Genomic DNA, 141,665 nt, shown 5'->3' with positions numbered 1-141,665 from the left:
CGGGAAACCCGCAATAGCAGGTCAAAAAGAGAGTGGTGCAACTATGGACCAGAAAAAACTGATCCATGTTAAACGCACCCATTCTTTTTGGGAAAGAAAGTACAGTGTAAAAGCATCAAAGCACGGATCTTGATTGAACCTCACTTTGTTTTTATTTGAAATCAATTGGATGGAAACAAATAAAGACAAATGTCTCCATATCTTAAAGTCAACAATGTACATACTTCTTCTTATCTTTAGAAAAGCTAATAGCACAAATATTTTATATTTCGTTTCTGTTTTAGATGAGTTCTAGATCAATCTGGTATGTTATCAAGGAACATATATTGTGTAATTAATTAAAGTGCATTTGTATCAAAGAGTTGGCATGTAGATTGAAATGAAAGGATAAGCGCGCCTTTTATTTATTCTAAATCTGAAAAATAAAACGGATAATAGACTAATCCAATATTCATGATTCGTATTCCAATCCTCACGTTCTATATCACTTTCTAGCTAGATATGCTGTCTTAAATTAAAATATTTTTATGACTTATTATGTTTTGATCAGTTCTTTTCTTTTTCAGATTTAATTTTAAAATTAAGAAACTACTTACTCATAAAAGCTGATTGATTTTGACCACAAAATCATAAATGATAAAAAGATTTCAAAACATGAGTTTATCTTTTAATACAGTTTTAAGTGGCTGCATCTTAGTTCCGCAACAACCTAGCCAGTAGTATTAGTGTTTCTTATCCATCATATGCATCACATCTTATTTGGGGTCCAACCACTTCACTTCTTAAGCAGTTGAACCATTATTTAAAAGACATGGGAATATTAGTTTTCTTAATCCATTTCTTCATTGTTTCAAACTCAACAATCATCCTTTTACTAGTGCTTATAAAAAAAAAACATCCTTTTACTTTTAGTGATGGAAAATAGGTCAGGGTCAGCTCAGATCACTCGCAAGCATTCTATGGCATAATCTACATTCATGCCTAATATGCCACACAAATATTCCTTATATATATTACATGAGAATTTTCTTGAATTTTGTTTTACACTATTGGTGAACATAAAAGAAACCATATTAAATAAGTGATAATATGACAAATGACAAAATTATATTAAAGTTAACATGCCAAAATACATTTCAAAAAAAAAACATGCCAAAATCATTTTTTTTCATTTAATTTTAAACTTAATGTGATAAATTCTAACTTCTTTATTTCTACAATGTATAATATAAAATAATGTTAGCTTTGGCTCTAACACTGAACCAAACAATTGAAGATATGCTTAATTACATGGAAGCCTAATTTTCATGTCACCTGAGCTGCTCCCCATGCCCCCAGATATTTTTAAGAGAGAGCTTGTCAAACCATTACACCTAGCCACAAATGCTGTCTACAATGAATTGTTAAACTGCCACATACCCTCTTTTGCATGTTCATCTCAAATGCTACATCGCCACGCACACCCTCCTCCCCTATCCCTTTCTCTCTCATCCCCATTCTATCTCACCTCAACAACCCTATATAACTAAACTCACCCCTTGTTTCCCTCTACATCAACACACTCACATTCCCATTATCGTCGTATACCATATCATATCACTCTTCTTTTTCTTTTTCATCTCATCAAACACATAATGAGCGACCAACAACACAAGTTTCACCCCTCCCACCAACTCCTCTCCCCAAAGAAGCCATCATCCCTCGGAGTACAAATCGACGTACCACCAAGAAAGCAGCTCCTCACCTGCCGCGCCACCGTTGACACCTCCGACATGTACTCCGACGACACCATTCTCCAAAAATACCTCCCCTACAAAAACTCCTCCGACTCTGACGACTCGGAGGACCCCTACTCATCCGACCGCTTTCGGATGTATGAGTTCAAGGTCCGCCGCTGTACTCGCAGCCGCAGCCACGATTGGACTGACTGCCCTTTCGCTCACCCGGGCGAAAAGGCACGTCGTCGCGACCCTCAGCGGTTTCACTACTCCGGGATTGTGTGCCCGGAGTATCGCCGCGGAGGGTGCAGCCGCGGCGACAGCTGCGAGTACGCTCACGGCGTGTTCGAGTGCTGGCTGCACCCTTCGCGGTACAGGACAGAAGCCTGTAAGGACGGGAAAAATTGCAAAAGGAAGGTGTGTTTCTTCGCTCACACCCCTCGCCAGCTTAGAATCTTGCCGGTGACTTCGAATGAAATCTCTTGCGGCAAGAAGAGCAAGCTGTTAAGCCCTGTTTCCAGATCAAACAGCTGTTGCGCGTTTTGCCATTGCGGCGGTGGTGGTGGTGGTTCCACTGCTTCACCGACTTCCACGCTTTTTGGGTTGTCCCATTTTTCATCGCCGCCGCTGTCTCCGTCGTCATCTGCGGCCTCTCCGCCGCTGTCTCCGTTGAAACCCCGAAATGGGGTGTGTCCTGTTTCTCGCTATGGTAGGCATGCTAGCCTTGCGAGCTACAAGGATGTGCTAGCCGAGTTGATGAATTCCTTTGAGGGGTTGAGTTTTGGTGAGGGTTCTTCCCCTGTTTCTGCTGCAAATGCTGCAAACTTTTCATCATGGCTTGATGTTCTTGCTCTGAACTCTGTTTCTTCTTCTTCTTCTTGTTTTGAAGATCAACAAAAGATGTTTACTCAGAACCCGACAAGCTTCAAGGGGGTGTATTCGAATGAGAACAGTTTCTATAGTAACGACAACAAGGTTGTTGCTGGTGACATGAATGGGTGTTGTCCTGCCCCGGATCTCGGGTGGGTGAATGACCTGTTGATGTGAAGAATTGATGCAGATGATGACAAATTTGATGATGGATATGAGAAGTGTAAATACAATGGAGCAACGTGACATTGGTGATGACATTGATTACCTTACCCTGATGATACGATGATGATGGAGTCTATTGTTATTGTTAATTACTACTATTGGTTTAAAGTTGATTGCTTTCTCTGAATTTGATGCTTTTTAAGTTTGTGATCACTAGCTATTTTGTAACTTGTGCATTTGTGAATTTGATCTTTGATTTGATGTGTAAAGGAATATTTTGATTTCAGTTAATTTTTGTGCCTTTTACAGTTTACTTTTGGTCTTGGAAGTTCTCACTGGTGACTTATATATTGCGTGGTAAACCAACCTATGTATCATCCTGGTGAATCATTGGGATGAGAAATCTTGATGTTTTGGATTTTGTGTTAGCCCTTGCAAGTAGAGAAAGCATAGGAGCACACATGGCAAGCATGCAATCTTTCTTGTGGCAACACAACTCATTAAGATTTTCTTTCTACCCATAGAGACAGACACTACAAGACAAAAGTTTTGTAAATTTTTGTGACCTGTAACTTGAAACAGGTTGCCAAGAAATTAAGTTAGAAAGCTAATTAGAACTATATTAAAACAATTAAAAGGTGAATTCTGTGGTACCTTCAATTTTTTTTTAGGTGTGATACCCACATTAGGTGATTTAGTAAGCTAATGACATATTGTAATTAAATTTATAATTTCCAATGTTATAATTCTAGTCTCAATAGTACTCTCATTCATTGGACAACTCAATTGTCCTCCAACGACATTTGTTAATGTCCACCACAACCTTGCAGAGGTTACAGTGAATCTCAACCTTAACATTAAGTATGAGCGACATGATTTCGATCAAAAGAGAGGCTTAACACCTATTTAATCGACGTCATTAATCTTAAGGTACATTATTGATAAAATACAATTGCTAACTCATGTGATGCATGAGTTTTTATTACTATGCTAACTCATTTAGGGTACCATACCTTGACCTGAAGTAAGGTACCACAGCAAACACCTTATTAAAATGGGAGAAATTACCTGTTATTTTAATGGTAAGCGATTTAGATTTCCGGGTAAATAATTCAGATTTCGTAAAAATAAAGTTTTAAGTTTAAATTCTGGAAAGATATTTATCGCAAGAGATGTAATCAGAATAATGTCATCTCCCATGTATGAATAAGAGAGAATGGGAAAATACTACTCCCAATTAACACAAGCACACAATAGTACAACACTAGCAAAAGCTGAAGTCTCAGAAAAAAAAAATTAAACTAAATCAATAAAATGATTAATTGAATGAAATTAACGGATTCATTTACTATACACAAAAAAATACTTGTGTAAAGTTACACAAACCTAAGTTGACTTGTTATCCCAAGTTTATTAGCAGGTCACCTTTTTTTTTAATTTAAAAAGAGTTAAAAAAAAGTCATATCATTAATCTTCTTCTTTCATCTTAACCCAAAATTCATCTTCATTCTTCATCTTTTAAATCACATTTTTCAGATTTTGGAACCCAAAAACTGAGACCACACCACCACCGTTGAACAAACACCGCACCACCACAACCAACCCCAACCCACACTGCACTACCACCTCAATCATCACCAATTCTATTCTTTTTTTTCGGATCTGACCCTTGTTTAACATTGAAGCTTAAAGATGAGGAATAAAAGGTGAAAGCTTCAAGCTTTTCAACCCAGATCAGAAGAGAAAGAGAAAGCTTCAGATCTATTGAGTAAAAGCTTTTGGAACCCCTTCATTAACCAGTAAAGACGCACCTTCCTCCCACAAGCATGGCGAGACCCGCACCACTTGCGCCTCTACTAGCAGCGAAACAGTGCAGCAACAGAACCAAATAGACACGCATGAAAGCAAAGTTCCACCAGAACCAACATAAACACTTGCCCAGTAGGTGATTTAGGTGATGACTGATGATAATAATAATAAAGGTTAGAGATTAAAGAGGACATGATTTTTTTACTATAACAATGCTTTTTTAAAAATGATTTAACCTGTAACCTAGGTTAAGATAGGTTTGTGCAACTTTACACAAGTATTTCTTTGTGTATCGTAAATGAATCCGAAATTAACAATATAATATAAAAGAAATTTTAAACAATATATAAGTATAGGGAAGGAATTAAATGAATGAAATTCACATTTTAAAAGGAATTTTAAAAATTATAAGTATAGGGAAGGATGAAGAAAATACAAAATATTGAGATAAATAAAATACATGTATTACTATAACTAACAAAATTATAAAAAATCACACGTTTCAGGTTCAACTCGAATTTTCCTTCTTCCAGTAAAATCTTAGTTGATATGTAATCTCTTTGGGAGATCCATAAATAAGTTTATGTCCGATAGTCTGGAGGTGTTTTCTTTATTCAATTATTTTTTAACTAAAAAATTATAAAAAAACAATAAGCTAATAAAAAGATATATAATATGAAAAGAACTAGAAGAAACTAAGTTGAAACCAAAGGAGACTAGATTAGCAAAACTAAAGCTTCCTACAATTTTAATAAAATAATTTTCAATTTGGAATATTTTTTTTTAGAGCAAAGAGACTTATATTGATCATTGAAATGAATCATGAGAACAATCCTCTCATGTAGATATAGAAAAGTCAGTACAAGAAGAGTATCTCTAACCAAGCCACATAAGCTAATGGCCCTAGAAGTCCCGAGTGTTATTTTGGGCTTAAAAACGACTCATGAGAGAGTCTCATTAAAACCTCCCTAGGAAATATAACGATATTATGTTGAAAATATTTACTAATTAGCGGTTGGTTCAAGTGGGTTGATTTAAGTGGATAGAACAAACTTTATTGAAAAAGTTAACCTTACCATAATCTGATTTTTTTAGCGAAAATGTTAGAATCATTTCAGAAAGTTATTAAGTTCACTAGTTTCATATGGTTGTTTAAATATTTTTAAAAACATTAACAATTATATCACTTTTAAGTTTTGTTTGGTTTACGAGAGAAACTGAAAAACTGTGAATAGAGTAGAGAAAAGGAGAAGTTTAGTAGAGATCGAAAAAGTAATGAGATTATTTATATATTGTTTGGTATTATATAAAGAAATATAAAAGAAATAAAAGTTAATTTTAAGAGTTTTTTTTTTTGAAAATAATTTAAGAGTAATTAAATTGACACACTTAATATGGCTTGATAGTTGATACACTATAAAGTAGCTTACCAACTACAATGGTTTTGATGCAATAAAAACTTGATCAGATAAATTTTACACATAATGAACACGGTATAATAAGAGATAAGACTCACTCAGGATAAGTTTTACACGTAATAAACACAGTAGAATAAGAGATAAGGCTCGCTCAGGATAAATTTTATACGTAATGAACACGATAGAATAAATGATAAGACTCTGTTATCCTATCCGATTAACTCACGATATAATGCACTTTAAATCTTTTTCTGAATGCACTTTAAATCTATTTTCACTGGTTTGGCTTAAAATCATTTGAAACCTGTCTTTTATTTTTTAACCTTCCACTTTCCACCACTTCAACTAACACACCTAATCGTTTCTCCATTCAGTGAATCCTGCAAAAATAAAAAGACCACATTAATATATGTTCTTTAATAGATTTATATATTAGACAAAGAGAAAGTGAAGTGGAAGAAGATTTAGTCGGAGCAATTCATGGTATTTGAAATAGGAAAAGTGATTGGGGTATGACACTTCTCTGGAAGAGCTTTTATGCGATGAGAGACACTAAATTGGATATCTTCACTCTTTAATTTGCCAGGTTTTCAATACATTACATATTAAATTGAAGACATTTCTGTTGGAGACATGCATGTTGCTTTGCCTCCATGTTGAGTTCAGTTGAGATTCACAATAATGTGTTGTGGGGTCAGGTTCATAACCTCCAAGGTAACTAATGCATGTCACAAAATCCCAGTACACATTATCACAAGATGTGGATGAAATTGGAGACATTTATGATTTGTATATTAGGAGAAAAAGAGAAAGAAAAGCTAGAAGGCAAACCATGTATACATTGCTAATAATGCCTTTGAAGATGTATATACACACGGTCAAACCATAAGAGGTGAGTCTCTTAACTATGAGGTCGGAAGTTCGATAATTGCTCATGGGAATGGAGCACATTTCGTACCACTTAGTGCAAGCACCCACAAAGAGGAATTAGTTACTAATGTTAGCGGTGGATTGATTTGCTTAAAAAAAATAAAAAATCTATAGGCACTTTCACAATCAACTCAAGCACGTAATGTAGAGATGGTTAGTTGGTTACTAATTTCTATATGAACCTAAGAATAGTCCAACTAGAACTGTCAATTTGATTTTCTTAGAATTTGCATATACGTACAACTAAAATTTTAAGTTAGATCTAACTCTACCTCAAAAGCTAGTTTAGATGTGATGATTGTTCTATCTTATATAAGGAATATTTTGGTCATATCTCTAGTTAATAAAAGACCTTAACAAGTTTAAGTAGGAAAATGATCTAACAAACAATGAGAAAACCAGGCTTCATAAGTTCCCATTAACATAACCACAAATCTTGAATTTCACCTGAGGTCGAATGTGTTTATTTAACAAACCCTAAAAGACCCGAGATCCAATCTACTCCCCATAAATATATGAAACGCATCTCACCAAGTACAATCATCAAGCCATACCACTACTTTCTCCAACCCTATTTAATTGACTGTAAAAAAATGAGAAAGTAAAAAAATCAATTCTAAAATTTAGACTGAGTTAATTAAAGTTGAAATTGTAACTAATATCTTATAAGGTAAATAATTCTAAAATTTAACCTCAAAAAAATCTAAACTTTTGGAAGGTATTAAAATGCAGCATAACATTTTTGGGAGGTTCTCATAATTTAGTATACTGAAGTTTTTTTCCCATTTTGGGGTTGAGGGTGCAACTAGAAAACTACTCTAGGCAACCGTTCTTTTTTATGTACACTCAGAACAAGATTATGGCATTGTCAATATCTGAAGTCTGCCTATCAAAGCAAGACTATAATGCCTCCTTTTGCCTGTATGCCAGAATCTGAAACAGCAGAAAAAGGCAAAAGATTAGTTGTTGTTTTTTGGTTCTCACCACGGGTGTCTAGGCCAGCTTTCGCACACCTCGACTAGTCCCGCTCACGGTGATTGTTTTACTTGAAATAATGTAGGGGGAGACCAGTTTAATACTCACCAAATGATCCCTTTTAGATATGCACTTGGATCTAATCTCAGCCAGGGATTCATGTTCTTGCAAAATTTCCAGTTCATCTTTGTGAGGATCTATAGCCAGCGTTGTTAGCTCATCACAAACCAGGGCTGAAGCATCATCAGCTGACTCGTTGCGATTTGTACTGCAGCATCCTTTAACTGCCATTATCTCTACTGCTTCAACTGGCAAAGGTGTCTGACGGGCAACATACTATGCATGAAAAATATATAAAAAATTAGACAATCGTCATAGAGCAAGAAGATAATAAGTTAATAACCAAGCTTTTAGATGTATCATACAATGCCATAATGCCATGCCATGTTTTAAGTTACAAAAATAGATCATTTAACTCTAATCTCTTTTAATTGTTTAGTTTATAGTTTTCCAGCCTTGAGAGAAATGTTGTTTGTTACGAGGAGCACCCGCGACAAAATGTAAGAACAAGTGTTTTCAATCAAGATCATTATCTATAATTTTACTTTTAAATTCATAGGTTTATTCTTAAAAAATTAGGACTGTGCCACGTAAGGGACTCTTGCCTTTCGCAAAAGTATCCTTCGTACAGTATAGCATAGTTCTTTCCTTGATCTCCATCTACCTAACGATTAATAGATAGAGGTGGAGGTGGGTGACGGTTAATAGCTACCACAAGTCTTCACCACGCATGCCCAAACAACTAAAGACGAAATTATATCATCTCTTCTACAATAGAAGCTACCATAACTTTCTAATGATTCTATTTTAATCCTATCTTATCTTGCACAACCACAGATCCATCTTAACATTCTTACTCTCTCCAGCACTAAACCTACTTTCTTGTTGATTCTTAACCTCCCAATATTTAGACCAACATGTTTGGTCAGATAGTGATATGGTTAAATTTTCCTTTAAGCTGAGTGATATTTTCTATCACAAATGACAAATCATGCCGAAAACAATTCTCCATATCATTTATCCTACTTTAATTCTATGCTTCTCCATATCATCTATCCTACTTTAATTCTATAGATACTTCGTTCCCATGCTTTCAGGGTATAAGGACCAGTATCAGCTGTCAAATGCTTTTCATCTGAGTTCGCTTACCACCTTTTTAGTTTCTTGATATTCCAATTTTCCTTGTTTTTGCACAAGGATCATGTTTTATAACACTCCCTTTTAAACGTAATCTTTTGTTGTACACTTTCCTCTCACCACCAAGAACCTTTAACCTTTGGTCTAGAGCCCTCGATTCTCCTGTCTTTTTTTCTACTTTTCTAATCCCTTGCCGTTCAACGTATCATTCGCAATTCCTTAGGTCTCCCAAAACTAACTCTTCAAAAGTTACTCTCAGCCATTTTTTCACCTTTTAGTGACTACCACTTTGACCTAGGAATATTAACTATACAATTTTTATTGATTTTTCTTGTTATGCACACATCTATAACCAAAATCCTGCGTAGGGTGGTCAGACTCTCTCCCAGTATGACTGCAAAATTTTCTATTTAATTTGCTTATCAGAATGAAATCAAAGTGGGATCATGCCACCTCACTCTTCCACATTACAAGGTTCTCTTATTTCCTAAAACAAGTGGTCATTATAGTGAGATCATAAACCAAGGTGAAGTCTAAGACAATGCATTTTCTTCCCCTATACCATATCCCCGTGCAGATGTTCATACCCCACAAATTTCTTACCCACATTACCATTTGAATCAACTCCTAGAAAAATCCTTTCACTAAGATATTTTCTTGGACCAAACCTCTTAAATCTCTGAGAACTGCACTTTTTGCTGCTCTTCAACCTGTACTTGTGGTGCATATGCATTAGTGACATTAAAGGTTTCTCGGTCTACTATAAATATAAGAGCTATGATTCTATCACTTAAGCTTTTGACACCCCCAGATTTTGTTCAAAACTTATCTATAATTGTACCTACCCAATTCTAGATTTTGTCTTTCATGTGTACCTAAACTTTATTTCCTATGTGTCTAGGCCTTTTCTCCTACCCACTTAGTTTCTTGTAGGCACATAAAATTGTCCTTTTCCTAATCATGTCATTTTATCAACTAGTTCCATTAATTTTCTGGCATGTGTGCCTACATTCCAAGTTCCAGAACAAATATTATGAGAGGACAGGAAATAAAAGAGCTTATATATTCATATCACATCATTTGTTAACTTAATCAGCTGATAAATGTGCAAACAAGGAAGTCAGATACTAATCTCACTATATGGTGTAAAACAATACTAGGCCATTTGGAGGAGGCATAAACAAATTCAAACCAAGTTGATAAAAAAAACTACCACTGCCAGAAACAAGTGATCAAAGACAGAGAATCTCACTTCGTAAAGGTGCTTGACAGTCAAAGTTGGTCGACAGCAAAGGTGTGGCTGCTCCAAACTTGGAGTACTTTTGTCCAGGGAAACAAGCAAGAGATGGACATCAAACTGTGAATAAAAACGTAGCATTTTTTTTATTAAATTGACCTGAAATAAGATGGCGTAACATTGCACCTATCTATTAGTGGGAAGAAAGAGGAAAATAACTTATACCTCATCAATATTTTCATCCAAGCTTCTAAGATGACCAACCAGCTTAGCCAATCGACCACTGCGGGAACTTTTGCTATTGCTACCACCACTACTGCCATGTCGGGTGTTACTCCTAAAACCACCCCTTCCCCAAGTAAGCTTTCTAGGTTTTGACACCTGCCTTGAAGTTCCTCGATTTTCTCTACTTACATCTATATCACTGTCTACACATCCACCATCAGGACCTGCCATAGATGATGATGGCTGAGAGGGACGAACTCTGGTCCATCTCTTTCGCCTTCTCTGCGGGGGTTCTGTGCACCGCTCATCATCAGCAGATGAGTCTTTTTCATTGTTGTCATTTTCCTCCTCATTATCTTCAGATCCTTGAATATCAATCACTTGGTTCTGTCTCCTAGAATGAATGTTCCGTTGATTACGCTGTGATCTTGGTGCAAATGCACCTGGTGTATCTCTACGCCTCTTAACCAGTGCTTCAGATTGCCGTTGAACTATTTTTGCTATAGAAGCTTGAATCTGCCAGAAAAGTTAGAATGCTAAGATTTTATAATTGAAGTTTTGACCGATAAGATCCAAGATTATTAAGGAATAAGCATAAAGCTGAGAAATAAATAGATATTAATTTTATTAGATATGTATATACTATATAGGAGTTGGTATGCCATGGCAGACATGTAGATAGTCAACAAATCTACATCAGTCAGTGAAAAAAAATGGTATCACTACTGTCATTGTTGTGCACACATCTGAAAGCTGAAAGCATGCACAAATGTATTTACTCAATAAACATTCACCTGCTTATTGCGGTTCTTCTCCTCTTCACGAAATTCAAGCTCCTGCAATGGGACAGTGAGTGGTATCACTACTCACTAGATAAATTTTGCAATAGATTGATGTAAACACGACCAAATATTATTATAAAGCAGTAAACAAGTCAACCTATACCTCTTCCTCATACTTCTCAATGTCTGGATATAAAGAAGCAATAAGGGCATCGTAGTTTGGATCATCTCTCAAAGAGCGACGACTGGCACAGTGTGTGCGGCAAGCAGGGCATTCATTATTCCTGAGATAATACATAAATGATAAATCTGGCTGCATACAGAGATTATATTGTGTTTTCTGATGAGCACGGTAGAGACAAGAGGGACTTGGATTGCAATCAACAGTAGCGTATTAAATAAATAAAACCTTGAATGGCTTAGTTGGACCTACCCTAGTCGCATCGATTTGTCAATGCACTCCCTGCAAAACCGGTGCAAGCATTCCATAACAGTTCTCGTTTTCTTAATAATACCTGTTCAAGCACGAAAAATGCTTCATTAGTTATCACATAACAGGAAATGTTTGAAAATTAAGCTGAAAGTTTCAAATTCTTTCGTCATAATGAAATTTGAAACTGTTTGACAAAGCCACAACTAAGACTTGTTCAAGCACCAAAAATGTTTCATTAGTTATTCAAAAAACAGGAAATACTTGAAAATTAAGCTGCAAGTTTCAAATTCCTTCTTCATAACGAAATTTGAAACTGCTTGGTAAAGCCACAACTAACAAACAGTGTGCGATCACATTACGATTTACATTTAGAATGCCCCATTTATAGAAGCGAATTTACAATTTTAACCTTTAAGTCAATGTCAATGTTGACATCCTGCATCGACTACAAATATGACCAAAGAAAAGTTTATAATGTTTGGGCAATCCTCACTTCGTGACCGAACTTTTGGGGTAGAGTTAGGTCAAGCCCAAATTCTAGAGTTGAGATTTTGGGACATCTCTAATGGGTGGTGGGTGACAGGGACAAGAGGAGGAAGTGGTAAGGAGGTGGAGACAGACTCAGAGGTGGATGAGGTGAACCCAAAGAATGGAACAGACTAAAAAAAGGCCACATCAGTCGAGATCAAGTAACGGCGAAGAGTGAGTGAGAGGCATATATAACCTTTTTGAGTTCGAGGATAACCCAGGAATACATACTTATGAGACTGAGGAGAAAGTTTGGTAAGACTAGGACTAAGATTATGGATAAAACAAGTAGACCCAAAGACGCAAGGTGTCAAAGAATGCAAGATATCCAACTTATTTACAAGATATCTAACAATTTGGATTCCTACTTCTTATGCCACCACTTATAGATTTAACTCCAGAAATTGGAATCAGTTGCTTACTACTAAAAGAAATTTTGGATTGATGGGTCTGAGAAGGTATCTTTAACTTCTTCAAGGGTAATTCAGGGTTGCATGCCAACATCATTCGTCTCCTTACATATTCCGAATGACAAAAACAAGATTATGCAGAAAGTAAGAAAAGTTTTTATACAGAGCCGTGCTAAACCCTAAGGATATTATAAAATGGAACTGCATACAATGTGATTAAAATCAAACTCCCTTTATCCACAAAACTCATAAGCCATGGGTGTGGAGTCACTTATTGTTTACAACGGTCTATATTAGTATGTCCTGATAAGATATCTCAAAGTGTTTTCTTAACATGTCAGTTGCACTTTGAATTCAACTTTGTTGTCCTTTACATAATAAATATCAGGTCATAAAAAATGACTATTAAAATCTCTCTTCATTGACAATACAGAAACATTCTATCATTGCTTCATTAGACTATAATTATAATGCATGAATTATGAAGGCATTCCTCTGTTATATAATATAGACCATAAAGTGATTTTAAAAGCAGGACATTGTCCTTTTTAAAGTGTTCTCAATATTGACAACGCAGACAATTCAGCTTCCTTCCTTCACATAATTATAATTGACAGTTTGATGCTCATAACATAAGAAGCAGATAGTGATATATATTTCTCCAATATGGTCCAATTTTCAAATATAAAGTAGGTCAACAATAAAGAATAAGGAACCACTAAGGACCAGTAATAGTTTCATAATCACATAGTCCCCTACTAATAATCAGTAACAGTTCTGTCGGTATCTATAAAAATATCATAGATACTGCTGGATCCCATCTTCCTTACAAAACATAAAAAGGAGCATAAGCGGAGAATTGTGTGACGATGGCGGGAAGTATATTCATTCCCTGACCCTTTCGTTTTGATTGTAGTGAAAATTAAATCAATATCATATACATATCATTGCCCAATTATATCATCCAAAAAGGTCAAACAAAAACATACCAAGGCAAATTGGACATTGGACATCTTTACGGATATCCTGAACTGGTACATACACAAATCTGCAAACAAAATAAAAAAAAAAAAACATATTTGCATTAACTCAATAGAAAGCTCAATTTAATATGGGATGTATGACATATCAATTGAGTAGTAAGAGAATTGAGTCCTAAGATCACCAATGGATAAATAACTCGTAAGATACTAAAAAGTAAAAAATCAAGTTATAAATTGAAATATAGGCAGTTATATATCATATAATAAACCTTAATATAATACAAGATCCAAGCCATAAACCAAAATAAGAAGAAGTGGGTGCTTGCACAAAGTTTAACTATTCAACCCCCCCATAAAACATCAATAAGATGACAAAATGCAAATTAATTTCCTACTTCCTATACTTAGATTCAAGTAAATAATCATAATCTAAATAATTGAATCAATCATCATCCCCAAGGGTCAACACTAGCCCGGACTATAGCAAAAATTGAACAACAGCAGTAAGCAAATATCACAGAAGGAATCACATTAGTAGATGGAGAGAAGTGTCAAGAAAACAACAAAGGAGACACAGGAGGACCAAAGCCAATAAAAAAAACAACAAAGGAGACATGTTTCTTCGGTGAGACAAAAATGTCACATGAATCCATATTACTGAGGACCAAAGTCGGGTTTGATTTTTCTGAGAATGTGAGATAGGTCTTTTTAAGGAGTAAGTTGGCTGTTTTCTGGCATTTCTTTAAAAAAAAATTCAGCCCAAAAAGCACCAGAAACCTATAACGGTCATGCAACCTGACTCAAATAAAGTGAAACCAATACGCAACTTTGAATCGTAAGATTCAGCTGCGAATCGGTGATGCGGAATGGGATTCGAGTTCATTTTAGATTCACACAGCGATACATATCGCTCCCTCAAGAATTTGTATCCTTTCAAGATACATACCGTAGTATCGTAAGATACTGATAACTAAGACAAAGCTCCAAAAAAGTATTGGTTTTGAACATTTGCCACACAAATCAACACAAGCTGCTTAGAACATTGTGATTTGTGATGCCCATATCCTGAACTCTACTTACCCCTGAAAAACTAATGCAGTTCAAAAGATGTAACTGTAGCATTACACAAAATAACGAAAATAACTCATCCACCTCTCGAGGAAAGAGATCCTAAGAGTTGGTTGATGTTTAATCCAACACAAGTACCACTAAGGATTCATATACTTTGGACTAAGTAACGAAAACCTACGCCAAAACAATCAAACTCTTTGATCATGTACAGAACGAACAAGTTTCAAGCACAAACAAGACAAAAATCCAAACATGCAAACCAACTACGACCAGTCAAATGGTGGAAATTCAGATCATAGAGGCACTCCAAATCAAATGAAAGCAGCAGGTAAAATCAATTCAAATAAATAAACACAGAAGAGGCGAAATTCACACCCAACCACTGTCCAAAGGCAAAGACATAGAATCAAAACATCAATCGATAAAGAAAAGCAGCAACAAAGCACAAAGCAGAAGCTTAGAAGCAATGCGTATATAGAGAGAGTGAGAGAGAGTACTCAGGTTTTTCTTCAGAGTCAGAAGATGGAGATTCGTCGGAATCTGACAAGAAAAAAAAAACAAACTTGAGAACATGAAGAATCGAAAACGCAAAACAAAGCACAACCCAGTTGAGTAAACCCCATTGGGTCACTGAAAGTAACACGAGAAAACAATAAAAGCTTATACGTAACCCTGTGATTGATCCTCGTCGTGATTATGGCGTTGCCCAGCTTCATCTTCATCTTCTTCAGCATCCTCCTCATCCTCCTCCTCTTCCTCTTCCTCTCCATCCTCCTCTTCGTCGTCTTCCTCCTCATCCTCCTCCTGCTGGTCTTCATCATCGTCCTCCTCGTCTTGCTCCTGCTGCTGACCGCCGTGGGCTTTCAAGTGTGGGTTGCGGTGCGGTGGTTGCTTGGCATGGCGGTTGTGATAGAGGAGCGGCGGCGAAGTGTCCCCATCGTCGCCGGAGTCAGGCAGGGAGCGCTTCTGTGCCGGCATTGGTGCTTGCACAGAGAGGAAGAGAGAGAGAGAGATTGGTGACGCTGTTGCTGCTCAGAACAACAACAACAAGAAGAAGGAGAATGAGATTTGGGTATGCGATTATAATAATATATATATTTTTCACAATAATAATGAATTATTGTACGGTAGTATAGTATTTATGTGTATTTTTTTTAAGGTATGTGTACTTAATTAAATTTTATAATTACAAAGTAATCAAGGTACTTTTTTTGAAATAAAGTAATCAAGGTACTATTATTAGTTTATTACATCATTCAATAATTTTTTTGGATAATTGGGTTTTTTTCTGAAATGGATAATTGGATTGAATCCACCATTTGATTAAAAGCAACTATCACATATATTGATACTCCGTATAAAATTTTACATTAATCTAAAATCTATATATTTAAGATATCATTTAAATTGTCTAATATGTGAGTAAAATTAATATAGTCTAAGTAATCAAGTGATATTTTGACATATGTCTTAGAAAATTCAAACTAAAAACACAAATTAGAATATTACTGAACCACCTAATTTTAAATTGATTTTATCAATATTTATTTGGAAAAATTTACCAGAATTTTTAAATTATATGAAAATCTTATCCTGCCTATACTATATTCTATTTTTTGTTTTTTGGTTTCCCAAGGTATTCCCACAGTCGACAGTCATGAGACTAATCATTTTAGGCTCTGAGATCACGTTAAGTGGGTAGGCCTCTCACAACAAATGCTTTTTCAAAACTAAAAAATGACAACTCTGACAAGTGTCACCCTCTGATTTTATCCATTTCTTCATAAATTTTTTCTCTCATACTATAATTAGTAGGTAAATTATGTTATATTTATATTTTATAATTTTTTAGTAATTTAAATATTAAATAATCTCATATTTTCAATAATAACTAATGTTTTAATATTGTATTTAATACTTATTAATAACATTGTAATAATTAACAAAAGTCCTCATAAAAAAACAAAAGTCAATTGTGACTTTTTTCAAAAATAACTATTGTATTAATTTTACATTTAATGGCTTTTAATATCACTAGAATAATTTCCTTCAAAAAAAAAGTAACACTAGAATAATTAATAAAAGTCAATTGTGACTTTTCTACCATTAAGATGTGTTAAGTTCAAACGTTGAATACATCGTTTATCATATTTTGAATGATAACAATTTTCAAGAGTATAAGTGCAATGCTTAAAATTTCACATGAACTATATTTCAGGAAAACAACACTTATGACTTGCATCCCTCGTCGTTTGATGTCCAGAGTACAAGACAATGCAATGAGACGTTCCATTTTAGAGAAGAAAAGTCAAAGCTACAAGACGGATCGTACAAGCAAATAAAAGTCAAATATGCTATATCGTCTAACAGAAGAGAAGACTACACTTAGTGAAGATTTTCATCGTCTATATCAAAGCTGACCAATGAAGATAAAGTTTAGAGAAAGTGCGCCATGTTCAAATTGAAGAGATCTCTCTGACATTCTAGACAAGTGCAAAGAATCATGTGATAGTGTGATACTTTACAAAGCACATTAATCAAGAAAACAAGTACAGCGTTATCACTATCATAGTTTTCTCTTTCTCTCATACAAAGAATGAATTAAAGCTTGTCATCCAAGCCTATTGTTATCTACCTTAGTCAAGCTTTGCTTCATCTTGACAAATCATCTTCATACGAAGAAAGCTACAAGAGATTGGTCAAAGGTTATCATCTAGATCTAAATGACAAATAAGAAGATTGAAAGAAAAATGAGTGAAGCTGAATGAAGGAAGGAAAGATGATTGAAGCAGAAGAACAATGAAGGTAGATCGTCGGAAGGAAATAACACCTATCTTGGAAGGAAAGTTCAGTGTCTAAAGGATGATCGTTACAATCAAATTGGAAAAGAGTTCAGATTAGTTTCTTGAAAAAGTATAGCAAGACAAGATCACATGTTCTGACAAAGTACAATGCAAAGTAAAAAGTACAATGATGTCACTATCAAATTTTCATATCTCCACACCAACAGATAGAAGCTCAGACCTATGTCACCTACTAGCTGACAGACTACATCTTCTTAGCAAAATGTCTTCATCAAACAGTGGCATGCATTTAACGCAACTGACATCAAGTACACAAAAGCACTATTTGATCAAACAACTAGAAGCTCTGTATAAAGGGAAGATATGAAGACTTGCAGCAACAACTTTTTGCGCTAAAAAGGTAAGTAGCTTGAATGCTCATAAGAAAGAAGCCTTCGGTTCCACAATTCATAAAAGAATTGGTTTTGGTTGTTAAGTTTGGATTGGTCAGGGGCAAGAGAAGGATTTCAAGGCATTTGGGTTGTTAGTTTGATTTTCTTGAGATGATGAAAATGAAGATGAAGAAATGAAGAAGATGGAGTGTCAAATTGGTTCCTGGGATTGATTTTGATTTAGGGGGTTCATTTTTTATTAATAGAAAGTGTTGGTTTTTTTTAATCTCTGATATGTTTGTTATTTAAAAAATATTTATTCACATAGTATCTCATTAATCTAGTCAGCGTTCCACATTAGCTGTGGCGTGCCCCTCAGCTACTTCGTCGGAGCTCCGCCCTCCGGCGAGGATTAAATGCAAACATGCTGCAATCGTGAGGATGATAATCATAATATTTTCTAACAAATGACCAAACGCATACAACCTTACAAAGATAGGGACCAATTTGATGATTAACCCTATAATTTATTTCTAAGTAAAGTAATGTGTCAAAAGGAATCCATTGATAAGGGAGTAAAAGGACGTTATTCTTTTGTTAAGGCCACCTTGTTCCTTTTGTCTTTTGGGTAAGCAAAAGCAAATTGGTTCATTGTGGGTTCGACACATATCTTATCCCATGGCAAATTGGTCCTCCCCAACGTTATACTTGTTCACAACATAGAAGATGCTAGAAGTAAGAAAGGAAAATGCAAACCCACAATCAACATCGCAAGACAAAGCCAAATTTAGATGAGAGAATTGTACCGTAATACAAACCATATGGCAAAGACAAATAAGTAATAATTGACATAATGGACAGAAGAAGTGCATAAATGTGACATAGAAATAGGGTGTCTTTAGGTGAACAACTTTAAGCACTTTTAGCGATGAGCGCTTATTGCATAATGTTTATTCATAAGCTAAAGAAATTTATTCGTGAGATCCTATTTTGATAATACTTTCCTGGATGACAGAAGAGAGAGAGCAACCATCAGAGATCAAATTAAGCAGAACTCATGTTTATCTGGAAATGTTTGTAAGCTGCTGCATTTTCTTGGATTGGATTGTCCTTCATCCCTTTGCGGCTTGATCCTTCTGCAGCAGCCTGAGACTCAGAGTTCTTTCTTCGCCGTTCATTGTGTCCTGCCAAACGCCTGCGGCAACTTCTTTTTGTGTCATCAAATTCACCTAACTCATGGAACCTGCACCTCAATTCTAATAGTTTAGCTACAAAAACAAAATAGAGTAAGTCTAACCAAACATTAAGGTAATGAGTATATGGATGTGTTTATATGTGAAATTGCAACATGACAATACTAGCCAATTTCAGCCAATCCAAGAGGATGAAAGAATGAACGAGATTACAACTTATTGTATGCTTGGATCAACTTATTTTTTCTTAGAATCAATTGTCACTCATATACTTCTCCCTAAAATTGATTGATTTGATTCTAGCTTCATAAAATCAACGGTTGAAGAATTTCTAACCATGATCACACTAAACACATTAGTACAGCTTTACATATGCCAAACGCCAACTTCAATCTACAGTGAATTATATGAAATAACACCCAACAAAATATACAATTGTACATAGACATTGGACTCGTGCAGCATCATTCTTAGGTAGACATATCAAACAATCACTCCTCAAAGCCACATGGTTCTTTTTATTAGAATTCCAACGTCAATACGTCATCAGTATCTTGATTAACCAAGTTAGATTGAATCCATCAGAACAGAATTATGTGATATTTTGTTTCTTGCACAGCAGAGATTCACAACCAACACACACAAAATGACTTAAGATTACAACACAAGGTGAAAGAGTTAATTACAGAAAACACAAAAGTCGAACCTCCCCAAACCTGCTACATTGCTGACAGAACCGTTGTCGTGTGCCGCCCACAAGCACCACCTGAGCCTTAGCATGATACTCACACACCTTGTGCCTCCTGTGATACTGCTTCGCGTCGTGAAGATCCGCGTTGCACTTCTCCGCTTGACAACACCGTGTGATACTACCACCACCACCACTACTACCAGAGCCTTTCCCTTTCTTCTTCTTATCTACCTCCTGGTACCCGTTCTGGTCGTTCATCGTCACCTGCTGCACCTTGTCGCTCCTCATAGCCTTTGCTTCCGACCCGTCCATGTGCAGAGGCAAAAGAGAGGTATCAATGGTTGGTTGCAACTGGTTTGAGAGTGGAATTATATGAGGAGAAAAAAGAAGAAGACAGAAAGATGCAGAGGAGAAGGGGAATGAGGAAGTGAGGACCACAAAGTGCTCCATTTTCTGTTTGCCTCTTTTAAAAAGGCCTTGTTTTTTTCTGTTGTGGGGGGTACATGGGACTGTGGTAGACAGTGAGAGATGTGAGAGTGAAGCTTGAGACTCTCACTACCTCTACCTGTGAAATCAATGAGAATTATTCAATGAATTTGGAGTTGGGAGAGTTTTGGTAAGTGGTGGGTGACAGTTGTGACTTGTGACAGAGAAAAATACTAAACCATCATTTTTTTTTAACGAACCAAAATTTTCATCCTAATTAAGGTTTACATTCGTACTAGTTGTTAACTTGTGTTTTTTGGAAAATGTTATCATCACACTAATTCCACTAGAGATAGAAATAGAAAATACAAAACTAAGAGATATGATGAGTAACATGAGAACTAAGAGATATGATGAGTAACATGATAAAAAAAAAGAGTAATAAGAAAAAAATTGGGTGGAAATAGAATTGATGAGAAAAAATATGGGAATATATCAAAGTTGCACAATTAATGATGATTTGGGGGGATAGGTGTCTACCTTATGGGTGATAACATGGTTCATTTGGGACATGGTGCAACTTTAGCTACGGGCTATGTTTCGTATCTGCTTATGTCTGACATACCGCGACGCTGGAATGAAATAGTGATGTGATTTTTTTTAGTTGTCCTTTATCGCTTAGTGCGTTGACCGTGATGTGATTTTTTTTTGAAATAGTGATGTGAAAAGTTAGTCCCATAACTATCCGTCGTTAGAATATCTTGAATTATCAATTTTTTTTCAATCATCCAATGTGATACTCATGCCAATGAAACTAATTTTTCTTTTTTAAAGTAAAAAAAGACTAAATTAAACAATTGAAATTGACAATAAAAAAAAAAACAATTGAAACTAGATGACTAAAATCACCTAAAAGTAAAAGTAAAGACTAAAGAGAGTAAATAGTGTATTTTTAAGCGTTAAATTTATAGAGAAAGGGTAAAAGAGTAATCTAACAAAACCCTAATGCTTCGGTGGCGCTCCCCATATATTCGCTGGTCTCATTTTTCTATCTACGATCCCCAGTCTTCTCTCGACGCGACGCCCCTTTCGGGTACCTCTCTCTCCTCTTGTAGATCTGCAGTTTTTTTAGGATCTTATGCATCTTTTGCTGCTTCACTTTCTAGATCACTGTTTTTTCCGTTGCTGCTTCTTATATAATTTCCCCTCTTTAGTTACTTACTTCATGTTTGATTGTTAGTGGTATTCAATTTGTAACTTCAATCTCGCACTGAACCTAATCTGGAAAATGTAATCGATTTTCTGCGAGATTCATCCATGTCTGGTTGATTTTAAAGTCAAAATCAATTATTGCGAGTAGCTTTCACTGTGCTAGAATTGATTTTGAGAAATGAGATATTGATCCAAACTTGCTATAACTGTTTCAAATTGCTTACCACTTTTCTATATTAGGGTACTGGTGCTGAGTATTTTTGTCCCAAAATTGAGGGAGTTGATTTTATGCAAGAGTGAAATGGATAAATCAGAACCATTATGTAATTAATTAAAATTCGAACTAAATTGTTTATTATTAATTTTAAATGGTCCTGTAACTGAAATTTACTCACTTGATTATTCACATGTATTATAGCTAGATCCACCTACGCACTCACACACTCTCAACACCAAGTGAGAGCGTAACTCTTCATTGCTAATTGTTTCTACTTTAGCTTCAATCAAAATCAATTTTTCTAAATGTTACATGATGTTAAATTTAGCTTCAATTGAAATCAATTTTGACAATTTAGACCCTGATTGTCCAATCATATACACGGATAATCACGGTTAATTTTACTTAAAAGTTAAAACTAATATAGATCATGTATGTTATGCTTTCAAAATATAAATAAAGTCACTACTCGAGATTATCAAGTTATCTGTCAATGGCATTTGGGCACTTTTTCCTGCATTACATAGCTTTCGTTATGAATATGTTGCTGAATCTTTTTAAAAAATTCAATGTTTTTGTTTGACTTGACAAATTGATGTTCATGCATGATATAAGAAACTTGATCTCAGTTATGCTTTATCATAAATACATAGGATATGTGTGTACTAGCACGGCAAGGCTATTAGGAAAGAAAAACTTTGTTATGTTATTTTTTGCTGTCACCTTTGGTATGGCTAATGGTTAAATGTTGATAGGTAACCTTAAGGTGCAATGATGACTGATGGATTCCATTCACAGCATCCATCGGTAGCCCAGAAGTTAGCTGGACATTCTTATCTTGTGTCCAGGCTCTCCCCTAATCAATCCAGAAACTATTCCACAACTAGTACTCACTTCAATGGAGTTGTGCCGTCTGCAAGTTTGGCTCCAGTGTTTGTGCCTGCTCCAGCTGAGAAAGGGGCATCTGCATTTTTGGTGGATTTTCTCATGGGTGGAGTTTCAGCTGCTGTGTCTAAGACGGCTGCAGCTCCAATTGAACGAATTAAGTTACTCATTCAAAACCAGGATGAAATGATCAAGAGCGGACGATTGTCTGAACCTTACAAGGGAATTGGTGATTGTTTTGCTCGAACTACTAAGGATGAAGGAGCGATTGCTCTTTGGAGAGGAAATACTGCTAATGTTATCAGATACTTCCCTACTCAGGTGATTTTTCTTTCGTCTGATGTTGAAATATAACATGTCTTGTCTAATGTGACCATGTAATTTAAGTTTGTAATATCTTGAGTGTGTACTTCTGCATTGTCTTCTTATTTTCTTTGTACTTCACATGTGTAAAAAACGCATGTACTTCTGTTCTATTATATTTACCCTATTTCCATACTGTCTTGTTGTTATTATTACTATTAAGCAGCATTGTGCTTGTTATTGTTAACATTATTGCTACAATTTCTGTTATTATTTATTATTTTCATAAATCAATATTCAACATAGTTGTCATTTTTTCCATTATGAAGCGTTGTTCATTAAGCATTCTTCTATTTACAGAGTCACAAATGTTTTTGTCAGGAAAAGGGTTTTATTTACTGTACATTGATGGCTTTCTTGTATTTGCAAACCTTAATGAAAGATATTGTTACCTTTTATTTGATCATGATGACTGAATGTAAATTTACATTTGATGTTTGATTTTCTCTGCAGTTTCGGTATGTTATTTCTGTGAATTTGATTGATTTCTTTTTCTTTCAGGCTCTAAACTTTGCTTTTAAGGATTACTTCAAGAGGCTTTTCAATTTTAAAAAAGACAAAGATGGCTACTGGAAGTGGTTTGCTGGGAATTTGGCATCTGGTGGGGCTGCTGGTGCTTCCTCCCTCTTATTTGTCTATTCTTTGGACTATGCCCGTACACGTTTAGCCAATGATTCAAAGTCTGCAAAGAAGGGTGGTGAGAGGCAGTTCAATGGCTTGGTTGATGTGTACAAGAAAACCATTCAGAGTGATGGTATTGCTGGCCTTTATCGTGGATTCAGCATCTCATGTATTGGAATTATAGTTTATCGTGGTCTATACTTTGGAATGTATGATTCTCTGAAACCAGTGGTTTTGGTTGGTGACATGCAGGTATGTGCAACGTTTTAATTTAAAATCTGGTCTGTTGTATCTTGTGGATGATACTAACTATCTACATTTCAGTTTCCTCTGGATTTGTGCTTTTTAGGTCTTATTTTCTGTGATAAAAATAATTTAGCTTAACGTACTTGCTGCATGAATGATTATGATTTGTGCTTTTTAGGTCTTATTTTCTGTGACAAAAATAATTTAGCTTAATGTACTTGCTGCAGGAATTATTATGATTTGTGCTTTTTAGGTCTTATTTTCTGATTTTGTGATTCCTTGATATTTATAGATAGGTCTAACAGAATCTATGGTTCGTTTGGGAAAATTACTTAATTAGGCGTTTATGAGAATAAGCGTTTATTGCATAAGTGAAGCCAATTTGATAAGCTTATTGAAATAGGCTAAAAGTATTTTTATATGTAGATCTTAGTGCTTATTCATAACCTCATGAACAATTTATGAAAATTAGCTCAAAACAGTTTATACTTTATAGGTAGGTCAAAAGCTATTTACATAAGTTCTCACACACTTGAATAAACGGTTATACTCTAAAATAACTCTTCCAAACGAGGCCTTAGTTTAACTCAGTTTAGAAATTGTTCTATTTAATATGACTGCCAAACTTGATTGACTTAAACTTGCGGTTCCTTAATTTGATAAATTTTCTGTTTTTATGTTTACTTAACTTCACTACTCTTCGTGTTAACAGGATAGTTTCTTTGCTAGTTTCCTTTTGGGATGGGGGATCACAATAGGTGCTGGCTTGGCCTCTTACCCCATTGATACAGTGCGTAGAAGGATGATGATGACATCTGGAGAAGCTGTAAAATACAAGAGCTCTCTGGATGCGTTCAAAGTTATCATTGCAAAAGAGGGTACTAAGTCGCTCTTCAAAGGTGCTGGTGCGAACATACTGCGTGCTGTTGCAGGTGCTGGGGTGCTTGCTGGTTATGATAAGCTACAGCTCATCGTGTTCGGAAAGAAATATGGTTCTGGTGGTGGAGGCTAAGATATACAGATAATGACGATAAGTTTGGATGAAGAAATATGTGGCACCGTTATGTTGGTTATTTGCATTGAATAAGTTTGGATGAAGAATTGTGGTTGAGGTTTTTCACAGCATGTGGGGATTTATATTTAAGAAATCATAGTTTTACAGACTTGATTTTAGTTGGTTCTTTCATGTCTTGAGCTTATTTTAATCCGTATAGTTTGTTAGACCCTTTTGGTTAAAGTATTTAAAGACTACTGTTCTATACTTCTATCGTTCATATTTTGTTTGAGTGCACTACTGTCTAATGAATTTACATGTTTTCCTTCTCCAGATTTATTGGTGTTTTAATCCGTCTAGTAACTTGGGTTTCTCAATAGATTAAGGATTGTAAGATTTAGTGCATGCTTGGAAATTCTTTCAAAATTGATTCTAAAGTCAAAATCAATTATGAGAAGCTTATGTAATGTAAGCTTCTGCCATGTTATTGGCCATATTGTGTCTCCTTAGATTACTTAGAGGATTGCCCCATTTGAAGCAGCTAAATTTGGGTCATGAGTTTCTGTCCCTAAATTAGATGTACTGATGAGAGTTACAACGCCTTCGTTGATTGAATTGCATTGACATAATGCTAATTTCAGATTTTGGACAATCACTAAGGAAAAAGAATAACAATATATGTATTTAAAAAAGACACATTTATCTTCATTGCCTTTCCAACTTAACAAAAACCATATGTGGAAAGGAAAGGAATGATCAATGTTCTTGTGCATAAAGATTCAAATGTTGACGATGTCCTGGGGTCATTTTTCCATGCTCTTGTCCTCGCAAATAATGTTCACAAAAGCAAATCTTTGCATTAAAAAAGCCAAATGTGGATGGAAAGCCAAGAGAAGGAATTTTAGTGCTTCCCTCTGTGATTGGATCTCCAACCCGCGTAGCTGCCTGAAATATTTATGATTCTGTTTTAGCTTCCTCCCTTCTCGTTTCCATGGCAAATTAAGCTGCTAGCTGACTGTACTTGGAAATTGAAGGTTTTGGTCTCAAAAATTTTGGTGCCAACTTCCTGTGGTGAGCTGTTGGCTGGCGTTGGAAGCATTTCTGTCATGCTTTTGAGGACCTTTGATGCAGCTACAACAAGGAGAAAACCTGCACAAAGGCCCTACAATATCTAAAACTAACAGCACCCACATATTAACAGAAATGCTTCCAACGCCAGCCAGCACCAAAATTTCTGAGACCAAAACCTTCAATTACCAAGTACTGTCAGCCAACAAGTTAATTTGCCATAGAAACGAGAAGGGAGGAAGCTAAAACAGAATCATAAATATTGACCTCAAGACATAGGCAGCATTTGAATCTTTATGCACAACTTATGTGCAAAAACCATATGTGGAAAAATGAAATTACAATTTCTATGAGAAGACAACCTTAGACTTAGTGCTCAACATCACAACAAAAAGGTTGACAATCAAAAGTGAAAAGTGAAGCATATTGCTAAATCTACCACGTTGAGCAGGGTCAGTTAGGTCCTATTGGCATAAAAAGTGGAAAAAAAACTCTCTAAGCAGGTGGTAAAGTGCGACGACAAGTTGGACACTCCAACTTTATATCCATCCATCTTTGCAAACAACCAGAATGGAAGAAATGATCACAAGGTGTCACCTGTGTAATTAAGAGTCTAGACATAAGACTTGCCTTAAATTGTAAAGTTTGACTCCAATAAACAAAGGTTATATATTTATATTCACATACCATGCAATCATTAGTTCCCTGGGAAAGATCAATGGCTATCATGCAAATAACACAGTCCATAGCATGTCTTGTATCCTGATCAAACCTCCTACAATAGCAGTATTTCTCGGGTAGAATCTGCAAATCAAGAAGATAACTTAGACCGATAGAGAAAAAATCAGTTAGAAAACCTAAGGCATTGATCCAAAGCTCACAATCCTAAATAACTAGGATAACAATCTTGTTATGCATCCCTAGCGAAAAATACACAATCATGTATGTGATCAAATGAAGAAAAAGGAGGTAATGAAAACATTGGAGCGAAGTTACAGAAAATGAGAGTAGAGCGGTATAGCCCATGCAAGTAGGATGTGTGTGAAATGCTTGAAATGATTGGGGACCTAAATTACTACTAAAATACATACTAACAAAATAGCCTCTTCCCACTAGATGGAGTTGGCTACATGAATCAAGTGAAGGTCAAACCTGATGAGGAATGAACAAACGCGACCCGAGATAGTGCTGAAGTAGAAGAATTACAGCCTGAAACCCAATAAATACAGTCAAACAAACACACCATCTCTTGTCAGGTTCTATGCGCATGAAGTTGTTAGGGCAACCAAAAATGTATAATGGTATTGCTAGCCGAGTAACAGTTATCCCTAATATATAATGAGGATGCAATGGTTTGCGTGAATCACGAATAACATTGGTGATTATCTGAGGTACCCAAAAGGAGGACATAAGAAGAAAAATAGTCTTCAAATAGTGATGGAACTCATATATGAGTAGAAGGCCTCCCAACAGGATCCCATCTGCAAAAGAAGTTAAACTGATAAATTTGAGCCCCTCTTCTTACAAGGAATTGTTTTCATTAGTGAAACAACAGAAAACATATAGCTACAGTTCTACAGCATGCTTCAACGTGGTGTTTTAGAAAATATATGGATGTGGAAACACTAAGAATCTAAGGAACAATTTTTTTGGTCTCATATGAGATATGTACCACTCGGTAACTTTTATTTTTAAACATGATGACCCTCAGCAAATGCACGGTTTAAGTACACATGTTTTGTGATGAGTAGTTGAAATGAGGAAATATAGTAAAAAAATGTGAATTTTATAGCTAATACAACTGCATTTTACAGAGCAATTCAAATGACAATTAACATGAAGTTATTACATTTTCAATTATCCACACTATTTTCAAGCAAGCGTCATAGTTCTTTTTAAGATACCAAAAATAAACTTAAAAGCTGGAATTGATCTTAATCAGCAATACAGAAATAAAAGTAGTTTAGCTCAATGCTCAGCAGGTCAGAAAAAACTTGATCATGGGTCCCATGGAGCCAATGACGCCAAGGCAAACCTATGTTGGTATGAAGTAAGATCACACAATCATTTGACAAAAATTCAATTCTAAATGACAACTTACAGTATCGACTGTAAAAAACTGAAAGTTCATGACTCAAAGGCCTATTTGCCTCCCAGATAGCAAGGAGATATCTCTTCTCAAATATTGAGACGACGACGAACTTGGAAAATGCAGCAGTTGCAAAAGCATTAAACAAGGATTCTGCACAGAAACATCAACAACTATTCAGCTAACAATCTTCCTATTACTAAATGAGATATTTAATCCCTGAAGTCTCATCCATTGAAACAATGATAAACACCACATTGCAATTTTGACACACATATTAATAACCTTTCCATAATATGAGACTCCTGCAGAAAAAATGATCTTTGACATGGAACAGATTTGAAAACCTGAATACTAAAAGTTCTGGTGTGCTCTACAGATTAAATGCTGTACATTGTAAGGTCTGGACTAGAATAGAATAAGAGTCATTTTAGGGATACAAGTACAGGTAATAAGATTTCGTTAAAAGGTTCAAATGTAGTTTCAAAAGTGCGGGCAGAGTGTCCAGGCTGACCATCCAGGTATAAATTTCAATTGGCCATACAATTCATCTGCTTTTGTGTTCAAGTGTGTTAGCACTTAGCATGCTCATTCCAATGTGTACTCACAATGCAAAGATAAGTAATTGTTAAAGTCTGCTGTTAAGTGAACAAAATTAAGGTCAGGAAAAAAACTTGAGGCTCTTTTCCAATTAGAGAGGATACTTGGATATATTTATCTTAACCCAAAATTGGTACCTCAAGTGTCTACAACATTTAAGAGATATATATATAAGAAAGGCAACCTCAAGTTTTGAAATTTTCTAATTTACCACGTAATGTTACTCCAGTCAGATGTAAAAAGCAAAGATAGGCATCCATTATCGCTTGCTGGCCGATCATTAAAATTGAAACCTTAGCAGCCCCCTGTAAAGGTATTTCTGAATCATATTCATTTCCATAATCATAAATTATTGTGATATTACGAAATCAATTATGTGAACTTTCAAATAATCTTTGGCAGTTGGCACCCTGAACAAATATAATTTTTTCTTATATTAATTCCATTCATTAAATATATGAAAAGTGAAATATCAAATAAACTTCCAGTCTTACGTATTGAGTGCTGCTATGCTCCATTTGACGAATCAGTAGAAGAACTTGCAGGAAAGAGATCTGGTATCTGTACATTAAGGAGCTCACACAGTAGTAGAAAATAACAGAGCCATAAAGCTGTAAGAATTTTCATGATTGAAGGATACAAAAGTGACCATCAAGGTATAGTTCACTACTTTGTTGTTGTAGACTAACGGTGAGAAGCTGACTCCACTGTCATCCGCTGAGGGACTCTCCATTAATCCTTCTAGATGAAAAGAATCATGCTCGCCTTCTGCAAAAATATATAACAATTTTATAAATCAAGGGACAAATATGATATTTTTCATCATCAACAGGAATGCTCTCCATGAATATAAAAATGGTGAAAATTCAAGTTAATGCATATATAGAGTTCTTCTACCATTCATAATATTTTAATATCAGCAATTGGTGATATTAAATGTTTTCAACAGTTCCGCAATCACATTGCACCATAGACGCAATTTTTTTATATAAAACTAATCATTTTATTATATGGAAGATGGAAAATAGTATGTTAAGAGAGGAGGAGAAGCATCCTTTGCAGCAAAATACAAATGAATACAAAAAGGAGAAAATTATTAGTGTAGGAGAGTTTGTTGGTTTTAATGGCAGAAAAAATGTAAAACACAGAGAAGAAGAGAGACAATACGTGTTGAGGAAAAGAAATAGTTTCTATTAAGTAAAATAGAATCTCCTGAGCACGTAACAAGATTTCAACAAACAGAAAATTAAAAACAACTTGCTCCTAAAGTATAGGAACTACTTATTGACTAGGCTACTCCATAAATAAACAGTAAAAGAAACAAATAAACGTGCAATTACAAAAGCAATTTCAACACTCCTCCTTGCTTTAGGGACTGCCAACTTCTAACTTTTCAGAGTTCAAGAAATCAACCATACTGGTATATGCACTCCGGCAGGTTCGCTTCCATTTCATGGACGCATCATATATGCATAAGAATATGGTTGAAGAGGTGCATAATACGCCACACTATAGTTCTGGTTAATGAAAGCAGGAAAATGATGAACATAGTAATGTGTTGGGTACATGTGATGACATTGAGGACTCGTAGTTTTGAATTTTGAAACGATCCTTGAGGTCCTAGCACGTGGACATGGCCTTGATGCTCTTTACCTTTTGACTGGTTACCCAAAACAACAGTGGCTGCAACAACACTATCATCTTCAACCGTAACACCCTTATTGTTGTTGTTGCAATTGACTTTTACTTTCTTTTTCTCTTCGTCGTCACTTTCACTAAGAAAGGTGACATGCTCGTTGGTCAAATCACCACGAAATGCAGTTTTCTCCTCCTATATTGAATCAAATGAAAAAGTCTTGCTCCTCATTTTTACCTTGAACATTTCAAGGCCTTCTATGCAGCTTTTATCTTCAAAGATAACTTTGAAGTCTTTCTCAAGCAACTGTCCAATACTAAGCTAGTTTTTAGTCATTTTAGGTACATACAAAACATCAGAGAGAATCTTTGTACATGTGTTGCTTGCTATAACTACTATCCCCTTGCCTTTCACTATAATTTTTTCACCATTTCCAATTCTGACCCATTTGACTTCGGTGTTGTCCAAACTCTTGAACAATTCTTTGTCATAGGTCATGTGATTAGTGCAACCACTATCAATCAACCAAGATTCACTTGAATTGTTGCTAGAGAAGCAAGTAGCAACAAAGAGCACGTCTTCTTCCTCCTCTTGCGCATTTTTGGATTCATCTTCAATTTCCTGGATTTTATCTCTACAAATTACAGCTTCATGACCCATCTCATTGCACTTGCTTCATTTTGCATCTTGCCTTCTCCAAAATCTGAACGGTGGGTGACCAATCTTTCCGCAATAATGACAAGGTGGATAATTTTTTCTACCTTTGTCATTGTTTTGGTTGTTTGGAAAATTCTCACAGCTGGTTGGTTGTTTCTTCTTAAAAAAATTATTTCTTTTGGATCCATTGTCGTGATGCTTGGCTTGAAAAGCACCTTCAACAACACGATCTTCTCTCATCCGCCTTCGTTGTTCTTGGGCTTGTAATGCATGCATCCCTTTTGCCAAAGTGATTTTCGAAAGATCCTTCGTATAAGTGAGGCTATAGACGCTTCATACCTCTTAGGAACAGTTACCAGAAATTTTTCAACAATTCTTGAATCAGCAAACGCACTTCCAAGCAGTCTTATTTTGTTAGCAATACCCAACAAATTTTCTGAGTATTCCTTCATTGTCTCAGACTCTTTCATCCTATGAAATGTAAGCTTATGTAATGTAAGCTTCTGCCATGTTATTGGCCATATTGTGTCTCCTTAGATTACTTACAGGATTCCCCCATTTGAAGCAGCTAAATTTGGGTCATGAGTTTCTGTCCCTAAATTAGATGTACTGATGAGTGATGAGAGTTACACTTACACCGCCTTCGTTGATTGAATTGCATTGACATAGTGCTAATTTCAGATTTTGGACAATCACAAAGGAAAAATAACAATATACTTTGTATTAAAAAAAGAAACAATTATCTTCATTGCCTTTCCAACTTATGTACAAAAACAATATTCTCAGCGTCTGAAATAATGTGGAGTGGAAAAATGAAATTACAATTTCTATGAGAAGACAACCTTAGACTTGGTGCTCAACATCACAACAAAAAGGATGACAATAAAAAGTGAAGCATATTACTAAAACTACCAAGTTGAGCAGGGTTAGTTAGGTCCTATTGGCATAAAAAGTGAAAAAAATCTCTCTAAGCAGGTGGTAAAGTGCGACGGCAAGTTGGGCACTCCATCTTTATATCCATCCATCTTTGCAAACAACCAGAATGGAAGAAATGATCACAAGGTGTTACCTGTGTAATTAAGAGTCTAGACATTAGACTTACATCAGATTGTAAAGTTTGACTCCAATAAACAAAGGTTATATATTTATATTCACATACCATGCAATCATTAGTTCCTTGGGAAAGATCAATGGCTGTCATGCAAATAACACAGTCCATAGCATGTCTTGTATCCTGATCAAACCTCCTATAATAGCAGTATTTCTCGGGTAGAATCTGCAAATCAAGAAGATAACTTAGACTGATTGAGAAACATTCGCGCAAGTTCAGTCAAAAAATGCTGGATCCTGATTTAAATTCAGTTAGAAAACCTAAGGCATTGATCCACAGACCACAGTTCAGAATCCTAAATAACTAGGATAGCAATCTTATTATGCATCCCTAGCCAAAAATACACAATCATGTTTGTGATCAAATGAAGAAAAAGGAGGTAATGAAAACTTTGGAGCAAAGTTACCAAAAATGAGAGTAGAGCTGTAGAGCCCATACAAGTAGGATGTGTGTGAAATGCTTGAAATGATTGGGACCTGAATTACAACTAAAATACATAATAACAAAATAGCCTCTTCCCACTAGATGGAGTTGGCTACATGAATCAAGTGAAGAAGTTATTGTGCTTTGTTAAAGGCCATTAGATTTTAGGATTCTGAATGTGGTTGTGGTCATAAAGTATTAAGAAGACAGGAAGGTCAAACCTGACGAGGAATGAACCAACGCGACCCCAGATAGTGCTGAAGTAGAAGAATTGCAGCTTGAAACCCAATAAATACAGTCAAACAAACACACCAGCTCTTGTCAGGTTCTATGCGCATGAAGTTGTTAGGGCAACCAAAAATGTATAATGGTATTGCTAGCCGAGTAACAGTTATCCCTAATATATAATGAGGATGCAATGGTTTGCGTGAATCACGAATAACATTGGTGATTATCTGAGGTACCCAAAAGGAGTACATAAGAAGAAGAATAGTCTTCAAATAGTGATGGAACTCATACATGAGTAGAATACCTCCCAACAGGATCCCATCTGCAAAAGAAGTTAAACTGATAAATTTGAGCCCCTCTTCTTACAAGGAATTGTTTTCATAAGTAAAACAACAGAAAACATATAGCTACAGTTCTACAGTATGCTTCAACATGGTGTTTTAGAAAATATATGGATGTGGAAACACTAAGAACCTAAGGAACAATTTTTTTGGTCTCATATGAGATATGTACCACTAGGTAACTTTTATTTTTAAACATGATGACCCTCAGCAAATGCACGGTTTAAGTATACATGTTTTATGAAGAGTAGTTGAAACAAGGAAATATAGTAAAAAAATGTGAATTTTATAGCTAATAAGTCTAATACAAATGCATTTTAGAGAGAAATTCAAATAACAATTAACATGAAGTTATTACATTTTCAATTATCCACACTATTTTCAAGTAAGCGTCATAGTTTTTCTTTTTAAGATAACAAAAATAAACTTAAAAGCTGGAATTGATCTTAATCAGCAATACAGAAATAAAAGTAGTTTAGCTCAAAGCTCAGCAGGTCAGAAAAAACTTGATCATGGGTCCTATGGAGCCAATGACACCAAGGCAAACCTATGTTGGTATAAGTAAGATCACACAATTATTTGAAAAGAAAATTCAATTCTAAATGACAACTTACAGAATCGACTGTATAAAACTGAAAGTTCACGCCTCATTGTCTCCCAACCTTCCCCATGACTTAAAGGCCTATTTGCCTTCCAAATAGCAAGGAGATATCTCATTTCAAATATTGAGAAGACGACAAACTTGAAAAATGCAGCAGTTGCAAAAGCATTAAACAAGGATTCTGCACAGAAACATCAACAAGTATTCAGCTCACAATCTTCCTATTACTAAATGAGATATTTAATCCCTGAAGTCTCATCCATTGAAACACTGATAAACACCACATTGCGATTTTGACACACATATTAATAACCTTTCCATGATATGAGACCCCTGCTGAAAAAAATGATCTTTTGACATGGAACAGATTTGAATACCTGAATACTAAAAATTTCTTGTGTGCTCTACAGATTAAATGTTCTACATTGTAAGGTCTGGACTAGAATAGAATAAGAGTCATTTTAGGGATTGAAGTACAGGTGATAAGATTTTGTGAAAAGGTCCAAATGTAGTTTCAAAAGTGCAGGCAGAGTGTCCAGGTTGACCATCCAGGTATAAATTTCCATTGGTCATCCTCTTTTTATGGACAATTCATCTGCTTTTGAGTTTAAGTGTGTTGGCAGTTAGCACTTAGCATGCTCATTCCAACGCGTACTCACAATGCAAAGATAAGAAATTGTTAAAGCCTGCTGGTTAAGTGAACAAAATTAAGGACAGGGAAAAAAACTTGAGGCCCTTTTCCAATTAAAAAGGATCCTTAGATATATTTATCTTACCCTAAAATTGGTACCTCAGCGTCTACAACATAACAGAGATATATAAGAAAGGGTAGAAAGAGAACAGATTGTAGGGCAACCTCAAGTAAATTTTCTAACTTACCAACTAATATTCCTGCAGTCAGGTGTAAAAGGCAAAGATAGGCATCCATTATCGCTTGCTGGCCGATCATTAAAATTGAAACCTTAGCCGCCCCCTGTAAAGGTATTTCTGAATCATATTCATTTCCATAATCATAAATTATTGTGATATTACAAAATCAATTATGTGAACTTTCAAATAATCTTTAGCAGTTGGCACCCTGAACAAATATCAATTTTTTTTTATATTAATTCCATTCATGAAATATATGAAAAGTGAAATTTCCAATAAAATTCCAGTCTTACAGATTGAGTGCTGCTATGCTCCATTTGACGAATCAGTAGAAGAACTTGCAGGAAAGAGATCTGGTATCTGTACATTAAGGAGCTCACACCGTAGTGGAAAATAAAAGAGCCATAAAGCTGTAAGAATTTTCATGATTGAAGGATACAAAAGTGACCATCAAGGTATAGTTCACTGCTTTGTTGTAGTAGACCTCAATTTTAACAGAAGTTGCATTTAACAGTAACGGTGAGAAGCAGTCCCCACTGTCATCCGCTGAGGGACTCTCCATTAATCCTTCTAGATGAAAAGAATCATGCTCGCCTTCTGCAAAAAAATATATAACAATTTTATAAATCAAGGGAAAAATATAATATTTTTCATCATCAACCGGAATGCTCTCCATGAATATAAAAATGATGAAAACTCAAGTTAATGCATATATAGTTCTTCTACCATTCATAATATTATACTATCAGCAATTGGTGATATAAATGTTTTCAACAGTTCCGTAATCCCTTTACACCATATATACAAAAGAATACAAAAAAGAGAAAATTATTAGTGTAGGAGAGTTCTCCAATCCGTTTTATATCGTTGAGACACACTCCTCTATAGAATGAAAAAAGCAACAAAAAGAAGCCATTGAAACGTTTAATGGTTGGTTGAGGCAGAGAAAAATTAAAGGAACAGAAAGTATTCATATGTTGGGAGAACACAATTACCATCTTTTGATGATGGCAAGTGTGAAACCTTTGCAGCAATTTCAATATTACAATGTTTATCCATGTCACGGATCAGAGCTGCAGTAGGGAAACAAATAGCAAATAGTAAAACAACCACTACAAGAAAAGGGGGCAGGGGATCCCTTCAAACTTCAAATTATACAGGTGTGTTAAACAAATTACAATGTTTTCTTCTCCAATTCTTATCTCGTGAAGAATCTTGCAGTACTTGAGATGAGAAAACTCCAAGCTGTGTACAAAAAGCCATATTTGAAGGCAAATAAGTATTCTGAATACTTACTATTTAAAAAATAAAAGAAGAAATTTGTTAAGACAGAGGAAAGAAACACCAGTAATTTGGAGGACAAAGAATTCTCCATATTGAAAAAGGGTAAATAAAACAACAATCAAAAGAGAAAACAAAATATAAATGGTGCCTTAAAAGATTTAAAGCTGTAAGATTTCACTTCAATTGATAAAAAACAAATTACAGAATATTATGTATTACAACATATTTTCAAATGTTTTACAGAAAGTATGATCAAACCAATAAAGCAAGTATCAGCAATTCAGCTTTAGTCGGGAAGCTTATGGAGCTAAGTAAAATAAACCCCATGAAAATTATTAGCAAGTTTGGATAGATGGTATTCATTCTAACTGAAAGTCAATAGGGCTCAGGGAAAGAGCAATTACGACCATTAATAAACATGTTTAACAACATGAACAAAAATTGATCACCAAAATTAATGTGTTATTCAGATTATTGTAAACAATATAATCATATCCGAGTATAAGATGTGATTGCTCAAGGATACATCAAGAAAGACTATTACCAGATGATATGGATTAGATAAAATATAATCCTCATCCTGATTGAACTCTCCTTTTCCACTGCAACATGAGGAAACCAAATAAATTCTTGAGCACATGGTAGGCTTTGCTCTAAGGAAGTATCAGTATTCCATTGCAAACAGAATTTGACTATCAAATAAACACAATTAAATCAAAGTACAACCGAGCATTAAAGAACTGATTCAAGATGAAATGCCAAATAAGGTTAAATTTTAAACGATCATGAATTCATGATAACGCATGCCAACAGCTCAATAATCTTGATCTGGGCATCATCTTGATGATATCCATGAAATTTACCTGTTGGCTACCATTCGAAGCTGTCTAAAAGGCCATATATATACACCTTCTACTCTGATTTGAGCACCGCCAACATTGTATCCATTGTCAAACACATCATGGAATATAACTACCCCCTGAACAAAAAAAGTATGAAATAGAGGAATAAATTTTTACAGAATAATAGGAATTATTTTACTGAAACTGCAATAAGGGTTTCATGACTGAAAGCCTAAAAGCGTTCACTAATATTACAATATTATTATTCTATTGTGAGATGAAAACGTAAATTATTTGGTCTATGGTATCTAAAATAAAAGCATTCAACAGAAGACCAACCTAATACAAAATACACATACTGAAATCTCAATGGCAGAAACTACAGTTCAGAGAAGCCTTAAATGAGGCAAGAGTGATAACTACATTGAGAATGAAATAGTATTTGTCGCAAGGAGTAAGATATTTAGCATAATTCTTCAACATGTCAAAGGACAAGTTTATCAGAACTTCAACTTTAAGCAACCACAAAATCCGTTCATATTTCCAACAAATACTCACATGAATATATAAATAAAATTTTAAACTCTAATAGTACTAATAAGAAACTATATGACATCTGAAAGTTTATTACTCTGAAATTAGCTACAAAGTTCAAATCTCACATGGACATAATGTACTCCGGTTATCTTTGTGGGTGTACTAACTAATTCAATAACGGAATTGCCATTTGTTTTTTGGATGTCTGGGAATCTGGAAGAGCCATTTGTGGCATCTAAAAAGTTCCAAGTCCCTGTATTTGAAAAGGCAAAGATACAAACATTACAAACTCATTTCACAATAACTAATGAACAAATTTTGTTGAAAATATATCATACATTTAGAAATGAAGCATATTTCCGTAAAATGCACAAAATTACTTCTAGAATAGTAGAATTACATGATTTGTCCAAACACCTTAAGTTCATTTAGTTTATTCTTGGAAGCATGCATCCTAGTTTACACTGGGATGCTGGCTCCTTAGCCATTATAGTCTCTATCTAATGGTAGCTGATTAAGAACACACAAAACTTAAGCACAGAGGTAAGAAGCTTGAGTAAAAAGGTAAGAAGCACAGCAATTAGTCCTAATAGAATAACCGCCAATTAGAGCATGACCTCATTCGCAAAAATAAAAAAATACAGAAAGAAAGTCAAGTCATAATATTCCAAAGCAATAACATTGTGTTAGCTCTGATTTTCATAAATCCTCTTGAGAGATAAGCATGAGCTCAGCAATACTTCAACTGTTCAACTGCTTACACTAAACATTTGAACAACAGACCTAAGCTACAACTCAAAGATAACAGCAAACACATGCACTACGGTCATAAAACAGTACAAACCTTTGTAAGTTCCCGTTATGTTCCATTGTGAAAATGGACCTATGTCACTCTCTTCCTTTCTTGTAAACTGCCACTGAAAGAAGCAATGTCAACAACATGCATATATATGAGTTGCCTTCAGTTAAAATTTGCACCAATCATAACAATCAATCACCATATATCTATTCAAGTAATTTTTAATCACAAGCCAGGTATCGGCTATCGGGCAAGTGAAATAGCATTAAAGCTCAAGGCTCATGTCTTACAATCAAGTGATAGTCATTAACAAAATCAGTAAAAGCCAAATATGATTACTTGTTGCAAATGACCAATGTACTTAAGCTACTTTCAATAAGGATTCGGAAAATACATTTTTAGCTTGCCAATCTCCATTTACTAATTACTGGTGTGACACTACTATTGAAAAAATGTTCAAATTAACTAAAGTCAATATACTACTATAAAACAAGGAAATTGAAGACAAATAAATTCTGAAGCAAACCTCATCACCCCATGATCGATTTCTCTCTCTTAAGGGTCTGAGACCCGCCACAGGACTCAGTAACAGTAGAACAACCCACCACCGAAATGCAATAAGTTCCAATCTTTCTGAAGCCACCATATCAAATACCAGAAAATTCAACCCAAATTCAACGACCCACTTCTGAGCTGAAGGTGAATGGAGAGAAACAAGGGGAATAACACAATACCCTCCATGACAAATAGCTTAAGAAGAAGATAATAAAAAATGGGGTTGCTTGAGATGGAGTTGAAAAGCAAGAACAAGCGGTTCAGGTGGGAGCTTGAATCAGACAGATACAGAAAGCGAAAGAGCAACGACTTAATTGGTCACCAAATGTAGCTTACGTGGTACTAAACAATAGTAGATAATAATGAAATATTAGCAGAAATTGATGTTTGTGACACAAGTGGTTGCTGGGTTTGGTTTTTGGTGGTAAATGGAGGTCAGTGGCTGTGTTCGGAGAAAATAAGAAAAAAGAAAGGAACAAATGAAATTAATTTCTATGCACACACGGTGTAAAAAGTTTTACACTATCATTCAATCACAACCTTCCATTTTCTATTTTAGATTTTATTAAATTCAAAATTAATTGTGAGCTAACAAAATGGAGGGATGTGATTGAATGATGATGTAAAACTTATTTACACCGTCAGTGTATAGAAATTAATCTCGGAACAAATTGCTCAATGTATCTCTTATTATTTCAAAGCATATTTATGTTCTTTTTTTATTCAACTCTCTCTATCATGACTCCATACAAAATGGCATAAATTAAATTCAATTCAAAAAGATTAGGACAGTGACATATTAATCATTTAATTTCTTTTGAACATTCCTCTAAAGCTAAGTGTGATTGAATGAGTTTATGAACTAATTTCATTCCAATTCATAAAAAAAAATTGTTCACTTTTTATTTTAAAATATGTGTTAAGAGCCTCCACTTCTCATGTTTCATTGCATAGTCATTGCTTAATTTTTATATTTTTCTCATTGGAGCATGCTTATGAATTGTTTTTTATTGTGGTTAACGGTCAAAATACAAATTTGTTCACTTTCTGCATAAGTTGTGTATGGATTACTTAAATATCTTGTGTCATTTTTAAACTCAGTTAATCAACTCAAATAATAAATCATAATTGTGAATGCTATACCGTCATTTTATACTAGTGACCAAAATATCCAAACGTAACTTTGAGGGTCCCAAATCCTCTCACCAAATTACTTTTTTAAGAATTCATTAATGCAAAACAAGTAGTGATATAAAGTGCACTAATTTCGTTCCATGAAAGATAACCAATCAATCAACCATTCAAACATCTAGATAATGTGAAAGAGTTAATAATTAGTCACTCCTCGTGAGGTCTTTTTTAAAGGATCATATACCTTAAAAAGATCAAACCAGCATATAAATCATTACATCAAGCTGAACAAACGAAAAGACCATCGGCAAGACCTCTTCAACCCAAATAGAATTAGGGAAAAAGCTAGTGTTCTTAGCCAGATAATCAACAACACAATTTCTAGAATGACGAATAAAAAAGAGCTTAAAGTAATTACAAGCTGAGACTAAATTTATACAATTATTAAGAACTGAAATAAAGTATGAAATGTGTTCATCCAAGAACCACACTACACCTCAAAAAACTGCAAACAATTCGTCTCTAAATGCACTATAAAAACCTAAATCAAAGGCTTATAAAGCCTATCGCTTCCAAAGGAATTTACAGTTATCTATTAAGGTTAGAAATCTTTTAAGCACCTGAGCAGATGGGCACGAAATGTTAGGTGCTAGCTAGCTACCCCAATAGAAGTAAAAGTCAATTGAATTTTGGTTTATGTTGGCCTGTTAGGTACTAGTTAAAGTATTAAGAGTTTTTGGCAAGATGCATAAAATACTAGCAGTCTCTCTAACTAATATGGATTGCGATGTTTTCCAATTGAAGGCTTACATTGATCATCACAAAGAAACAAACAATACGGTGGGCAATTCAGTTGTTATATGTGGTTGTTTGATAGCGTTCCGAATAATTTTTCAATTACTGTTGAGCTTAATGAGTACCGAAGTGTTTATGGATGGGTGCCTTTGTTACAAATTTAAAATATATTCTGAAGAATGATATAACATGGGAAGAAATTCATATTAAGAAGAATTAAGTAGGAACTAGTAAAGAAAAGCTAAAGAAAATATCAAAATAAACACGAAAGATCATATGAGGTAAAGTCTATTTGTTTATTGTCATCTAGACATCTATTCATCAGCAAGTAAAATATATAGTAAAATCTTAGATTTTAGAACACGAGCTTTTGAAAATATTAACTAGTATAATAAGTTGGAAATTCAAAAGAAGGTAATAGAAATATTTATCCCAATGAATAGAAACTCAAATATAAGTGGAGCTTCTATCAATCAATAAGATTCATTCGGCATCGTGGAGCTAAATGAGTTTACTGGAGTTGACTTATTAGCCTTTTGCCAGAATGTTTGATAGGAATCTCATTACAAGAATAGTTATTCTCGTGTAAAAAGGAATATTTTTGAAAATTATATTTAATTAAAAAAATATAAAATATGTAATGGAAGGAAGTGTTGTTTGGAAATAACTTCAATCTCGTTTAAATGTAAGAATCCTCCTCTTTGATATGAAATGCAATTTGTAAGGATCATGTTTAACTTACATGTCTGGCCGTCTGGGTATCCATCATCCTTTGGAATAAATTTTTTAAAGCATGTATAAAACTTGAGAATGTTACATCCTTAATATGAGAATTTGAGAATATAACATTCTCAATCTAAAATTCCCGAAAATGTTGAGATACCTTTGTAATAAATGCGCGCTAGATTTTTTTTATGTATCCGTCATTAACAGCAATGAAAATCTTCCCGCCACTGTCTCACTGATGTATGCGCTAAGCTATAAAGTAGACAATGAGTTTTATTCAAATTTGCAATTTCATTATTAAGGGATGACGTTAACGACTGAAAGGTAGTTTTTTAAAAAGAAAAAAAGAAAGGTAGTTAAACTCTAGGGGATTTGAATCGATCCCATTTGAGAAAATTTATATCGAAAGAAATCAATTAATATATATTAGAAAAGAACAACTTCTAGCATGACGTGTCGCTCTCACAGGTCAAGTTAGTGACGTGTCGCTCCGAGATTAATTCTAACTTAATTATTTACACGTCAGCTTTTTCACCTATTAATTATCATTTAATAATTTACACGTCAGTTTTTCTACCTTGACCCTATTTGCCCTTACCTTATTTCTCCAGATATTTTAAAAAGTACATTTTTAAATTTTAGATTTGATTAGCATTTAAGTTGTTTATTTCTTGATTTTATCTTAATTTATTTTTGATTTAATTTTAGAGTATTAATTAATTTTTATGGTATTTTTATTGAATTTTCGTATTTTTAATTAATTCAAGATTTTATGAGTTTTTATCGTGATTTGCAAGATTTTTGTAGTTTTTATCTATATTTATTTGGTACCTTTTTAAATTTTAGATTTGATTAGGATTTTTTAAAGGTAATTTTAAATCTGAATTTTTTTTCATAAAATATTAAAAATTTAAAAGATTTGCCCTAATTATCTAAGATTTACCTAGATTAAATAAAAAATTAAAAATTCAATAAAAATACCTTAAAAATTAATTAATAAAAACTACCAAATCATAATAAAAACTCATAAAATCCTTAATTAAATAAAAATTCGAAAATTCAATAAAAATAACATAAAATTTAATTAATACTCTAGAAATAAACTTTTTCTTCACCTAAAATTTATTTATAAGAAAATTAGAAAACTATGAATGTGAGAAAATCAGTTTGTTAGACAATTGATGAGCACATGCAAGTGTTGTCACGAATCAGGTGAAGAATTATAATGGTCCCATTACAAGTAAATTCTCATAAAAAATACATTTTTAAATTTTAGATTTGATAAGGATTTAGGTTGTTTATTTCTTGATTTTATCTAATTTATTTTTTATTTATTTTTAGAGTATCAATTAATATTTATGGTATTTATTTGCTAGATTTTGATAGTTTTTATCTACATTTATTTAGTACCTTTTTAAATTTTAGATTTGATTAGGATTTTTTAAAGGTAATTTTAAATCTGAATTTTTTTCATAAAATATTAAAAATTTAAAAGATTTGTCCTAATTATCTAACATTTACCTAGATTAAATAAAAAACTAAAAATTCAATAAAAAATAGCTTAAAAATTAATTAATAAAAACTACCAAATCACAATGAAAACTCATAAAATTTTTAATTAAATAAAAATTCGAAAATTCAATAAAAATAACATAAAATTTAATTAATACTCTAAAAATAAATTTTTTCTTCACCTAAAATTTATTTCCATAACAAATCTTGAAACCGATTTTTTAAAGTTAATTTTAAATATGAGAAACTTTTTCATAAAATAATAAAATCTTAAAAGATTTGCCTTATTTAACTCAGGTTTACCTAAATTACTTTTTACTAATACTGCATGAGTCATCTCCTCCCCTACATGTCTCTATTGTGAACCGGTTGGCATGGAGGAAAAATGAGGAAGATAACTCGAGTATGCAACTTACTTTATGTGGTGCTGATAATTGTGTAAGTTGATTATTGTGTAAGTATTTGGCATAAATGTTTATGTTTCACTTCCTAAAGGTTATTTTTTGTTGCTGAATTTGATTGACTTAATTAGTGAGCACTATATTTGGTAGTGTTGATTCAATTCCTAAAAGCTATGACCTTTAATTTTCTCTTAATTTGTTCTTTGTTCCCTATTTTGTGATTGTTTTGTTTAATTTCATATATGCTTTATCATTTGTTGGTGGTTTCTGTGATGCTTCCATATCTCTTAAATAAACTAATGCCGTGATGCTTCCTCTTATGCAACCTTTATTCTGAATGTACTTAATCAGCCAATTGATAGCAGACTTACATGCTTTTATCCTTCCCATTGCAAGTTTATTTAATTTCATCATTGTCTTCCAGTTTTGGCTGCCAAAACTTCATCTACAATGTCAGTATCATGAAGGCAGAGAAACTCTTTCAGAAGAAGGGACGTCCAACAAATTTGACCCAGGATCCCAATTAAGGAAATGAGATTTAGGTAAGATACTTATTCATATGTTTGCTTTCCATTCCAGATTTTGCTATTTTTCTTATTAATTAATTTTTTTTGTTGTCAATTGTAAATCGCTTTTAGACATAGCTATAGTCTCTTTTATTTTGCTTTATTCCAGAACTGCATCCTTATACCTGTCACATGCATGGGTATTAGTTGTACCCATAGCTGCATCTTTATAACTCATAAGTTATATTTAGTTTGGCTTCATAACTAATACTTGAACTTTTTCTTAGTGGGAAGCAAGCCTTAACACAATTAATGAGCTTAATGGAAAGGGAATGTGGGTAAGGAGAATGAATCATATAGCTACTAATTTGTGTTGATTTTGGATCTTAGAATTATGAATCTGATGCGAATAACTAAATATGGGCATGTATAAGTAAATCCTTCTCCTATTTTGACACGTGTTACACTGAAAATTTTAAATAGTGTCATGTATCAGACTCTACGAACAATGAGCCAAGGCCAAATAGCATGCAAAGGTAACATCTTCTTTTTCTTTACCTTTTGCCTCAGGAACAATCTATTTCACAATATTTCTGTGATTTTATGAATCTGCCTTTCACTTACTGTTAAGTCTTTGCAGCTTCTTTCCTCATATTAATAAGATGTCATTATTTTACTATGTAACTTCATATTAAACATGTGCTACATAACAAGGGACAGATCCATAAATTTAATGTAGTGAAGGCAATATATGCATATACATATAAATTCGTAAAAAAATTAACATATACTATTAGAAGTGATGACATTTTTATACAAATGGACCATAATAAACCATATGCTTTTACTACTCAAGTGAGAGCGTTTAGCAATGTGGGACACAAGTGATGACATATAGCAATGTAGGACATAAGTGAGAACATTTTTTTATTAAAGGTCTCATAAAAAAGCACATACTTTTACTACTCATTTTTTTTTTAATGTTTTTCCTAAAAATAAGTGAGGGCACTTGACCTCATACTATATAACTTGCATCCGTCCCTGTACATAACAATATTGTTTATTTTTATTTTATTTTGTTCAAATTACAAGGCAAAAAGCTCCTACGGGAAAGAACATTTTAGCATAGAATTGCTTTAATGTCAAATATAATAAGAAAATAACATTTCATATATGATTTAAGTACATTGTTCATAGTTTTTCTAATGATTTTAGGAGTAAATATACATAAAAATTATGTGAGAGTTCACGAGGTCGGTGGTATTTCATTTGTGTATAAACAATCTTTTTATTAGTTTTTCAACTGTACAAATTTCAATCTATTTTTTTTTATACATCGGAAATATAAATTGCACCCGTTAGGAATTGATCCCTAGACCTCCCCCATACCCAACCCATATGCCCCATAGCTCCTACCACTTGAGCTATCTTACGGGGATACAAATTTCAATCTATGCAACAAAAGTTTCAATTTAAGACTTTTTGCCCAATTTGCTCATTATTTCAGACTCTTCTATTTCATTTGTTGTTTATTATATTTTTAATAATCAAAGTATTGATTGATGTATCAAAATACAATAAACGTATTCCCCGTGCAACGCGCGGGTAAAAAACACTAGTTGAAATATTATAATAAGAAAAGAGTTAATATTTGTACACAATTTTTTAACATATCGAAACATGGTAAGAAAACTAAAAAGTACTTGTCCAAAGAAAAGCCCAAAATAATATTTTGAACATTAAAGAATCTGAAGCCCATGATCGCTAGAGCACCTTCTGCATACCTTGCCGCCAAATCCTTACAGCGGCCTGAAATCTTGGGCCTCAAAGGCTTTATCCCCTTGGCCCAGAATGCACACAAAAAATATATGTTGCACAAGACAAGCCTCTTTTTACCCCTTATCCCATGTCACCTTCAGGTTAATTAGTTTTTTATTTTTTTAATTTATTTATTCTAATTTGGTTTTAATGTTTGGTTAACTATATTAGGACTCCAAAATTAATTTGACACAACTTCAAATTTTCCTCAAACCCATTTGATCTCAGTCACAATCTTCTCCCGCGTGGGGGTTGGGTCATGATGATGAACCTATTGTCATACCACCAATTCGTGAGCTACGAGATTACAACAAAAAATCTATGGTGATGTCGAGTTGTGGTTGCGACACAGCGGTTGTGGGGTTTGATGCATAGATTCAGTTCGTGGTCTGGGTTGTAGGTACGGTGGCATCGATGATGAATGGGTTGTCTAGGTTGATTTTCTTATCCAAGATGGATTTTGAAGGTGATGTAATTAGGGGATTTGAAAGCCTCAAACTATAAGGAAAAAAGATAGAGAAGTAAATGATGCAAAATATTATTTTAATTTTTTTTAGGACTTTGGAAAAGTTATGATAACAAGTTAAAATGCGCTTGTGCAACCTTGCACAACTTTTTTTGTGTGCATATTAACTATTAAGTGACCATGGTATATACCTTCTCTAAATTTTAGAAATTAAATTAATTTTAGGAAAATTGATTGACCTCTAAGGTTTACAATTATTGGACTGACACTCCCTATGTTCTGTAAAATGCACTAACCTCCTCTCCCATGCACCATTTAGAATAATTAAAGAATAACTAGTGTTTTAATGATAAATTTTAATTAGGTCAGCATGATAATAACAAACCTCAAGGGAAGATCCATGCAATCTACCTTTAATTTTAAGTGTCTTGTTGTCAAGGATTTGTTTAGTGTCTCGCTAAATAATAGACGAGAACTAAGTGCAATAATAGTAAAGGTAAGTGCAATTTTGCCTTAATTTTAATATCATTGAGAAAAAGTCTTTGAATAAGTTTTTTCTTTCTGTCATTTCATGAAAAAGGTAACTGTCATCCTTAATTTATTGCATTCAAAATTTTAAATTCAAATCCTTCTGAATAAAGTAAGAAAATATTTTTTTCCAAATGTAACTAGAAAAAAAGTAATGATTTTTTTTCAATTAATATTTTTGTAATTTATTTATTTTCATTTTGATGAAAATCCGCTATAGATAGACATTATATCTTAAAACTTATTAATAAAAATCTTAATTTTTTATTTAAACCTTAAGAGAATTTGAAAATAATTAATGATAATAATAAGTCATAAAGCAAGCAAATCAATAGCTGTTTTGGAAATTGTATAAAAAAAATAGCTGTTTTGGAAACGCCTACAACAGTTTCGATTTCATGATCAATCCACAACGGTCACATCCTAATCCTCCCTTATATATACAACAACAAACACTATCATCATCCTCGAACCATAGTCTCTCCCAATATTTGAACATCATTTTATTCTTCTAAATACTCCTACCATTTATTCTTTTGCAGAGTATAGAGCATTTAAGCTCAATGACTATGGGGTCTTATCACCAATTTCTATGCCCAATTCTTTTGATAATTTCCATGGTGATTCTCGCCTCTTCATCATCCTCTCAAGCATACAAATTCATTGTTGGAGGCAAAGATGGCTGGGTGGTGAAGCCCTCAGAAAAATACAGCCATTGGGCAGAAAGAAACCGATTTCAAGTCAATGATACCCTTTGTGAGTCCAATTTTAATTTCCTAGCTCCTATATCAAAACAACTTTTTTTCCTTTTATGAAGCTTTGCATTTCAATTTTTATTTGATTTACTCCATGGATGTCTAAATCATATATGAAGCTTGGACCATGTGATGAAGCTTTTAATAGTTTGTTTTTCGAAATTTGAACATAAAAATAATGAATCAGTTATGTGATGATGAGAGATTTGGGCTCAATGTTGTTTCACATTTTTAAGTAATTTGAGCTGATATGTAACAAATTCACTTGGATTTAAAGTTTTTTTTTTTGAAAAATTGTGGTTTCGTTATGAATCTCATGTTTTTTTTAATGGATAACTATATTTCCACTAACCTAGTCTCCTTTGTCCATCGACTATGCCTTTCGGCCTGAAAATTTAAAATTGAGTTGATTGATGATTCTTCGAATGTGTGAATTTGGATTCTTTACTAGTGTGAATTTAAATTTGACAATTGTGTCAACCTAAATTTAAAATTTGATAAAATGTGATTTGATCGATCTCAATAGAATTGTTTAGATTCTTTGATGGTGTGAATTGTTAGGATTTTTCTGATTATACCTCAAGTCTAAGGGGTGAAATTTTTTTATCTTCAGTTTGTTTGTGTTCTATTTCCCTATTCTACCAATTAAATTTTGTTATTGGTATAAGAAATGGGGTTTGATTCATAATTTTTGTTTAATTTTGGTGGTGGTGTACACCCTGAATATCATGCAGATTTCAAGTACAAGAAAGGATCTGATTCAGTGGCAGTGGTTACAAAAGAAGACTATGATGCATGCAACCCCAAGAACCCCATTCACATAATGGACGGTGGAGATTCAACGTTCCAATTTGATAGATCAGGTCCCTTTTTCTTCATCAGTGGCAACGTTGAGAACTGCCAACATGGTCAAAAGCTGATTGTTGTAGTTCTGGCGGTCATACACAACCAGCACCACCACAGTGATCAATCACCATCTCCATCTGCACCGCCGTCATCCCCCGTGCCTCCTCCAGCGGAAGCTCAACCACATGTTAGGAGCGGCCCATCCCCAATGCCGAGTCCAGGCCCATCCGGCATAGAGGCCCCGGCACCGGCTCCGGCAAGTCATTCGGGTTCTACAAGGCTTGGTGGTGTCGCTTTGGGTGTTAGTGTTGGGGTGGCTTTGTTGTTCTTTGTTTAATTTGCTTCCATTTGGGCATCAGAATTTCAGTATTAGTTGTTTTTGTTTTGTTCCATTTTGGTTTGATTTGGTGTATTGTTGTTTTCAATTTTAGTTTTTGATGATGCCCCCCTCTAAACCCATTGTTTTACCGTTTCATCCAAGTAATGCAATTTACTTTTTTGGTGAACATATAATGCAATTTATTTGATTTATTTTTCTTTTGCTATTAATATTAAAGTTAATCGTATCGTTTCTGAAGAGGATTGAATCAAGCAGAGGGCAGAGACCTTACCGGAAAATAGAACTTCTATTTTCATCTTAGTTTATGGTCAGAGATTCACTCATAAGAAGAAAAAAAAATCAAATTATCTTATAATTGAAGGTTTTTTTAATATCATATAATTTTCCAAAAAAATAATAATATAAAAATAAAACGTTTCTATTGAGAAAAAGTACAATATTTCCTTTCTTTATAAAAATTAAGGTTTTGTTCCATTTAAAAAAAGCTTTGCACTTTTCCATTTAATTTATTTTGCACTTTTATATTTTTAAGAAATATTCTTCAGATTTCTCTAGTAAGGTAGCCTTTGGTTTTTTTATTTTATAGGCAAATGTTTGTTAATTGTCAGGAAACTAGTTCCTTCACCCAGAGTTTGAACCATGACCCTTGCCCATGCAAATTCCTTCATTTCCCTTAGCTCATCAAGTGGGTTATGTTTGGTAACTTTAATATTTGATTGACGATAAAAATTGAACCCAATTGAACATTTGTTATTTCATGAAATAATGACTTATTTCTTTAAAATTATCACTTATATATTATTTCTTTGAGCTTATTTCATGAAATTTTGAAAAAAAGTAGAAATTTGATTATTTCTTTAAGCTATTTCAAGTGTGTTTATTTAATTTCAAAAAAAAAAGTGTGTTTATTTATATTAAAAAATAATGACTTTTAACTATAAAAATTATTTTTTGGAGATTTTTATAAGCTGATTTGTGTTTGGTTACTCTAATTAAAATCACTTGTTTTTTAATCTCTTCTCATCTATGGGGTGACGAGTTAGGTTCAATGTAGAGCAATGGTTTAACTAAAACTAACCGAACCTTGATTTTCCAATTAGTTATTTAGAATTTTCTCTCTAAATTGAAACTAGACTGAGATTTTGAAAGTTACCTTCGATCATTAGGAGCTGTAATATTGAGAAAATATTTGACCTTCACCGAACCGAGATCGGAATATTGAAAGCAAATTAATAAAAAAAACTAATTTTTTTCTTAATCAATGTATTTTTGCGGTCGATATTCAACTAGCTTTTTCATTTCACACAAATTGAGGATCGAACCATCAACTACTAAAATTAGAGACATAGTGTCTGTTTGGAAAATTCACATTTAGTCGGATCTACATTTTCACAAGGAAAAAATAATTCGTTTTGAATTGAAGGATTCACCTTTGGCTTGTCCATACACTCATGTGCTGAATCAGTAGGTCGATTCATCTGGCTAAAAGAAAAAAACTTAAAGTTAAGAAAGGGCAGGATTGGTAATGGGTGAGTGAGGAGGGTGCAGACAAAAAGGGATTAAGGTACTATGTTTATCGGTCGTACAACACTTGGCATCTGCAGCAAGAGCAACTGTGTGTGTTTGTCGTAGAAACAACATTAGCCAGGAAAAGACAAAGAAAGCGTGGGCTATGGCTATGGCTATATGAAATTGCAAAACCACCCACTCACTCACCGCAACGGTATCAACGCTCGTCTCTCTATGCTGTACTAGTACTACCTCTGCGGCTCTGCCTCTGACCACAGTGCAACATTTCAGCATTTCCTTTTCCCTCATCGTCTGCTCTGCTCCACCCACACTCCACACAATACCATATTATCGCTACACTAGGGATTGGTTACTTATTTTATTTGATCACTTTTAAAAAGTAAGGAAACCTTATTTTGGAGAGAGGTGGGTAGATGAACCAGTTGAGGTAAGGAAATAAGTTAAGTCTTTTTTTAAGAGTCGATTCAGGAGGAACAGTGAACCTTATCCCAGGATTAATGGTGTGCCATTGAGAAGTATTTCTGAGGAAGACAACAGATTGTTGACAGAAAGGTTTTCATTTGATGAAGTTTGCGAGGCAGTTTGGGACTGCGACAATGATAAAAGTTCCGTACTTGACAGGTACAATTTCTTATTCATAAAGAAATTCTGGAATTCTCTCAACGGTGATATAATGAAGATGGTATGGGATTTTTATGAGCATGGTTCATGGCCAAAAGGGAGCAATGCGTCATTCATCGCATTGATCCCCAAGGTGAGTAACCCGCAAGGCCTAAACGAATTCCGTCCAATATCTTTGGTAGGTTGTATGTATAAGATAATATCCAAGCTTCTGGCAAGGAGATCAAAAGCAGTCCTACCAAAGGTTATTGATTGAAACAAATCTGCGTTCCTGGGAGGTAGGAGCTTGCTGGACAGCGTATTGGTTGTGAATGAAGCAGTGCACGAGGCTAAAACCAAGAAGAAGCCATCAATGTTCTTCAAGATCGACTTCGAAAAAGCATATGATTGTGTGAGATGGGAATTTTTATACTATATGATGCGGCGCATGGGTTTCGATTCTTAATGCATTGGGTGGGTCAGGGGATGCTTGGAATCAGCCACAATGTCTGTTCTAGTCAACGACAGTCCAAGCGAAGAATTTAAGATGGGAAGGGGATTACGGCAAGGGGACCTAATGGCCCCTTTTCTGTTTTTAATCGTGGCGGAAGGACTGAATGCATTACTGAAACAGGCGATGGCTCTCAATAAATATTCAGGGTTCAGAGTATGGGATGAAGATGAAGTTAATCTCTCAATTATACAATTTACGGATGACACTATATTTCTAAGCGATGCATCCCTACAGAACGCTATTGTCATCAAAGCAATTTTGAGATGTTTTAAACTCTCCTCTGGGCTTAGAGTGATTTTTTCAAAAAGCATAATATGTGGTGTATCGATTGATGAGAGAACTATTCTCAGTTTTTCCTCTCTGCTCCACTGCAGTGTAATGCATCTTCCATTTACTTACCTAGGGCTGCCCATTGGGGGCTAATCCTAGGAGAATCTCAACGTGGAACCCAATTTTGGAGAAGCTGCGCAGGAAGTTATCTAATTGGAAATAAAAAAATTTATCCTATGGTGGGAGGATCTATTTGATCAACAATGTTCTTTCATCTCTCCCCTTGTATTATCTGTCATTCTATAAGATTCCAGAGGGAGTTATAAAGGTATGTAGAAGCCTTATGAGAATTTTTTTATGGGGTGGTAAAGAGGGGGAGAACAGGACTGCCTAGGTCAGCTGGAAACCGATATGCAAATCAAAAGAAGATGGGGGACTTGGGATCTTGGACTGGAGATTGTTCAATAAATCTTTACTGGGTAAATGACGGTGGAGGCTGTTACATGAAAAGGACAGTGTTTGGAGTCAGATATTAAAGGTAAAATACAACTTCGAAGTTCCAAGTTCAGCATCCATTTGGTGGAAGGATATTTATCAGTTGTGCTTTAATTCTGAATCTAGGAGCTGGTTTGGTAATTGCTTGGTTAGAACAATTGGAGATGGAAGAGAGATTTCGTTTTGGGAAGAGATTGGATTGGACCTGGACCTCTGAAATCTCGTTTCAACCGATTATACAACCTTTCTTTACAGAGGGCAAATGTACTCAATCAGATGGGGGAGTGGAGGGAAGGTGTGTGGTCGTGGAAATTTTTATGGCGTCGGGAGTTAAGGGGAAGAGAGATTGGAGCTTTCGATGATCTGAAGCATCTAGTCTCTTCATGTACTCCGGAATCCGGGGCAGATAATGGGTGGTGATGGGTTCCGAGCACAAATGGAAGATTCTCCGTCAACTCTGCGTACAAATTCTTATCTGAACCGGTGGTTCGAGAAACTGATTTTTTTATTTCACAAACATCTGGAGATATTTTTTCCCATCCAGATGTTGTGTGTTTTCTTAGCAAGCCATTCTTGATCACCTTCCAAGCATATCAAATTTATGGCGAAGGGGGGTGATTCATCTCGAGGAGGAAGCGCAATGTGTCTTATGCGCTGAGGCTGTAGAAACTACTTCTCATATCTTATTTTCTTGTCCCAAGGCCTGGGCTGTGTGGGCTACATGCTATAGGTGGCTGGGTATTTTAACCGTGTTACCTCAGGAGGCCATGATGCACTTTGAGCAGCACATTTTGTTGTGTTTCAGCATAATTCATAGGTAGGGTTTTTGGGCAATCCGGATATCAATAGCTTGGTCTATTTGGTCGTGTAGAAACAAATTGGTTTTTGATAATGGAACTTGGGAGGAGGCACAGATTGTGGAGATTGCACATGTGAGAGCTTGGCATTGGTTAAAGGCTCGATATATGGGCTTTTACTACTCATTATTTGAATGGCTATCAAATCCATGCCAATGTTTATCAACTCGAGGGGCTTCATAGAACTTCTGATAAGGGATATTCAGAACAAGGGGCTAACATTCTCTATTATCTTTATGCTTATCTTGCGTATCTTTTAGTTTTGATATGTTTTTCTTTCACTTTAATTATGTAAACGGGTTCAAGCACCCATTGTGCTTGCTTTATATTGAATTTTGCTTTTGCTGATCAAAAGAAAAAAGTAAGTTTGAATTGACTAAAACTTCAACACAAAAAAACTTTCTTCTATGGCATCCCTCCTCCTCAGAAGAATCACCTAGCGAGCACTTCTCTTTATACTCCACCGCCTGTCATCCACCTCCAATTACAAGTCTGTCACCGTCAACCATCCCTTCCTCTCTTGTAGAAGAATCACCACTATTCTAACCCAGTGTCCTCCTGACCAGGCATATAATGGAGACTTCTGAAGAGTTGATCAACTCCAGGTTACGCGCCCTCTACGACATGATTCATCAGTTGTCCGACTTGGGTGATCTGCTGAACGAGGGGCTATGGAACAAACTGAATTAGCGGCTCATGAATTTGGCTTGGAGCTTTACTTTTTTTTTGTTATGTTGAATTTGGGAGCTAGTCGTGATTTTCTTTTGCACAACGTCTTATTATGAATCTCATTATTTCTTTATCTTTTTTGTAAGATCTGTTTGAATATGATTTTTTTTATCTAAATATCGTGATTCATGCCCCTTACCAACCCATTCGATTTAGATAATTTCTCAATTAAATGTCCACTAAGTTATTATAACTCAGATGAGTATATCATCTCATTGTGCTCCCAAGGTTTTTAAGAACCAAACACAAAAAACATTTTCAATTATTATATTGGCAAAACATTTACCATTATAAACGTCCACCATCAATGTAAATATGGTATTGAGCTAGATTTTTTACCCTTTCTTCATTCTTATTTTTGCCTCACTAAGTTTTCGATTTTATATTGTCAATAAACTTACTAAAGCATAAATATTGGCAATAAATTCATACGATTAGAAAAAGCATAAAATTTAAACATTTAGTTTCAAAGAAAGCAGATTTTCGTCACGACATGGTCACTTGAGAGGTCTCATACAGTCAAAACATTTACATTTTTCTATCTCTTCGGTGGGTGGTCATGTCACTAGAAAGTATACATGGTCAGATGGCCCTGACCAAACTTTCCCGTTGGTTTTAACACTGGATAGAAAATTAAAAAGGAAATTTACAAAAATAAATAAAGCACAACACTAGAAATATAAAATAATACCTTCTTTCTATCGCGAGAGAGAGGGGGACACACATAACACATTAATATTCAATAAACCATATATTAAGCCCTCTACGACATGATTCATCAGTTGTCGGACTTGGGAGATTTGCTGGACGAGGGGCTATGGAACTAATTGAATCAGCAGATCATGAAAGTTCATGAGATGGAAGTGAAGAAATTTGAGCTGGTAGCTCAAGATTCCAACTTGCAGATGAATTTCTTCGAAAAATGCACCGATGAGTTCTCCAAGCATGACTTGTACTAATTTAATTTCAATTGCTTAATTAATTTAATTTCTGAGTATTGATTAATTTTGTAGGGTTTTCTATTAAATTTTCGGATTTATGAGTTTTTATTCATATTTGCAAGATTTTATTAGTTTTTATTTAAAATATTTTTATTTTATCTTATTTTTAGGTGGTAGCAACACAAGGAGAAAAGGTGGAATCTTGGTTTGGAGCTTTATTTTTTTTATTTTTTTGTTATGTTGAATTTGGGAGCTAATCGTGATTTACTTTTGCACGTGTTACTATGTATCTTCTTATTTCTTCATCTTTTTTGTGGGATCTGTTTGAATCTAATTTTTTTATCTAAATATCGTGATTCATACACCTTACCAATTCACTCGATTTAGATAATTTCTCAATTAAATGTCCACCGAGTTTTTATAACTCGGATGAGTATGTCATCTCATTATGCTCCCAACATTTTTAAGAACCTAACACAAAAAACATTTTCAATTATCATATTGCCAAAACATTTCTCATTATAAACATCCACCATCAATTTAAATAGGGTATTGAGCCAGATTTTTTACCCTTTCTCATTCTCATTTTTACCTCACTAAATTTTCGATTTTATATTGTCAATAAATTTACTAAAGGCTTATTAGCACTTTTGGTCCCCCAGGTTTTTAAAATGTGTGAATCGAGTCCCTAAACTTTAAAAATAGCATTTCGCTACCTCCACGTTTGTCTCCGTTAACAATTTTGGTTCCCCACCAATTTTCCGTCTAAAAACTAACGTTTTTTGCTGACTTGGAAATTTTAATAAAATTTAAATTGATAAAATTAATAAAAAAAATCTGGGACACTCATCTTCTTCATCTCTGTTCTCTCTCCTCATCCTCATCTTCATCTACAAAATCAACATTTTTCTTCTTCTGTCATCTTAATCCCTTAAAATCCCCCTTCTTAAAAACCTCCAACACTGCCGATTCTCCTCTCTGAACACAGAACCGTTGAATCCTTTCACTGAACCCACACCGTTGAATCCCTCGATCTCGTCCCTCAGCTTCTCCTAACCCAGATCTGGGCATAAGTGTGGGCGAGATGAAGTAGTGGTGATTCGGCGGACTTGGATCTCTATGCGGTGGTGGTTCGGTGCGGCGCGGCGTGATTTGCACGATGGTGGCACTGGTCTGGTCGTGCGATTCGCGGCGGAGGGGCGTTGCTTTCGTTGCTTTCACTGGGTTTAGTTTGCTGTTACTGTGGTTGTGGCTTCTTTTCACTGGGTTTAATTTATTGTGGTTGTGGCTTTATATTGTTGTGGCTTCTTTTCACAGTGGATTCATTTTCTGCAGCATGCTTATATAGGAGGTCAAAATTGCAGGTTCAAATTGCAGAAGAACTTTTGGATTCTATCAAATTCAAGAGTTGGATTTGGTTGAGTGCTAAAGCTCCTGGGTTCCCGTATTCTCAATTGATCTCCAATCCTATGCATTTCCTGAATTGTATCTAATATGGACAGAGTTGAAGCCTTGAGGGTTGAGTTTGTTACTACTGCTACGGGGCTCTTTTTGATTTCATATTCATGTAGCTCTATATCTGGTCTGTCTCGTTTTAATTTATTTTTGCTGGTTATTGTCAAAAAAAAATTTGTTGTGGCTGGGAAAGAAATTGCATTGTTGAAGACCAGCCATGGAAGAATGAATCCAAGTGTTTGATCTGGGTTTTATGGGCAAGGTGATATATTTGTAGGGAAGATGAAGATGTTTTGGAGAGGAATATTTTTTTCTGGGTTTTCTAGGTTGATGAAGATGATGAGGGAGATGAAGAAGGGGATATTTTTCTTGGTTTTTAAGTGTTGTTAATATTTTAATTAATTATTTTTTGCTCAATTACATATTTACCCTCAGAACTGTTAGTTTTTGGACGGAAAATTGGTGGGGGACCAAAATTGTTAACGGAGACAAACGTGGAGGTAGCGAAATGCTATTTTTAAAGTTTGGGGACTCCGTTCACACATTTTAGAAACTGGGGGACCAAAAGTGCTAATAAGCCTTTACTAAAGCATAAATAGAGACCATAAATTCATACGATCAGAAAAAGCATAAAATTTAAACATCTAATTTTAAAGAAAGCAGATTTTCGTCACTTAAGAAGTCTTATACAGTCAAAACATTTACATTTTTCTATCTCTCCAGTGGGTGGTCATGTCACTAGAAAGTATACATGGCCAGATGGTCGTGACTAGATTTTCCCGTTGGTTTTAACACTGGATAGAAAATTAACAAGAGAATTGAGAAAAATAAATAATGCACAACACTAGAAATATAAAATAATACATTCTTTCTACTGAGGGAGAGGGGGACACGCATAACACACTAATATTCAATAAACCATATATTATGCCCTCTACAGCATGAGGGATGTTTGTGCTTCATTTATGTGGCAGTGTGTATCTATTTGGAGTTTTTTTTTGTCCTTTGGCTACTAGTCTTTACAGGAGAAAGAGACCCAACGTGACTAATATGGCTTAGGATGCGGTAGGGATGTCCCTGACCACAAATATATTATTTTTGACACATAAGGGATCGAACCCGAACCAGGAGCATAGGTTGTGCCACCCTTGTAGTTTATATGTTTGGAGTTTGATAATAACAATAAATTAACTGATAGTGTAAAAATTAAATTAAATTAAAATTATATTTCATCATCTTGCAATGCAATGTTATAATTAATTTAATAAAAAATAAACAATAAAGAGATGTAATTAGAAATCTGTGTAATCTTCCGATGTATCCATAAAATCCGTGTAAAATTATTTATACTGCAATGTATACTTAAATTCTTGGATTTGTTTTTCCATGTGTTACCAAAAAATAATCTTGGATTTGTAGCAATTGATTTATAAAATAAAATTGATCAAAATGAAAAGTCTCTTAAATGTTTTTTTTTATCGTGTGTCCCCGATTTAAGTGACTTTCGATGATTACAAGCGAGCAATCCATCCTTCAAGCAGTATTTTTTCAAATTTTCATTAACAAAAAAGCTTTTCTGGCGCACATTCCCCTCAACAGAATCACGATTTCTGCGTTAGTTTTGATCTCATCTCAGCTGAAAGATTTGACTGAGACCAAAACTAACAACCGAAGCACTTTTCAAATTTGATTTCATATGAAATATGAAAATATCTATGGTGGAAAGTGAAATGAAGAGAGTAATTAACGGATACTACATAACAAGTTAATTAGGTCATATCATATGAATAACTCTCCTACTAATTTCATCACCTCTCACTTCCTATCAACCTAAGCTACTTCTTTTTTCTTCTTCTTCTTCAGTTACATGGGTCGTAATCTCCTTTTGATTATTTTCTTGGCCATGACCTTGGCCATGGGCTCTAAAGAATCACACACCGTTTCGCGCAGCGGAGACACGCAATTTTCAACTTCTCCTCATGGTACGGCTTTGTCGCAGGTATGTTATGACAAGTTCGGATTGTGTCTCCATGAAATGGAATTATCAGCTATTATAAACAGAAGAAATCTAGCTCAAAAGCAAAGGTACATAAGTTATGGTGCTCTGAAGAAGGACAGTATCCCGTGTAAACGTCGTGGAAATTCTTACTACGATTGTGAAAGTCGAGAGAAGGCTAATCCTTACCGTCGCGGCTGCAGCGCAGTTACACATTGTGCCAGAGATACCGATTGATCGTATTTCTAGAGTTTTAAATTATGATTCACAACCATTGCGGCAACCTTTGATAAAGGGTTTTGGAGTCCATCTTAGTTACGACCACATCAGTCTCATTTGTCCGTGCAACTTCAACTGCAATTTAAAAGTAACATTATTGTTTTTATGCCTTCCCAGTAGTTTTAGGTTTTACTTGTTTTTTCTTTTTATTTTTAAGATGAGAGCATTGTTCCTACTTGTGGTATGTTTGGCAAGGTGTTAAAAATAGTGGTGAAAAAATTCATGAAAATGTTCAATTTGTAAAGTTGTATTGAAAACTGTTATCGAATTTTTCACATCCATTTTTATATCAAACTCACTTTGATTATGTTATAATGTAACAGGATTTAGGGGATTCAAAGATAAGGCAAACTATTTACCCTAAAGGGGATCAATTTAATATACGACATGGTCTCTTATGAAATTTAAAAATGATGTTAATTTTGTTGCTTGTGAAAATCATGAATGTTATTTCTATAGATATATAACAATTTACGTACTTCCTTATATTTATGTGTCAGTATTTCGTATTCTCTTGCTCTACATGAGCATTGAGCATTTTCTTTCTTCTTTTATTTTTTATTATTATTATTATTGGTATTGATGTCTTAAATTTTCGCTCTTTTCCTAGTTTCTTCATGCAAAACAAATGAATGTCACTAAATACAAGCATATAGAAAACAGAAGAAAATCCTGTTTAGAAAACGTAATTTTTTGTAACTTACTTCTAATGCAAGCATTTGAAAGCCCATTAGCATTATTGAGCTAATTCAAAGTAGGATTGATACATGTCCAGAATCGACGAGGAGAGCATTGGCAAAAAAACAAATATAGGCATTTTTGTGCAATCGCATTCTCAAAAGTCAAAAGACAACGAAGATTAAAACAGTTTTGATGTCTTGGTTGTGATAATCATGAAAGTAACGATCAATTCTGATAACATCACATATAGTGAAAAGCATGCAGCTGTTTATCACTTCCATATTGTTGACTGCAGTTCTCATTTTTAATATGTTAAAAGTAATAACATAGCTGTAAATACAGTTCTCGCACAGGACAGATGTCGAACGCGATGCTGGGACAACCGGTTCGACAACTGACTAACAGTAACAAAACCAGAAAAATAATAAAGTAGAACACAGAAGATTGGTAACCCAGTTCGGTGAAACTTCACCTACGTCTGGAGGGTTTGCACCCAAAGAAAGGAAATCCACTATCTCAAGATTCAGGAATTACAGACACTCATGAACACCACAGTTCATAGTTCACTTCCTAATCTACCCAAGTGTATTTCTACTTAGTATCTCAACCTAAGTATGAGAGTCCCTCTCCCTTTCTCTCAATCACTGCCACAGTGATTGGTAACAAACAATCAACAATCAGAGTTTGAAGAATTAAAGAACACAGAACACAACTTTGCTTTATAGAATCATGGAGCAAAGTTTGTTCACAAGAAACAAGGATAAAGAACAATGAACAACCCTAAAACACTTGATCTCTCTCTATTAGCTTCAGTGGTCTTCAAGCTTTAGGTCTTCATCCTTTTTATAGACTTCAGCAGCAGCAGGTAGGCACTAGGGTTTGCTTGGGCTGAAGTAACAGATTGCAACAATAATCAAATCAAAACAGAATCTCCAAAGATCTTGTTGCGTTTTTCCCAAGTAAAGATAGAAACAAATCTTTTATCAAAGATTGTTTCAACAAATAACAACCCAATAATTAAAACCCTTCTGAAATAGCTACTTGCTCCTCAAGTAACTCAAAAACATATCTTCAGCAAATCTTCAGAGGGCCCACAAAATTAAACTTCAGCAAAGGACTGATGTCCTAGCTTCACGAAATCAGATGCCACGGCATCTGCTTCGACAATCAGTTGTTTTTGACAAAATGCATGACAAAATGTTCCAACAATAGCTTCAGTTCTTCATCATTTGCCATCAATTCCCAACTAAGTTTAGTTTCAGAAACTTTTGAGTGAACAAATAGCATACAATTAGGTGGCAAAAAAGATTACAGAAGGGCAGTAAGATGGAGCAAAACTAATTCTCAATTGAGGGTACCCTGAATCTTGCCTCAAGCTCAAAATTTTCGACAGCGAGCATTCACGCCCAAAATCTGGCATTGCGAACACTTATACTAAAACTTATCGGCGGGTAGGAACTTAAAATTAAATAGAAATGAAAGAAAATAAAAAAGTCAGTCACACTATAAGAATTCATCAATAATAAGAATATTCCAGAGATTCGATTCACTACAATGATTCATTAATAATTCAATTAGGATTTTCCCAAATCAGATCAGCGATGGACAGCCTCCAGACATTCCTTAGCCCGGTGAACTTTAGACTGGAGGTAAAAACTCCCTTTTTCGGAATTTTTCTCAAACAAATTGTCATATTTCTGCCCAAAAAATGGTTTACGCAATTATTAAAACAACATATGGAGAATGGCAAGAACCACAGCACAGATGATATACTAACCTGGAGAATCTCCCCCCAGGGAGTTCCCTCAGTAACACCAAGAATCTGCCGAGCCTCTTGCTCTGTCATCATTTTTCTAGCTCCGCGGACAGTATTTTGTAATGTCTCTTGGGCAACACCATTTTGTAAGGCCTCTGGAACAACATAATGTTCAGAAAGTGAGAAGTTTTAACTTGTAAGAGTCACTACACGCACACAGATTGGATGAGGCATGGCAAAAGAAAGAATAGCGACCTAAAACAAATTCAGTATATCAAGAGTAGAGAAATATGGCATGGACAACATGGAGGAGCTATTTCAGTATATTTTCCAGTGTATCAAATGTCATCTTGATGTTTTGAGACATAGGTTGTTCAAAAAGCAATGCTAAATCATCAGCTACTCAGTAAAGATGAGGAGGATGACACCCTAAAGAAAATTAATATAAGGATTGCTCAGCAAAAGGACCAACTCTTCTAAAACTAAGCTTTCAGGTAAAGGCTTGGAAATATTGTTATATCTAAATTTGAAACATCCAACTTTTGAAACAGGGAAAAAAAGGAATCAATATTGCTCTGTAAGATTATAACGTACCAAGTCAGGAGCCTTTCTATTATGAAATTCCATTAACATGAGTGGCTTTTAAAACAATTTAAAATGAAAATTTTAGAAAACATCTGAACCCTGGAATTAAGAAAAAAAAAAGTTCTGATGCAAAGGTAAAAGTTGATGCAGACAGAAAGAATCAGATAAGGAAGAAACCCCAATCAATGTGGTTCTCCGAAAATTCGAGTTAGCGCGGCCAAAAAGGATATCTTTAAGAGATAAATTACCAAAGATGCATGACTGCATGAGAACCATTAATGGTGCTTTTCACATCCACCTATTCTGGTGAGCAACATAAACACTGGTAATTACCTTGTGCTTAAGGAATGTGTTTAAAAGGAAATCATAATTATGTATCCCACTGAAGCAATATCCTTGACTTGCAACGAACTTCCTAATTAACATAGTGGTCCTTCTCACATAGCAATGAACCCTATGAACAAAGCTCCTTGCAGAATCTAGTAACTTTCTCTTCATTGAAACTAGGGTCTCTATCCAACCCACCACCTTCCAATATAACTCTTGCTCACACTTTTATTACTTTCACAGGTTTACTGCTTGCAATTTTGTGGAACTATTTGGAACTAGAATCTCCTTAGTTTGATTTTTCCTGGACTTCTCCACTTAAACAACTAACCTCCTTTTAAAGAATCCAATAAAATTCATTTTAAAATATTTTCAGCCTGTATGTGCACATAGATACAATGCTCACAAGAAAATCAATCCAACATATCTACTTCCTAGAGAACTTCACATTTATTAAGTCTTAAAGGGACCTTTTGGTCTAAAAATTTATCTAAAGATTGAACACGAACCATGCAACCACTCTCCTGAGCTCTTCTCGCAATATGCTACTTAGCCAGCTCCACAAAACTAGGATTCTATTCAACAGTTTGGAGTTTGGACACAAGGCAGGGTTCCACATATCAAAGAGATGCAAACCAGTCACGACCAAAATTTCATTCGGGGCTCATCCCATGCAATGATTCAAAGTTCTCAACTTAATTGCCCCATTCCCCCAGGTAGCCTATCAAATCCCACACTAACTGTTGGCAGAAATAAAAAACTACAACTCCCCAAAATCTTTATACACCTAACTTAGCTACTAAATTCTTAAAACAGTGTAACAATTGAATAACTAGAAATTATGTGACAATGATTTTGGACTGGGGAAGCAGCATCTGCATAAGTATATAACTAAGTATCCAAGGAAGTAAAGTAGCAAACAATAATTAATCTGAACACCTAGCAGTCTCATATAATTGAATAATAGATTAGTATGTATATTTTGCAGCACAAATCGCAAATACATCCAGTCACAAATTTGGAAAGCTTACTAGCAAGTGCTTCATGATATGCCTTAACAACTGCTTTAGCGAACATTCCCCCACCCATAACAATCAAGTTAGCAAGAATCCTTGTAGCCTGCATAAAAGTTAAGTTAAAATTTATTTAGAAATAGGAAACATTCCAAAAATTAATTAGACAACAATCACTTCCCATAGCAGATTTCTAAAAATCCTCAATCAATACTTTTCTCCTTAATTTTGTATTTTCCTTCTATCACATACCTCAAAAAGTAACTAATATGTTATGTCTTCATTTGTTTCTTAATGGGCTTTTAGCCCTTTCAGTTGCAAAAAAAAAACTACACACCCAACAAACTGAGATATGACCAAATGTTAATCACAGCATAATTACACAAAATGGGTCATGATGCGAAGAAGCACAGGCTATAACCAGGGTTGTTAATGGCGGATAGCGTAGCCTAGCGGCAAGCCCAAAAAAAAGTTATTTTGAGCGCTATAGCGGACAATAGCGGTGAATAGTGGAGTAGCTGTGAACCCCCAAGGTGCTATCGCACTATTGCGGCACACTATTAACAAGCTTGGCTATAACATTCACAACATAAATCCCGGTAACAGGTTTTCCCTCTAGGATAAAATGTAGGTTTGCCAAAACCCTTTGTAAAACCACAAACCTGTAAAGTGCCCACTTCAAGGATGATGAAGAAAACAACAAAAAGGTATAATTTTTAAGTTCCTTTAAGCACAGAAGCTAAAAAACAAATAATACCCATGTATTAATTTATCTATTTCCCCTTAAAAAAGCAGAAAACAAAATTGGAACAAAAAAAAAGAGGGACAATCATGTGAAGGTACCATAGCTTTTGAGAATCAACAAATTGAAGCTGAGTGGAATCAAAGAGCAAGATCAAAATTATGGGTGGAGTGTATTGAAAGGTAGCTTAATTGCAGATGATCAAACACCAACTAGGGTTTCACGGTGGCGAAAGGGCGGTGAATTGGTTGGTCATTCACCTCGAAGGTCAAAACCCTTTTGTTGAACTTGGAGAAGGGGTAATCCAATCCAAAGTGATCAGAGAGACAAGGCGTGTGTCCCAAGGCGTGTGCTGTGTAGAAGTGGAAAATCATTGTGGGTAAAGATTTAACTTCACATTTAAATAAAGGATAAATATATTTTTAATGCGTGTAAAATAATTTCATAACCTTTATTCTCAACTCTCAACATTAATGAAATGAGTGAAATTAAACTCTCAGATTCTTGTGGCGGTAGTATAACTTGTGGCAGCTAAAAATTGATGATTGTATATAAAAATCGTCATAAAAAAGTAAGATGCGAACTAACTTCACACGTTTCAATAATATTCGAGATTTAAAACTATTAATTAATTTTTTGGGGACCACACTTAATTCACCGATTCATTCAGTTTTTGGATGTTAAGTGTTGATAAGTTCCTCTCTAAACTTGAGAAATTTATTTGCATTCATTGATTTTTAAAACATTCATCATTATTAATAGTGATATTTGGCGCCTTCTTTAACACTCCCGCTTGGGCTCGGTGATCTTTGGCGCGAAAATCCTAGCCTTTCTTGCCTCCATGATAAACATATTCGTTTTTTGTATCTTGAAATACGTGATTCCAATCGATGATTCAAGAGCTGAATTGCTGTTTAAGGACATTTTCCTTATCCATCAACACATGCTTCCGCCAATAGTCGTAGATTGTTTAAGTCAAATTAAAAAGTTAAAGTAAAAACAAAAAATTAGATTTGATAGTAAAATGATAAAATAACGACCGTGCGTTAGAAGTGAAACATAGTCGCTGAACGACAGTGATAAAAACTGATTAACATATGAGTTAGAGATGAAGATATTCAAGAATCAGCCCTAATCAAAACATAAATTATCGTAAGAGTCATGTCACAACATCGAACCGTAAAATAGTAAGCGCGGGGAAATCATTTGTTGTGAGCCATCATTTTATCCCTAACTAACACCTTATAAAAGGGAAAGAACACTCTTTTGTATTCTTTCCATGAGCTACTGAAACAGATTCAGGAAGAATGAAACCCATGAAGAAGAAGAAGATCCCAACCCTACCTGACGATTTGGTCACAAAAATCCTGTTGCTGCTACCAGTGAAATCTCTACTCCGTTCCAAATCCGTCTGTAAATCCTGGCGCTCTCTCATCTCTAATCCCCATTTCGCCAAATCACATTTTGACCTAGCTGCCACCGAACCCACCCACCGTGTTCTTCTCTGTACCAAAATCAATTCTCATTCCGCCATTGAATCATTGGATTTAGATGCCCCATTAACCGATAACTCTTCTGTGGCGCGCCTGAACCTCAAAGTTCCAAACTTTTATAGTTTTGACACATTGGGTTCTTGCAGAGGGTTTATACTGTTAGCTGATTTGGAAAACCATGTTTTCATTGTTTGGAATCCATCAACTGGTGTTCGCGTGAAAATTCCGCTGTCTGTTGCTTTCTTGTATGATCCACACTCACCAACTGTTACCCGGAATTTAATTTCAGCTAGTTTTACTACCTTGATTGGTAAGGGTATTGGGTATGATGAATCTAGGGATGATTATTTGATAGTTCTTATGGGATTGGATAAGTATTCGTGTCTTCGAATCGAGGCTTTTTCGTTGAAAATGAATGCATCATACTGCATTTGTGGTATTGGGGTTGGATATGATAAACTCGGGCGTGATGATTATAATTATAGTTTTGGCTTGTTCTTTAACCAGTCTCTTCATTGGTTGGTTATGTCTAAGGCTAGACAGGTTCCGGTAGTTCTTGCTTTTAATCTGATTGATAGGAGGTTATCGGAGATTCTTCTGCCGGCTGAGTCGTTGGCATTGTCTCCTCAATTTTTGAATATAATGGGAGGATGGCTCAGTTTGTGTTTTGAAGGCTATGATGAGACAAAGATATGGGTCATGAAAGAATATAATGTGCACTCTTCCTGGACTTTATATTATCATCTGGCTCTTGAGAATACTCGTTATGAATCCTGTGCCCCGATATGGTTCACTAAAGGTGTTAATGTTTTGGGTTCCGCTAGGGGAGGATTAATCAAATTTAATGTCGAGGGAGAGTTGATTGAGCGTCGTGCATGTAGGGCATGTGATTTGAAACTAATGCATTATGATATTTATAGGGAGAGTCTACTATCACTGCCTAGTTACTTTGCGAAAGATGAGGAGGAAGCACCAACAGATGAAAAGTCAAAGCAGGAGACGGTGAGGGAGCCCGGGAGGAGGAGTAAAAAGAAGATAAGCTGCCACAGAAGATGGACGATCGAAAATTAGTAAGCAATATTCTCCAACACTTTTTACTTACTGTTCTTAAAAAAAGAAAAGCTATATGCATAACTCATTGAGTATCTTTGTCCTTTTTTTCCTCTTTATATTTATTTTTGTATTTGCAATTTGTCTCTCTTATCCCTTCTACATGGTTGGTTTTCAGGTTCAAGCCTACAGGTTTTTACTCTGCATGGGTACCTTTTCTGCAACTTTTTTAGTTCATTCTTGCATGTTTTGACTTGAAGTTTGGGAGGTATTGTTGATCTTAATCATCCGGAAGCTAATAGATAGGAAATCAAGTTGTGATATAAACTCATTTTGCATTTATTGCTTTAACCGCTTCATACCGATCTTGTTTTTTTTTTCTGACGCTATCCTTAAAGACAATGTGTCGTTTGGTATGTTTATGACAAGGATGGTGTGATGGATGACAAAAATTAAGAGCTTGCTTTGTTAAGATTATTTATATCACCGAATTGAAAGAAAACTTTAGTTGTCATTGTGAAGATTATATTTGGCTGCATAATCTATGACCATAGGATATTGATCTATAATCTAAAGGCTGAAGCCATAGTTTTTGTGGCTAGCAATCTTGTTTTTCATGTTTCTACTTCATATAAGCAATTAGAAGTGCACTATTGGGCTTCTTAGTGGTGGTTGCATACTCTGGTCTTTAGGTTTAACATACTTTTTTCAAGTACTAAGTTTAGTTTGAGTTTGATATTAGTAAGGTTTTGAAGTACCTATAGGCTATACGCAAGGTTTTGAAACTCCAGTGGGATTGTACCTATTAGGTTTGGAAGTAAAAAATGAATTTTGAATCTCACACTCACCAAGTTTTATTCTATTTCAATCTCTGAAATTCATACACATGGATTTGAAATTGGTAGCCCATATTGAAATTTATGTAGGGTCTCTTCTATGCTATTAAAAATGTATACATATTTCTTGAGATTAAAAACCAGATGTTGTTGGTAGAGAAGGGTTCTGGAATTTATATATATTGTATAAATATATATTTGAATCCAGAACTTCTTATTAGTTTTGTCTGTGCTATTTGAATTCTGCCAAATCAAGTACTTCTATATTCTGTGTGATTGATACTGATATACACTCATGTTAATTAAAATTTGTTGTAATATCTCAACCAGGCAACCATATGCTTCGCCCCGCATTGAACGCCGGACTATTCGTTGAAGATAAAAGTACATCGAAGGTACCCCTAATGGGTTGAAGACCATATCAACAGGTCTTCCATCTTGCAAATAAGGCATATCCTGTCTAGCCAAAATCTTGGAAACAATGCTATTTTACGATTAAGAAGCAATTGCTTCTTGTACAGATTATACATAAAATTACTATAACTATAGTATATATCTTTTTTCTTATCGTTATCACCAATTCCTGCATTTTGTTTGTGCTATTTGAATGTGTTATGGATTGTTTGATATATAGAGGTGTCTATTCATGTTAAACTTCTAGTTTTTTTATTTTTTTATCTACTAATTATATATTAGGGTAGAGGAAATTAAAGATTTTGTTTGTGGGCATGCAAATTCGTGTGAATAAATTTCATCCATGTAATTTTATTTTCACTAATTTATAGATTAAAAGCCTTCCAAAACCCCTTTTATAGTTATATTTTTTAGTTCCCCAACTTAGGGGGTTTTGGAGAATTTGGAATTCCCAAACAAGGGAATGACTTACCCCATAGGGAACTTTCTTCAACCATTTTTAACTGATATTTGTGGTGTTGTACTTCATCCCTTGGTTACCATTAGAACTTCCAACAGGAATAACTAACTTGGTAGACAATCCAATTTTTGAAGAACAATTTAGCTTATGATGGAGGTTGTACTTAGAAGAATTGAGTACAGTTAAACCCATTTTTAAACTCGAAGGATAGCTGATAGGGTAGTTGGGAAGTTAATAGTTACTAACCAGTTATGGGAAGTTAATAATTAGTAGTCAATTGTGTTTGTTGTCTAATTAGAGCAGTTATATTTTAATAAACTGATTAGGAATAGTTATCAGTGTAATCAAATAGCGGCTATAGCGGCGCTATGCCGCTATAGCGTAGCGGATTTTTGGCTAATCGTGACGCCGCTATTGCCCGCTATAGCGCGCTATTTCCGCTATTCGCCGCCAAATAGCGGCCGAAATAGCGGATTTTTGGCTCACCGCGATGGTCCGCGATCGCGATTTGATAACACTTATAAATATTGAGTCGTACCCTATGGGATCATTCAGAAATTCGGTGGTAGTCTTAGGGAGAGGCTGGGCTCTCGAAATTCCAGAATCTGTAGGAGAGAAGTGGATCTCGAACACCAGGATTTGTATAATAATTCTGTAATAAATTTCGTTCTAATCATTTTGGTATCAGAGCGCTATCCAGGTGCTCTGGTGCAATTGAATTGTGATGAAATGGAGAAGGAGACATCAAGTAACAAGAGGGAAGATAAGGCGATTCATGGGTGGAAATCCCAAAAAAAATCAGTGGGTGGAGCAGCAAGATCAAGAAGAAAAGAGGAATTGTGGTGGAGGAGAAACCCATAATGTGAAGCCGGAAGGCCAATATAGTAGAGGCCAAGAACGTCCAAGACTTAGGAGTTGCATGCGGTACAAGCGACCTCCATGAACCAAGCCACATCTGCTGGATATCTGGGACAAAGGAGCGCACAAGTTTCTGCTGACCGCCCGACCAAAGAACGCATGCGATGGCGAAAGCAGAATTTACATTGAAGACAGAGGCAACAGTGAGCGCCGTCTTGCAGATACAGAAATGGCAGATGACATCAAGCAGGGTGACCCGGCGACCACCGCCAAAGCCACCAGATTCAGGCTTCCTTTGTGTGAGAACAGTTGGGAATTTGTGGCCAAAATGCTAGAAGTTTTCCTGATTATAACCTGAGGACAAGGTGAATCTTTTAATGCGGGGTGTTGATTGGGAGAGACCGATCAGATTCTGGAACAGGGGCAATTGTGGCAGTTATTAAGTCAGTTTATTACTGTTAGGAACAGTTTATTGATGTTAAGAAGTCATAAATAGGGAGTTCGAACCAGATGGGGGATCATTCAGAAATTTGAGAACTTTGTTTTGGTGGAGAGACGGGCTCTCGAACATCCTGTTTGGTGTATCTTTAAAAGAGAGACTTTTTCTCTCTTCTTTATTCAATACATTCAGTATTTCTTATTTTTTATAAGCAAAATGTATTTCAATACGCACAAGGGGTGCTAGAACCAAAATACAAGAAGGAGTATAAGACAATAAACCAAAGAAAGGAATTAATACAAGATCCCCAACAGGTGATCTGCTACATAGTTAGAGAAGAGTAGTAAGAAGAAATACATACAGCAGTTCCCCACAAACCCGAAAAATCCAATAGGCCCAATTGGATCAAACATTCATCCTCAACTTAATGCCATGTCTAGCTGATAGAAACCTTGGTGTATCCCTTCTGTACAAGTTGCAGAGATCGTACCCAGCCAAATCAAAAGTTTTTGTTGCTGTGATTAAAAGGCTACCCCATACCATAGTTTCATGTGTGTAAATCAGCTTCTTGGCTTTGTGACTATGATCATCAACCCGCGCCTAACAGTTAGGACAAAGCTGGAGATGAAGCTATAGTGTCACCTAGTCTTTTCAAGCTTTAAACTAAAGCAAGCCATTCCAAAAAGCAGACCTCTCATGATTCAAATTAACCTACCGGGACTTCAAACATATCGCTGGATTTGAAACCCATTCAAAGAAGGAGGATTCAAACCTCTTGTGCTTTGCCTTCAACCAGATCCATGATCTGAATTGAACCTTCTCTAGTAGTCCTGAGATGCTAGCTTCATTCTCTCTGAAAACAACTGAACTGACATAAACACCATAACAACTGCCACCCAGATAATCTTCCCGCAACGTATATTGCCTCGCGAGGTACCACACATCTGGGCATGTTGCAGAAAGTGGCTATTTCTATCCTTATGAAGTGTCGTGGAGACACCCAGTCATCCGTAAATTGCCATTCAAAGCTTCCTCGAAAACCTGCAAACGAAAAACAGATGGGAGGGATTTTCCTCTGCAGTAGCGCACGGCTGCTGTATAATTCCTCTACGAAGAAGGTTGGCCCTTGTCTGAGTTAAGGAGGATCTTCCATACAAGGGTCAACGCGCTTGATGGAGCTTTCAAAGACCAGAGTTTATGAAAAACATCATCATTTGGGATCTATCAGCCCCAAGAAGCAATGAATAAGCTGACTTAATCGACTAAACACCATTTTGTTCCTTCGTCCAAACCCATGCATCCTCCATGCCTTCAATCGGGATGAGACAACTCACCTCCCTTTGTAATTCCCTCAATTGTTCCTCCTCCCAGCTCCATAGGTCTTTACGCCAATTAAAACACCATCGCCAAGGAACCAATTTCCTTGATGTTGTGACCCTTTTGGGTTGAGCGATTGTATAGCCTAGCATACTTTCCTATCAATTCACCCCCTCCCAACCAGTTTTCTTGCCAAAATAGTACATTACTACACTCGCCTAACTTCCTAAAAAAGCCTTCCTCAAACCACCCTTTGCCATTAGATACAAAACAGAGATTGTGCAAGTCCCTCCACCACACCGAAGAGCTAACAGTAGCAACACCCTTATATTTGACAACTAGAATTCGACTCCATAAGCTTTCTCCTTCCCTAAGAAGTCTCCATCTCCACTTACCCATGAGAGCCTTATTAAATTTCTCCCAATATTTAACTCCTAATCCACCCTCCTCCTTTGTTCTGCAAACCTTGTCCCAGCTAACCCAAGATACTTTGCTCTCTCCCTCTACCCCTCCTCACAGAAAGTTCCTCATCAGCTTCCTACTCTTGTCAAGTATCCCCATTGGCATCCTAAATAAGGATAAGAAATACAAAGGAATCGCTGAAAGCACACTTTTGATAAGGCAAATTCTGCTTCCAAAAGACAATGACTTCTTCCTCCACTTAGTTAACTTCTGCTGTAGTTTTTGTATGACTGCATCCCAGAAAGAGAGGCTTCTTGGGTTAACCCCAACATGAATACCCAAATAAGTGTATTCCTATTACCAAATAAATTCAGTATTTCTACTTCCGTCTTTTCTTCCACACTGAAGGAATTGTCTAAGATATTGTGAATTTCCAGAACACATCAAACAAGCTCAACAGATAATGCCTTAATTGGGAGTCACATGAGCAGCAAAATCAAATATATACCCAAAAACTGAAGAACAAGGCATTGACCTTTTTAGAATGAATTGTAGTTTGACGAGACAATGCTCAATTTTAGAACATAATTAATAATTTATAATTTATAATTACTAGCATTAACCTGAAATTAATTAGAATTTAATTACTAACATTAGAATCCACCTCTAGTTGTTTGTGTCCACTGGGTAGCTCAAGATAAACATGTACTGCTCAAGTTTTGCATTGGTTGTGTAATAATGAGAGCTACATACATAAAACCCCACAGTGAAACTTACCTCTCATTGAGTATAGTGTTTCATGCATCAGGGTTTGATTACAAAGATTGTTTGTATGCCCTTTTCTTGGTATTACTTCCAAAGGTGATGCTGTGAATTGCAAACTGTGAATCAAATAGAAAGGGCATAAATCTTTCTTTCCCTTTTCCCCTCGTGTTCTCCTTTTTCTTCACACAAGTTTCTCATACATAACATTAGAGAGTGGTCAAGATTCTGGAAAGTAGTACTAGTATCTTTATGAAATGAAAAGAGAGGGGTCAACATTATTTATTTTATTATTATTCTAGTAGAGATTATTTCATCTGTTATCATAATTAAAATTACAATATTTAAATACCATATGCAATTAGAGGGATTGTTTACCTTGATTATTAATTAATTGTCAATATGGTTGATGATTGCGTCTATATTTGAAACAAGAACTAGATATTAGATTTCGATTTTGTGAGATATCTTTTAACTTTTAAGTGTGTGTTATCTTTGCCATTTTTCTGTTTGTGGCTTAATGAGCAGTATTGAGATGTGATGTGAACTAAAACATAGTAGCTTCTATCATTGGAGTTCCTCTGTGAAAGGAGGAAAATTCAAGCGTTGATTGCTATTTCTTTGAATTTGAACTTAATGTTAATCATCTCAAATTTGATGTCTTTGTTTAAGCCTACTTGATAATCTGCTGAGCCATTATCGTATCATTGCTTTGCAACATCATTAATGAACGAATAGTCATGTCATTGGAATGAATGCTCATATGTTGTCACTGTCTGTCTCCCCACCCCAACCCCCCCCCCCCCCCAACGCCACTCCTTTGTTTATATGCCAGTAGTATATTGTTTCATCCTATGTTTTCTAGGATGAATTGGAATCTCTATGTCTAATAATCATTTTTTCCTGATAAGGTTTGGATCCTTTTCCTTTTTTTCTTGGAATTTAATAGCAAAAAACTGCTATAGAACTGTGCGATTCGATCAAAGGGGTATAGATCTAGTTTTTTTTTTTATCAGCGGGTATAGATCTAGTGACTTCCCTGAATTTAAGATTCCATCACAGCAAGGAATTCGAATTCAAAAGAGAAACAATGGAGGTTAGGGGCAATTGCATACAAAGTATATCTTTAACGTTGCCGATAATATCTAGGGTAATGTTATGGGTCGTGACATTAGGTCTATGTAACATTACAAAACACGTAGCGTCTATCTTTTGAGTTAGTTTAACCGACGTTAATAATAACTGAGTCATATATATCCTCATTTAATTACCATTAGTGTTGGGGCCGACACTAATCTTCGTAGCTAAAACACTTTATTAAGATCATTGCATTGACCATCCTATATATTTTTGGGGTTCTAAATTAGTATAAAAATTAGTGTTGTCTGCAGCGGCCGATGTAAAATTGTGGTTCATTGAAACATTTTTTTTGAACGTGTTCATTGGAACATTTGTGACCATTTAAACGTGGGAACATATTTGTTTTTTTTTTTTGTTTCTAGAGGAAACGTCGGATATAAAAAACTTGAATTAAATGAATTCTCAGGAAACGTCGGATATAAAAAACTTGAATTCAATGAATTGTCATTTTAATTTAGCCAAGACTTTTTTCATCAAAAGATTTTATCCACAACAAAAATTATTTGAATTCAACGTGTTGAAGGAAAATTATCCAATGCCCGTCAAAATGAGAGGCTTTTAGTATTCTTTTAACATGACCTAATAAAATATTAAATTATTAAATTATTAATCCGTGTATTAGTACAAAGAGATGGCACGAAAACCCAAACCCGCGGGGCCCAACCCGAACCCGACCTGAAATTGTGGGTGAAACCCGATTTCTTTGGGTTTGGGTTCGGGTTTGGGTTTCACCCAAATTTTAAAACATGTTTGGGTTTGGGTGTGGGATTGATTAAACCCGCACCCAAACCCAAACCCGAAGTCTTATACATGTAATTACCAACCCTTATATATACTATTAAAGCTACTAAGTAGAGTTTTTTTTAAAGTTACTAAGTAGGCTTATGTTCATAAACTATATTTTTTCCTTTGTATTGGAATGATAATGAGGTTTAATCAGCTTATGTTCATGTTGTTCTCTTATGTACATGTTGTTTCCGGGTTGATATTTTTGATTTTTTGTCGGTTCGGTGCTCACATTGGGTTTTGGTTTTGGGTTTGGGTTCGGGTAACCCGAAACCCAAGGGTTTGGGTTTGGGTTTAATTTTTACACCCATATTGAATTTGAGTTTGAGTATGAGTTTGGGTGTTAAGTTTGAGTTTGGGCGTGGGAATGACCAAACCCGCACCCACGGGGCTCATTGTCAACCCTAAGTACGAGCGTCATGCCAATTTCTTTTATTTGAATGAGAAAAATATAACATGCATTAAAATTTCCAAAATAGCTTGTTGATTGTTTATATTATGTCATTATATTTAACAAAAAGATACGTTTTTAAAATTGAACACTAATACAAACTTAAATTCTATTGGATCATATAAAAAAGAAAACAAAACCCTCAAATTCCAATGGGTATCGGACTACCGGATTAACCTTTCGATAAATAGATGTGTTTTTGTCTTTTCGTCAATTGATCAAAAGCTTCGCAAAAAATAATTCAAAGACTCAAACATATATGCCTCATTTATATTAAATTCGTTTTAAGTGTGAGGTTGTTCAAGTCGGATAAAATCACAATAAGTGGCAAAACTCCATACCAAGTATTAAACACAGCTCCATAACAACCGAACAACAATTAATATAGGCACTTAATAGTAGTTTTAAGTGTGAGTTTAGAGTTTCAAATTAGTTCTTTAGAGTGAAATACATAAAAAAAAACATAAATTTAAGAGACTCACATACCCAATAATGTTAGGTCTAATCCTTCTTTTTCACGAGCAAGGTGGGTGGCAAGGAATGGTGAAGGCTTTGGTGTATGCACGTCAAGCGGCTATTGCTTGAATAAAGCTGACCTTCGTGGATAGTAAACAGTTGCCCTTCTTGGGAGGTAGTAGCTAGGGTTCCCTTGCTTCCTTCTTATGCTTGCCATAACAAAGATGAATGAGAATATGATTTACCCTTTCCCATAGACAATGTCAATACTCGAGTAAGTGAAACTTGAACCCTAGTATATGACCAAGACAAGGTGGAAGGGCTGCTCCATGGAAGCCCCCCTTCTCATATCTCGCGGGCACCTGTAAAGTACTCTAACGTTCAAGTCAGTAAGACTGAAGAGAAATCAAAATTAAAATTGAACAAATAGTATGTACTTGAGGAGTGACCCTAAACGTGTATATATATGTAACTGAGGTTGCAAACAAATCTGGATAAAATATGATATTAGTGTGTAACACGTATTATCCAATAATTTGGAATACTACTTTAATTAATGATTTTTATTCTCATATGTGTATAACTTAGTCAATATTGGGTCAAAGCATCGGAACTATCATGTTAGGAAAATTTTATTTCCTAACATGTTGCATTTGCCAGCATATTCGACAAAAGGGCTTGAGTTGTAAGAGACAAATACAGGATAATAAGAACAATCTTGAGCTCTTGTGATAAATTCATTTTCAATAATATTATTGAAAAAAGACAAATATACTTCGCAGTATGCATTAATTTATTTAACTTAGAGACAATACTTATGAAATGATTTCATGGAGTTGACAACTAACCACACTGCAACAAGCACATAGATCCAAACATCATACTTATAAAATATCCAATATTCCCCCAGATTTAAAGCATATTTCCATCATCCATGTTGATTTGCCAGCTTGTATTAAGTATCCAATATCCACCCAATGGGCTCACTCACTCACTCACTCACATGGACCTCCAAATAGACCAATTATTTAAACCTTAACATAATTAGTAACTCATCAAATACTCCCCTATAAAACCCCCTCCAACACCATCCACCAAACTCACACCAAACTGAAGTAATTAAGTAGTTGCATTCTAAGAGTTACTTAGCAGCTTCCAATTAACATCTTTCTCAATGGCTTCCAAGGCTGCTATTCTCCTCGCTCTCAACCTTGTCTTCTTCTTCGCAGTGGTTAGCTCCACAAATGTCCCATGCTCCCCACCAACCAAGGGTCACAAAAACACACCCTCCACAAAACCACCCTCCACAAAGCAACCTAGTTGCCCAAGGGACACTATCAAGTTAGGTGTGTGTGCTGATGTGTTGGGTCTGATCAATGTGCAGCTTGGAAAGCCACCAAAGACCCCATGCTGCTCCCTCCTTGAGGGACTTGTTGATCTTGAAGCTGCTGTGTGCCTTTGCACTGCTCTCAAGGCTAATGTGCTTGGAATCAACCTTAACCTCCCCATCAACTTGAGCTTGATTCTCAACTACTGTGGAAAGGGGGTCCCTAAGGGATTCGTATGCTATTAATTAATTAAACCCTTAATTCCTTTCATCATGGTGTCTCCTTTGTACTTTGCTAATATTTGATTATTGTTATTGTTCTTTATTGTAGTGATGGTTGGAACTTGGAAGACTCCTTGTCTTCCTCCTCATCAGCCTCACTAGTCTTTTGCATTCCATCTGAGTGACTTATAAAATTTCTGTTTGAGCAAAGATTCTTACTTTGCTCCATCCATTTCTATTTGTTTTCCTTTCATAGTATATTCAAAAGACAGCATGCTTACACCACCAACCAGCCAAGCATCCCAAGTCACTACACTTGCTCCATCATATTAAGACAAACTATGGCAGTAGTAAAAAATGCAATTAATTAACATTTGTACCATAACTGCATACTTATAATATCTCATAATTACAGGTTCTTGAAAATGAGTTATAATTTACATGTTATCAGTATAAAGATAAGGGCATAATCAAGAAATGGGAAAAGATAATAAGAGCAATAAAATTAGTAATTAATTAAATATACCAGTATTGAATGGACAGAGAAGTGGAGAAGGCAGTTTGGCAAGGTTCTTGTTTATCTGTTTCCTGACATTCACTTGTTATCTTCTAAGACTAATCTTAAGGACTATTTGCAAAAGAAATTAACTTGGAAATATCCTATTCCATCAGACTGGCGAAGAATATAAGTGCAAGGTTGTACTTCTATATGGATTTATAGGAGCACAATACGTACATTGGAATCAATTTCTTGGCTTAGATTTACAATGAAGACACTTCACTATAAAATATAAATCATTTTCTATAAATACAAGTGATTACTTGACAGAGTCATTTTCTTGGCTTAGATTTATAATGAAAAGAAAATCATGCCGGGGTAAGTTTTTCTATGTAAGCTATAACTGACAATATAAAGAATGACACTATTTTCAATATCAAAGGCTCATCATGTCATGGTTTACCACTTTACATCAATGTAAGTTAGAGAGTAAACAGCCATTCTGGTCCTTGAATGTGTTCACTTATGATGAAGTGGTCCTCAGCTTTTGAAAATGGGTTTTTTTAATCCCTGAATGTGTTGCCGTCGGTCAAGTTAGTCCTTGGTTCAGTTTTCCGTTAGTCCCTCAAACGGAAAACACCACATGTCACGTTTTTTTACACATTGGCATCCTAGTTGGCTCTCCAACGGTCAGAATGAAAGCTTCTAACCCGTCAATTTAGTCCTCATCCCTGAATCTACATAATCACCTCCAATTCTTAACCCTGGAGCCCCAAATCAGAAACCCTAGTTCTTCAAACCTACAATTGGCTTCTTCAATTGGTGTATGCATCTTGTCTCTGTGCGTGTGTTATAGGTAGGATCAGTAGTGGAGTTTGTTATAGGCGCCGGCGACTTTGCTTGAATCTATTGTTACATTGGTTCTGAGTTTCAAGTTCTTCTTAGACGTGCATGTCCTGGGAATTTCTCTAGTGTGAAGAAAGCAAAGTACCTTGTTACATACCCTCTGATTCTAGGAGATGATTTAGACAAATTGAATAAGAAATTTGGTATCTCACCTGGAGATTTTTTGGAACAAAATCACTTGAACCCCTTGTCCACTTAAACCCCAATTGATGATGACCCCATCATAATATTTGAAATTCCAGATTCTCCTTCTCCCCACCTAGTTTTCTTCCCACAAATCCAGTGCCTAAGCCACATGAATCACTAGAATCATCACATTTGTATATTGCAGGATCTGTCTTAGGACTTGTGTTTTTCACAACATTGCTTGCAAGTGGACTCTACATGAAGAGAGTGAGAAAAAGTGATTCTGTAAACTCATTCAACATAACAAGTTCTCCTTCTCTCACTTTATGCATGAAAACCTCTCCTTGCTTGGTGTATGTTATGGTGAGGGCAGTGATTCTTGGTCTTATTTAGTTTTTGAGTTGCTTAAAAATGAATGCTTGAGGGAGATTATATCTGATCCATTCAATCCTCTAAACTGGTACAGAAGGACACAAATAGCATTTGATATTGCAACATGTCTTTACTATTTGCATTACTGTTCTTTTCCTTCCATAGCTCACATGAATGTTAATTAGTACTAGAAATATTTTCATTTCTGCAAACTTGAGAGGAAACTTGAGAAGAAAAATCATTGTCGGCAACTAACACTTTCTAGAGGCTAAGCTTTTTTTCCCTTTACTTTTCTCTTCTTGGGTTTCGAATCTGGTGGATGTGGTTAGAAGTTTATGGTTTGATGGGGTGTTGATTTGAGGTCTGGAAGTTTATGGGTATATTTGGGAGGTCTGATGTTGGTTTAGGCTTGATGGAGTTTTTGCTGGTGCTAAACTTTTGGTTGCTGGGTTTAGGTTTTGATTAGAGGTTGAGTAAGGGATGATGTATCAGAGATGCAAGAAAGGCTCAAGCTTTGGAAAGAACACAACCAGATTTATGAGTGGCAGGGACTGATTTTCCAGTGAAGTTTCGGAGGGAATATGAAGAAGGAGCCACGTAGGATGCCAACATGTAAAAAAACATGACATTTGGCATTTTCCGTTTTAGGGACTAACGGAAAACTCAACCAAGGACGAACTTGACCGACGGCAACACATTCAGGGATGAAAAACGATCATTTCCAAAGTATGAGGACCAGTTCGTCATAAGTGAACACAGTCAGGGACCAAAATGACTGTTTACTCGTAAGTTAGAAGGTCATCACTATACTATTTATAAAACCTTTTATTTAGGCAATTCCTTGTTTTTTTACTGATTGAGCAACCAGACACCAATTAAACCAGTCCTAAGCTTACCACTTTGCAGATTACTTGCAAAATAAAATGTTATAGAATATGTCTAAAGTTAACGACATGTAAATATTGTAAATATATAAACTAAAATTAAGAGACATACATGTTAAAGTGTTCCACCTATAGCCAGTTCAGTTTGCATCTGCTCAACTTGGAGCTCTTAAAAATACACCTTCTCTCTTACTAAACTTGTTAGGAAACATTCTGCTTTAACCTCAGTTCTTGTAATATCCGATACAAGTAGCAACAACATTATCCATTAACTTACGATAATTTCAATTGACAAGTGATCATTTTAAAAAAGGTTCAAATTAAATAAACACAATGACATTAATATAAGTAGAACAGAGCATTTACACTCCTCTACCAAATATTTTCCTCTAATGTGAAAATTATATCTGTTTGGATCAATAAAAAACACAATGGAACGCCAAACTTTCTTTATCAAATATTTAACACAGTTGCATAACAACCCAACAACAATTGATTTACACACTTCGGCGGTAGTTCTAAGTGTAAGTTTAGACTTACTTTAGAGTGAAATACATTAAAAAAATATTAGTAAACAGGCCCAAATTTTAGGTTTAATCCTTCTTTTCTCGGGCTAGGTGGCCAGGAATGACGAGTGCTTTGATGTCCGTCGCCTGTCAAGCGGATTGCTTGGATCAATCTGACCTTCGCGGATAGTAAAAGGTTGTCCTTCCTGGAAGGGAGTATGGTTCCCTTGCTTCCTTCCTATATTTGCCATAACAAAGATAAATGAGAATACGGTTTACCATTCCCCGTAGACAGTTGCTCCATGGAATGGCTGCTCCACCTCAAGGTGGAAGGGCTGCTCCATTCGACTATTGCTCCAAGGAATGGCCCCCTTCTTCTTGTATTCGGTGATCATACGTACCTGCAAGGCACTCTGATGCTCAAGTCAGGGAGGCTAAAGAGAAATAAGGATTAGGGTTCAACAGATAGTGTGCACTTGAGGAGTGACCCCCTTAACATGAATATGTATGTAGGGATGTTGACAAACTTGATAGAAACATCGCAGATATGATATTATTTTGTAAAATGTATTGTCCAATAATTTATTATATTACTTTAATTTAGGAAACATTATTCTCATATGTGTAAGACTTATTCAATATTGAGCCAAAGTATTGGGTCTATTATTTTATTTTGTAACACATTGCATTTTGCAGCATATTTGACAAAAGGACTTGAGTTGTAAGAGACAACAAATACAGAGTGATAAGAACAATCTTGAGCTCTTGAGATCAATTCATTTTCAATAATATATGATAAAAAGACAAATACAGTTCGCAATATGCATTAATGTGTTTAACTTAGAGACAATACTTATGAAATGGTTTCATGGAACTGACAACTAACAAACTGCAACAAGCACATAGTTCCAAACATCATACATATAAAATATCCAATATTCCCCCAGATTTGAAGGATATTTCCCTCATTCATGTTGATCTTCCAGCTTGTGCTAACTATCCAACATCCACCCAATGGGTTCACTCACATGGGCCTCCAAATAAACTGAATATTTAAACCTTAACATAAATAGTAACTCATCAAATCCTCCCCTATAAAACCTCCTCCAGCTCCATCCACCAAACTCACACTCCAAACTGAAGTAATTAAGTAGTAGCATTCTAACAGTTACTTAGTAGCTTCCAATTAACATCTTTCTCAATGGCTTCCAAGGCTGCTATTCTCCTCTCTCTCAACCTTGTCTTCTTCTTCGCAGTGGTTAGCTCCACAAATGTCCCATGCTCCCCACCCACCAAGGGTCACAAACACACACCCTCCACAAAGCCACCCTCCACAAAGCAACCTAGTTGCCCAAGGGACACTATCAAGTTAGGTGTGTGTGCTGATGTGTTGGGTTTGATCAATGTGCAGCTTGGAAAGCCACCAAAGACCCCATGCTGCTCCCTCCTTGAGGGACTTGTTGATCTTGAAGCTGCTGTGTGCCTTTGCACTGCTCTCAAGGCTAATGTGCTTGGAATCAACCTTAACCTCCCCATCAACTTGAGCTTGATTCTCAACTACTGTGGAAAGGGGGTCCCTAAGGGATTCGTATGCTATTAATTAATTAAACCCTTAATTCCTTTCATCATGGTGTCTGCTTTGTACTTTGATAATATTCGATTATTGTTATTGTGATTTATTGTAGTGATGGTTGGGACTTGGAAGGCTCCTTGTCTTCCTCGTCATCAGCCTCACTAGTCTTTTGTATTCCATCTAAGGGACTAATAAAAATTCTCTGTTTGAGCAGAGGTTCTTACTTTGCTATATATATTTCTTTTTGTTTTCCTTTCGCCTATTTCCTTTCTAAATTTCCATTTAATATAAAATCATAGTATATGCAAAAGATAGCATGCTTACATCACCAACCAGCCAAGCATCCCAAGTCACTACACTTTCTCCATCATATTAAGGCAAACTATGGCAGTAGTAAAAAATGCAATTAATTAACATTTTTGACCATAACTGCATACTTATACTATCTCATAATTACAGGTTCTTGAAAATGAGTTATAATTTACATGTTATCAGTATAAAGATAAGGGCATAATCAACACATGGAACAAGATAATAAGAGCAATAAAATTAATAAAGAATTAAATATACTGGTGTTGAATGGGCAGAGAAGTGGAGAAAATTGAGAAGGCACTTTGGCAAGGTTCTTGTTTATTTGTTTCCTGACATTCACTGGTGATCTTCTTAGGCTAATCTAAGGAGTATTTCCAAAAGAAATTAACTTGGAAATATCCTATTCCATCAGACTGGCGAAGAATATAAGTGCAAGGTTGTACTTCTAAAAGGATTTATAGGAGCAGAAATAAGTACAGTGAAATCAATTTCTTAGCTTGGAATTATAAGGAAGAAACTTCACTGTAAATCATTTTCTATAAATACAAGAGATTTCTTGACAGTCATTTTCTTTGCTTAGATTCATAATGAAGAGAAATCATGCAGGGGTCAGTTTTCTATAACATGATAATTCGGCTATAACTGTGACATTTGACCTCCTAATCCAGAAATCGTTTTTAGAAATTTTAAAGAATGACCCCATTTTCAAGAACAAGCCTCATCATCTAATGGTTTACCACTTTACATCAATGTAAGTTAGAAGGTGATTGTTAGAGAAACCCGAGAAAGAGAAAAGAAACAGAATCTGAAATATTCATTATCAATTGGTGGTTGTTACTTGTTACAATGTGAGATTGATCCTTATATAGGATCTCAGTGACTTACACTGCAAGTTAACCTCTAACAGTAACTGACTCTAACTGCATAACAGAAACATAACTGTTCTAACAAGCTTCTAACAGCTGTGTCCAGCTGGCATGCCAGCTGGCACACACACACAAGCACATGGGCGATATTTTCATATCCCCAGCTATCCTATATACTCTAATAGTGATCACTATATTATTTATAAAATCTTTAATTTAGGCAATTCTTTTTTTACTGATTGAGCCACCAGACACCAATTAAACCAGTCCTAAGCTTACCACTTTGCAGTAGTTATTAGTGGATCTGCACTATTACTTGCAAAATATTATGTTTTAGAACATGTCTAAAGTAAATGACATGTTAATATATAAACCAAAATTAAAACACATACATGTTAAAGTGTTCCACCTACAGCAAGTTCAGTTTCCATCTGCTCAACTTGGAGCTCTTTGGAATACACCTTCTATCTTACTAAACTTGTTACGAAACGCTCTCCTTTAATCCTATACAAAGTAACAACAGCATTTTCCATTAGCTTAAGATAACTTCAACAGTCAAAGTGATTTTAAACAAGGTTCAAATTAAATAAACACAATGACATTAATACATATATCCTCCAATGAGACAATTATATATGTTCAGATTGATAAAAACCACAATGGGCCTCATAAATCTCTATACCAAATATATAATACAGCTGCATAACAACCCAACAACAATTGATTTACGCACATTGGCGGTAGTTCTAAGTGTAAGTTTAGTGTCTCATATTAGTTACCTTAGAGTGAAATACATAAAAATAATAATATTAGTGAAAAGGCTCACATACCCAATAATTTTAGGTTTAATCCTTCTTTTCTCGGGCTAGGTGGCCAGGAATGTTGAAGTCTTTGGTGTCCGTCGCCAGGCAAGCGGATTGCTTGGATCAATCTGACTTTCGCGGATAGTAAAAGGTTGTCCTTCCTGGGAGGGAGTATGGTTCCCTTGCTTCCTTCCTATATTTGACATAACAGAGATCAATGAGAATACGGTTTACCGTTCCCCACAGACAGTGCCAACACTCGAGTAACTGAAACTTTAACCTGAGTATAGGACCTAGACAAGGTGGAAGGACTGGTCCGTTGGACTGTTGCTCCATGGAATGACCCCTTTCTTCTCGTATTCGGTAATCAGGTGGGCACTAGAGGTGGTACGGTACCTGCTAGGCACTCTGACTCTCAAGTCAGCGAGGCTAAAGAGAAATAAGGATTAGGGTTGAGCAGATAGTGTGTACTTGAGGAGTGACCCCCTTAATGTGTATCTGTATGTAGGATTGTTGACAAACTTGGATAGAAACATCGCAGATATGATATTATACTGTAACATGTATTATCCAACAATTTATGATATTATTTTAATTAGGAATCATTATTCTCATATGTGTATGACTTAGTCAATATTGAGTTGAAGTATTGGGTCTATTATTTTATTTTGTAACACATTGCATTTTCCAGCATATTTGACAAAAGAACTTGAGCTGTAAGAGACAACAAATACAGAGTAATAAGAACAATCTTGAGCTCTTGTGATCAATTCATTTTCAATAATATATGAAACAAGGACATGCACTTCGCAATATGAATTAATTTGTTTTACTTAGAGACAATACATAGAAAATGATTTCATGGAGCTGACAACTAACAAACTGCAGCAAGCACATAGCTCCAAACATCATATATATAAAAAATATCCAATATTTTCCCAGATTTAAACCATATTTCCTTCATTCATGTTCAACTGCCAGCTTGTGCTAACTATCCAATATCCACCCAATGGGCTCACTCACTCACATGGGCGTCCAAACAAACCAATAATTTAAACCTTAAAATAAATAGTAACTCACCAATTAACATCTTTCTCAATGGCTTCCAAGGCTGCTATTCTCCTCTCTCTCAACCTTGTCTTCTTCTTCGCAGTGGTTAGCTCCACAAATGTCCCATGCTCCCCACCCGCCAAGGGTCACAAACACACACCCTCCACAAAGCCACCCTCCACAAAGCAACCTAGTTGCCCAAGGGACACTATAAAGTTAGGTGTGTGTGCTGATGTGTTGGATTTGATCAATGTGAAGCTTGGAAAGCCACCAAAGACCCCATGCTGCTCCCTCCTTGAGGGACTTGTTGATCTTGAAGCTGCTGTGTGCCTTTGCACTGCTCTCAAGGCTAATGTGCTTGGAATCAACCTTAACCTCCCCATCAACTTGAGCTTGATTCTCAACTACTGTGGAAAGGGGGTCCCTAAGGGATTCGTATGCTATTAATTAATTAAACCCTTAACTCCTTTCATCCTGGTGTCTGCTTTGTACTTTGATAATATTCGATTATTGTTATTGTGATTTATTGTAGTGATGGTTGGGACTTGGAAGGCTCCTTGTCTTCCTCCTCATCAGCCTCACTAGTCTTTTGTATTCCATCTAAGTGACTAATAAAAGTTCTCTGTTTAAGCAAAGATTCTTACTTTGCTCTATCTTCCTTTCTTAATTTACGATTAATATAAAATCATAGTATATGCAAAAGATAGCATGCTTACATCAACAACCAGCCTAGTATCCCAAGTAACTACACTTGCTCCTTCATATTTAGACAAATATGGCAGGTTCTTGAAAATGAATTACAATTTAAATGTCCTGAGTATAAATATAGGGGTATAATCAACACATGGTACAAGATAATAAGAGCAATAAAATTTAAAAAGAATTAAATATACCAGTGTTGAATGGACAAAAAAGTGGAGAAAATGGAGAAGCCACTTTGACAAGGTTCTTGTTTAAGCTTAGGACTGTTAATTAAACCAGTCCTAAGCTTACCATTTTACAGTAGTTATTAGTGCATCTACACAATTACTTGCAAAATAAAATGTAACAGAACATGTCTTAAGTAAATGACATGTGAATATGTAAATATATAAACTTTTTTTTTTTGAAAAGATGTAAATATATAAACTAAAATTAAAACACATACATGTAGAAGTGTTTCACCTACATCAAGTTCAGTTTGCATCTGCTCATCTTGGAACTCTTCAGAATACACCTCCCATATTAAACTTGTTTCAAACAAATTGAAAAATCCAATCACAGAATCCCCAAACCCTAATTTTGAAATCGATAAAAAAAAGAGGAAGAATGCGGTGAGCGTGGATCGAACACGCGACCTTCAGATCTTCAGTCTGACGCTCTCCCAACTGAGCTATCCCCGCAAATTAATTAGTGCACCAGCCGGGAATCGAACCCGGGTCTGTACCGTGGCAGGGTACTATTCTACCACTAGACCACTGGTGCTTCTTGATGCTCACACCTTGAATTTTTAATATTCATATATTTACCTCGTTTTAAATTCGTCAAATATAATATATATTTTTTTCAAACAACGTATATGGGCCGAATTATTTCATATGGAAAAACTAAAGGACACTACTGCCTTGGGCTATTACTCCACCAATTTATTGTGCGAGAGCTTCTTTCTTTGAGATTTGTAGTGGTGGGGTATTTGTTTTGGCCGTTTAGAACTCCATGAAGATTGACCAAAAGAAAAAGAACTCCATGAAACAAAAAATAATAATCAAAATCAATGAGGTGCAACATGATAGTTGCTCACATTATTGTCCTTTAATCAAGAGGTTGGAAGTTCAACTTTAGCCTAAGAGAATAAAGTAGATTTCGTGATTAGTCACTTACCATAGTACAACTGTACAAGCACCCACAATGTGAAAATTAGTTTTTTTTGTCAAAGTGAAAATTAGTCATTATGGTCGACGAAGATGTATCTGGACTGGTCCTACCCCATTCTGATGGGTGTGACCCTTGGTGGCTAGTTGACCCGAAATGGTGTGAGTTTGGTTATAGTGTCACGTAACCGGGATCCTCGGGACGGTCGTCAGCAAGGCCCAATAAGTCAAGAACAAGGCTCATATGTAATAGATTTAGGATACAGGTTTAGCCCCACTATAAAAGGTTATACCTTCATTGAATGAAACAGATTCTCTTTACTCTACATTTATTGTGTTGACGACGCAAAACCCTATAACACTAAACCCTAGATTTGAGCGGTTGAGGGTCGGGTCAGAACAATATCTTATGAGAATTATCTTATTTTTGTGTGAGAATAATGAAAATAAGTTGTGATCATTAGTTCCATGATCATATGATTAAAAGACAATAAATCAAAATCAACTAGTTGTGCATTTTTCTTTTGTCAAATGCCAGTGAGACATGAATTCAACTTTCTATATATCGACGTTAACTTTTCTAACTTTTCTTCCAAGGAAAGGAGCTAGGTTCCGGGGCATTGCGTGGGGAATATATACCCAATTCGTATTTTTGGTCAATTCAATAGTTCGTATTTACTCTAGAGTGGCGGTTATTGACGGAGGCCCAAAGTACTTTCTTGGAAGCTACAAACTACTGGGGCGTAGGCCCAAACCACACCTTCTTCGAAGATTAGAGGACACTTCTGCGAAATATCAAATATTTTAATTTTATCTATACATCATATTACATTCCAAGTTGCTTAATATATCAACAGATAGAAAAGATAATGAATAAAATATTTTAACATCACATGGCACTGCGTATCTATTTGTATATCCTTGTCTACTCTTTTTATATTAAAGGCTTAATTCCATTTTGGGCCCCTGATCTTTTAAAAATGAGCGATCGGGGCCCCCCGTGTTTAAACGTAGCGGTCAGGCTCCCTGATGTCTCTAAAACGTGCGATCCAAGCCCTTCCGTCTGTTTCCGTTAGTTGACTAAACAGAGCTTCATTTCTCATTCTTCTACTCAATAACAACAATTAAACACAAATCTAATTACTCTTCTTCTTTTTTTTCATTATCTCATCTTCTCCCACCATACAAAATCAACAAAACCCATGGAAGAAGATGCATGATTGTCTCTATTCCAAAAAATTACCCAAATCCAGAAATTATCGAAATGCTTAAACTTCAAATCAAAATCAATTTTCCTACAAAATCAATTTCTGGGCTTCCTACAACTTACCCACCACCAGCTTTTCGTTCTTCTTCTCCCTCTCTCATCCGCACCTTCCATCAAAATCAATTTCTGGGCTTCCTACAAAATCTTCTTCTTTTTCTTCAGATCCGCACCACCACACCACCTTTTCCACCATACCATCACTTTTCCTTTCACCTCCCACAACCTGAGCTCGTTGCTGCCACCGCGCCATCTCCACCGCTTTCCTTCCCTTCGTTCTATGTTGAACCCCTCTCTTCAGCTTCCTTTAGCTTCTCCTCAACAAACCCACCCCCACCCACCTGCAACCGCCACCCAACCAACCAAAGGAGAGAGCGAGATCGAGAGAGAGAGAGAGGGCGAGATCCAGAGGAGAGCTCGAGATCCAGAGCGAGATCGAGAGAGAGAGAGAGAACGAGTCTGAGAGATTTGGGGTTGTGGGGTGAGGTGAGGTTGAGGGAGCCATGGAAGCCATGGAAGGAGGAAGGAGGAAGATGAAAGAAGAAGAAAGAAGAAGAAGTGTGAAAGAGGGAGAGAGAGAGGGTCGAGTATGAGAGAGAGGACTGAGTCTTTTTCATTTTTATTATTATTAACTTTCAATATTTTATTTTTTTTATTAGAAATTAAATAAATGCCACGTCAGCATTCTGTTTGGTCAACAGACGGAACCTAACGGAAGGACGTTAATCGCACGTTTTAGAAACGTCAGGGACCTTGACCACACGTTTTATACACGGGGGGTGCAGATCGCACATTTATGAAACATCAGGGGCCCAAAGTGGAATTAAGCCTATATTAAATTGTTAACCTTTTTTGCTGGACATCGTGATTATTAAATTGAATCAGTTATTTAATATGGACATTGTGATAACACTCATCGAACCTAAGAAAAAACTAATTCATTTCTGTTTGTTTTCTTTGAAAATACTAGTAACAGAAGATTATAGTAATAAATTATATGCGATAATATTTTAAAATATGAAAAAAATAGTAATAAATTTTTTGAAATATGTATAGTTCAATCATCAATGTGTGTAACTTTACTATTATCCAATTGAAATATGACATACAGACTAAAAAATGATAGTTCAGAAGCTAACTTTTTTTTTGAACGAAAGCTAACTTTTATTGATCAAGAGTACAAACAACACCTAAATACAGTATATAAATTTTAGGCTTAAATGCATTTTGTGCCCCTGATGTTTCAGGGGCGTGCAAATGATACTCCTCTTCTAATTTTGTCAACGTTTGTACCCTCCATGAAACAAAAGAGTGTAGTGTTTACCCTTCCGTCAGTTCAACGTTAGTAAACTAACGGAGGGGCTGACGTGGCTTTTTTTTTCTTTTTTCTGGCATGCCACGTGGATAATAGTAAAACAAATGGAAAAAAGAGATGAGGGGGATTTGAACTCGGGACCTTGAAGTAGCAAAACACCCATTTAACCAGTTGAGCTACATACATAATTAATATATGTTGTACGAAAATTAAATTTATATCATCTCCTTCATCATCATCAATTTTATATCCTCTTCTCCTTCCTCCTCCTTCTCCATCACAACACACACAGACTCTTTACATTCCTCCTTCTACATGATAAATTAGGCTTTTAAAACATGATTAGCTAGTAAAGTTAGGGTTTAGGAAGGGGCAAACCAAAATTGGAAGAAATTAGAGTTCCTTACCAAAAATTGATTATCAATTTGACAAGAGGGGAAGGAGAGCTCCACGGTTCTGAGCTCAGTGAGTCCTCCGGCGAGGGTTGGCCGGAGAAGACGGTGGATGGCGGCGGTTTACGGCGGAGGTTGTTGGAATGGAGAATTTCTTTATGGGTTTTGCAGCTGATGATGAGGGGAGTTCAGTGGTAGTATTCGTTTCTCCAAAAGCTAAGGGGTTCGCCGGAGATCGAAGCTTGAAGGTGCGGTGGTTAGGGTTTCAAAGTTTCTCTGTTGTGGTGGCCATGGGGCGCGTTCAGGGTCGTTTGATGGTGATGAAGGCGCGGTGGTGCTCGCGGCTGGCCAGAGAGAACGAAAGGGGGAGAGGCGGCACCACCGTCAGCGAGATCTTCAGGCCGGGAGCGTCATCGGTGTAGAATCGCAGCATGTTGCTTGTGAGGAATGTAAAGAGAAGAAGAAGACTGGAGTGACATTCCAGGTGAGGAATGTAAAGAGTCTGTGTGTGTTGTGATGGAGAAGGAGGAGGAAGGAGAAGAGGATATAAAATTGATGATGATGAAGGAGATGATATAAATTTAATTTTCGTACAACATATATTAATTATGTATGTAGCTCAACTGGTTAAATGGGTGTTTTGCTACTTCTAGGTCCCGAGTTCAAATCCCCCTCATCTCTTTTTTCCATTTGTTTTACTATTATCCACGTGGCATGCCAGAAAAAAGAAAAAAAAAAGCCACGTCAGCCCCTCCGTTAGTTTACTAACGTTGAATTGACGGAAGGGTAAACACTACACTCTTTTGTTTCATGGAGGGTACAAACGTTGACAAAATTAGAAGAGGGGTATCATTTGCACGCCCCTGAAACATCAGGGGCACAAAATGCATTTTAGCCTAAATTTTATCCATAAAGAATCCCTTTAACTAACCCACTTACTTGGCCTCCATCTGAATCTTCATGGGTCAATTGACGTTGGATACATTGGATCTTTGTGCTGTGGTAGGAAAAGTTAGAAGAAAACATTTCAGCCACATGTTCCTTCTGAGTTGTTGTTTATTTTCATAAAGTAATTGGCTATTTTATTCACTACAATACAAGCCTAGCTAGATTAAAGTGGCCACTACAAATTTGAATTTTCTTTGAATAACACATAATTAATCAAACACATGTTGCTTCAATAGGTTAAAATATTACTTTTCCTCATAAGATTGTATATCTGATTCATGTAGGTGGTATGAGAGTTGTGTTAGTGAGCGATCTGTAAAATTATTTGTAAGTAACTTATATAGCCTTTGAAGCACGTCTTCACGCGTGAGGTGATAGGAGCCGAACTCACTCGATTTTTTCATTTATATTTTGCTGTTAATGTTGCCACTCCTAACTTTCCATCAAGTCCACTTTCAACTCTTTTGTTGTTTTTCTCACCACCACCCACCAACCAATACATGTGTTTGTTCTGGTAAATGAACCTCGTTTAAACAAAACCTTGCTTCACCATCTTCATTCTTCACTTTCTCATTCATTCATTCTTTGTTCTTCCTGCTTAACTTCAATGTCTCCTCGTACCTCATGCTTCCTTTTCATCCTCAACACTGCTTTTCTTCTAGTTCTAACTTCAGTTTCAGCAACTGAATTTGTCTATAACAGAAACTTCAACTCCACCAACACAAAGCTCTATGGAAATGCCACCATCAAAGAATCCATTCTCACTCTCACTAACCAAACCTTTTTCTCCATAGGCCGTGCCTTTTACCCTCAAAGTGTTCCAATGAAGAAGCCTCACAATCACAACTCTTCCACCCTTCTTCCTTTTGCAACCTCTTTCATCTTCTCCATAGCTCCTTGCAAGAACTTCCCTGTAGCTCACGGTTTCGCTTTCGTTATCGCGCCCGTGATGGCTGTGAACGGAGCGCTTTCGGGGAATTATCTCGGGCTTTTTAACCGATCCTCTTCTGGTAACTCCTCCAACCATGTTTTTGCAGTTGAGTTTGATGATTTTCGAAACGAGGAGTTTAATGAGGAGAATGATAACCATGTGGGTGTCAACTTGAATTCAATGATTTCATTGTATTCTGAGCCTGCTGGGTTCTGGGGTGGGGAAAACGGTGACGATCTGGAGAAGTTGAAGCTGGCTAATGGTCAGAACTATCAGGTTTGGATAGAGTATGAGAATTCACAGATTAATGTTACTTTGGCACCTGCAGGGAAAAAGAAGCCTAAAAGACCATTGATTAGTAAGTATTTGAACCTTTCTGGTGTTTTGTTGGATGAAATGTATGTGGGATTTTCTGGAGCAACAGGAAGAATGGTGGATGTTTGTAGAATCCTAGCTTGGAGTTTTAGCCATTCAAATTTCTCAATTGGTGATGCTTTGAACACCAAGCATTTACCTTTGTTTATGGTTCAAAGGAGAATTGTATATAGATCAAATGGTTTCATTCTTGGTGTCATTTTTGGTGCACTGTTTGTCAGTGTTTGCTGCTGCACTTTGGTGTTCTTAGTTCTGTTCAGGACCAGAAGGGGAGAAAAAGAGGAAGAGGAAAAAATTGAAGATTGGGAATTGGAGTATTGGCCACAGAGGATCAGCTATCAGGAGATTTACGACGCGACAAACGGGTTCTCTGAAGAGAAAGTGATCGGCATAGGTGCGACCGGGAAAGTATACAAAGGAGTTTTGAAAGGGGTGGAAGTCGCGGTGAAGAGATTCAACCACGACACGCAGCAACACGGAATGAGAGAGTTTCTGGCAGAGATTTCAAGCCTAGGAAGAATGAAGCACAGGAACTTGGTTGGTTTCAGAGGATGGAGTAAAAGAAAAGGAGGGAAATTGATACTGGTGTATGATTACATGGAGAATGAGAGCTTGGATAAACGGATCTTCGAGTGCGAAGAGACCATGCTTCTGAGCTGGGAAGAAAGAAAAGGAGTTTTAGAAAATGTAGCTTGTGGAATTTTATACCTACATGAGGGCTGGGAGGTTGAGGTTTTACAAAGAGACATCAAAGCAAGTAATGTTCTGCTTGAAAAGGACATGCATGCAAGATTAGGAGACTTTGGGCTTGCAAGGTTGCATCAAAAGGATCAAGTGGCTGAAACAACAAGAGTAATAGGGACTTTAGGGTACATGGCACCAGAGCTAGTCAAATTTGGGAAACCATCAACTGCAACTGATGTGTACAGTTTTGGAATATTAGTTTTAGAAGTGGTATGTGGGAGAAGACCTATTGTGGCGGATAAGCTGCCGTTGGTTGAATGGGTGTTTTCCCTTATGGAGAAAGGGGAATTGAGTTGTGCCATTGATGAGCGTTTGAAGGCTCAAAGTGGCTATAGAAATGAGGAAGCTGAGAGATTGCTTCACTTGGGTTTGTTATGTGCAAGTGTAGACCCTTGTGTTAGGCCAAGGATGAGGCAAGTGGTGAAAATGTTGGAGGGGATAAAATGCAGTGATGAGTGTAATGAAGAGTGTGTCCATGTCAATGTGAGTCTGATTGGGAAAATAAACTCTGCAGCATCATGGTCTAGGAGTTCTACAAGCTCTCCCCAAATGAAATTTCCAACCTTTGCTGAAATTTTCCCCTCCAAATATTATTCTACAGCATCTTTTTTAAGCATCTCTTGTAACAGCCCTCAGCCAGATTCAGATTTTGTATCAGAAGGAAGGTGAAAACTAAAATTCATTCTATCACTATGGTAGTGTGTTTGGACACCTAAAAGCACTTCCATTTCAATCTATTGAGACATAGATTTCACGAAAAAAGCATTGCTGTTGTCAGGTGGGAAACATTTCCATTTGTATAGTACAAGTACTTTTGCACCATATGTCTTGAGTTTCACTAAATTTGGGATCTCAAGTTTCAACTTTCAACTGCTAAGGAAGGGGTGTTTTTTTTGTCCTTTTCTATGCCATACAATTCTTTCTTTTTCTTTTAGTTCTTGTATCTTTAGTTATATGAAGAGGGGTTGAGGGAGGCTAAAAAGAACATTGAAAGATAGTTTTAAAAAATGACTCACTATCAATAATATCCCTCAAAATCTGATTTTTTATCGAGATCTATGATATAAAGTGATTCATATAGCTGACCTCACTTGAGATATGGTTCTTGAAATTTTATAACTATCTCTCTTTTCATAAATATTAAAAAGGACTCACATATTTAATAGGCGTAAAGAATGATATAGACACATAACTTTATGTATCCACATGAGAGGAACATGTATGTTTTTACAAAGCAGCCTTAATATCACACAAACAAGTATCTAAATGCAGATATAACACAAACAAATATCTCTGTGAGTTGTGGCTGACAATGTGTACGACCACCTTAAGAAATAAATGCAAATTGGAAGACCGTGTTTGAGCTCATGTGTAGGCATGCAATGCAAATATGCAATGGCCTGTGTGGTCCAGTACATTTAAATGCTTCTATTACCCCATTTCCTTCTTACTCCTAGAAGACTAATAAGAGACGTTGACCAAAAAAAGACTAATAAGAGATGAAGAATTACATGTAGCAAGTAGCAACCAATTTCAATTTGGCCAAGTTTCAATTCCATTCTCAGTCCCTTATCAATGTCTCCACTTAAGCTCCTTGTCATTCTCCTTCACATTGTTACCATTCTGAGTTCTGTTTCCTCAACTGAATTTGTTTACAACACAAACTTCAACTCCACAAACACCATCCTATATGGAAATGCCATCATTGAGCACTCCATTCTGACTCTCACTAATGGCAGTTCCTTCTCCATAGGCCGCGCTTTTTACCCTCATAAAATACCTACCAAACCGTTCAACTCCTCCTCCACCCTTCTCCCCTTTGCAACCTCCTTCATTTTCTCGGTCGCCCCCATCAAACACTTCCTTCCCGGTCCCGGCTTTGCCTTCCTTTTTACACCGTCAAGAGGATTAAACGGCACAACCTCAGCTGAGTATCTTGGTCTTTTCAATCGTACCAATGAAGGTAATCCAAAGAACCATGTTCTGGGAGTTGAGTTTGATACAATCAGAAATGAGGAAGAGTTCAATGACACAAACGGCAATCATGTTGGCGTTGATATAAACTCGCTTGAATCCTCCACATCACATGAAGCTGGCTACTGGGGTGGGAAAGATGACAATGAATTTGAGGTGTTGAGGATAATAAATGGAGAAAACTACCAGGTATGGATTGAATTTAAGCATTCCCAGCTTAACATAAGTATGGCTCGTGCAGGACAAAAAAGGCCGCGAGTGCCTCTTATCAGTACGAATGTTAACCTTTCCGAGGTTCTCATGGATGAAACTTATGTTGGGTTCTGCGCAGCAACAGGGAAAATAGTAGACAGTGTTAAGATTCTTGGTTGGAGTTTTAGCAATTCAAATTTTTCAATTGGTAATGCTTTGGTGACAGAAAATTTGCCTTCATTTGTTCTTCATAAAAGTTGGTTTTCCGGAGCACGAGGTTTAGCTGTAGGGATCACCAGTGTCGTCTGTGTGTTAATCACTGGTTGCGGTTGTGCAGCATTTTTCACGCTCCGTAGGGGAAACGAGGCATTGGAAGATATTGAAGACTGGGAACTAGAGTACTGGCCACACAGGATTAGTTTCCATGAGATTGATGCAGCAACAAGAGGGTTCTCTGAAGAGAATGTGATTGCGATAGGAGGAAGCGGGAAGGTATATAAAGGGGTTTTGCAAGGAGCAGAGGTTGCAATCAAGAGAATCCCTCAGGAAAGAGAAGGAGGGATGAGAGAGTTTTTGGCTGAGGTTTCAAGCATAGGCAGAATGAAACACAGAAACTTAGTAGCATTAAGAGGTTGGTGCAAAGAGCAGAAAGGAACTTTGATTCTAGTCTATGACTTCATGAATAATGGAAGCTTAGACAAAAGGATCTTTGACTGTGAAGAGGGAAAGATGCTAACTTGGGAAGAGAGAATTGAAGTTTTGAAAAATGTAGCAGCAGGGATTCTATACCTGCATGAGGGTTGGGAAGTTAAGGTCTTGCATAGGGACATCAAAGCAAGCAATGTACTACTTGACAAGGACATGAAAGCTAGGTTAGGCGATTTCGGATTGGCGCTTATGCACGAGCACCAGGGACAAGTGGCGAGCACAACAAGAATACTAGGCACAGTGGGATACATTGCTCCTGAAGTAATTCGAACCGGAAGAGCCTCAACCATGTCTGATGTGTTTGGTTTTGGATTATTAGTACTGGAAGTAGTTTGTGGGAGAAGACCAATTGAAGAACATAAGCCAGGGCTAATTGAATGGGTTATGTCTTTAATGGTGCTTGGCCAATTGCACAATGCTGTTGATGAAAGGTTGAATGCTTGTGGGGGATACACCATTATGGAAGCTGAGAGATTGCTTAATTTGGGTTTAGTGTGTGCAAATTCAGACCCTAGTGTGAGGCCAACTATGATGCAGATTGTGAAAATGCTGGAGGAGGGTGATGAAGGAAGTGAATATTTGAGTTTGCTTGGGAAAATAAAATCAACTGCAATGTGGTCTAGAACTGAAGGTGCTTTTGACCAAATTAGGATATTCAGTTTTAATTCTAAGGCGTCCACAAGTTGCTCAGGTATCACTCCAGAATCAAATTCAGATACAACCCTTGAAGGCAGGTAAGGTTTTTAGTTGTTGCATATTTTAGGTAATCCATCATGTTTTAGTGAATAAAGGATATCAGTGTTGTAAGAACCGGACCGGACAAGCCGGACAAACCGTAAGGTTTGGCTTAATTGAGCTTGTGGACACTGTACACTTCCAAAAAATAGTAAGTCAAGTTTACTACTCAATTTTCAATGCTGGTGCTTAAAAAAAGTCCAGCGAGTACTCTTGGTCCTGTGACCTTATTAAATGCAGTCTACAGAATCTAATCATTTTGTTCAAGAGTTTGGGTGAGGGGATTTGTAAAGAATATTGAAAAATCAAAAGGATGACTAAATTGGAAGCCTCGTTCACTCAAAATTAATATTCTTATTAATTAATACAATTAATACTCCACGATCTAATCAGCATGTCCATTCACATAATAAAATACTACTAGAGCTATAGCAAGGGGCAGGAATAGTTCCTATCTTTGGGGAAGCTGAGAGATTGCTTCACTTGGGCTGTCAAGGTTGGAATGCTTGGGGATGCAAATGGTGTTACTGGCTATTGGCTTTTGTTGAGGAAAATTTCTTTTGCTTGTTTTCCAACGAGGTGGGGCTTAGTTGTGGTTTATTTGGGGTTTTTTCATTAGTATCTGTTTGGTTTGTAGGTGTAATTTATTTTTCTAGTCTTTTGTTTTTACTTTCTCTTGTATTGGGTTGAAGTACCCCTTGTACTTCATATCAATATAAATTCATGGCTTATCAAAAAAAAAAAAAACTTGGGTCTGTCATGTACTAGTGTAGAGCCTTGTGTAAGGCCAAGGATGAGGCAAGTGGTGAAAATGTTGGAGGGGATAAAATGCAGTGATGAGTGTAATGAAGAGTGTGTTCATGTCAATGTGAGTCTGATTGGGAAAATAAACTCTGCAGCATCATGGTCTAGCAGTTCTACAAGCTCTCCCCAATGAAATTTCCAACCTTTGATGAAATTTTCCCCTCCAAATATTATTCTACAGCATCTTTTTTAAGCATCTCTTGTAACAGCCCACAGCCAGATTCGGATTTTGTATCAGATGGAAGGTGAAAACTGAAATTCACTCTATCACTATGGTAGTGTGTTTGGACACCTAAAAGCACTCCCATTTCAATCTATTGAGAAATAGATTTCACGAAAAAATATTGCTGTTGTCTGGGGGGAAACATTTCCATTTGTATAGTACAAGTACTTTTGCACCGTAAGTCTTGAGTTTCACTAAATTTGGGATTTCAAGTTTCAACTTCCAACTGCTAAGGAAGGGGTGTGTTTTTTGTCCTTTTCTATGCCATACAAATTTCCTTATTTCTTTCTTTCTTTCATTTTCTTGTAGTTCTTGTATCCTTAGTTATATGAAGAGGGGTTGAGGGAGGCTAAAAAGAACATTGAAAGATAGTTTTAAAAAATGACTCACTATCAATAATATCCCTCAAAATCTGATTTTTTATCGAGATCTATGATATAAAATGATTCATATAGCTGACCTCACTTGAGATATGGTTCTTGAAATTTTATGACTATCTCTTTTTTCATAAATATTAAAAATGACTCACATATTTAATAGGCTTAAAGAGTGATATACGCACATAACTTATCCACATGAGAGGATACATATATGTTCTTACCAAGCAGCCCTTAATATCACACAAACAAGTATCTAAATGCAGATATCACACAAACAAATAACTCTGTGAGTTGTGGCTGACAATTCATGTGTTGGCATGCAATGCAAATATGCAATGACCTGTGGGGTCCAGTACATTTAAATGCTTCTATTACCCCATTTCCTTCTTACTCCTAGAAGACATAAGAGATGTTGACCAAAAAAAGACTAATAAGAGATGAAAACAACCAATTTCAATTTGGCCAAGTTTCATTTCCATTCTCAGTTCCTTATCAATGTCTCCACTTAAGCTCCTTGTCATTCTCCTTCACATTGTTACCATTCTGAGTTCTGTTTCCTCTACTGAATTTGTCTACAACACAAACTTCAACTCCACAAACACCATCCTATATGGAAATGCCATCATTGAGCACTCCATTCTGACTCTCACTAATGGCAGTTCCTTCTCCATATGCCGCGCTTTTTACCCTCATAAAATACCCTACTAAATCGTTCAACTCCTCCTCCACCCTTCTCCCCTTTGCAACCTCCTTCATTTTTTGAGTCGCCTCCATCAAACACTTCCTTCTCGTTCACGGCTTTGTCTTCCTGTTTACACCGTCAAAACGTGTACCAAAATAATTTATATGGCGGAGCTGTTCCGCTCCCATTCCTATGGCAAGGTGTACTCTAAAGTTTAAACTATGGCAATTACAAGGTTGAAGTTAAAATTACTTCTTAATGAACCCGACGACAATGGTTTGTGGGGGTGATGGTCACGGATCACTCTTTGAGGGTCCACCTAGTGAGTGTGGAGGTGGGGCCGCCTCTGTGAGATTTGGACTAATCTCTAAATGACACTTACGAAACAAGATACATGTGTAAGGCCGTAACACGCACCACTGATAGAACTTTGATGAACATTCGTGTTGTATGTGTTACGTGCTAAAGCTTGGTTTCAGTGGATATGGCTCAAGACAATCAAGTCTCCATATCTTCTCAAGTGGAGGTACCTATGCGCTCAAACCTGAAAGGTTTCTCATGCTGAATATAGAATATTATGTGCTCTTTAGAAAATTGAAAATGGTTTTTAATTTTAAATTATGTGTGGGATTATTGGAAAAATTACATTTATTTATTTTAATTTAAAATTCTAATTTAAATATAATTGATATTTTTATTTAACAACTATTTATTTTTCTTATGTGTTTTAAATTAAATACATTATTTCCTGGTTGTTTACTTGTTGAAAAAGCATGAGTTTGTTTCCTATTTCGTAGCTACTCTTTTGACTATTATAACAAACCCTTTTACCACACTTGATACACGTTTTGATACTAACTGTGTTGAACGGTTCTTTGGCTGCACATTCTTCACTTTGAAACACGTTAGCAGCTTCTTTAAAAAGACACTACAACAAAACTTCAGCAATTGAGAATGATAATAAACACTATTCTCTTTTCTCTTCTACTTTTTTTCTTTTTTTGATAAGCCAAAAGATTGCATTAAAGTGAGTACAAGGGGTACTCCAACCCAAAATACAACAAGAGAACCCAACAAAACCCAATATTGCCAAACCACCCACAAAGACAATAACAATTGCTTCAACACTCCTTCCAGAATACATGCATCAAGGAAAGCAATGGATGCCACATGAAGACACAACAATTCCACCGTAACAATCCACACTAATTCCCTGATATCCATACACGCAGGTCCAATGCCAACCCGGAATGAATATAGCACAATTGATAAACAAGAACTCCACCAAAACCACAAGAACGAAAAGCACTTGTAGGTGCGAATATTGAGTCCGAAAAAGAAACCAATCAGACTTCTCCAAATAACAACCAAACCACCAGATTCAAACACCAGATAAATATGCACATCCTAATTCTAAACTCCCAGATGCACATCCTAATTCTAAACTCCCAGTCACAGTGTTTGCAAGCACAGTTCTTCAGTTCGGGATCCTTCGCTGCACACGACTGATCCAACAGGTTGACGTATTTGGGAGTGTAGTTGAGGCCTTTTTTCTCTAAGGACAGCGCCTAGCTCGCTTCAACTCAGGCTTCATCTAAACCCTTTCTCTTATTTCTCTATCATTGTTTAATTCTTATTGTAATTGCATGTTGTGTTTGTTTGATATCGGTATGTTATTCGATCCTTTGGATATATGTTGATACAATGTGAATATTTGCTAGTATTTTCAATTTCACATTCATAATTATTTTACTAACACAACCTCAGCTGAGTATCTTGGTCTTTTCAATCGTACCAATGAAGGTAATCCAAAGAACCATGTTCTGGGAGTTGAGTTTGATACAATCAGAAATGAGGAATAGTTCAATGACACAAACGACAATCACATGAAGCTGTTGAGGATAATAAATGGAGAAAACTACCAGGTATGGATTGAATATTTGCTAGTATTTTCAATTTCACATTCATAATTATTTTACTAACACAACCTCAGCTGAGTATCTTGGTCTTTTCAATCGTACCTGTTAGAATCTGTTATATTAGCTGTATTATTTCTGTCAGAATCAGTGTTTTATTAGTTGTCTTACTTCCTTATTTAGCATATTACAATTATAGTGTATGAGGGAAATATCCCTTAATCATAGGGATCTGATTGTATAGGTGTTATTGTATTTCCTAAAATAGCTTTCTAGCCTTGTATATATGACTGATGTATTCTCAGCATAGTTCAATGAAATCAATTCATTCTACCCTAATTCTTGAGATGGTATCGGAGCTCTCAAATTCTGGGAGCCGCCTCTGACTGCGCAAATCAAAACCCTAGAGGACAGCCTTCATTGCTGTCAATCATACTTTTTTAGTACAGCCTTCATTGCTGTTGATCATTCCTTTCAGAATACATCCTCACTGCATTGAGGTTGTTGTACTGCTGTGGCCATGGTGAACCCAGTTGATGAAGTGGTGCAGAAAACTCAGGAAGAACTGCAGAACATCAACACTGCCTACCGATTGAATGGGAAGAATTACTTGAAATGGTCCCAGCTTGTTGGCAGAACTTTGAAAGGTAAAGGGAAAGCTAACCACTTGACTGGTGATGCCCCTAAAGAAGGAGATCCCAAATTTACAAAATGGGACGAAGAGGACTCTATGATCATGGCATGGCTATGGAATTCAATGATCCCAGAAATCATTGATACTTGCATGTTTCTTAATTCTGCAAAGGAGATTTGGAAGGCCATGGAGGAGACATACTCCAAAGCTAAAGATGCTGCTCAAATATATGACGTGAAGGTGAAGACTATGGCTGCAAAACAGGGAAACAAGACTGTTACTGAGTACGCCAATCAACTCAAATCACTGTGGATGGAGTTAGATCATTACAGGGTCATAAAAGCCAAGTGCCCAACAGATTCAGCAATGCTCAAAGAGTATATTGAGCAAGATAAAGTCTATGATTTCTTGGTTGGGCTTAACTCTGATTTTGATCAAGTGAGAGCCCATATCCTCGGAAAAGAAAAAGTTCCAGGAATTAATGAAGTAGTAGCTATGGTCAGAAGTGAAGAAAGCAAAAGGGGAGTAATGCTAGAAACCTCAACTGTAGAAAATTCAGCCATGAAAGCTTCTGGGGTCTCGGCCATGATGGCAGATCAGAAAAAAGGGGGAATAAGCAATATGGAGAAGAAAGGTGAAGGGGTGTGGTGTACCAACTGCAACAGGCCTCGCCACACTCGTGAGAATTGCTGGAAGCTGTATGGAAAGCCACCTAGTAGAGAGTGGGGGCCCCAAAACCGAGATAGGGAGTGGGGAAAAAAAGGAGACAACACAAGAAAGGGAGGACATGCGCACGTAGCTGCTGGAACCAGTGAAGAAAATAAAGGAGGATTGATTCAACTTAACCAGGATGATCTAGAGAAAATGAGATCGCTCCTCAACAAGTTGGATAAACCAACAGGTAGTTGTTCTCTAGCATATTCAGGTACGTTTGGTGAGTTTCCTTTTTCTTTTGGACTTAATGCCTCAGATAAACAATATAACCAATATTGGATACTGGACTCTGGAGCTACTGACCACATGACACCCCTACCTAAACATTTCTCCTCTTACACCCCTTGCCCTAGCAATAAGAAAATATCCACAGCAGATGGCACTCTGATGACTGCAGCAGGTCAAGGAGAAGTTGAAATAAGCCCATCCAAAACCCTTAAAAATGTCCTTCATATCCCTAAACTATCCGTCAGTCTGATTTCCATAAAAAAACTCATAAAAGACCTATCATGTATTGTTGTTTTTTATGACGATGCTTGTATACTGCAGGACAAGCACTCGGGGAGGATGATTGGACATGCTAGAGAATGGAATGGCCTTTATTACTTGGACAGCCCGAATCTGCCACTAGACCTACAAAATTGCAAGTCTTTTTTCTCTAATTCAATAAAGACCAACAAGGAGAAGGTCCTCCTACATCATTGTCGTCTTGGACATCCTTCCTTTAGAGTCATAAAATTGTTATTCCCTTCCCTTTTTAGCAAATTAGATGTGGAGAGTCTTCATTGTGAAGTGTGTGAGCTTGCTAAGCACAAGCGTGTACCTTTTCCAGTTAGTAATAATATGAGCACTTTCCCCTTCTATTTAATTCATACTGATGTGTGGGGTCCCTCAAATGTCCCAAATATTTCTGGTGCCCGTTGGTTCCTTACCTTTATAGATGATTGTACTCGGGTCACATGGGTTTTCTTACTAAAACAAAAGTCCGAAGTCAGCTCTGTGGTCCAACATTTTTCTCCATGGTAAAAAATCAGTTTGGTGTTAGCATTAAGAGGATCAGATCCGATAATGCCAAGGATTACTTTAATCATGAGCTTATTTCCTTTTTTCAAAAGGAAGGTATCATTCATGAATCATCTTGTGTCAAAACACCTCAACAAAATGGGATTGCTGAGAGGAAAAATGGGCACCTATTAGACCAAACTCGGGCTCTTCTTTTTCAACATAAGGTTCCTAAAAGGTTTTGGGGGGAGGCTATTCTCACTGCATGTTATTTAATTAATAGACTACCTTCAAGTATTCTAGCCTCAAAAAGTATGTGCTCTTTCTATCCTAATGTGTCCACATCCAATCAACTTGTTCCAAAAATATTTGGGTGTGTATCTTTTATCCATGTCCACAGTGGTGATAGAGGTAAACTTGATCCTAGAGCCTTAAAATGTGTCTTCATAGGATACTCATCCACACAAAAGGGATATAAATGCTATCACCCACCATCCAAAAAATTCTTTGTGTCCAGAGATGTCACCTTTTTTGAGCAAGAAAGTTACTTCCACCAAGATCATCTTCAGGGGGAGAATACAAGAAAGGAAGATGATCTCCTTATGCTCCCTGACTTAAGTTTAGGACCAGAAGTAGGGACTAGAAGTGTAACAACTTCTGAGAAGGAGACAACTTCTGGGAAAGAGGCTCAACCCACTAAGTCCACTCAAGATGGAGTTGATGCTGATGTAAGATTTGGGAAAAAGCTGGTTTATTCAAAGAAGACAAAGGCCATTCGAGAATCTGTCCATGTCCAAGAATCCAACCCAACATTACATGAGGTAACTACCCTTGATCCTTTAATCTCCACTGAATCAACCTCTGATTTCCAAACTATACAGGAACCCGAATCCAGTTCAGCACCACTCCATGAGGACCTAGATATTCCAATTGCTCTTAGGAAGGAGACTAGGAAATGTACCACCAAGCCACTTTACCCTCTAGCCAATTACATATCCTTTAAAAACTTCTCACCAACCCATAAAGCCTTCCTCACAAGCCTAAACACTACAACCACACCTACCTCCTTATCTGAGGCATTGACTGATAGGAAATGGAAACAAGCCATGGACTTGGAAATGGAGGCATTAGAAAAGAATAGCACCTGGGATTTGGTTGCTCTCCCAAATGGGAAAAAACCAGTAGGATGCAAGTGGGTATATACTATAAAATACAAGGCTGATGGATCCATTGAGAGATATAAAGCAAGGTTAGTAGCTAAGGGATTCACTCAAACTTATGGAGTGGATTACATGGAAACATTTGCTCCAGTTGCAAAAATGAATACAGTTAGGGTGATATTATCTCTAGCGGCTAATTATGGTTGGGACTTGCAACAATTTGATGTTAAAAATGCATTCCTCCATGGAGAACTCGAAGAGGAGATTTACATGGAATTGCCCCCTGGATATGGTGGAAAAACCACTGCCAACACTGTTTGCAAGCTAAAAAAGGCATTGTATGGGCTGAAACAATCACCACGAGCATGGTTTGGAAGGTTTACTAAAGTTATGATAGGTCTGGGCTTCAAACAAAGTCAAGGAGACCATACTCTGTTCATTAAACACTCTAAGTCAGGGGGAGTAACAATGTTACTGGTTTATGTGGATGACATTATAGTGACAGGTGATGATGAGGAGGAGCAACAACTGTTAAGCCAACATCTAGCCAAGGAATTTGAAATTAAGACCTTGGGAAAATTGAAGTATTTTTTGGGAATTGAAGTGGCCCATTCTAAAAAGGGAATCTTCATATCTCAACAAAAATACATCACTGATTTGTTGAAAGAGACTGGTAAGACAGCATGCAAGCCTGCAAGTACACCAATTGATCCAAACCTGAAGTTGGGAAATGCAGAAGAAGATACTGCAGTTGACATGGAAATGTATCAAAGACTAGTTGGTAGACTGATATATTTATCTCACACTAGACCTGATGTTGCATTCGCTGTGAGTCTAGTCAGCCAATTCATGCACCAACCGAAGGAGGTTCACTTACAGGCTGCACTAAGAATTGTGCAATATTTGAAAGGAACCCCAGGCAGGGGAATTCTGTTTGAACGGAATAGGAGTGTAAGTCTTGAAGCATATACAGATGCCGACTATGCAGGGTCGATTGTGGATAGAAGGTCGACTACAGGATATTGAACTTTCCTTGGAGGGAATCTTGTGACTTGGAAGAGTAAAAAACAAACTGTGGTGGCTAGATCCAGTGCTGAAGAAGAGTTCAGGGCAATGGCACAAGGGATATGTGAACTATTGTGGCTAAAGATCATCTTGGAAGACTTGAGAATAAAGTTGGATGAACCAATGAGACTTTATTGTGATAACAAATCTACTATTAGCATAGCTCATAACCCAGTGCAGCATGATAGAACCAAACATATTGAAGTTGACAAACATTTTATCAAAGAAAAATTAGATAGTGGCCTGATCTGCACTCCATATGTCTCCTCACAAGACAACCTTGCAGATATTCTAACGAAGGGGCTGAATAGCAACAGCTTTGAGAAGTTTGTTTCCAAGCTGGGAATGGAGAATACCTATTCACCAGCTTGAGGGGGAGTGTTAGAATCTGTTATATTAGCTGTATTATTTCTGTCAGAATCAGTGTTTTATTAGTTGTCTTACTTCCTTATTTAACATATTACAATTATAGTGTATGAGGGAAATATCCCTTAATCATAGGGATCTGATTGTATAGGTGTTATTGTATTTCCTAAAATAGCTTTCTAGCCTTGTATATATGACTGATGTATTCTCAGCATAGTTCAATGAAATCAATTCATTCTACCCTAATTCTTGAGAGTACCAATGAAGGTAATCCAACGAACCATGTTCTGGGAGTTGAGTTTGATACAATCAGAAATGAGGAATAGTTCAATGACACAAACGGCAATCACATGAAGCTGTTGAGGATAATAAATGGAGAAAACTACCAGGTATGGATTGACTTTAAGCATTCCCAGCCTAACATCAGTATGGCTCGCGCAGGACAAAAGAGGTCGCGAGGGCCTCTTATTAGTACTGAAACTTATGTTGGGTTCTGCGCAGCAACAGGGAAAATAGTAGACAGTGTTAAGATTCTTGCTTGGAGTTTTAGCTAATACTGAATTTGTTGGATAGTCTATTTGAGTTTCCTAGTTTGGAGGAGCTTGGATGGACTGCCAAACATCACAATCCCATCATAAGTGTGGGAAGAATGCGTTGTGAGTAGAAGAATTGGTTTTTGATATTTTGATTTACCATAGCCTATTGTAAGCTTCCTGCACCTTCTTGATGGAACTGTTTCAGAACTGCAGCCACGTACATAACACGAAGAAAACAATAATTAATTTCACAAAAAGGTAAAAGAAAAATAAGAAGGAAGGAAGGAATCATGAGTCACCGAACGTCATAGTGGGAAGGATCAGACAAGACATTGGGAATAAGGAGTTGCGGTAACACAGCACAGATGAATAGAACCAGAGGGAGCGCGTAGACTTTGATGGTGGCACTCGAAAGCATAGTGACCGGAGGTGTGGGGTTGGCGATTGGGAATCAACTCCTCAGTAGTCTGTATACTCTCGACACTGAAACTTTGCTAAGATGAAAACACACAGAGGTAAACGACTAAAGTACTGAAACTGTGCTAAGATGCTGAGACATAGATTACCTCTCAGCATCTCAGCACAGTTTCAGTACCATAGTTATTTACCTCTCTGTGCTTTCATCTCAGCAAAGTTTCAGTGTCGAGAGGATACAAGCTGAGGAGTTGATTCCCAATCGCCAACACCACACACCGGTCACCATGCTTCCGAGTGCCACCATCAGAGCCTACGCGCTCCCTCTGGTTCTATTCACTTGTGCTGTGTTACAGCAACTCCTTATTCCCGATGCCTTGTCTAATCCTTCCCACTAGGACGGTCGGTGACTCATGATTCCATCCTTCCTTCTTATTTTTCTTTTACCTTTTTGTGAAATTAATTATTGTTTTTTTTTTTTGGTTGTGTACGCAGTTCTTAAAATTGAAAAGGTACCTTCCATCGAGAAGGTGCAGGAAGCTTACAATAGCTATGGTAAATCAAAATATCAAAAACCAATTCTGCTACTCACAACACATTCTTCGCACACTTCTGATGGGATTGTAAGTTTTGGCCGTTCATCCAAACTCCTCCAAACTAGGAAAATCAAATAAACTATCCAACAAATTCAGTATTAGCTAAACACAAATTTAATTAGTTTTGCAATGTAAGGTTTGGCTTAACTGAGCTTGTGGACACTGTACACTACCAAAAAAATAGTAAGTCAAGTTTACTAGAATTTTCAATGCTGGTGCTCGACAAAAGTCCAGTCGAGTACTCTTGGTCTTGTGACCTTATTAAATGCAGTCTACAGAATCTAAATCATCTTGTTTAAGAGTTTGGGTGATGAGATTTGTAAAGAATATTGAAAAATCAAAAGGATGACTAAATTGGAAGCCACGTTTACTCAAAATTAATATTCTTATTAATTAATACAATTAATACTCCACGATCTAATCAGCATGTCCATCCACATAATAAAATACTACTAGAACTATGGCAAGGGGCAGGAATAGTTCATATCTTTGAGGAAGCTGAGAGATTGCTTCACTTGGGTCTGTTATGTACTAGTGTAGACCCTTGTGTAAGGCCAAGGATGAGGCAAGTGGTGAAAATGTTGGAGGGGGTAAAATGCAGTGATGAGTGTAATGAAGAGTGTGTCCATGTCAATGTGAGTCTGATTGGGAAAATAAACTCTGCAGCATCATGGTCTAGGAGTTCTACAAGCTCTCCCCATATAAAATTTCCTACCTTTGATGAAATTTTGCCCTCCAAATATTATTATACAGCATCTCTTTTAAGCATCTCTTGTAACAGCCCACATTCCACAACCAGATTCAGATTTTGTATCAGAAGGTGAAAACTGAAACTCATTCTATCACTAGATTAGTGTGTTTGGACACCTAAAAGCACTTTCATTTCCATTGTAAGACATAGATTCCCATTGGAAGTGCTTTTAAGCATTGCTGTTGTCAGGTGGCAAACATTTCCATATGTATAGTACTAGTACTTTCGCTCCAGAAGTCTTGAGTTTCACTAAATTTTGGATTTCAAGTTTCAACTGTTAAGGAAGGGGTGTTTTTTTCTTTTCTTTTCTATGCCATACAAATTTCCTTATTTTTTCTTTCATTTTCATGTACTTCTTTTATCGCTAGTTATATGAAGAGGGGTAGAGGGGGGCTAAAAAGAATATTGCAAAATATTGTTAAAAAAGGACTAATTATCAATAATATCCCTCAAAAACTGGTTTTTTATCGAGATTTATGGCATAACTCACTTGGAACAAGGTTCTCTGAAATTTTGTCTCTCACTCTCCATAAATATTAAAAAAGACCCACATATTCAATAGGCTAAAGTATAGACACAGAATGTGAATTATCCAGATGAGAGGATCCTGATTTGTTCTTACCAAGCAGCCCTAAATATCACACAGACTAGTATCTAAGGCTGCTATTGTGAGTTGTGACTGACGATGTGTAAGTCCACCTTACGAAATAAATGCTAATTGGCAAACCATTTTTGAATTCATGGGTTGGCATGCAATGCAAATATACAATGACCTGTGTGGGCCAGTACATTTTAATGATTCTATTACCAGACCACATTTCCTTCTTACTCCTAGAGGACTAATAAGAGATGAAGAATTAGATGCAGCAACCAAATTCAATTTGGCCAAGTTTCATTACCATTCTCAGTACCTTATCAATGTCTCCACTTAAGCTCATTTTCATTCTTCTCCACACAGTTACCATTCTGAGTTCTGTTTCCACTACTGAATTTGTCTACAACACAAACTTCAACTCCACAAACACCATCCTATATGGAAATGCCACCATTGAACACTCCATTCTGACTCTCACTAATGGTAGTTTCTTCTCCATAGGCCGCGCTTTTTATCCTCACAAAATACCTACCAAACCGGCCAACTCCTCCTCCACCCTTCTCCCCTTTGCAACCTCCTTCATTTTCTCGGTCGCCCCCATCAAACACCTTCTTCCCGGTCACGGCTTTGCCTTCCTGTTTACACCGTCAAGAGGTGTAAACGGCACGACCTCAGCGGAGTATCTTGGTCTTTTCAATCATACCAATGAAGGCAATCCAAAGAAACATGTTTTGGGAGTTGAGTTTGATACAATCAGAAATGAGGAAGAGTTCGATGACATAAACGGAAATCATGTTGGCGTTGATATAAACTCGCTTGCATCCTCCGCATCACATGAAGCTGGCTACTGGGGTGGGAAAGATGACAATGAATTTGAGGTGTTGAGGATAACAAATGGAGAAAACTACCAGGTATGGATTGAATTTAACCATTCCCAGCTTAACGTTAGTATGGCTCGCGCAGGACAAAAGAGGCCGCGAGTGCCTCTCATCAGTACGAATGTTAACCTTTCCAAGGTTCTCATAGATGAAACTTATGTTGGGTTCTGCACAGCAACAGGGAAAATAGTAGACAGTGTTAAGATTCTTGCTTGGAGTTTTAGCAATTCAAATTTTTCAATTGGAAATGCTTTGATGACAGAAAATTTGCTTTCATTTGTCCATCATAAAAGTTGGTTTTCCGGAGCACGAGGTTTAGCTGTAGGGATCACCAGTGTTGTCTGTGTGTTGATCACTGGTTGCGCTTGTACGGCATTTTTCATGCTCCGTAGAGGAAACGAGGCGGTGGAAGATATTGAAGACTGGGAACTAGAGTACTGGCCACACAGGATTAGCTTTCATGAGATTGATGCAGCAACAAGAGGGTTCTCTGAAGAGAATGTGATTGCGATAGGAGGAAGTGGGAAGGTATATAAAGGGGTTTTGCAAGGAGCAGAGGTTGCAATCAAGAGAATCCCTCAGGAAAGAGAAGGAGGGATGAGAGAGTTTTTGGCTGAGGTTTCAAGCATAGGCAGAATGAAACACAGAAACTTAGTAGCATTGAGAGGCTGGTGCAAAGAGCAGAAAGGAACTTTGATTCTAGTCTATGACTTCATGAATAATGGAAGCTTAGACAATAGGATCTTTGACTGTGAAGAGGGAAAGATGCTAACTTGGGAAGAGAGGATTGGAGTTTTGAAAAATGTAGCAGCAGGGGTTCTATACCTGCATGAGGGTTGGGAAGTTAAGGTCTTGCATAGGGACATCAAAGCAAGCAATGTTCTACTTGACAAAGACATGAAAGCTAGGTTGGGCGATTTCGGATTGGCGCGTATGCACGGGCACCAGGGACAAGTGGCCAGTACAACAAGAATACTAGGGACAGTGGGATACATTGCTCCTGAAGTGATTCGAACCGGAAGAGCGTCAACCATGTCTGATGTGTTTGGTTTTGGAATACTAGTACTGGAAGTAGTTTGTGGGAGAAGACCAATTGAAGAACATAAACCAGGGCTAATTGAATGGGTTATGTCCCTAATGGTGCTTGGCCAACTGCAGAATGCTGTTGATGAAAGGTTGAATGCTTATGGGGGATACACCATCAGGGAAGCTGAGAGATTGCTACATTTGGGTTTAATGTGTGCAAATTCAGACCCTAGTGTGAGGCCAACCATGATGGAGGTTGTGAAAATGCTGGAGGGTGATGAAGGGAGTGAATATTTGAGTTTGCTTGGGAAAATAAAATCAGCTGCAATGTGGTCTAGAACTGAAGGTGCTTTTGATCAAATTAGGATATTCAGTTTTAATTCTAAGGCGTCCACAAGTTGCTCAGGTCCAGAATCAAATTCAAATACAATCCTAGAAGGCAGGTAAGGTTTTTAGTTGTAGTTTTTAGGTTATCCATCATGTTTTAGTGAATAAAGAATATAAGTGTTGTAAAAACCGGACCGGACAAGTCGGACAAACTGTAAGGTCTGGCTTAATTGAGCTTGTGTGCTGTAAAGTGTAAACTACTAATAAATTAATAAGTCAAGTTTTCTAGAATTTTCAATGCTTGTGCTTGGAAAAAGTCCAGTCGAGTGCTCTTGGTCTTCTAACCTTATTAAATGCAGTCTACAGAATCTAAATCATCTTGTTTAAGAGTTTGGGTGATGGGATTTGTAAAGAATATTGAAAAATCAAAAGGAGGACTAAATTGGAAGCCACGTTTACTCAAAATTAATATTTCTTATTGTTTGAATTAATACATTTAATACTCCACGATCTAATCAGTATGTCCATCCACATAATAAAATATTATAACTATGGCAAGGGGCAGGAATAGTTCATATCTTTGATAGAAACTTATGGTCTAACTCTAACATGTTTAAACTTTAAAGTCTAGCCTAGTTTAATTTTTTGTAAAAATGCTAGTTCAAACTTATGGAGTTCTTCTAAAAGTGAATTTTGTTTTTTCAGAACATGAACATCCCGAAATGTAACCGAAAGTTCAAGTCCTGGAACGATTCTAAGAAGTGTAAATCGAAAGAACTCTCATAAAGTTGTAAGTAATGAATATGTATGAAAAAACTCATTAAAAACATTTTACATCCAAAATGCTCTTAAAATTGGAGGTGGAATATCTTAAGATTAGATACTGTTAGAATAGAATAGAATATTGGCTATAGATGTGGCCAATCAAGTGCTTATAAAGGGTATAACAACCCTCAACTTTTGAGCTAGCTTTTGGGTTGAGTTAGACGCCCCTAATTCTAATAGATACTCATGGTTTTTCATTAAAACTTAATCTTCAATTTTCAATCTAAGGAACATCATGTGACTCCAATGTTCAAGAAAAAAAAATATACTAGTCACGTACCTTATTACTTATGAGTGGCTTGGGTAGTTTGTTTGAAGATATATTTGTGCAACTATGGCTTGGGAGTTTTTGTAAGTCAAAATGAACCTGTTAGATTGCTTACACACGACTAAACATGAAGATGAACTGCAAATAATTAATATAATAGCCTGGAATTTACACAATATATATAATTACAAGAGGAGGGTGCATGAACACATACTTCTTCTCCCTCTCCCTCAACCCCTCTCTAATGTTGAGGGATAAAAATTGTCATAAAGAATGTATCTAGCTTCATAAATAGAAATAAGTATGTAACCGACCACTAATCATCCTAATATTTATGTGGACCAACTTTCTCACCTTTACACTTGTCAATTCGCGCTCGTCTAGAATATTCTTGGATCTTTCGATCGCGCTCTCTGAGCATCTGATCCGTACTGTTTGATGAAAGTAATGGACCAGACATATAGATTTTGTTTCCCCTGGATCCATGCTCGTTCTGAAATAGGGACCAACATTTATTCAGCAAAATCCCGTTATAAGTAGCAAAAACAGATGTATACAAAATGAGTAATACTATCTGTTACAGAGGAAATTCACTACAAAATGCAAGAACAGATATGTGTCTTCATATAAATTACGTGTTCACAGACAGAATACATGGTCAAACTAATAAATTATCGGGAGGATTACCCAAACAGCGTTGTTCGTAATGCTTCTTGCGGTTTCTTTTTCGTAATATAAAGCATTTTCCATATTAAATTACAAGGGGAAAATTAAGGACATGAAAAACATTATTTTGGCATTGTTGATGGCTAGCAAAGTTTTTCACTAACAAATGCTGACAATTTGTAAACCATAAGACACAATAAATTAAGAAGGAAACTGTTGAATATCTATTAAGATTTAGTTTATTATTAGTCTTATCTCATAGAGATATTGTTAAGATTTGTTTATCTATTTTAGATTAGTATCTATTTAAATAGGGATGATATCTATTTAATTAGAGATAGGTTTAGATAGATTTAGTTTCTTTTTGTCTCTTTGTTAGTCTATATATATTGTAGTCTATAGTCAAGTATTAATCAATGAAATACAAGTATTATTTTATCAAATTCAAGTTGGTATCAGAGCGCAAGTTTCGATCCTACCGCTGTGAGGGGGCTCCTCCCCCGTGAGCCCCCTCATGGTGACTTTCCAAATCTCTTTGGATTTATTTTTCATACTTTGCTTATGCGCTTGTTAGTTCTAGCCGTTTTCTTACGGCCTCGTTTCTTTCTGATCATGGTTCCCTTTCTCTTGAAACCCTAGTGATCCTTGTCACGTTCTTGGCAGTCACTATTGGCGTTCAACACTGTCAACGTCTTTCCACCGCCGTTTTCCGAAGTTGCTCAAAACGGATCAGAAACACCTCCATCTTTTCCCTGAAGCGTCGCCGCCTGTATCTTGAGCAAGGTTGGTCCTTGAGTGGGCCAGTCTCATTGATTAGTGAACACTAAGAATCTGTGGTAGGAATATCTATGTCTCTCCCACGGTACCCCCGTTCATACTTATCTGTTGCGGCGCAAGGAATGGAATACGAATTCTTTGTATGGCGTGGTCAATAATTCGAGATTGTACTGATTCAGTAATGTGGTCTTTGTATGGTCAATGGCTGGTATTATTTTAATGGAAGCAAGCTGCAGAGTTTGATTAAGGTCTCCAGTGGTGCAGCACCTTTGAATGCAGCGGATATTTATTACTTTGTCCAAACTTTCCTAATCTTGATTTCATACAAGATACGTGAATAATGAGGAAGCCACAATTTCAACAATAGATAAAGATGGTTATTGGAGATGTTTATTTCAATCAGGATGAGTATATACATACATCTGATCGCTATCTGATCGCTTGCAAGGTATTATCAAATACAAGGGCTTTCAGATTGCTCCTGCTGATTTAGAAGTTGTGTTAATTTTGCATCCTGAAGTAGTTGATGTTGCTGTTACAACTACCATGTATGAAGAAACTAGAGAGATACAAGGTGGCTCTTTGGTCCAGCCAAGTTCTCAATTAGTGAGTTGGGTTACTCTGGTAATATTTCTTCTGTTGAATGGATGTATGCATCTGATGTGCACTGCAACTCTTTCTTAGAGTTCAATATTGAAGCTGCTATTGTTTGAAAGGGAAAAGTCTTTACCTAATCGTTGGGAGTAGGCGGTGAAGGGAAATTTCAAGTCTCTACGATTTCTGATTACCGCATTGCATTGTGTGGCAGTAGCTTCTCTTCTCGAGTTAATTATATTTGTTACAAGCTATGCATATGATATATATGCTCTAGCTTGAGGGGAAGTGTTGTGTGAATTTCTCTCTCCGACAGCAGTGGCTTCTTGAGTTAATAATATTTGTTACAAGCTATGCATATGACATATATGCTCTAGCTTGAGGGGAAGTGTTATTAGAGACTACGGTCAGCCACCACCGTCGGATTTCAAGCCACGCGCCCTCACGTGCCTCCCATCTCTCTGCGTGTGAAGTCCACGCGTCGCTCTCTCCGCTGCTTTGTTATAGCTGGTCCTCTTTGTGTATCAGCTAGGTTTGGTTTTAAGGATCCTCTGTTTTGACGTGTGTTGTGTCGTCACAGTTGTGATCATCCGGTCGTCCTCTCCCTGTTTGGTTTGTGGGTTTGCTGTTTTGACCCTGTTTGAACGTTTCTCGTGCCATCTCTCATTGTTGGCCAAGTTTGGTTTGGTTTGGTTTGGTTTGGTTTGGTTTAGTTTGGTTTGGTTTGGTTTAGAGTTTTAACTCTGTTTTCACGCTCAGGTTCCACATTGGATTTTGAGACTTGAGTTGTTGTTTGCGTCTCATTGTTCGAGATGCTCTTATTATACTGCTCTTAGCTGACTTTATGCAATTTGGTTTTGAAGGTGTCATTATCACCTTCGTTTGTTTCGTCTCGATTGTTTGGTTTTCTAGTTGTTTGGTTTTCTGGTTTAGGGCTTCAGCTGCGAGTTGCGCTGGCCCACTCTCTAGTTGAGAGTTATTGGTTCTGGTTTAGGGCTTCAGCTGCGAGTGGCGCTGGCCCACTCTCTAATGTTTGAGAGTTGTCTGTGTCAAAGTTGACACCATTGTTTGTCTTAGAAGCCATCAATCAATCGACCTCAAGTATGTTTTATTTCTGTGTGGTTGTTGCTTCAGCCTTGTTTTGTTTTCGGGCGTATTGTTGCTGGTTTTTTTCGCCCTTGTTTGCTGGCTCAGCTACCCTACGACACTCCAGAAGAATTGGTTTTTGTCTTGCATCAATTTCAGCCAGATCAAGTATGAGAAGTTGTCTTTTGCCTGCCTATGAATTTAGCAGAAGTTCAAAAGATTATTCAATTTGAAGTATTAGAAGTTGTCTTTTGCTGCCATGGATTTACTAGAAGTTTGAAAAGTTATTCAATTCAGAGTTTCACCAAGACTGTCATTATTAAGGGATATCTATTAAGATAATTTTCTTCTTGGGTTCGATTTGTTACAAGCTTAAAGCTAAGTAAGCTTTAGCTTGAGGGGGAGTGTTGAATATCTATTAAGATTTAGTTTATTATTAGTCTTATCTCATAGAGATATTGTTAAGATTTGTTTATCTATTTTAGATTAGTATCTATTTAAATAGGGATGATATCTATTTAATTAGAGATAGGTTTAGATAGATTTAGTTTCTTTTTGTCTCTTTGTTAGTCTATATATATTGTAGTCTATAGTCAAGTATTAATCAATGAAATACAAGTATTATTTTATCAAATTCAAGTGAAACTATAATAATTGAAAAAACTAACCTGAATCAATGTTTCAATGGAGACCTTTCCATTTTCTCTTTGGCTGAGATCAATTATCTGAGATTGGCTTTTTTTATCAAACCTTCTTCTTGATTCTGATCCATTAGTTGACTCCAAAGGTTTTTGTGCTTGAATTATTTGCCGGGGCCGTAAGGGAACTGGGTTTTCTTTTTGATCTCCATACATCGAAGTCCTACGTGGCACTAATCCAGATACTGTTGAACTTTTTGATAAGTTGAGTTTGTTTGAAACACGAGGCCGCTGCTCACCAGCTTCTTTTCTAACATTGTCCCAACCTGAACCTGGAACCAATGAACCTGAGTGTGAAGGCCTCTGACTAAGAGGCCCAGAGAAATAATTTGCCATTTCTTTAACATCTTCTGACTGCTTGTTTGGATAAACCAGGAATCCAGACATGGGTTCTCTCTGAGGGTTGAAGAATTCATTCTGGCTCTTTGAGTTCATAAGCCATTGCCTTTGCTGCACCATAATATAATGTCATAATGAGTTGAAAAAGAAACGGAATGCACGGCAGTAGAAAAGAGAAAAGGGGAAAATTAGGGGCACTTTTCTTTTCGCCTATTCAGTTGACTGAATCAGAAAGGAATTTCAGCAAGTTATTCCGATTTTTAAGAGTAGGCATTGATCATTTTATTGGTTTGTACTTAGCAAAGTGTGCTGTTAACCTGAAAATTGATATCATAATTTTTCCTTGCAATTGTCATCCTATGAAGGACAGTCTTCAGAAAGCCATGGCACATACATCAACCACAGACAATTTATTTGTTTTATGATTCTCTTCTGCACCTCATTATTAAATAAGAAAAGGGGCCATTTGACTAAAATTAGTTGAACATAGCCTCGAGTGGTTTACACGTTCTAAAATACAACATCCAACATTTAATCTCACGCCACATTACAGGTTCTATAGTTGTTTGGTAAAATTTTCCTTTTTTGAGTGGTATTTTTCTTTGACAGATCACAACTAATAGTTTCCTCCATTTCATTGACCCTGTTTAATCCTATAGATAAGGTGTTATAGAATCATCAGAAGATAATATGCAGGGGAAACATCTAGTAGTTGAATCAAAAGCAAGTTCAAAATACAAAACTCATCCATCTTTCTCCTCTTGATTTCCCCTGATGTCATGGTCACCACATGTATGCTATTTGATATAACACAACACCCAAAGGTATCCAGCAGAGGAAGGCCATATAATTTTATTTCATCTACGATAAATTTGCGAAAATGTGATTCTAATCTTGCTTGGATTACCTGCATTAATATGTGGGAATCAACATTGTCACTGGACAAGACAAACTTCCGAGGTTCTTTCTCTTGTCTAACTCCTGGTCCAACTTTTTGCTCCTTTCCCCCAAGAGCTCCTTGCCTGAGTGATAAACAAAAATATAAACTTGTTAACAATGTTCAGATAGCAAGTAAGGCTCCCATATGCCACAAACAGATGAACCAGTGTAGAAAACCAACATCGCCACGAAACATACACTTGCAGTTGAATTCCCACAAAGCTAAAGAAGACAAACATATGCATATTTCTTATGTCACGTGCAATGTATACGAGTGACCAGTGATGCTGCTTTTGTTCGTGTCAAAGATCTCAACATTCAAACTAACAACCAATAAGATATCAACTTGAGCATCCCAGAGAAGTTAAAATTGAATCATATAACTTCTTTTTTAATGATATTTTGCATTAAAAATTAGAAGCCAGTATCTTAATTAGTCACGAAAGGTAATACATCTTAAATCATTTTTCCTTCAACCTTTTATTTTTGAAAAAAAAAAAGTATCCTACAAAAGGTACCTTCTGGTTGCTTCTTCCCGCAATTTAGTGTCGATCTCTTTGCTGGGAGGATATTTTGGTAAAGTTGATGGATCACAAGCGAGGGGTTCCGATGAAAAGAACTGTCAATAAAGGGGGAAATATCAAAATGCCACTCAGAATGTTAGAAAGGAAACTGGTTCCTTTAATATATTAAATAACAGCATTGCAGGAGAAATTTGATTATTGTTTTCTACATAATTAGGTGTTTGAAAGCAGGAAGCAGCAAAAAGTGCTTCATGATCACAGGCACACATATTAGGCCGAGACAATTGAAATCAACCAGATCACACAAGTACAAAGTACAAACTTATTAGACACATAAAATAAATTACCTCATTCTTCAGAGCTGTAGCTGCTGTCCCTCGAAGAGTAGGATCAACAGAAAGTAGGATCTCTATCAGCCTCAGGGCAGAAGATGGATATTTTTTAAAAGTTTCTGCAACACAACGCCTATAAAGGAGTGGAGGCCTGAATACTGTTGAATGGGACGACCGAAGTTTACGCCAATAGTCATCAGATGGTGAGCCACAAAGCTTAAAAATCCTATGCAATTGCTCAACCTACAAAGATAAAAAATTACAGGCATCTATCTCTGTTAATATACATCAATTTGATAAACAGACAGTGAAGACATGTAGGGTGGTTATTTGATGAAAATCAGACTCTGAAACATCACACCTCTGTTTTTCCAGGCAATATGGGCCTGCCACAGTATAGTTCCCCAAGTATGCAACCAGTGCTCCACAAGTCCACTGCAACTCCATAATTAGAAGCTCCGAGTAAAAGTTCTGGTGGTCTATACCATAGAGTTACTACACGGCTGGTCAATGGAACACTATGATCAGGATCAAAAAAATTTGCCAAGCCAAAATCTGCAATCTTTAAGATGCCATTATTGTCAATGAGAAGATTTGAGCCCTTTATGTCCCGATGGAGGACACCACGACTATGACAATGATCCAATCCACTAAGAAGCTGCTGCATGTAGCATTTAATCTGGCATATAAGAAACATCATTAGAATTTTATAAGTCTAAGCTGTGTTGCACGGGTACGGGTACGGTACCCGGTACGGGTACGGTATTGGGTACGCGGTACGCGATTTTTGAAAAAATAGGGGTACGGGTACGTTAGATATATATATATTTTTTTATACATAATATTTATATTTAAATAACAAAGAACAAGGGAATCCAATTTATCCAATCAAGCTTTAAAAACTTGCACAAAATTCAACTCCCACAACAGAACAAGGAAGCCATGGATACTTCCTCTTGCTCTCGCTGCTTCTGTTGGAGCACTTGCTCTTCAACCCCATTTCCACCCTTCCCTTTGTGACGCCCCTGATGCCAATAACAGGTGACTTTTCAATTTTCATCCTTACACCACCCCATCAGTCACAGAAAAATGCTTGTATGCAAGACCCACCAAAAAATTGACAAGCTTCAACCACTATGCAAGCATTACACATAATCAAAATTGACCAGGGCATCAACCATTCAACCAAATTCAACAAAGCAGAGGAAGAACAAATGAAAGGAAAAAAGCAACACGCTGGAGAGGAGAAAAAGCAACACCCTGGAAAAAAGCACCTGCGGTGGTGGCCGGCGGTGGAGAGGCCGGCGCACGCTGGAGAGGACGGTGGTGGCCGGCGGCGCTGGTTTCCTATCTCTTCTTCGTGAACCCTTGAGAATGAGAAGCCGTCTGTTTCCTTTCTCCCCTGTTTTCACGCGATTTGTTCTGTGTTTTTTTTTTTAATGGCCAAAACGACGTCGTTTTGAGCCAAAACCCCCCCCTTTTTTTTTTTGCAACGGGTACGTACTGGGTACGTACCGTACGCGTACCCGTCGCGTATTCGTACCCGGTACGGGTACGCGGCCCAAAAGGGCGTACCCATGCATCAGAGAGTCTAAGCATAGTGGTGAGATAGCAAACATAGGAATGCAGAAGTGTCAATGACCAACCATTCCAAAAGTTTAAGCTATTAGGAAAAGGCTCATAAATGCTTTTATTACATATCTAACATGCTTGAAGCATGGACAATGCACTAGCTCGATTTCACCATGAGCAGAAATTCAACTTTATATTTAGAAGAATCAGGGCAGTAAGGATCAAATTCCTCCATTTAGTTTAAGAAGCTATGATACCATGTTAATGACCAATTATCCCCAAAGACTAAACTATTGTGTGAATGGTCATTAAAGGTTTTACTACATCTTTGGCAAGAAGAATATCAACATAAAATGGATAACGATTAGGATAATAAAGATATTATCAGTACCTGTGGTTCAGAAAACTTAATGCCAGGATCTGATGCAAGTCCTGTAAGATCATGTTCCATATATTCAAAAACAAGGTACAAGCTACGAGATGTCCGCGATGTTATCAAGCCCTCCAACTTTATTACATTGGGATGGTCAAGCCTACGCAGAATAAGAATCTCCCTTGCCATAAATTTGACACTCTCAGAATCAAGATTATCAAAGATTACTTTCTTCAAGGCAACAATCTTTTGGTGAGTCACATCACGTGCCTTATATACAGTGCTATAAGTTCCTTGGCCAATCTGCATGGTAGAATGGCATCACATGATTCATTTAGAGAGTGAGAACATTAAGAGGATAATAGACTCTTTTCTTCATCAAAATAAGAAGTTTATGCTCGCCAAAGACAAAATTAATCATCCTTAGGTATACTCTCTCTCTCTCTCTCTCTTTGTCTACAAACAACAGAACGAACATTAATCCTGTGTCAAATTTATATTGTACACAGAAGCCAGCCACACAGTTTCTAACTTCCTATATTCTTTGATCCAACCTTATTGAGTTCTTTCCTTTCATTATTGGAAATGGAGGTAAAAAAAAGTGGATAAAAGGAACATTTACACCCATCTATGCTCCAATTGTGAAATAACCACATGATTCTACTCAAACATTCTCATCTTAGTAAAAGTTATAGCTACCAATTTTTTTCCATTCCCTCCAATCCACTCCCAAAAGATGACTTTCTCAGGTAAGGTAACGTGTGCAGACTTTTGACAAGTGCATTCACAAGACAATAGTAATAATTACTTAATTACACCACAGTTGAACTATAATGCAATCATAGAGTGAGCAGAGAAGGTAATAACTTACTTTATTGAACTTCTCAAAAGTATTAGCACACCGTGGTATCCACCCCTGGATAGCTTCACCAGCAACAGAAGAGAGCCAAGTTGGCCATCCTGCAGCAACTTGCTCCCCTTCTGAAGCCTTTGGAATCCTTCCAAGACCCGGATAACCAATCACAGTCAATTCAGGTTTCTCCATCTTCCTCTTCTCACTCCGATCATCATACGACCGCACTGAACCATCGACATTCTTTTCAATCAATGAAACTTTCATATCAACACCACCAAATTTCTTATCTTTTCCCAAATCTCCCTCAACCCTTTTCTTGGTACTCGACCGCGACACCTTCATATCATATGTCCTTCTGCTAGAAGATGTCAAGTTTAACTCCTTTGCCAACCCTTCCCGGCTGTCTTTCACAGCTGAACTCTTGGAAACTATGCAACCCATTTTCACTACCAAGAAGCTATTATTCAACTACACAATATTGTTATCCTCCAATAACCACAATCACTACCACCCTCAAGCTAAAATATCAAAATTCAATAACAATGTCAACTACACCTTCATAGAAGTTCATGCTAGTCACCAAAAAAAAGGAGTGACTTTCTCCACACATACTCTTGGAATAATCAAAAAAATTTCAAAAAATCACGCGTACTATATCTCTTTGAAAATTTCAAACTGACCCAGTTCCAAAGTCAGCAACTTTAATCAAACAGACAATTCAGAACCCTCAATCACTATACTAACAATCATCAACTATAAAAAAGGAAGCATTTTTCCAACAAAATTGGAGTATATTGATGATCATATAAACACTGGAAGACTGTAAATCAGAGAATAAATTGAAAAAAGAGTAATGGGGAAGAAAAAGTATAGTTTTTTTGTAGAACTGTGAAATGGGGTTGAAGATAAGAAGAGTGTGGATTGGATCATAAACTTAATGAGAAAGAAAAGAGGGTTCCTTTGGATTTGGGTATGGCTGAAAGTTCAACGCGTATTCATGAATTAAAAAAAGATGATAAATTGATTGATTATCATCCTCACACGACGACGGCTGTTGCCGGCAAAGCTCAGTCAATATACCGACCTCTCTTTCTCTCTCCGCCTCGCCATGCCCCGTGCCAGTGGCAACAGTGACTGTGGAAATGAAGATTTTCTTCTGTCGGAATCAGTTTAAGATTTTTTTTCTTTACAATATTAAAATAAAAATTTTAATTGTTAATGGTTAAATTAATTCATGATTTTGTACGTGAGTTTGATTTTAGTTTACCGGCGGAAAAATGGTGTTTAATGACGGTAAAAACTATCTATAAGCGTTATTTTAACCGTCATTAAACATCATTTTTGCCGAGAGATTGAAATCAAATTTGCTTATAAAATCAGTTATTAATCCAATTTTTAATATATACAATTTTCACTCACTTTAACTTTCTATTTCTCTCCTCTTTTTTTCTATGGATCACTATTAGTTTTTTCTTTTTTTTCTCTTTGCAGATGTGATAATGGAGTGTGAAAAAATACTTATTTTTAGACTTAAATATATTTTTGGATTAAATGTGTTTTTAGGTGATGTATATTATGGACAAAATGAATTTGGTCCTAAAAGAATCATAATTTTGATCCCTCTAATACAAATGATATGAGCATTTTGTCCATGTCATTGTGATATCCGTATTAAGTGAGGATGTGGTGGCTGATGAAAATCCAAGTCAATAATGCCATATACTTGAAACTTGGCTGCCTAGCCGCTTATGTGACACTTTATGTGGCAGTTGACATGGCAGTGAGGGTCCCACCAATACTTAAACTTACAAAAAAGAATTAGTACTGTAGTTGTTAATTTGTAGTGGTAAAGCGAGGTAGAGTAGTTGGTGAATCCATTATAGTTGCGGAATAAGATTGCTCATTTCAAATCTGGCTTATTAAAAAAAATCATTTGAAGTTTAGTATGCTCGGCTTATTTATGTTTGGAGATTTGAACCCCTACTAAGTTAAAGAAAACATATCATACACAGAGAAAGATGATAGGGTCGAGTAATGCTAATGGTCTAAAGGTGCACCATGAGTGATGAGTTTGAAATATATATTAAATTAGAGAGATAGTTCCAATCAAAATAAGAAACAAATTATTGGAGTAAAATTAAAGTCACATTATCAATTATATTATGAGTCGTTTGGTGGTCAGGATAGGATAGAATATGATAAGATACTAGAGCTTTTACCCGTGCGTTGCACGGCGAAAAAGATTATAAACTTTGTACATGAACAAATTAAAAAGACAACAATCCATTGAAATCCAAATATGAATACGAATTTCATTAAACTTACGAATAATTTGAACTCAAATTGAATATCTTTTGATTAGAATCTCTTCTAAATTCAATAAAGGCACAAAAAATACATAGATATCACTATTAGTTAATTCATCTTGGACTGCCATCTCTTCCTTTCTATAATTGAACTTGAAGGGACCTGCAAAAGTAGGAGAATGAGTTATTAATGATTTTCTATTTTTCTTATTCAACGTCTTTTAAAGAATTTATTTATAACCTTCAAGCATAATGAAAACATTTGAAAATAATTCATAATGTTCAAGGGTAAATAGTTTATAACTAACCAATCATATGTTTTGGAATACTTCTTCATAGACCACATTTCGAGTGCTATTTGAAACTACTCCTTTGTCATCAACAATGAGAATCTTCAACCCTTTTCTGGATTTAACTCTTGATATTGCTACATATAATTGACCATGCGTGAACACCGGCCGTGGAAGATATAATCCAACATGCAACAAAGATTGTCCTTGACTCTTATTGATAGTCATGGCAAAACAAACAGTTATTGGGAATTGCCGTCGTTGGAATTTAAAAGGGAGGCCAGTGTCGGAAGGAGTCAAGCTCATTCTAGGAATATAAACAGGTTTTCCTGATTTTAGTCCTGATAGTGCGGTAACTACAATAATATAAGGTTTTCCTGATTTTACCCGTGCCCTGCACGGCAAAAAACGATTATGAATTTCTTACATTGATGTTGAGAATGAAAATGAAATCTTAAGACTTGAAATTGAACAGATTTGTTGTGATGAACATAAAATACAATTGAACCAAAATTGAAAACATATCCACAACAATAAAATCTCAATTGAATCCAACAAAAGCACAATATTACAACAATACAATTCAGCAACAATAAGAGCTTCCTTATGCATTAGAGTTGTTGCTTGTTCTCCCACGTTGAGTTCAAATCTGTTGTATATGCAACAATTTGGAAAATGATTAAAATAAGACAGAAAAAAATACAGCATGTTAATTACAATGCGCATGATACAAAGAATTATAAAATATAACATAACAATTCTAACCATTTATATGTTCTGGACTACTTCGTACACGACATTCCGAGGGCAATTAGATACTACCCATTTGTCATCCACAATAAGTATCTTCAACCCTTTTCTAGATTTAACTCTCGATAAGGCTACATATAGCTGGTCGTACGTGAACATATTTTTCATTCAAAATGTTCCTCCTCATGGGAGCTATTAACCTTATAATTTAAATATAAATAATAAATATTAATATATGCATTAATTTATTCTAATCTCAGTTTAAAAAAAATGTCTTCTAATTCGCGCTGCACGGCGAAGTTTGATATTATAATTTAGACATAATCAATATTTTGATTATGAAAAAGTTGAGATATTAAAAATAAAAACAATCATAAGAATGATGATATTTTATAAATATAAATTGTGAAACTCAATTACAGTGTTTTGTATAAATACACTCATTTAACAAATATAAAGATTTAAAAATAAATAAATGAATCAATTGGTAAAAATCTTCATTTACGCACATGAGAGGTATAAAAAAAATTTACTTACAAAGATGAAAATCACCATTGTTTCTTGGCGAAGTTTACTACTGTGTTGATTATATCAGTAAATTCATTACTTATAAATAAAACAAAAAAATTGAACAAAATTTCAATCATAATAACGATGAAGTCCTTAAAAAACTTAGATTTACACAATTAAAGAAAAATACTTCTACTCATCATTGCACGGTGAGTTCTCCTATTGTATTTAAGACATCAATCATATACCTTAGTTCCATTGCCGTTTTGATGTCTCATTTTACCCATGCAGTGTAAGAAGATTTATTCTTAAAATTGATAAAGAAAACAATCTACTTAAAAAGTTAATAAATACTTTTTTTCCTTAGTTATTCTATTCGGATTGCAGATATTTCAAAAATATAAGTTGAGACACTCAAGTATAGAATTGTGTACTTTGTTATTCTCTATAAGTTGATTCTATTCGCTAATTTCATTAAAAGAGATTCATGTATAGACAACACTGATTACATTGGTATTTTTTTACACATCGGAAAATGATTACATTGGTTCTTATAACAATGGGTGATCTACCTCCTACCATCTAATAACTACTCTAAACCAAATATTAATTTCAAATACTTCAAGTCTTTCCAACATTTGTCATGAAAGACCATAGTCTTGAAGTCATTCTCTGGTTCATCAAGCCACATAACTGCTTATATGTTTAAGCATTCATCATTGCAGCAAACCTAAAAAAACAATGAAAAGCAGCATGGACATAAATTAGGAAAAATCCATCTTTGCAAGCCATATTAAACCTCAAAATAGGGGAAGTGAAAAACACTCTATATACAAAGCATAAAGGAATTAAACAAAAGGTATGGGGAAGTGAAAAAAGTGTAGTTAATGGGAAGGGGAAAACGTTTAAGAATAAATGTGGTTCGGAAAACTGTAGAGTTAATGGGGAAACGAACATGCTTTTAATCACAACCGTTGGTGAACACACAATCAATGCTATATAAAACAAACAATTTATAAGCAAAACAAAAAAAATCTGGGTAAATAAAACAGGTTTGATAATGTTAAGTTAATAAAATAGGAATACATAGCATAATAAAGAAAGAAAAATTAAAGGAAGAGATAGAAACAAAGTTAAAACCATTTACTGTTAATGCATACATTCAACAACAGAGAAAAGGAAGAGATAGAAACATTCAAGATGTAACCTTCAACTGGCCCCTTATAGCTCTACACAAACATTCAACAAAAAAGAAGTAAAAGAAATTAGAATTAACTCAACTGTGCACATCAGAATTTTAATTGGAACATTCTCATTTACCATAACTTCTTGAACTGCATAACATAATGCAAAAGGTTTTCAAGTAAGAAAAATACAGAAAGAAAATAATTCAACAGGGAAAAAAGATCAAATAGAATCAAATACACAGTACAAAAAATAAACCACAGTGGACCTCTTTTTATATGTTGATAAACCAATTTCTCAGTTGATAGTACTGTGAGATCCAAGTTGCTATGATTTGGTCCTCTTTTTTCCTTACATCTTTGAGACACTTTGAATCTTCCTTAGTTGAGTTCCTTAGATTTGTGTGATGAACCCTTGCACTACAGAAAACACCCAAATAAATATAAATAGAGAGAAACAGGACAAAAAGAAAACAGGTTATATTTTAACAATTTGTCCACTAACCTTCTTTTGCAAAAATTTTGATATATTCTTCAACACCCTGTAGGAAATATTCAATGAAATGATATTATGAGACCCTCAAATGATGAGACTCTCTGCTATAAACTTGGCCCTTGCTTCTCTCATTCTCAATAAAAAAAAACCACTTATGCTACTATTGTGTTATTCTCTTGAACACACTTTGTATGCATAACATTTTCTTCAGCAACTAAGAGTCTGGTTATGTGACAGCCTTGTAAGGTTTAACTTTGACATATACCTATAGAATTGCACAAAGTAATTAACATTCAAAAGAAATCACATGATTTATAGCAGAAACAGAAACTTGCAAGGTAAGGATTATATGTGAGGGTGGGGGAGTAAATGAACATGCATATTGTTCCATTGCTACTGAAACTTCAATGTTCCATTAAGTAGAATCTACTGGAGACCATCATCATAAAATCACTTCTTTTAATCATAAACAATGAGAATCTCACTCAATACCGGAGACCACTGTAGTGTGAACAAAGATGAAACAAAGCCAGCAAATTTATTCAAGAATAGTATTGAGGAGACACTTACGTACAAAGATCGTTAGCCTGTGACAGGGACCCTCTTCTTTTCCTCTCAATTTCTTTACTTGTCTTACCTATTCAATCAACTTCTTCCCCATGCCTTTTTTCTGTAAAAAAAAACATATATGGAGTAACATGAAGGAAGCAGATAAAGGAAGAAGAAACATTTACTGCAAAGCTAAAGGAAAAAGTTATCTGATTTAGGAAACAGAGATTCTTTTGAATGTCCTTTTGCACCAGTCCACTATCACCAATTCATCCAACAAAATTGCTATAAAAAATATATGGTCAAGTGAAAGCAAAGTTGAGACAAAATGGAACATTACACAACAAAAGAACATAAAAGAATCACAAAAGGTGAAAAATTAAAACAGGTTGGTGAAGCAACAGCCTAAAAAAAGTACAAAAAAAATCATTAATCCAACTTAGATTACAAAACACTAAATCATGCTTTTGATTCAACTTGGCAGGGTTGGTGAAGCAACAGCAAGATGCTGCGCGAGGACATGATCCTCTTTATATACTTGAATCCAGCTCAAACCCTGAAACATGTAGCAACAGCCCATATAAAAGCACTGGAATAAATTAATTCTCTATAACCCAATGCTCAACAAAAGATAGGAAAAACAAAACGTGCCAGAGGACAAAATCATGGAATACACATACCTCATTGTCCATACATAGCTAATATCACCACACAAAACAACTGCAAAAAAACCAATAAGTCCAAAGCTCTCAGTAGACATCAATCATCTCTGTTCTGTTGATATAGAAAAAACTAAAAATTACATATCGGTTTTTTTAATCTGTCAACAATTCAATTAATTTTTGAAGATCCAATGAAAATTAGGAAAGAAACCTAAAAAATTAGGAAATTGAAAACTCTAAATCATAATGAAAATAGGGAGGAGAATTAAACGTCAAAACCGGCAGGTTCTGTTGGAGGAGGAGGGGTTCTGAAATCTGAATCCGCAGAGAACTCTGAAATCTCCCCAGCCAAGAGAAAGGCCATGAAAACTGGAAGAGAAAGAAGCAACAGTAGAAAAGTTAGCTATTAGTGACTATGATCTGCGGTTGGCTCAAGAAGACATCTCAATCGCACTGAAGAACCCTAATACGAAATCGAAAAACGCCCAAACAAAAAATCGCAATAAATAAAAAGGGGAAATCGGAAATGAACAGAAATAGTGAGGGAAGATTAACGTAGTTACCTGGCCGGAATCGGAGAAGAGATCTGAAGGAACGAAACAGAGACGGAACGAAGGAGAGTGAGGGAGTCAGCGCCAGAGAGAGCGAGAGGGAGAAATAAAGAGAGAGAGAGAGAGAGCAGTGGTGAGAATGATGACTGTGGAGATGAATAAAAATGACTGGGGAGAAGAAGCCATGTGAATGAAAGATAGGTTATGGGAAGTAAAACTGTGATGAGGATAATGATGAGGAGCGTTTCATGGGTTAAGCGTCGAATGGAGGGGTAGAGGATGAAGAATCCAGATATGGAGGGAGATGAGGAAGATTTATGATATGAGTGGAAGAGATAATTGGGGAAACATCTAGAGAAGAAATTTGATTGGTGGAGTGAAAGGTGGAAGGTGGAAGGTTAATTAGTAACAGAATTAATAAATGCTCAAAATTTAAATCCAAAATGGCACTAAAGGAAGACAGAAGACGGATTGGGGTGCTAGTGGGAATGAACATTGTTTATTGGACAATGAGGATAGACCAAATTGAAAAAAAAGGATACAAAGAGTCTGGGAAAAATTTGATGAGGTTGGGGGATGAGAAAGAGAAAAAGCATTAATGAGATAGTGGGAGAGAGAGGATAGGAAGGATGAAGGGAATAAACTCTAATAAAATAATGAGTGGGGGAATAAAATATTGAAGTTTATTCAAGGTGGGTGAATAAAATATTGCCAAATATTTGAGGAGCTGACACATCAGCTAAAAACCTCTTGGAGTGATTCTGTTTTAATATATGTATTGATGATATGTGAACATGATAGTAACATGATAGGATAAGAGCAGGATACACTCTTATCATATCATGTGTTTGAGGCGCACATGATAAGAACAGGATATGATAAGGAAAAATGTATCAGATTTATATTTGAATAAAAAATACATTTAAAAATTTATAATTCTATTAAATTTAATTTCTTTACCTTTTCTTGAATTAACCAATTGGTTTTCACTTAGTTGTGACATGTGATAACAATAAAAGTTAACTAAATTAAGAATATTATTATTTCAAAAGTACTTTATATTTAAATTATAAATTATTAATTAAGTAGATAAGTAGTTTTAAATAATAGGAGATGAAAATAGAAAATTAATTTATTACTATTAAAAAATCAATATTTGTAATTAATGGTTTTCACTTAGTTGTGATACGTGATAAAGAATATAAATTAACTAAATTAAAAATATTATTATACTTTATATTTAAATTATTATATAAGTAGATAAATAATTTTTAAATAATAGGAGATGAAAATATTAAATTAGTCTATTATTATTAATAAATCAATATTTGTAAGTGAGCAGTATATTTTACTATTTATGAATAATGATTTTATTTACTTATTTTTTTAGTTAAATTAATATTTTTATATTTATTAATTAATATTATTATAAATTTATAATATTAAAATAAATTAATTTGGAGTTAGGATACTGAAAGAAAATATATAACTGGTATCTTATCATGTTCTATCCTAGCTCCCCCCTCAGAATAACCTTTACACATGATTGACAGGATAGGATAGGAGACAGGATAGTGTTATCCTATCCTGCAGGCGCAACAAACAACAGATAACAATAGGATATGATTATTATCCTGTCCTGGCCACCAAACGGACCCTATAATCACAAGAGTGATGTTTAGTCGTTTATTGTATACACAAAAAGTACAATCCTAATTATAACAATGGTTAACATCTTAAGCAAAAGGAAAGAAATAAACCAATCATCACTCAATTTTGAGTAGTTTCTCATTTCTTAATAGTCTCAAAGAGAATTTCGCTTTTTGTCTATCTCAAGAACATGTCAGAACTTGTGTCTAAAGCTATGGACTAAAAAATATATGTTTTCTAAGTTAATTAGATTAAATTAACATCATTATATATAAAGATGATTTTATAATTAGAAATGGATTGAGTTAAATGTAGATTATTGATAACTCCTAGGCAAGTGTACCTATTCGTTAAGTAGTAATAAATTATCGAACTCAAGGATTGCGGTTGTCCAAATCAATTTCACCTATTAAATAACTAAAAAGACTAAGGAAAAAGGTTTGGGGATGGATAATTGTTGTTAAAGCGAACTTAATTAATTGCAAAGTAAAGTGAAAAGCAAGTACGTAGTATTGAAAACAATCAAAAGGGGAAGTACCTGGGGTAGGATTTCATCAATTTCACTTATGTTCTTAATAGACTAATTAACTCATGAATTTTCTAACTTATTTATGGTGTTTGCCTAAGTTTCTACGTGATAATCTCTTAACTACGTAGAACTTCCAATTAAACTGCTAACACTAATCTCTTAGTTCCTAGACGAATTTAATTGGAGAATTAAAGTACTTAGTTACTAGCCAACACAATTAGAAGTTACCCTTATCTCTAAGGCGTAGGCGTTCCTAATCAATTCCTCACCGGATCCCTATTTTCTACCGATTTCTCAATCGCATACAAAATAGCAAAGGTAATCTTCATGCATAAAGATTCATATATAAAAGATGAGAAATTCATAAATAAAACTAGAATTCATGAGTCAAAAAGTAAATCAAAACATAAGGTCAAGAGAATCAAACCGAACACCCCAAGTACCTACAGAGGTTTAGCCAAACATGGCTTCCATAATCAGATAAATTATTGAAATAAAAAAAAGTTCTTCAAAAAGCTCAAAGTAGTGCTAGGGTTAACTCCAGGGAAGAAGGCTCAAGCTGCTCTCAATATCTCTTTTTCATTATTCTCATCCTTTTTTTCTTTTCTCTCGCTCAACATTGTTCCACTCCTTAATGTAATAGCAGAACAATTTTCCTTGGGGTTAGGCACAGTGTTACTAGGAAACATACCTGGAGGTCTTTCAGCGAGTTGTTTGGAGATTTGACCTACCTGGTTCTCCGGATTTTTTATTGAAGCCTCTTGGTTCTTGAAATTATTGCGAGACTCATTAATGAAACTCTTGGTGGTTTGAGCCAATTCCCCCACAATGTCTTCCAAGCTCTTCTTTCCAGCTCCTTCATCTTGTTGAGGTGGTTGCCTTTGCTCCTGATATTGACCTCACTGGTTGGAATACTGTCTTGAATCTCCTGATTGAGTCGACTTATTTTGCTCTCCCCAAGAGAAGTTGGGGTGATTCCTCCAACCTGCATTATAAGTATTGGAATATGGATTATTTTGAGGGTTAGTCAGTATTTTTACCTCCTCATCGAATTTTGCATCATCATTGCCCACATGGCAGTCATCCAAACGCTTCACTATGACATCCATTTTCTGAGACAACTTCTTATTTGAGGCAAGAACGGCATCATATGTCTCTACTTCTTGAACACTTTTTCTGTTCTGCCTGTCGTTGTTGGAATGCATAGCTCTGGCTGCTAGATTATTAATTATCTCTAAGGCTTCATGTTGAAAGATTTTTTCTACACCGATACTACTTTTAAAATCCTCAAGATTCAATTGCAGTATAGCATAGGGTTTTTGTCGTATCCGCAGGGAATTGCTAATACAAATGCCGTTCTCTAGTAAAATTACTCAAGCAATAGATTTTCAAAAGGTTGATAATTGTTTCGATGACCAAAACACATTCAAATTAACCAAAGCGAGATAAAAACGATTGGATATCCAGATGAGAAAACTATTGGACTTGGATTTCACCGTTTAACTACTAGTGTCCTATGATTTTATATGAAAATTCATTCCTATCCATGATTCATCTACACCATTTCTACCCTACTTCATTGATTCCTCACATGAGTGGATATCTATAACTTACTTTCCTAAACATTGATTCCTCACATGCATAGAAAAGCTAAGTTATCTTTAAGCTCAGATGTTTAAGGGACTAACAAACCTAACTCTATTCCTAGAAATTAGATTTATTAGATGATTAACTCTAGGTCGGACTCTAGACGCCGTAGCTTCCGCTCTTACGCCGAATCAATCGATATGTTCTAGGTGCGAAAACTAAAACATAGCATTAAGAACAAGAGAAAACCATTGAATCATGTAATAGAAACTATATTTTCATATAGAAATCAAGAAGAACAAATCATAGTTAAAGGCTACATCCAAATCCAACAAAGAAACTTAGCAACCCATATCCATGGATTGCTTACAAAGCTTACAAGAGGAAACTAAGGTGAAAGCGGTGACCCGTGCCGTCCTCGGTGTGTCTCCAGCACGATGGATGGTGGATCAAAGCTCCCAAAGTTTCTCTCTTCCTTCTCTCTGCAATTTTCTCTCCAAGAGGTCCAAAAATATGTTAAAAGATGATTAAATTCTGATTTGGTCGAGCTTTTTATAAAACAGGACAGCAATCTCGCTTAAGCTGATAAAGGTGTCGCTTAAGCGAGCAGGTTTCTTCACGTTCAGGTAAGGTCTTTGGCTTAAGCGAGACCATTTCTCGCTTAAGCCGAATTGTCTTCCAGAACCACTGCTACTGCCATGTAATTTGGCTTAAGCGAGAAAACATTTGGCTTAAGCGAAGTTCAATATATCTGCCACTGCTACTGCCATGTAGTTTGGCTTAAGCGAGCCAACTTTTGGCTTAAGCGAACTTCAATATTTTTAGCCCCTTTTGATCTTCAAATAGTTGGATCTTCTTGACTTTTCTCCTACAATAAAAACCAAAGAGTCTAAATGATAAAACTAACATATCTTACATAATATCTATATATAAACTATCTACTTACTAAATTAACCTATTTGAGGGATAACTTGAAAGATAACTTACACATTTAGAACAGATAAGTACCCAAATTAATATAGAAAATCAGGTAAATTTGACACTTATCACTTCACTAGTGGGCAAAACATCAAAAGCTCCACCTGGAGCTGCAATATCTAATTTGTCTCTAGTATAATCATTCAATGAGGTATAAAAAATTACTACCTGATAAGTGAGAGAAATATTATGGCTTGGGCATTTCCTTAGAAGCTCATTGAACCGTTCCCATGCCTCATATAAGTTCTCTTGATCCATCTGGAGGAAGGAGTTGATCTCTTGCTTTAACTTCCTCGTGCGGGTTGCTGGAAAAAACTTTGACGTAAATTTCTTGGCTAGGTCATCCCATGATACAATACTATGTGGACGTTGAGACCTCAACCAAGATGCAGCAGAATCCCTTAAGGAAAAAGGAAACAACATCAACCTTACTGTGTCTAGAGTGATTCCCTGTTTCTTCAATGAGGTGCACTGTTCTGTGAATGTAGCCATATGAGCATAGGGATCTTCGAGTATACTTCCTCCAAATTGGTGTTGGCTCACTAGGTGCATGAAGTGAGTTGGCACTTGGAAATTTTCTGGAACATCAGTAGGTGGAACAATACTTCCCTCAAATTCAAAGCTTATGTCAGGGGTAGTTATCTCTCAGATGGATCTCCTGGCATTCTGTTCTTATTCGTTAAGTAGTAATAAAATATCGAACTCAAGGATTGCGGTTGTCTAAATCAATTTAACCTATTAAATAACTAAAAAGACTAAGTAAAAATATTTTGGGGGGTGAATAATTGATGTAAAAGAACTTAATTAATTGCAAAGTAAAGTGAAAAACTAGTACGGAGTATTGAAAACAATCAAAAGGGAAAGTACCTGGGGTAGGATTTCATCAATCTCACTTATGTTCTTAATAGACTAATTAACTCATGAATTTTCTAACTGATTTATGGTGCTTGCCTAAGTTTCTACGTGATAATCTCTTAACTACGTAGAACTTCCAATTAAACTGCTAACACTAATCTCTTAGTTCCTAGACGAATTTAATTGGAGAATTAAAGCACTTAGTTACTAGCCAACACAACTAGAAGTTACCCTTACCTCTAAGGCGTAGGCGTTCCTAATCAATTCCTCACCGAATCCCTATTTTCTACCGATTTCTCAATCGCATACAAAATAGCAAAGTTAATCTTCATGCATAAAGATTCATAGATAAAAGATGAGAAATTCATAAATAAAACTATGATTCATGAGTCAAAAAGTAAATCAAAACATAAGGTCAAGAGAATCAAACCAAAAACCTCAAGTACCTACGGAGGTTTAGCCAAGCATAGCTTTCATGATCAAATAATTTATTAAGAAAAATAAAGGTTCTTCAAAAAGCTCAAAGTGGTGCTAGGGTTAACTCCAGAAAAAAACTAAAAAACGGCTGCTGCTCTCAATACTGATCACCTTTTCTCCTCAGTGTGTTTTTCCAATATATATACTCAATCAATCACGTAGCCTTCCTCACGTGGTACCTCTGTCCGACAAAAGCCAAATTGAAATTCATTAGTGGTGCCACGTGTCAGCAACCAACTGGTCCAAGCTTAAAGTATGTGTTCTCGTACTCCGCGCACCACCACTCTTATGGTAGACCTTCGTCATGATTTGAGCACATGGCAAGGAGGAAAAATATCAACCGATTGATCTCCGTAGGTGCATGATAAGTGTCAATTTTACCTATTTTGATGAGAAATTTAGGCATTTATCCTTGTCAATTCATGATAAATCTTGACCAAATCTACTTCTTTTGATTAGAGCTTATTGATAGATGAACTTTAGAATAGAATGTGCTTAAGTTTGATTTTCATCTTGATTTGTGTTGAAGGATTGAAGATTCAAGGAAGATGACAAGCTTTGGCAAGAAAAAAAGAGTTTGAAGATGTGTTGGGCGCCCAGCGGGTTGCAGAGGCCGCCCAGCGCCCATGGCGGTTCTAGAAACCCAACCTTGAAGGAATCTGGCCGCCCAGCGCCCAAAAGAGGCCGCCCAGCGCTCTGTACTGCTATTTTTCAATATAAAAAGCTTCTTTTAAGAATCTGGTGCATATCTTGATCAGAACTTCGGCCCAACTCAGAGAAACACTAGATAAACAAAGGGGAAGGCTTAGGAGGCTAGAGAAGAAGCTCCGGAGGTCGGATTCGGCGGCGAGTCATCGCGACGGTTTCGTTTATTCTCATTCTTCTTCTCTATTTGTAAAGCTATCCATTCATGGATAGCTAATCTCTCTTTTGTTGGGATTTGATGTAGTTGTATGATACTTATGCTCTCTATGTGATTCTCCTCAATATAAAACATGTTTCTAGTTGTTGATTTAGTGGTTTTCTCTTGATCTTCATGCTATATCTTAGATTGATCACCTATGGTATTTTGTTTGATTCGAGTTGTGAGCGGAAGCTACAACGTTTGAGTCCTAACTAGAGTCAATCACCTAATAATCCTAATTGCTAGACATAGAGTTAGGTTTGTTAGTCACAAAACACCCAAACTTCATGATAACTTTCTTTCTTAATCATGTGAGACATCAATGTTTAGGATTAGAGAGTTATTGATATCCACTCATGCGAGACACCGATGACGTAGGGTTGAATTGGTGTAGATGAATCATATGCTTGAACATGTTATGTATTTGAATCACTAGAATGCAAAAAGGTCAAACAATGAAGTCTAATCCCAACAATTCCTCATACATGTTGTTTCTCTGTTAGTTTATTTGCTTTTCATTCAGTTTCATGTATAATCAATCAATCTCTTAAGAATCCATCATTTAAGTTTGTCAACTATTGAACGACATAGTGTTACACCTCCTTGTGGATACGACAAAACCCTTTACTATACTACAATTGAGTCTTGAGAGATTCAAACGTAGAGTGGTAAAAAATCTTTCAACAAATTGGCGCCGTTGCCGGGGAGGTGTGCCAACACTTATTGCATTGCAATAGTTTTCATTCTTGAATGATTGTGAATATAGTGTATAGTTTTTGTTTTCAGTTTAATTTTCCTTGTTGTTACTGATCTCTTGTGTTAGCTTGTGCTTTCGTTTTCATTCAATCGGCTAGTCAAAGAGAAAAGAGCAACAAGAAGCTTCTGAGTCACTAACTTCCAAACATGCAACAACCATCAGTAAGAGATGAGGTAATGTGGTGTGATATTTGTTTTAACACTCACTGTGTGGGTTATTGTCCTTTTCAGGAAGTACATGTATCACCACCACCATATCCGTCATATTATTCCCCAGAACAGGATAGGATTGCTAAGCTTGAGGATACCTTGGTACAATTCATGCAGATTTCAATAGTTAACCAAAAGAATACCGAGGCTTCCATCAAGAACCTAGAAAATCAAGTGGGGCAGCTAACACAACAAATATCTGAATATGGTAAGGCTGTTGTGGAAGCAAAAGAAATTGAGAAAGAAAATGAGGAAGAAAGTGAGGAAGAAGAGAAAAAATCAAAAAAAGAAGAAAATTGTCCGACCCTTCACCACTTACCAATTCCTTCAAGTCCTCCAAAGGTAAAACGTGAAGAGGATGAGGTAAGCTTTGAAGAATTTGATAGTATATCACATCACCAACACAATGATGAAATTCTTAATGTTGAGCATATAGACGTTGTATTTGGTGATAGGTTTGATGAGCTGACTGAATCAAATTCTTCAAAGAATTGTAAATTAGCATTCATTCATATGCATGTAAATAGCTTGGCATGTGATTTGAATGTAGGTGAATTAAGTTTGACCGTGAAAAGAAAGAAAAAGAAAGAATTTTTGATGGCTTGGAAGGCTTTTGGTAGAACATTTGATGAAATCCAAGTGAGACGACCTAAAAAGAGGAAGGGGTTATATTATAACCCTTGTTTATGGTCACCTTGATTGTGTTTGAGTCAAGCTAATGACGTTAAACGAGCGCTTCCTGGGAGGCAACCCAGTGTTTTTATTGTTTTTGTTATACTTATGTGTTTTGTGTGTTTTTAGAAGTAGGTTAGTGATTTTGTGAAGCTTTGATTAAATTTGTACTTTAAGGTGCTTCACAAGTTTTGATAGATATATTGAGTGAGTTTAAAGGTTTTGGAAGCAATGAAAGTGATGAATTTGGAATTTGAGGGATTGACTTGTGAAAATGCATGAAAGCTGACTGAAATTTGGATCGTGTGAAATTTCTTTTTAAAATTTGCAATTAAGAGTTGTAACAAGGCCAAATTTTGATTTAGCATGCATATGGATGGTTGGTGTGTATGGCTTGAGTGTTTTTCAAAATTTGGGCTTTGTGGTTGTGAGTTTCGGATGAAAAACTAGTCTCTCCTAGCCATTTTCTGCATAAACTGTGAAAACGAGCTTCCCATTACTTATGAACCATCTCATGTGTGAACCAATGTTGTTTTTCAAGTTTAGAATAGTTTTGTAGTGAACCCTTTGATTGAAGGTATGAAAAATGGTAGAAAGGGGGGGTTTGAATAACGTTTTCAGTATAAAACTTCCACCCTAAAGATTTTGACAAATCTTTCGAGAACTTAAGTGCTAAAGATAAGAGATAGAAAAGCACACAAGGATTTTATCCTGGTTCACTTGATAAATCACTCAAGCTACTCCAGTCCACCCGTTAAGGTGATTTCTTCCTTCTTAGAATGAAGGCAATCCACTAATCAGGTAAGAGTTACAACTGCACTTGAAACCTACAAGTGACTAACAATTACACTGACTTAGCTCACACTAAGATTCACTCTCTTAGTCTTCTCTAGGATCCGATCAGCCTTGATCTCCTAAAGGAACTAAACAAACTGTTTATCAAAGAATTGTTTACAAGAGATTTGCTTCTAAAAAGCTAATAGTAAACTCAATGAATTTTCAGATGAAAGAAAGCTTAGAAGAATTTAAGTTTGTCTTGCGCGTATGTGAATGCTTCTAGCCGTTTCTTTCAGTCTTCAGCCTCTTTATATACTCCAAGGATTAGGGTTGAGCGTTGCATGGGAAATGCTACCGTTGGAGGGCAGTTCTGGAAAATCCAGCTTCTGCTGTGTCTGAGACTGTTAGGTAGGTCGTTAGGAAGGTACAGTTGCTTTTGTACTTGGATAGCGACTTGACCTTTAAACCTAGGAGACTTCTGATCAGGGGAATGCTTCATATTGGAACTTGTGAAGCCGGTTGATCAGAGTCAGAGGGAAAGCTCAGATCCTCTGACCATTGTTTCTTCTGATTCTGAGCTCAGAGGGAAGAACATGGTCTTCAGAGTATCTTGCTTCTGGACAACAGAATTTCACTAATCAGCTTCTAGATCTACAGAGTCTTCTACACCATCAGAATATCTGAACCTTCAGTGTTTCTAGGTTATCAGAACTTCTGGATCTTCAGAGCTTCTAGTGACTGAGTCCACATCAGAGTTTGTGTAGCTTCAGAACTTCTGAAGCTTTTCCACTGTTCATACTGAACATGGTGAATGCGAAAGCGTTGCTTGGGTTGCTCTTTATACACAGTGCTTCTGATTTGTGTGAGATTGAGTTGAGGTCAGAACCTGTAAATAGCACACTCAGAGAAACACGTTAGAGTACCACAATTGTTCATATCAAAAGGTTAACTTGTAATCATCAAAACATAGAGTTGTACTACTAGATCAAAACTTGATCTTACATTGATGATGTGATGAAATTTCAAAATTGAAGGTCAATTTGCTCTTGTATGGTCTATGGAGTATGTCATGAGAAACTGTGCTTCAATTGTGTGTTTTAAGGCTCTCCACAAGTTTTAAATGACATGAATGAGTGATTATGAGGCATAGAATGCAAGGAATTTGAGCAATGAAAAAGATAAGGTGTTGAGTTGTGAAATCATGAAATTTGACCATTAATGGAATCTAGAATGACTTTTGTGCTAAATATGCTTCGATTGCTAATTTTTAGGTATGCACAAGTTTCATAGGGTATTTGAATGTGTTTGGACCATGCGGCATGTGCTAGAAGTGAATATATCAAAATATGGCCTATTGAGTTCCGAAAAGGCATAAAAACTTGTCTTTGGAAGCCTTGCATTGTGAATCTTTGATAAACTGTGCTTGATTGCTGAATTTTAAGGCATGAACATGTTTGTTATGATATATGAATGTGTGTAAATCAATTGGCGTGATCGGGAAGTGTAAAACTCAAAATTGGACCAATCCAGTTGTGTTTTTTTTAGTTTTCTTCAGCTTTTACACTGCACAGGGCGCCGGGCACCCATCTGATAGCGCTCAGCGGTCTGCAACTCTGATGCTAACCGCTCAGCGGTATGCAGAGGCCGCTCAGCGCCACCCCCTTCTCTGCAATCCACTCTTTTATTCAAATGAGCGTAACTTCTTCATTTCTTCTCGGATTTGAGCAAATGACCACTCTCTAGAAAGCTCTTGAAGTCTATTTTCATATGGACTAGGATTTGAATTGTTTTAATGCTTTTATATTCTCATTTATCCCTTGTACTCTAACATGTTTTTCAAGTGACTGTAAGGCAAATTAACAGGAAAATCATACAATTTAGTCTGAGGACAGTCCAATTCTCATGGAGGGAGAGAGAGATCAAGGATTTAAGTAGAGAGCTTGGGTTCAAAGCATTCACATCTTGAGGGAGTCCTTTGCACTTTGTTTTTAGTTTCTTTTTAATAGTATAGTATATATAGCACTTGTGTCCCGATTTCCATGATTCTCTGACTGTTTTCAATACTAGTATGACTATTGTGAGAATTGCTTGATATGTGCTATAAAAACTGAATGATTCCATGACTGAAATTGTGATTGCACTCATTGATACCATGACTTGATATGATTGCATGATTTATTTGGAATTCTTGAAGCATACATGAAAATTACTTGAAATCAGGGAAATTTGAAACTTTTTAGCCTGTGAGGGAGTGTTCCTATACACTGTGAGTTGAGAGAACATCACTGAATTATATGGTTAACTTTGTTTGAGTCTCTTACGAACATTGGTTGCATGGAATTTCTGGGAAAGGATCAAGGCATGTTTTGTTCTGTATATATAGCTACTTAGCCAAATAGCCTACCTATGTCAATTAAAATCATTTGTTATCCCTTTGAGCCATAAATTTGAAGATTTTTGTATTGTTCTTGATTATGACCCTTGAGCCTCAAAGAAAAAACAATGACTTTCCTAAGCTTAATAAGCAAAGAGAGCATTCTTACTGTGGGTTGTATGCAAGTTGGGGGGAGAAGGCTCTTGTGCTAAAGTTTCTGTGCGATTTCAGATTCAATCTCTTTGTAAATATTGTCAAATTTGCTTATACTTCAAAAGAGAAAGAAAAAAAAAAGAAAGGAGAAAAAGTCAAAAGAGCAAAAAGAGAATAAAGAAGAGATTGATGAAAGAACAAAAGGGTGAAATCCAAAGAAAAAGGTGAAGAAGAAGTTGGTTTTTAAATCAAAAAAGGAGTGTGTATCATGAAAGTTAGCCTTGATTGCTCTCTTGGTTTATTGAGTTCCATTGCATATCTGAAAAACCAAACTCGTTGAAGCCTAGCCTCATTACAACCCTATAAAGACCTTAGTGATCCTTGATTGAACATGTAGCTTTGATGATTGTGGAGACATGTAACAATCTTGACTTCTGTGATTTAGTGATGCATATGAGTGAAACACTGACCTTTCCTGATTTACATGTTATATCTTGGCTTGATTGAGTGGTTCCCTGATCAAGAGTAATTGATTGTATGTCTATTGAGTTTCGGGTTGAATAAGTAGTTGTATTAATGTCATGCATTCTCTTGTGGGCATCATGTTTCTGTTTTGGATCATTGATTCAATCTTTGTGAGATCTTGCAAATTGAGCTTTGAAAAAGTTTAAGTCATGCTTGTTTGATTTAAGTCTTTACCTTTTGTTTGAGGACAAACAAAGTGCTAAGTTGGGGGGAGTTGATAAGTGTCAATTTTACCTATTTTGATGAGAAATTTAGGCATTTATCCTTGTCAATTCATGATAAATCTTGACCAAATCTACTTCTTTTGATTAGAGCTTATTGATAGATGAACTTTAGAATAGAATGTGCTTAAGTTTGATTTTCATCTTGATTTGTGTTGAAGGATTGAAGATTCAAGGAAGATGACAAGCTTTGGCAAGAAAAAAAGAGTTTGAAAATGTGTTGGGCGCCCAGCGGGTTGCAGAGGCCGCCCAGCGCCCATGGCGGTTCCAGAAACCCAACCTTGAAGGAATCTGGCCGCCCAGCGCCCAAAAGAGGCCGCCCAGCGCTCTGTACTGTTATTTTTCAATATAAAAAGCTTCTTTTAAGAATCTGGTGCATATCTTGATCAGAACTTCGGCCCAACTCAGAGAAACACTAGATAAACAAAGGGGAAGGCTTAGGAGGCTAGAGAAGAAGCTCCGGAGGTCGGATTCGGCGGCGAGACATCGCGACGATTTCGTTTATTCTCATTCTTCTTCTCTATTTGTAAAGCTATCCATTCATGGATAGCTAATCTCTCTTTTGTTGGGATTTGATGTAGTTGTATGATACTTATGCTCTCTATGTGATTCTCCTCAATATAAAGCATGTTTCTAGTTGTTGATTTAGTGGCTTTCTCTTGATCTTCATGCTATATCTTAGATTGATCACCTATGGTATTTTGTTTGATTCGAGTTGTGAGCGGAAGCTACAACGTTTGAGTCCTAACTAGAGTCAATCACCTAATAATCCTAATTGCTAGACATAGAGTTAGGTTTGTTAGTCACAAAACACCCAAACTTCATGATAACTTTCTTTCTTAATCATGTGAGACATCAATGTTTAGGATTAGAGAGTTATTGATATCCACTCATGCGAGACATCGATGACGTAGGGTTGAATTGGTGTAGATGAATCATATGCTTGAACATGTTATGTATTTGAATCACTAGAATGCAAAAAGGTCAAACAATGAAGTCTAATCCCAACAATTCCTCATACATGTTGTTTCTCTGTTAGTTTATTTGCTTTTCATTCAGTTTCATGTATAATCAATCAATCTCTTAAGAATCCATCATTTAAGTTTGTCAACTATTGAACGACATAGTGTTACACCTCCTTGTGGATACGACAAAACCCTTTACTATACTACAATTGAGTCTTGAGAGATTCAAACGTAGAGTGGTAAAAAATCTTTCAACAGTGCATGGTAAATTCCATGGGACAGCAGCGCCGGATCAGCTTCCTTTATTCTGAAATTCTGTTTTTCTTTTCTTCCGAAAATCCTAAAAAGATAAAATAAATAAAAATAAAATATTAAAAAGATAATAACTCAAAATAAAACATATCAATTAAAAATAAAATAACTTAAATCCTAATAAATCTAAATAAAAATCATAAAAATATATAAAAATACTAAAAACCACATAAAAATTGTAAAATGCATGAAATAATAATGAAGTGACCTAAAATAACTAAAATATCCTAAATAATATATCAAAATGCATGGAAATAAACTAGAAAAGTAACTTAAATACACGGGTCATCAATTATCACTCTGCATAATACATTGAAAATCAGCTTAAGAGGTGATTGAAAATAATTATCATGCAGTGCATGCATGAACCTCATAGTGAACAAAAAAAGTTGATTCTATTCGATATGTATATGATTAACTGTCTAGCTAGCTTAAGGAAATAAACACGATAAAAGTTTCGATCGTTCTTCTTTTTAGTCAGTGCAAAATGATTTCTAACTCTATTTGCTTTTTTGACTGAAAAGTATATATATGCTTTGCTTATAGTTATAAGTAATCTGATATGTTTATGATACAAAAATGTGGTACTAACTTTAATTAATTCTTGGTCATAGACGGCCCCGCATTCAATCTCAAACTCGCACCTAGCAAACGGGACAGAGATTGAGAACGATCCCTGAAGGGCTTCCCATAGAAGGCTTAAAGACTCCCTTATCATATATAGTCTTTCTTTTTTCATTGTTCAGCTTCATTTATACTCTCAAATTTCACTCATCAAAAATGAAATAAGAAATATGATTGATGTGATAAGAATTACAAATAGAATAAAAATATATAAAAAGTAAGTAGAAATAAGATGGAAGAAAGAGATGATATGAAAGAACCATTATGATTATTTATTTTAATTTTTTGAATAGAATGCAACATTTGTTAAAGATAAAAAAAAAGTGGCAGGAAAGTTTTATGTATGTTTTTTTTGCCAAGTACATATATTATCCAAATGAGGCAATGTGAAAGCGGTAGTGGTGGCGGCACGGGTGGATCCAGACCTTATATATTACTGTAGCCAAACATAAAAGAAATTATGGATTAAAATATATTGAAAATATTTTTTTTCAAAAAAGAGAAATATTATAGATAAAACCATGAGAGAAAGTTTCTCATGGAAATAGAAGAGTTTACAATCCAAGGGTGATTAGATGGAAAACAGCCTCTGTCACAAAGTGATCTTCCCCGTATTTAGAGACATTCTCAAACAAAAAACATGGGAAACAAAATGCTAGGTCCTTATATTCACTATAATCAATCCAATCATACAAATCAAACAAATTTTTACAAAATCTACGTCTTTGATTACCTTGTTCAGTCCAAGGGTAAGCAAAATTGTGAGGTGTGAACACCCAATTTTGTTCTACCTTTAATAAAATTAATTTAATATAACTTATATATCAAAAGTATAAAAATTAGCACTTAAAAGTATATTAAAAATAGAGGGGGTTTTTGGTGGTAGAGAGAGGTTCAGAAAGAGAGAGAAAACTCACTTGTGAGTTATGGCTCCATCTTTGAACCACAATTCGAAAACTAAAACTAAGTCGTACCGAGTTGAGTGAGAGTTTCACCCTTCGTTTGAGTTCGTTTGCGCCAAAGGGAGCAAGTAGGAGGAGAGGAGTAGCAGTAGCAAGCTAACAAGGATTCATTTTTTGCATCATCCGGGTAACTCCTCTCCATTTTATGCATCATCCGGGTAATCAATTATG

The 141,665-nt window shown here is 36.0% G+C and overlaps 16 protein-coding genes, 1 long non-coding RNA gene and 3 other non-coding genes across 35 annotated transcripts; 11 read left to right on the top strand and 9 right to left on the bottom strand.

Annotated features, from left to right (window-relative positions):
* The first annotated feature begins 1,368 nt into the window (after positions 1–1,368).
* On the top strand, positions 1,369–3,022 carry LOC130746814 (zinc finger CCCH domain-containing protein 2). 2 transcript variants are annotated; one of them, XM_057599546.1, is made up of 2 exons: positions 1,369–2,502; positions 2,608–3,022. In XM_057599546.1, exons 1-2 carry the CDS (start codon positions 1,635–1,637, stop codon positions 2,763–2,765), a joined length of 1,026 nt encoding a protein of 341 aa, XP_057455529.1. In that variant the 5' UTR covers positions 1,369–1,634; the 3' UTR covers positions 2,766–3,022. The 2 variants fall into 2 exon arrangements, with proteins under 2 accessions (XP_057455529.1, XP_057455528.1); XM_057599545.1 differs by having other exon boundaries at positions 1,369–3,022.
* Positions 3,023–7,502: 4,480 nt separating this feature from the next.
* Positions 7,503–15,817, bottom strand: LOC130746813 (putative E3 ubiquitin-protein ligase RING1a). The gene is made up of 10 exons (XM_057599544.1): positions 15,423–15,817; positions 15,249–15,291; positions 13,687–13,745; positions 11,760–11,841; positions 11,490–11,610; positions 11,339–11,380; positions 10,545–11,060; positions 10,335–10,439; positions 7,994–8,221; positions 7,503–7,843 (listed from the first exon to the last, which is right to left on the bottom strand). The coding sequence occupies exons 1-10, from the start codon at positions 15,727–15,729 to the stop codon at positions 7,811–7,813; spliced, it is 1,536 nt and encodes a 511-aa protein (XP_057455527.1). The 5' UTR covers positions 15,730–15,817; the 3' UTR covers positions 7,503–7,810.
* A 2,931-nt stretch (positions 15,818–18,748) lies between these two features.
* LOC130746812 (squamosa promoter-binding-like protein 3) lies at positions 18,749–20,378 on the bottom strand. 2 transcript variants are annotated; one of them, XM_057599542.1, is made up of 2 exons: positions 19,806–20,378; positions 18,749–19,169 (listed from the first exon to the last, which is right to left on the bottom strand). In XM_057599542.1, the coding sequence occupies exons 1-2, from the start codon at positions 20,258–20,260 to the stop codon at positions 18,971–18,973; spliced, it is 654 nt and encodes a 217-aa protein (XP_057455525.1). In that variant the 5' UTR covers positions 20,261–20,378; the 3' UTR covers positions 18,749–18,970. The 2 variants fall into 2 exon arrangements, with proteins under 2 accessions (XP_057455525.1, XP_057455526.1); XM_057599543.1 differs by having other exon boundaries at positions 19,836–20,371.
* An 849-nt stretch (positions 20,379–21,227) lies between these two features.
* Positions 21,228–25,041, top strand: LOC130746810 (ADP,ATP carrier protein 1, mitochondrial-like). The gene is made up of 4 exons (XM_057599539.1): positions 21,228–21,329; positions 22,421–22,871; positions 23,415–23,786; positions 24,493–25,041. Exons 2-4 carry the CDS (start codon positions 22,437–22,439, stop codon positions 24,790–24,792), a joined length of 1,107 nt encoding a protein of 368 aa, XP_057455522.1. The 5' UTR covers positions 21,228–21,329; positions 22,421–22,436; the 3' UTR covers positions 24,793–25,041.
* A 1,126-nt stretch (positions 25,042–26,167) lies between these two features.
* On the bottom strand, positions 26,168–29,386 carry LOC130746811 (transmembrane E3 ubiquitin-protein ligase FLY1-like). 2 transcript variants are annotated; one of them, XM_057599541.1, is made up of 8 exons: positions 29,172–29,385; positions 29,026–29,085; positions 28,743–28,836; positions 27,944–28,084; positions 27,238–27,323; positions 26,995–27,051; positions 26,530–26,646; positions 26,168–26,439 (listed from the first exon to the last, which is right to left on the bottom strand). In XM_057599541.1, the coding sequence occupies exons 1-8, from the start codon at positions 29,262–29,264 to the stop codon at positions 26,338–26,340; spliced, it is 750 nt and encodes a 249-aa protein (XP_057455524.1). In that variant the 5' UTR covers positions 29,265–29,385; the 3' UTR covers positions 26,168–26,337. The 2 variants fall into 2 exon arrangements, with proteins under 2 accessions (XP_057455524.1, XP_057455523.1); XM_057599540.1 differs by having other exon boundaries at positions 26,995–27,323; positions 29,172–29,386.
* A 2,151-nt stretch (positions 29,387–31,537) lies between these two features.
* On the bottom strand, positions 31,538–38,825 carry LOC130746808 (transmembrane E3 ubiquitin-protein ligase FLY1-like). 2 transcript variants are annotated; one of them, XM_057599538.1, is made up of 14 exons: positions 38,387–38,825; positions 37,906–37,972; positions 37,187–37,314; positions 36,546–36,661; positions 36,227–36,284; positions 35,577–35,643; positions 35,394–35,471; positions 34,838–34,995; positions 34,692–34,751; positions 34,408–34,501; positions 33,542–33,709; positions 32,580–32,908; positions 31,984–32,100; positions 31,538–31,893 (listed from the first exon to the last, which is right to left on the bottom strand). In XM_057599538.1, exons 1-14 carry the CDS (start codon positions 38,504–38,506, stop codon positions 31,792–31,794), a joined length of 1,662 nt encoding a protein of 553 aa, XP_057455521.1. In that variant the 5' UTR covers positions 38,507–38,825; the 3' UTR covers positions 31,538–31,791. The 2 variants fall into 2 exon arrangements, with proteins under 2 accessions (XP_057455521.1, XP_057455520.1); XM_057599537.1 differs by having other exon boundaries at positions 31,539–31,893; positions 37,906–37,978; positions 38,387–38,824.
* Positions 38,826–46,789: 7,964 nt separating this feature from the next.
* LOC130742903 (early nodulin-like protein 3) lies at positions 46,790–48,367 on the top strand. Its single transcript, XM_057595005.1, has 2 exons — positions 46,790–47,054; positions 47,788–48,367. The coding sequence occupies exons 1-2, from the start codon at positions 46,862–46,864 to the stop codon at positions 48,234–48,236; spliced, it is 642 nt and encodes a 213-aa protein (XP_057450988.1). The 5' UTR covers positions 46,790–46,861; the 3' UTR covers positions 48,237–48,367.
* Positions 48,368–58,924: 10,557 nt separating this feature from the next.
* Positions 58,925–63,355, bottom strand: LOC130742900 (mitochondrial import inner membrane translocase subunit PAM16 like 2-like). Its single transcript, XM_057594998.1, has 4 exons — positions 63,111–63,355; positions 62,286–62,373; positions 60,364–60,497; positions 58,925–60,283 (listed from the first exon to the last, which is right to left on the bottom strand). The coding sequence occupies exons 1-4, from the start codon at positions 63,111–63,113 to the stop codon at positions 60,182–60,184; spliced, it is 327 nt and encodes a 108-aa protein (XP_057450981.1). The 5' UTR covers positions 63,114–63,355; the 3' UTR covers positions 58,925–60,181.
* Positions 63,356–64,325: 970 nt separating this feature from the next.
* On the top strand, positions 64,326–65,573 carry LOC130744906 (F-box protein CPR1-like). The gene has a single exon (XM_057597066.1). The coding sequence runs from the start codon at positions 64,326–64,328 to the stop codon at positions 65,571–65,573; it is 1,248 nt and encodes a 415-aa protein (XP_057453049.1).
* Positions 65,574–74,963: 9,390 nt separating this feature from the next.
* On the top strand, positions 74,964–75,654 carry LOC130746807 (14 kDa proline-rich protein DC2.15-like). Its single transcript, XM_057599536.1, has one exon. The coding sequence runs from the start codon at positions 75,048–75,050 to the stop codon at positions 75,444–75,446; it is 399 nt and encodes a 132-aa protein (XP_057455519.1). The 5' UTR covers positions 74,964–75,047; the 3' UTR covers positions 75,447–75,654.
* A 4,174-nt stretch (positions 75,655–79,828) lies between these two features.
* On the top strand, positions 79,829–80,511 carry LOC130746806 (14 kDa proline-rich protein DC2.15-like). The gene has a single exon (XM_057599535.1). The coding sequence runs from the start codon at positions 79,917–79,919 to the stop codon at positions 80,313–80,315; it is 399 nt and encodes a 132-aa protein (XP_057455518.1). The 5' UTR covers positions 79,829–79,916; the 3' UTR covers positions 80,316–80,511.
* Positions 80,512–83,341: 2,830 nt separating this feature from the next.
* LOC130742897 (14 kDa proline-rich protein DC2.15-like) lies at positions 83,342–83,972 on the top strand. The gene has a single exon (XM_057594995.1). The coding sequence runs from the start codon at positions 83,368–83,370 to the stop codon at positions 83,764–83,766; it is 399 nt and encodes a 132-aa protein (XP_057450978.1). The 5' UTR covers positions 83,342–83,367; the 3' UTR covers positions 83,767–83,972.
* Positions 83,973–84,628: 656 nt separating this feature from the next.
* On the bottom strand, positions 84,629–84,701 carry TRNAF-GAA (transfer RNA phenylalanine (anticodon GAA)). Its single transcript has one exon. It is a non-coding gene; the product is annotated as a tRNA-Phe (tRNA).
* An 11-nt stretch (positions 84,702–84,712) lies between these two features.
* On the bottom strand, positions 84,713–84,783 carry TRNAG-GCC (transfer RNA glycine (anticodon GCC)). The gene has a single exon. It is a non-coding gene; the product is annotated as a tRNA-Gly (tRNA).
* A 4,734-nt stretch (positions 84,784–89,517) lies between these two features.
* On the top strand, positions 89,518–92,036 carry LOC130746804 (probable L-type lectin-domain containing receptor kinase VII.2). The gene has a single exon (XM_057599533.1). The coding sequence runs from the start codon at positions 89,696–89,698 to the stop codon at positions 91,805–91,807; it is 2,112 nt and encodes a 703-aa protein (XP_057455516.1). The 5' UTR covers positions 89,518–89,695; the 3' UTR covers positions 91,808–92,036.
* Positions 92,037–92,594: 558 nt separating this feature from the next.
* LOC130746805 (probable L-type lectin-domain containing receptor kinase VII.2) lies at positions 92,595–95,867 on the top strand. Its single transcript, XM_057599534.1, has one exon. It carries the CDS (start codon positions 92,714–92,716, stop codon positions 94,748–94,750), a length of 2,037 nt encoding a protein of 678 aa, XP_057455517.1. The 5' UTR covers positions 92,595–92,713; the 3' UTR covers positions 94,751–95,867.
* A 10,626-nt stretch (positions 95,868–106,493) lies between these two features.
* Positions 106,494–109,429, top strand: LOC130746803 (probable L-type lectin-domain containing receptor kinase VII.2). Its single transcript, XM_057599532.1, has one exon. The coding sequence runs from the start codon at positions 106,852–106,854 to the stop codon at positions 108,934–108,936; it is 2,085 nt and encodes a 694-aa protein (XP_057455515.1). The 5' UTR covers positions 106,494–106,851; the 3' UTR covers positions 108,937–109,429.
* Positions 109,430–110,037: 608 nt separating this feature from the next.
* On the bottom strand, positions 110,038–119,815 carry LOC130746802 (probable serine/threonine-protein kinase At1g54610). Its single transcript, XM_057599531.1, has 8 exons — positions 118,681–119,815; positions 117,828–118,112; positions 116,226–116,543; positions 115,880–116,107; positions 115,527–115,627; positions 114,977–115,091; positions 113,701–114,180; positions 110,038–110,402 (listed from the first exon to the last, which is right to left on the bottom strand). The coding sequence occupies exons 1-8, from the start codon at positions 119,104–119,106 to the stop codon at positions 110,235–110,237; spliced, it is 2,121 nt and encodes a 706-aa protein (XP_057455514.1). The 5' UTR covers positions 119,107–119,815; the 3' UTR covers positions 110,038–110,234.
* Positions 119,816–122,990: 3,175 nt separating this feature from the next.
* Positions 122,991–126,530, bottom strand: LOC130746801 (uncharacterized). 12 transcript variants are annotated; one of them, XR_009022226.1, is made up of 7 exons: positions 125,976–126,529; positions 125,431–125,781; positions 124,772–125,306; positions 124,211–124,466; positions 123,975–124,125; positions 123,682–123,750; positions 122,991–123,251 (listed from the first exon to the last, which is right to left on the bottom strand). It is a non-coding gene; the product is annotated as an uncharacterized LOC130746801 (long non-coding RNA). The 12 variants fall into 12 exon arrangements; XR_009022221.1 differs by having other exon boundaries at positions 123,682–124,125; positions 125,976–126,530; XR_009022222.1 differs by lacking the exon at positions 123,682–123,750 and having other exon boundaries at positions 123,803–124,125.
* A 4,361-nt stretch (positions 126,531–130,891) lies between these two features.
* On the top strand, positions 130,892–130,998 carry LOC130709633 (small nucleolar RNA R71). Its single transcript, XR_009010112.1, has one exon. It is a non-coding gene; the product is annotated as a small nucleolar RNA R71 (small nucleolar RNA).
* The last annotated feature ends 10,667 nt before the right edge of the window (positions 130,999–141,665 follow it).

The sequence above is a fragment of the Lotus japonicus genome, chromosome 3 (genome assembly GCF_012489685.1).
Source record: "Lotus japonicus ecotype B-129 chromosome 3, LjGifu_v1.2".
Lineage (NCBI taxonomy): Eukaryota > Viridiplantae > Streptophyta > Magnoliopsida > Fabales > Fabaceae > Lotus > Lotus japonicus.
Note: the sequence above shows the minus strand (reverse complement) of the source record. Positions and strands in the feature narration are given on the sequence as shown.

Excerpts from the sequence above, each read along its gene's own strand:
- LOC130746814 (XM_057599545.1), top strand. The coding sequence starts at position 1,635 with ATGAGCGACCAACAACACAAGTTTCACCCCTCCCACCAACTCCTCTCC.
- LOC130746813 (XM_057599544.1), bottom strand. The coding sequence starts at position 15,729 with ATGCCGGCACAGAAGCGCTCCCTGCCTGACTCCGGCGACGATGGGGAC. Across the intron at positions 8,222-10,334 it reads CTGTCAAGCACCTTTACGAA|TATGTTGCCCGTCAGACACC; the intron begins GTGAGATTCTCT and ends TTTCATGCATAG. Across the intron at positions 7,844-7,993 it reads TATCTAAAAGGGATCATTTG|ATTCTGGCATACAGGCAAAA; the intron begins GTGAGTATTAAA and ends CTGCTGTTTCAG.
- LOC130746812 (XM_057599542.1), bottom strand. The coding sequence starts at position 20,260 with ATGGAGCACTTTGTGGTCCTCACTTCCTCATTCCCCTTCTCCTCTGCA. Across the intron at positions 19,170-19,805 it reads GTTCGACTTTTGTGTTTTCT|GTTCCATGAGTTAGGTGAAT; the intron begins GTAATTAACTCT and ends ATTGAGGTGCAG.
- LOC130746810 (XM_057599539.1), top strand. The coding sequence starts at position 22,437 with ATGATGACTGATGGATTCCATTCACAGCATCCATCGGTAGCCCAGAAG. Across the intron at positions 22,872-23,414 it reads TCAGATACTTCCCTACTCAG|GCTCTAAACTTTGCTTTTAA; the intron begins GTGATTTTTCTT and ends TTTTTCTTTCAG. Across the intron at positions 23,787-24,492 it reads TTTTGGTTGGTGACATGCAG|GATAGTTTCTTTGCTAGTTT; the intron begins GTATGTGCAACG and ends TCGTGTTAACAG.
- LOC130746811 (XM_057599540.1), bottom strand. The coding sequence starts at position 29,264 with ATGGAGAGTCCCTCAGCGGATGACAGTGGAGTCAGCTTCTCACCGTTA. Across the intron at positions 29,086-29,171 it reads ATACCTTGATGGTCACTTTT|ATCTCTTTCCTGCAAGTTCT; the intron begins GTATCCTTCAAT and ends TACAGATACCAG. Across the intron at positions 26,440-26,529 it reads AGGGAACTAATGATTGCATG|GTGACACCTTGTGATCATTT; the intron begins GTATGTGAATAT and ends TTAATTACACAG.
- LOC130746808 (XM_057599537.1), bottom strand. The coding sequence starts at position 38,506 with ATGGTGGCTTCAGAAAGATTGGAACTTATTGCATTTCGGTGGTGGGTT. Across the intron at positions 35,472-35,576 it reads GAATTGGAGAAGAAAACATT|CTCTGATCCGTGACATGGAT; the intron begins GTAATTTGTTTA and ends TCCCTACTGCAG. Across the intron at positions 33,710-34,407 it reads GACTGCAGGAATATTAGTTG|AATCCTTGTTTAATGCTTTT; the intron begins GTAAGTTAGAAA and ends GTTTCTGTGCAG.
- LOC130742903 (XM_057595005.1), top strand. The coding sequence starts at position 46,862 with ATGACTATGGGGTCTTATCACCAATTTCTATGCCCAATTCTTTTGATA. Across the intron at positions 47,055-47,787 it reads TCAAGTCAATGATACCCTTT|ATTTCAAGTACAAGAAAGGA; the intron begins GTGAGTCCAATT and ends AATATCATGCAG.
- LOC130742900 (XM_057594998.1), bottom strand. Across the intron at positions 60,498-62,285 it reads ATATCATGAAGCACTTGCTA|AGGCCTTACAAAATGGTGTT; the intron begins GTAAGCTTTCCA and ends ATGTTGTTCCAG. Across the intron at positions 60,284-60,363 it reads CCTGGGGGGAGATTCTCCAG|AAATATGACAATTTGTTTGA; the intron begins GTTAGTATATCA and ends TTTTTTGGGCAG.
- LOC130744906 (XM_057597066.1), top strand. The coding sequence starts at position 64,326 with ATGAAGAAGAAGAAGATCCCAACCCTACCTGACGATTTGGTCACAAAA.
- LOC130746807 (XM_057599536.1), top strand. The coding sequence starts at position 75,048 with ATGGCTTCCAAGGCTGCTATTCTCCTCGCTCTCAACCTTGTCTTCTTC.
- LOC130746806 (XM_057599535.1), top strand. The coding sequence starts at position 79,917 with ATGGCTTCCAAGGCTGCTATTCTCCTCTCTCTCAACCTTGTCTTCTTC.
- LOC130742897 (XM_057594995.1), top strand. The coding sequence starts at position 83,368 with ATGGCTTCCAAGGCTGCTATTCTCCTCTCTCTCAACCTTGTCTTCTTC.
- LOC130746804 (XM_057599533.1), top strand. The coding sequence starts at position 89,696 with ATGTCTCCTCGTACCTCATGCTTCCTTTTCATCCTCAACACTGCTTTT.
- LOC130746805 (XM_057599534.1), top strand. The coding sequence starts at position 92,714 with ATGTCTCCACTTAAGCTCCTTGTCATTCTCCTTCACATTGTTACCATT.
- LOC130746803 (XM_057599532.1), top strand. The coding sequence starts at position 106,852 with ATGCAGCAACCAAATTCAATTTGGCCAAGTTTCATTACCATTCTCAGT.
- LOC130746802 (XM_057599531.1), bottom strand. The coding sequence starts at position 119,106 with ATGGGTTGCATAGTTTCCAAGAGTTCAGCTGTGAAAGACAGCCGGGAA. Across the intron at positions 115,628-115,879 it reads CTACAGCTCTGAAGAATGAG|TTCTTTTCATCGGAACCCCT; the intron begins GTAATTTATTTT and ends CTTTATTGACAG. Across the intron at positions 110,403-113,700 it reads CCATTGAAACATTGATTCAG|AACGAGCATGGATCCAGGGG; the intron begins GTTAGTTTTTTC and ends TCCCTATTTCAG.